Below are 101,969 nucleotides of genomic sequence, written 5' to 3'. Positions count from 1 at the left end.
ACCCTGAGCTAGTCACTTAATCCCTCCCGAGGTGCATTAGATAGACAGGGAAAAATACTTGAGTACCTGAATAAATTTATGTAAACCTTTATGAGCTCCCTTGGGAGAACAGTATAGAAAATTGAATAAATAGTGTGAAGATGTCACAATGGCTTGATTGTCCTATACCTGGCACACTTTTATTACCTATTGATTTCTAGAGTGGTGCAGTGGTTAAAGCTACAGCCTCAGCAACCTGAGGTAGTGGGTTCAAATCCACACTGCTCCTTGTGACCTTGGATAAGTCACTTAATCCTCTTTTGTCCCAGATACATTAGATAGAGAAAAATACTTGAGTACCTGAATAAATTCATATAAACAGTTCCAAGCTCCCCTGAGAGAACTGTATAGAAAATTGAATAAATAAATAGTGTGAAAAAAGTTTCAGCCTCTGATAAGCAGAGGTGGTATTGCGACATCATTTTTATTTACTTAATTCGGTTTCCATCCTGTCCTCCCAGTAGCTCAGAACAGGTTACAAGCTAACATTCCCAGTGGAATACATTTGGACAGTGCAATGACTATACAGCAACTTTTTAGTTGAAGAGGAGGGTCTTCACCGCTTTCCTGAAGGCCATCAATGAGTTCTGTAATCTGATTTGCGGGGGGGGGGGGGGGAGTTGGCTCCAGAGTTGAGTGATGAAGGGGCTGTAGGAGCGTTTGCAGACACGTTTCTAACAGGAGAGACCTTCAGAGCGGAGGAGGTGGTGAGGGGTAGCTTGCATCCTAAGTAGGTTGGGGTGGGGTCTAGATTCTTTTATATGCTGCCAGGGTTTTGAATGGCACAGCATTTGTTGATTGGCAGCCACCGCTCTACGCTGAGGGCAGGGAGATGGAGGTCATGATAGTTGAGGTTGTCTAGTAGGCCTCATTCCACCAATAAGAGCCAACCTCAGCAGAGATGTCACAATGGCTTAATTGTCCTATACTTGGTTCACCTTTACTACATTATGATTTCTAGAGTGGCACTGTGATTAAAGCTACAGCACCCATTGTGGGTTCAAATCCACCCTGTTCCTTGTGACCTTGGGCAAGTCACTTACCCTCTTTGTCCCAGATACATTAGATACTTGAGTACCTGAATAAATTCATGTAAACCATTACAGGCTCCCTTGGGAGAATAGTGTAAATAATAAAAAAGTAATTATTCACCAGCTCTCAGCTCCTGTTATCTTTAAAGGTGTCTTTGCCATCCTTCCAAAATTATTTTACACCTAGTGCTGTTTTCAGAATGCTGGAGGTTGTTGACGTCTGCGCTCTCTGTCCTGATTGCATTTTTATTTTTATGCGATTCTTTATTTAGTAGACAGGGCACACATTGGGTCTGTTTTATGAGCAGTGGAGGATGATAATGACACCAAACCAGAGCCTGGGACCAATATGATAAACAGGTAGAAAAATTTTCTTTTGTTATATAATATCAGATTTGAAATATGTATCCTGCTAGAGCTGGTGTTAGATAGCAAACATGCGTTAGGAACTAAGAGGAAAAAGTCTATTTAATTTTGTTTACACCACAACTGCAGGATGGGGCTGGAGGGGAAGGGGTGAGTGTGAAGAGGCAACAAAATAAAGCTACCAGGATGTTTGAAAAGAAACCTCAAATGGATAGGAAAACCAAATTAAGTCAATTTAATAGGCTAAATTGAAAATTTTTTCCTTGTTATCAGGCAGCACTAGAGGGAATGAAAAATATGGTGCTTTACTGGTTGGTAGTAAACACAGCTTCAAAAAAAAGTAGGATTTTAGCCTAGATTTAAATATTGCCAGACATAGAGCTGCCAGACTACCACGTCAGGTAGGTTGTTCCAGGCATATGGTGCAGCATGGCAGAAGGGACAGAGTCAGGAGAGACGGGTACAGACAAGAGACTTGCTTGATGACAGAATTCCAAGGGGGAGTAGAGGGAGAGATGAGGCTAGAGCTTCAGTGCAAATACACTTGGAGGTCAGTAAGAGAAGTTTGAATTGTATGGGGACAGGGACCCAAAGAAGCGAATTGAGGAGGGATTAATGTGAGCATAATGAGACGTGCAGCAGAATCCTGAAGAGGAGAGCGATGGCTAAGTGGTAGACCTACCAGAAGCAAGTTGCAGTAATCTAGGCATGAGGTGACAAGAGTGTGGATAAGGGGTTTGGCAGCATATTCAAGGAGGAAGTTCTGAATTTTAGTGATGTTGTAGAGAAAGCAACAAGTTTTGGTACAACCTACATTGAACATTTATGCCTCCACTCATCCCAATTCAGATTTCCATCAACAGAGCTTCTCCTCCTCACTTTGATCACAAAAGTGAAACAACTGCTCAGTACAGGATGTCAAGCAATACTCCGATTTGACATTTCAGCAGCCTTTGATTTAGTAGACCCACCACCTACTATTAACAAAACTGTCAGAAATTGCATTAACAGGCACAGTGTTAAGATGGTTCTCGGATGTCCTACAAAACAAGGAAAACGTTGTCAAAGAGAACAGAGCGATCTCCAACCCCTGGAGGGCTTTCTGTGGTGTGGCACAGGGCTCCCTACTCCCCCATTAGTCAACCTCTTCATGAGCTCTTGGTAACAAGATTTGAAGATGGAAGCATACTGTCCTACACAGATGACATCTTTCTCCTTATTCCCATAACCAATCACTCAGACATCACCAAAGTCTGACATAATATTGAAAGAATCCAGATCTGGGCAGCTACCAACAAACTAAAACAAAACTACTAAAACCAAAGTTCTCTACTTCCACACACCCCAACAGATGGCACCAACAAGCATCACTCTGTGATCAGGCAAGACCCTCCCTGTAGAAGAATCCTCCAAAATCCTAGGTTACATACTGGACTCTACTTACTATGGAACCACAAATCTCCAGTCTCTGAATGAAATCCCTCTATACCTTGAGGGAACTAAGATTAGACCATACTTTCACCACCACTTTGCCTTAATTGTACAACTGACTGTACCGCAACTCCATCAACACCACTCTAATCTGCAAAATGCAACTCATCCAAAACACTGCTGTAAGACAATCTTCAACCTGAGAAAATTACTCGATTAAAGCCTTCATAAGGCCAATGGCACTTGCTACCATCCCATCACAAATAACCCTCCATGCATCATTTACTGAATACTTTACGGAAACTCCATGGCTCCCGTCATCCAGCTCTTCTCCACAGCATGACCTACATCCCAAAGAACCCTCAACAGGATATGTCTAAATCTCCCTTCCATAAAAAAAAAAAAATACAAATGCATTTTCTACTCCATGCTTACCTAGGAGTAACTTTACAAAAAAGTACCAGAACATAACCACGCTATATTCCGGAAGAAACTTGAGAACTCATCTATGACACTTAGGGCTCCTTTTACTAAGCTGTGATAGTGTTTAGTGCACACAGAAATTTTAGTGCACACTAAACCTATGCTGCTTGAACGAATGCCCAACTCAATGCTGGTATTAGTTTCTAGCACATGGCAATTTAGCCCAAGCTAAAACTGCTAGTGCAGCTTTGTAAGAGGAGCCCTTAACCTCCTGTATCCCCTCCTTCCCCCTACCTTAACTCCTTATCTTCTCCCTCCCCTCAAGTCACCTTGAGCCTGCCTAGGTATGAGCGATGTAGAAATAGAATATTACAGACATCTAGAGTATTAAAAAGCTGAAGGAATTGCTGAAGATTTCTCAAAGCATGCAGTAACTGATTTTATGGCTGCCCTTAGCCCAAGAGACAAGGATAGGAAGGTGTTAGAGGCTGCAGAAGTAGCCCAGTTCTCCATTTTAATTGTATTTTGGATTTCTGGTTTCCTTGTTACCCATTTATCCTATATTGTACTCCTGTCTGGGTAAGCAAATCTCATTTCAATCAAGTTTTATTATTTTCATTCAAAACCCATCATAAAACTCTTTTTAAGTCCAACATTTGTATTTATCTTTTAGAAGCAGTGTGAATCTATGATCCTATAGAGTAAGCCAGCCCTCAGTTTTAAATTGGCATATCTGATAGTTAAAGTCTTCAATGGTGCCAGGCTGGCATTGGAGCAGTCTGGGTGTTTTTGGTTTAGGCCATACAGAGCAGCATTTCCCTACCCCCCCCCCCCCTTCCACCACCAATAAGTCCTGGAGTACCCCCTTATAGTAAGGGTTACAGGAAATTAATGAATATGCATGGCATGGAGTTGGCATACAAATCATGCCTAGTCACTGTGGATATTCTGAACCCAACTGGAAAGGGGGCAACTCCAGGATCAACATGGGAAAAACACTGATCTACAGCAAGTGACTAGCCTGTGGGGCCTTCAGTTGAAGTAAGGCTATAGTTCTACCTGAGAAACACAGCTGTGCTTTACTATTCCTTTTAGAAAATCTTAAGGTTATCACTGAAAATATGATCTTTGGTTGGGCATTAGTAGAGTCAGGTTACTTTTTTCTAGATTTAAGTCACACCTTTTGTCATGGTTCACACACTCCACACAAATTTGTGTTAGAGGAACTCCCTTCTCCAAAAGGCTTTTCACACAAGCTCTAGAAAGATGCTTTTCAAGAGAAACAAAAAAAAAACTGAAAGTAGAACAGATCCAATATGCTTTTCAATATGCTTTATTAGACTTAACATCCAAAGAAATACAAAGTCATAACCTAACTACAGGATATAAAATAGGCCATCATGGTAGGAAATAAAAACCAATTTAAAATTAAGGTCTTCAACTACATCCCCATCCCCAACCAATGATTTGGCAGGTTAAAAAAAATTTTTTAAACTCTACTAGTCTGTTCTAGAGACTTTTAGAGAACTATGCAGTAGGTTTTCCAGGACATTGGTCTCTTCACTTAAGGTAGCACAGGGACGAAGTCCCAGAGCTGTGTGACTTCTTCCGAGTCACAGGAAGCCAGAAACAGAGCGTAGCGCTCAGCCTGAAGACACAGGTTGAATTTGTGATTCCGAATCAGATGGTCCTGAAATGACAAGATCAGCAGATTAAGACATGACAGCCAGGGGGCGGGGGGGGGGGGGCAGTTAAGTTCTAAGCCCCAGCTGAGCTGGTGACTGACTGAGCAAGTCCCATCTGTCCCCGTCTTGTAATTTTACAATGCGAGGTGACATATCACATACCTTATAGGAAAATGCTTGATGTGGAGGTACATTTCTTTCCCCGACTTGGGCAACACAGGCCTGGAATGTAAAGACGGGATGTTCCACACTAGGATGTGCCACACTGAGACACAGCTCATTCTTGATGTTGTGCCGTATCTCATTCAGGGAACTGTACTCGAAATACTATAAAAGAAAAAAAGAAAAAAGTTCAGCCAGCATGCACGGTTGTGAGAAAAGTCTGACTTATAACTTTATTTTTCTATACCGCCATAGTCAAACTGACTTCTAGGCGGTTCACATAGAAAGAAGGCTGGACAATCAGCGTATTACACAATGTAAGAAGAAGGAAGTTACATAATAATTAGGGAAGGAATACATGAGAGAAAGAAATTACATAATACATTGGGGTTATAAGGGGAAAAAATACCCGAGAGAGGTCATCTGATTAGGCAAGGAATTTCTCAAATAGAGCGGTTTTAATTGATTTTCGGAATGTGTTGTAGGTCTGTCTGGCTTTATTTATGTGGTTTCCCAGCCAGGATTGCTGTCTGTTTGCTTGGAACGTAAAGGTTCTGTCTAGGAAGGATTTGTATTTGCAGACTGTTTGTTTCTGGTTGTATGTGTGGGGTCGTGCAGAGTGAAGTGTGTTTGCAGGTAGGAAGGTGCTAGGCCCCAGACTTGTTTGTAACAGATACATGCAAATTATGTACAAAGCTTGTTCAAGGGCATCCAACACTAGGTCAGTGGTTCTTAACCCTGTCCTGGAGGACCACCAGCCAGTCAGGTTTTCAGGATAACCCTAATGAATATGCATGAGCTTTGCATATAATGGAGGCGACAGGCATGCAAATCTGCTCCATGCATATTCATTATTGTTATCCCCAAAACCTGACTGGCTGGTGGTCCTCCAGGACAGGGTTGGGAACCACTACACTGGGTAAACATTCACTTGCTGGGGGAGGGGGCATAGCACACAGCTGAAGACCTTATGCATCCCATCACTGTAGTCCAATACCTCCCCTTTCCTACCCTGGCCTTATGTCCAGCATCTCTCCCCTATATCTGTGCCACATCAAAATGTTACTCAGCAAATGATTTGTTTCCTGTGTGGGAGGAGCCATAGCTGCATTTGAGGGCTGTCAATCAAATCAGACTTGGTTTTGGAGAGACAGGACAAGCAGGGCAGCATCAGGAGATGAGGGAAGATTATCACATGTGTGCAGAATTCTCCAGGGATGCAGAATTACTGGTGTTCTGTACAGAATTTCTGAACTCCCTCTCCTGCTGCCCAATCAGACCAGCACTTCTCTGTAGCACAAATTGCTGGCAACATCTTTGGGCAGCCAGTATGGGCTTTTCAGGCTTCTCTATGATCCCATCCTAGATGGGATTTCCTCTGGATGGACTGCAGTAGAGAAAGGCAACCTTCCCGCCAGCTCTGTAGGCTAATAGCAGCGTCCAAGGTACACAAGATGGATTGTGGGAAGTGGGAAGAGCAAGAAAATGCTAGCTGGGGAGGATAGGGTGAGAGGCATGAGGAAGATGGCTTCCATGGGCCCAGTTCTTTGATAACACAATGTTCAAGCTATTTGAAGATTATTGGCCTTCTACCAGCTTTGACCAGTTAAACCTGAAAAGGCGGTTTCAAAGAGTCATCCAAAGTGCATTTCTTCCCATCTCTGGTTGGAAGTTCCCCAAGATGGTTTAAATCAGTGGTTCCCAACCCTGTCCTGGAGGAACACCAGGCCAATTGGGTTTTCAGGCTAGCCCTAATGAATATGCATGAAGCAAATTTGCATGCCTCTCACTTCCATCATATGCAAATCTCTCATGCATATTCATTAGGGCTAGCCTGAAAACCCGGTTGGCCTGGTGTTCCTCCAGGACAGGGTTGGGAATCACTGGTTTAAATAATTGACCCGTTTTTTGTAGAATGCTGTCTATAATGGATATCTGATTTTTGGGGAGGCTCAATGTAGACTAACCTTTAGTTGTATAAATGCCATCCCAACTAGGGATGCAGAGAAGTTTTACACTGATCAATTTCTTCTGCTAGTTCACCAGCTCCCCTACCTTTTAAGCCATGGTAGCGGTTTCTACTGCAGCCTGGACTGCCAAATGCTCCGACACTCAGAATTCCTCTGGGCGCTGGAGCAGTGTTAACATTTAGTAAAGGGGGCCTAAGTTCAGCAGCTTCATTAAATTATATTGACAGTCAGGATAATTAGCAAAAAAAAAAAATTTAGTGTTGTCATAAACTTGGCAGAATTTTGTACACAATTGCAAATTCTGCCAGGAGTAATTGCCATCCTACCAAACACTGTCTTGAGGGCGAAAACTCAGTTGGGTTGGAGGTTTCCACAATGGGAACACAAATGATACTGTTTATATGTAAATATGCCTCGTTTCCATTGTCCAAACCTCAAACCCACCCTAAGCAGACCAGATCTGGCCCTTATTAGACATGTACACTTCCCCCCCCCTTACATACAAAGAAGCCCCCTTCTTACCTGCGTAACTGGGTCTTTTTGGCATCTACTTGTGCCTACTTCAGCCTTTCCATCTTCCAACTCACCAACATCCAGGCACCTCTTCAAACCTAAATTCACAAGCTGGTAAAAAAAAAAAAAAAAAAAAAAAAAAAAAAAAAAACTTGTTTGCCCAAGGGTTTAGAACTAGGTCACTGGGGAAAGTGTCAGCCTGGTAATTCAACATACAGCAGGTCTGCTGTGGTCTAAAAGTCCCCTACCCACAGATGGGAATCACAACCAGTTTGAAGTCCCCAACTGGAGAATGTCTCTTGAGCTGCCTTGGAATTCAACTGCAATTACATCAATGTTAACCATTCTGAAGGTGCAACTAAACATCTCCTTATACAGAGGCCTAGAGTACTCACGGCGCCATAAAAGTGTGGGTTGAGTTCTGGAATGAAGAAGTCCGAGCGGACGGTGTTCATGTACCAGCCAAAAGATTTACAGCCCAACTGCTCTCGCAACAGATGTCTCTGGCTCAGGTCCCCGTATGACTTCTAGGCAGAGGTAGGAGAGAGGAACAAACAGCAGTTAGGTATCTGTTTTTGAGACAGCAGAATGGGGTGGGCCCCTGGGGTTTTCCTGTGCATTCCCTCCCCTCAACTAAGAGTTGTCTATTACACCTGATACATGAACCTATTCCAGCTAGGTCTTCTACACAATGGAGGAAGGAAAGAGGTTTTAAATAAAATCCCAAGTTTTACCTCCTTGAATATACGGGCAGCCTCCATATGCCTGTGATAGAACAGCACCTTGTATTCATCCATCCAAACCTCGGCGACTCGTACCAGGTTCCGGGACACCACTGAGCTTCCCTCAGCTAATATGTGAGGGTTCTCCATGCGGTAGACATGACCTACCACAGAGCAGGGCACAATCTCCAGCTTTCCTCCACACATCCATACCTGAGGAGGGAGAACATCTTTTGAAAGACTTGACCCTCCTGCTTAAATCACTTCCATCTCCTGCCAAGAACACCATAGCAGGCATGCAGCCTGCTCCCGCTTCATGCTTCTTACCTTAAGAGACATTTCCAAATTCTCACCTCCCCAGATTTGCATGTCTGGATCGTAGGTCCCAATGTGCTGGAAGAAGGATTTGGAGATAGCAAAGATTCCCCCCGCTATGGCTGGTGTCCTGAATACACAAAGAGAAAGCTGTCAAGTCCCTGCCTATGAGAATTAAGCAGAGTGTGGGTGAGTATGGTGTTGCTTACAGGAAGGGCTGAGTCTCATCCATCCGCATGTCCTCTAGGGCTTGGGGCAGGGGCTCAAACATGAACACCAGAGACCAGTCAAAGGTTCCACGGGAGTGCATCTTGGGCTTGGGGACAGGCCGCTCAAACTGGAAGGTGTGCAGGTCAATGAAGACAATGTCAGGGCTCACAACAAGGGTGTTGTCCAAAGCGATCCGCTCCAGAAGTGGTTCCAACCACCCTGGCCAGCACTCACCTACAGGCGAGAGGAGATGTAGGTACCCTTGAAATCTAAAATGGGAGCGGGAAGACCACCAAGTACCAGGACACCTCTTGTGAGACTATCACACGTTCTGTTGAATGCCTAATCCGCCACCACTAAGTCACCTTCACCATATGTTCCCCTCCTGTTCCAGCTATTCCTGTGCCCCCTCAAACCAGTTTCACCTCCAGTTGGCACTTTACTTACAATGGGCATCCAGGAACACCAATACATCTGCTTTGGCCTCCTCAGCTCCCAGCAACCTGGCACCTACCAGCCCCTTCCTCACTGGCTGCCGTAGGAGCCTCACCAATGGCAGCTCTCTCAAAAACTCATCCAGTGTTTTCTTCAAGTCCTCTATAGAGGGACAAACAGGAACATAACAAGATTTGCCACTGCTGGGTCAGACCTGTGGTCCATTGTGCCCAGCAGTCCCCCCAAAAAAACCTTCTTCAGAACCAATACATAGCAACTCCCATTGTTGCACACTACTTGAGTTAATCCTAGGCCAAGGGTTCTCAACTCAGACAGGTTTTAGGATACATGCAATGAATTTGCATACAAAAGAGATTGTATGCAAATTTATCATGTATATTAGTTGCGAGTATCCTGGATCCCCGACTGGGTGTCACAAGACCCGTGTTGACAACCCCTGACCTAGGTTATAGAAACAGAATATGATGCAGAAAAGGGCCTTCGGCCCAACAAGTCTGCCCACTCAAATACCCCCCTCCTAAGTTCTTCTTTTGAAGTGAATCCACATGTTTGCTTTGGACACCCATAACCACACAACCATTGTATTATGGGTGTCCAACTTTGGCCTTTGCTCAGTCAGGTTTTCAGGATTTCCCAATGCATATACATGAGATCTATTTGAATGCATGGCTCCATTGTATGCATATTCATAGGGGAAATCTGAAAACCTGACCGAGTTGTGGTCCGAGGATCAAGGTTGGGCACACCTGGCTGGGCTAATCCTAACTTTGGGATTCTAGTTGCATGCTTACACCCATCTCCACTCCGATTTGTTTAAATTGCAGATTCACCAAGATCTATTCGCACCCTCAACTTTCTCTAGGATTAAGAATGGACTAGTTCTTCCAAATGCATACATTGCTGAACAGGGTGGAACCCAGGGCCCAAACAGGGTCAGCAATGGGAATATCGGGGTTCTCTGGACAGAAATTTGGGAAGGAACCCCCGAAGCCCACCAGCAGGCTGCATCTCCTTCAGCTTTAAGCAAGCTTAGGGGCACCTGCAACAAGGACACCCTGGCAAACAGCCCTGTTTGCAATCTAATGCCAGCCCGGGATCTTGGTCCCCCCAGACAAAACAGGATTGTCTACCGCCCCTGTGTGCAGTAGGTTCTTCCAGCATCATCTCCTTGTCTTTAGCATCCCAACACAGACCCAATAAAAATTGCCAGTCACTTGTCATTCTTGGTTGATATCCTACCAGTTAGGACGTCAAGAACTCCCAAGGCCTTCTTGTTTTAAACTACACTATTGTTATCTTTAAACTATTTCCTTAGCCTTTTCCAGAGAGGGAAGGGAGCAGAGGGTTATGAAATCTTGTCATGTAGTCATTCACTAGTAACTGAGGAATGCACCTCAATTCCCCCACCTAAGCCAAACAGTACCTATGGTCTCTGAAAACAGACCGCCATGGAAGTCAAACCAAAGAGGGGCAGGAGGGTTTACTACGGTTCCCTCACATCTCATGCTAGATCCTCTCTCCAAGATACCACATCCATTGTGGGGTGGCTTACCGTTGGTACTGGCATCGTCTACAAGGATTATCTCAAGCAAGAGAAAGCGGGGTACAGAGGAGAGGACACTGTAGACTGTACGCAGCAGAGTTGAACGGGCCTCATTGTGGAAGATGATGATCACACTGACAGGGGACAGGCCCGGACAGCGCATGAACTTCTTTGCCAAACACCTTTCAGAGGAGGGAACAAGAGGAGTAGGTTTTGTTATGGCATAAGTAAAATCATAAGCAATAAAGGATTGTCTCAGGGGTTCACTCCATCCCTTGCTCCCAGGCAGTGTCTCCTGAACCTAAACCCTCAGAATAGTGTGGCACAGTGGTTAGAGCTACAGCTTCAGCACAGAGGTTGTGGGTTCAAAGCCTGTTCTGTTCCTTTTGACCTGGGCAAGTCACTTAAGCCCCCATTGTCCCAGGTACTTTAGGTAAGATTGCAAGCCCACTGAGACAGATAAGGAAAAAGTGCTCAAGTACCTGAATATAAAACCACTTAGGGTATAAGTGGTATATAAATACTTAAATAAGGACAGTGATCCCAATGCCTCCCTGATTACCATCACAGAGACTAACAAATTTATTTGCCAAAAGGCTCTTTCAAGTATCCAACATCCATAATTGAGAAATTACAGCAGTGTGATGGGAGATGGTGAGAGTTGGTATTATTAAAAAGATTTTCCAACCTAGATGTTTCTTACATTACACCCTCTGACCTCTGGCAAGTCTATTCAGCCCAATGCTAGCAGCAAATCTGAGTTCTGAAGTCATCCCCAACATCCCCTCGAAGCAGAGGACATGGGCAAGTCGCTCCTACATTGTAGGAGCATTACTCAAAAATTACTTACAAATTTGGAAGATTGTGAAAGTTTAGAATGTGTCACTTAGATGAGAAACACAAAACACCAATCTGCCGACACCTGACCAAGCCTTAGAGCAGTGGTCTCAAACTCAAACCCTTTGCAGGGCCACATTTTGGATTTGTAGGTACTTGGAGGGCCTCAGAAAAAACAGTTTATGTCTTATAAATGAAATGACAATTTTGCATGAGGTAAAACTCTTTATAGTTTATAAATCTTTCCTTTTGGCTAAGTCTTAATAATAATATTGTCATTTATAGCTAAAGAGACATATGATCAAGAAACTTTTTACTTTTGTGATTATGAGAAACATACCGAGGGCCTCAAAATAGTACCTGGTGGGCCGCAAGTTTGAGATCATTGCCTTAGAGGGAGTCATACAAGTGACGTTCATTACTCTCATGGTATATAAATCCATTTGGAGAGGCTGCCGTCGCTAGAAAGTGTGTTTTGATAAATCGGTTTGTTTTTTTAAGTGTAGGCTGTGTTAAGTCAGGAACTCAGTCTAGTACAATTGTAACCTAGAACTGTGTGTGAGAATGTTGAACTTTCTGGGTCAACCATGCTGCATAATGTCAGCAAATCCAGCAGATTAACCATCCCTCTTAAACGACATATTTTGTCTTGTCTTATTTGTTTAGATTATAAGCTCTTTTGAGCAGGGACTGTTAACTGACTCTACAGTGCTGCATACGTCTGGTAGCACTATTGAAATAGTTTAATAGTAATGTAGATTGAAGATGCCCATTGTGGGACCAGCAACTCTAGCCCAGTTGCACGGGGGATCTCACGCCAACTCTTGGAGTGCTTAAGCAAAGTAGACCAGAAATAATTGCTGATGCTTTAAGACCGGGCCTGCCCTGCCTGCCATTTCCCTGCTGTGATTTAAGACTCTGAAATCATATCCCCAATGTGGATGGCGTGACCTATCTGTCCCTACCTTCGTTGTTAAAACCACCTTTTAAAAACTGACTGTCAAGTCACCCTCTCAATCTCAGATTAACTAGTTCTCCTTGACAAGTCCAAGTTTTTACCCTAAGCTCTCAGGTTTGTCAAACCCCCCCCCCCCCCCCCCCCCCACCACCACCACCACCCCACGACTTCTTTGGACAGTAGACCAAGAAATGGAGTCTATAGTCCAACCATAACTTCAGCAAAGAGGATTACAGGTGCAAGTCAAAACGCATGTGTTTGACCAATACATCATTACGCAGATTACAAAAAGCCATCTCGGACAGGCTGAGCTAAATCCTGGAACTGCCACACTGCATGCTGAATTATATATTTCCTGTTCATCCACTAGGTCTACAAGTTTAGAGGCAATAGGGACAAAGCCAGAGCCAGCTCAGACTGTTTCTACTGACACGAAGCTCGCTACTAACCTTAGATAGCATCTATAAGAAAACTAAGCTCTATGTAGATATGAGGAGGGGGGCATGACAGGAAAGCAAGAAGCACATAATAAATACTGTACACCACACAGTTTTGTTCCCATCTTACTCAGGGGGTCTGGTATCTGGTCCAAGGTCCCGAAGCAGAGAAATACGATCACTGACAAAGGCATTCAAGTTATACTTTGCGTAGCCCATATTCCGCTCAATCTCCTCTTCTGCTGTCAGATCCGACACCCGGTATGGTCTTCCTCCTGCACCAGGGAACCAGGGATCTTGAGGAGGCCGCTGGAAGTGGGGCTGGAGGTCATCAGCAGAATAGTGGCCAGGGGGGCAGCCCAGGGTCCCTTCAACTTCTTGTGGTGGTGAGCTCTGCCCCTGAAGGGTGCTGTTATTACCGAAAACACTCATAACGTAGACCGCAGCCTGCCAGGGATTAAAATCCAACTCCTGCCTCGGCTGCTGCACCGAAGTCTCAGCGAGGAACCAATACATAAAACCCATTATCAGAAGACATAAGATGCAGAGGAACAGCAGGAATTTCAGCCAGCTCGCATTTCTGCGTGGGGGAACCATGGCCCAGACCCTGAAGATGGGAGAAGGTGAATATAAGGGAGGAGGTGCTGACAAGAATGGGAAGGAAGACACAACAAGGATTAGAGACATTCTGTTATTCAGGCATGTGCTCTCTTTAAAAAAAAAAATAAGATCAGTTATCTAGATAGAAAGGGAGTGAAGCCCAACAACAATTTTCCCCACTAGCACAAAATGGCTGCCTCCATCAATAAACATATTAACCTGCAGGAGTGTCCTGGATCTAAAGGCATATCTAGGTGGCCTTTAAAAATTAGGTCTACTACACCCTTCTGTCATCTTCTCCAGGAGCAGTTACCTCTCAATTTCAAAACAACTTAAGCTCTTATTCTCTATCTACCAATAGAAAATTCCTGAACACAACATGGCATACAAGAGACATAAGTCAGTCACTTTCTTTATGGGTTCATTATGCACCCCACAGAAGAGGAACATATTGATGTTTAGACTATAGCCTTTCTACTACACATTTTAGGGGCCTTAACAGAAAGTAAGTGGAGAAACAGCCTCAAGATTAGAACAATTGGCTGACAACAGGGAGCTCCTTATGACATTGGGGCAAGTCATTTTACACACACCCTCCCCAACTCCATTTACCTCAGGTACAAAGTTAAGTCCTTTAAGGACAGAAAACCACTTTGAATTACAACTGTAAAGAGTTGAGTCATATCTAGTCATTAACTACTGCTCCAAGTAGCATATAGAGGGAGAAAGTTACAAATCTGTAAATCTAGCTAGTAGAGTCACCCCAGTTAAAAATGCTATAGCACACATTGCTTTTGAAGGTAGAATTTAACTGTTTGTATGCCGCAGAGAATCAGTTAAACTCATCAGAAGACAAACAGCAGCAGGCCAGGTTAATGCACTTAAAATAAGAGAGAAAGAAAGGAATGAATAACTAAAGCCAATATATTTTTTTTCTAGTTTTAAATAATTGGCACCATAAGAGATTAGCACCAATTTTGTAGCTCAAAACTATAACCTACTTCTAACATGAAACAAAGCAAAGTTATAAAAAGTCCCCCACTTCTTATACTCAACACCCCCTCATTTCTAAATAAGAGAGAGAAAAAGAAATTAAAACATAAGCCCAGACAGATTGCTCCAGGCCCTTCTGAATGCACCTCACTCACCTGTTACTGGAACAGAACCACACCCCCAACCTCCATAAAGTCCCAACCCTGGAGGAGCTCTTTAAATACAGCTGTCCCCAAGGCCATGGGGTGGCTGAGCTAATTAATTTCAATCATTATAAAAATTGCTAAGGTAAACATTGTGATATTGCTTTTCCTTCTTGTAACATTCTTAATAGTTTTGTGGGGGGGGGGTTAATTTAATTTTTTGGTTCACATATGCAGGCATTGGGTTAGGCAGCAGTGATGGCTAGCAGGGAGGGGGAGGAGGAGGCTGCAGATTAGAGAACCTAGCAGGGTTCTAAAAGTTCCCCGCCTCCTTCTACCCCCTCCCCCCCCCCCCAGTTTGCAGTGCAAGGTATTAAACACTCTAGCCTAGGGGTGTCAAAGTCCCTCCTCGAGGGCCGCAATCTAGTCGGGATTTCAGGATTTCCTCAATGAATATGTATGAGATCTATTTGGATGCATTGCTTTCATTGTATGCTAATAAATCTCAGGCATATTCATTGGGGAAATCCTGAAAACCCGACTGGATTGCAGCCCTCGAGGAGAGACTTTGACACCCATGCTCTAGCCAGAAAAGGGGGGGTGGCTCTTTCTTTTGGCTTGCACTGGTTGTGCAGAAGTGGTGCGCATGCTCTGTGTAATCATAGCGAGACGGGTAGAGAGTTGAGCGTGGGTCCAGTATCCTTCTGTAATCCATCTCCACTGATTTTGTTTGATTTTCCTGTGCTTCATATCGAGGTTAGAGATGTTCCTCATCGGTCTGGAGTGTTTTTTGTCGCTGTGCTATCTCTGGGTTTCTCTCTTTTTTTTCCTGTTGGGTGAGCATCTAATATGGTTCTCCCTTTGATAAATGTAATCCGTTGGCTATCGGTGCCATCCTTTGTCCACTCGGTGTGTTGATGATAAGAGATGGGTAGTGGGCCCCAGGGTTACCATATGGCTCCAGAAAAAGGAGGACGGCTTGAGACATCCGGCTTTTACGTCCATTGCTTTCAAAGGAAGTAAAACCCATCCTCCTTTTTCTGGAGCCATATGGTAACCCTAGTAGTGGCAGTACCTGGTCCAGCCCCTATTTCTTTCAGATGCATGGTTCTATTTCCCTACCCTGATTGAGTGGTTGATTCTCTAGGGTAGGAGAATCTGCAAACGTGATCTAGTCACGATGTCGGGATTTCCACCTAAATATGCATGTGCCCTTTTCCTATGCATTATCTTCCTTGCATGCCTATTGTGGGTTGGATTGATTTTGGTGTGTTTTTATGGCTGTTGAAATCATGAAGATCTGGCTGAATTTGGGCGATGAGAAAGGTGAAGCAGGGTCCCAACTCCTATAAGTTTAGGTCACCCGTACTGTTAGTCACCAGTTCCTCTCCTGCTACCTCGCCATTTTTTTTAAAGCATAGATCCTTAGAATCAGGGGAGAGTGTGGCACAGTGGCTAAAGCTACAGCCTCAGGCTCCCTGAGGTTGTGGGTTCAAACCCACACTGCTCCTTGGGACCCTGGGCAAGTCACTTAATCCCCCTATTGCCCTAGGTATATTAGATAGACAGGGATACCTAAATATATTCATGTAAACCATTATGAGCTCCCCAAATTGAATAAATTAATAGTGTGAGAAGTTTCAGTCTCTGATAACCAGCATTGTGACATCACCGATGAGGTTGGCTCTTATTGGTGGAATGAGGCATTATGATGTCACAATGGTTTGATTGTCCTATACTTGGCTCACTTTTACTACACTGTGATTTCTAGAATGGCATAGTAACATAGTAGATGACGGCAGATAAAGACCCAAATGGTCCATCCAGTCTGCCTAACCTGATTCAATCTAAATTTTTTAAATTTTTTCTTCTTAACTATTTCTGGGCAAGAATCCAAAGCTCTACCCGGTACTGTGTTTGGGTTCCAACTGCCAAAATCTCCGTTAAACCCTACTCCAGCCCATCTACACTCTCCCAACCATTGAAGCCCTCCCCAGCCCATCCTCCCCCAAACGGCCATATACAGACACAGACCGGGCTGGCATTAGAGTGCAAACAGGACAGTTGCCCCTATGCCTGCTTAAAGCTGAAGGAGATGCAGCCTGCTGGTGGGCTTCAGGGGCCGATTCCCAAGTTTCTGCCCAGGGATCCCCAATATTCCCATTACTGACTCTGTTTGGGCTATGAGTTCCACACCATTCTGCTATGCATGTTCAGTTTGCATTTGGAACAAGATCTAGACCATTCTTAATCCTAAAGAAAGTTAAGGGTGTGAGTTGAACTTGGTGAATCTGCAATTAAACAGATCAGAGTGGAGAGGGATGTAAGCCTGCAACTAGAAGCCCAAAATTAGAATTAGCCTAGCCAGGGGTGCAGAACCTTGATCTCAAGGACCAGGTTTTTGGGATTTCCCAATGCATATGCACGAGATCTATTGGCATGCATGGCCTCTATTGTATGCATATTCATAAGGGAAATCCTGAAAACCTGACTACACAAGGGCCAAATTTGGATACCCATAACTTAGGCCAGGGGTTTGTCAATCCAGGCCTCATGACTCAAATTGGAGTCCAGGATACTTGCAACTAATATACATGAGAAACTTGCATACTTTCTCCTTTGTATGCAAATTCATTGCACGCATCCTAAAAACCTGCCTGGGTTGAGAATCTCTGGCCTAGGTTTATTTAAAATTTCATTGTATCGCTTATAATACTTCTAAGATTTGTATAATTTAAAACGGGGCACATTGTTACAAAATAAGAAAACATATCAAACCGTACAGGGACCAACATGATACAACAGGGAAAGGGATTGAACAAGTAGACTAGGGAATCACATAAAGGGCTGACAGGGGGAATCTCTAATGTGTCCAGAGCTGTATTTTTCTCTAAAAAAAAGTATCATACATTTGATACTTAAGTGTAGAAAGCATCTTTAAATAAAAGACTTTAAGCTGCTCTGCTCTTAAAGTGATAGAGCTTTTGTTCTTCTCTAAGATGAGGGTAGAGTGTTCCATTGCTGTATAAATTGTGAATATTTCGTTTCTTCGAGTATTTATGACTCTTAGGGAGGGAACTCCAAACAAATTGTGGTCTGCAGATCGTAAGGTTGCTATGTATTGGTTCTAATGAAGGTTTTGGTGGGGGATGGGGGCTCTTGTTTCTCCTGGCTACAGAGAACTTGAAGAAATCACTGGATAGGTATTTGAGACGGCTGCCATTGGTGAGGCTCTTACGGCAGCCAGTGAGGAAGGGGCTGGTAAGTGCCAGGTTGCTGGGAGCTGAGCAGGCCAAAGCAGATGTACTGGTGTTCCTGGATGCCCCTTGTGAGTAGTAGAGGGCCCACCGGAGGTGAAACTGGTTTGAGGGGACAAAGGAATAACTGGAACCAGGAGGGGAGCATTTGGTGAAGGAAACGGGACACTACACTTGGAGGTGACTTAGTGGTGGTGGATTAGGCATTCAACAGCATGTGTGATAACATCTCAAGAGGTGTCCTGGTACTTGGTAGTCTTCCCCCCCCCCCTCCCATTTTAGACTTCAAGGGTACCTACGTCTCCTCTCACCTGTAGGCGAGTGCTGGCCAGAGTGGTTGGAACCACTTCTGGAGCGGATCGCTTTGGACGACACCCTTGTTGTGAGTCCTGACGTTGCCTTCATAGAAACATAGAAAATGACGGCAGAAAAGGGCTATAGCCCATCAAGTCTGCCCACTCTATTAACCCTCCCTAACTACCCTCCTAGAGATCACACTCAGGTGGCGATACCTTTACACTTCCCTCGTAGAGATCCGACGTGGCCATCCCACTTATTCTTGAAATCAGGCACGCTGTTGGCCATGATCACCTGCTCTGGGAGCTTGTTCCAATGGTCAACCACTCTCTCTGTGAAGAAATACTTCCTGGTGTCGCCATGAAATTTCCCAACCTGCACAGCTTCCAGTTTCAACGTCCTGTCCCCAAGCCCTCGAGTCATGCCTGTGGAACCTTTGACTGGTTGCTGGTGTTCATGTTTGAGCCCCTGCCCCAAGCCCTAGAGGACATGCAGATTGATAAGACTCAGCCCTTCCCGTAAGTGACAACATACACTCCCCCCCTCTCTGCTTAATTCTCATAGGCAGGGACTTAATGCCAGCTCTCTCTTTGTGTATCCAGAATACCAGCCACAGCTGGAGGACTCTGCTATCTCCAAATTCTTCTTGCAGCACGTGGGGTGGATGGTGATCAATGAGTTTGTAAGTTTGAATTGTTTCAATTTATTGTTGATTGTTTATTTATATAATTATATATATATATATATATATATAGGTATAACCAGTCTTCATATTATTTGTATTTTCTCATGTTCAATAAAAATGATTTAATATATAAAAACAGTTAGTCGATGGCACTGGTTCTTTGAGGGTATTTGAAGTGTTTTGCCAATCGTTTTTTCTCTGTTATATTAGTATTTTGGGCAGTTTTGTTTGGTTTTTTTGGTGTCCATCTGGTGGAAAGAGCACAAAAGGACAATCAATGTTTTTGCATAAGCAAAGGAAAAGCTAATGCAAATAAGAGGGCAATGGCGCCATCTGCTGGAAAAAGCGCAAAAGGACAATGTAAGTGCATGGCAAAGAAAAAGCTATTCCAAAATAAAGCGGCAATGGCGCTCTTTGGTGGAAAGAGCGCAAAAGGACAATGTAACTGCATGGCAAAGGAAAAGCTATTCAAAATAAGATGGCAAAATGGCACCATCTGGTGGAAAGAGCGCAAAAGAAAAATGTAAGTGCATGGCAAAGGAAAAGCTATTGCGACGCGGCAATGGCGCCCTCTGGTGGAAAAAGTGCAAAAGGACAATGTAAGTGCATAGCAAAGGAAAAGCTATTGCGAGTAAGGTGGCAATGGCGCCCTCTGGTGGAAACAGGCAAAAGGACAATCAATGTGAGTGCATGGCAAAGGAAAAGCTATTGCTAATAAGGCGGCAATGGCACCCTCTGGTGGAAAGAGCACAAAATGACTATGTGAGTGCATGGCAAAGGAAAAGCTATTGCGAGTAAGGCGGCAATGGCGCCCTCTGGTGGAAAAAGTGCAAAAGGACAATGTAAGTGCATGGCAAACAAAAAGCTATTGCAAATAAGGTGGCAATAGCACCCTCTGGTGGAAACAGCACATAATGACTATGTGAGTGCATGGCAAAGGAAAAGCTATTGCGAAGCGGCAATGGTGCCCTCTGGTGGAGAAAGCAAAGGACAATCAATGTGAGTGTATGGCAAAGGAAAAGATATTGTAAATAAGGCGGCAATGGCGCCCTCTGCTGGAAACAGCACAAAAGGACAATGTGAATGCATGGCAAAGGAAAAGCTATTGCAAATAAGGTGGCAATGGCGCCCTCTGGTGGAAACAGTGCAAAAGAATCAATGTGAGTGCATGGCAAAGGAAAAGTTATTGCAAATAAAGCAGCAGTGGTGCCCTCTGTTGGAAACAGCTCAAAAGGACAATGTGAATGCATGGCAAAGGAAAAGCTGTTGCAGATAAGGCGGCAATGGCACCCTCTGGTGGAAAGGCAAAAGTACTATGAGTGCATGGCAAAGGAAAAGCTATTGCAGATAAGGCGTCAATGGTGCCCTCTGGTGGAAACAGCACAAAAGGACTATGTGAGTGCATGGCAAAGGAAAAGCTATTGCGAATAAGGTGGCAATGGCACCCTCTGGTATAAAGAGTGTAAAAGACAATCAATGTGAGTGCATGGCAAATTACAAGTGCTGCCCGATTTCCAATTCGAATCTATTCATGTTTTTAAAAAGTCAGCCTGGCCGATTTGGTGACCAACCCTCCTCCCGTCAGGTCTCCTAAAGCAGGAGCGACAGCGCTGCCTCTTGCTGGCCATCCACTGCCGCTCCTGCTTTTGGGGAGTGGATCAATTGGAAGTGCTGCAGCATTTAGGCACTCTTTGCAGTGTCCCCCGGCTTCCCCCTGGCCTCCTATTGTCCACCACGGTTCTCCAAGTGCTGCTCGGCTGCATTGTTGCTGTCACCTCCTTCCCGGCTGCTCTGGCACCGAGCCGCTGGTGAACTGCTGCCACCTGGGACTGAGCCACATCCCCGCCGATCTCCCTAGCTGGGTTATGTCTGTGTAAGTGCTGTAAAAAGCCTTCTCTCGTTTCTCTGTCACTATTTGCTTTTCTTTTTAATGCACTTTTTTTTGTAGAATGCATCTAAGTTGCAAGGGGGGAAGAAAAACTTTTGTTACCTGTCTCCGCCCCCTCCTACCCCAGTTACTTGAATGATGCTCCGTGCTGCATTTTGCTTTACTTGTGCCAGCTTGCCTATTGTTTTGCCTTTAGTTTTGTCTTGTAGAGTAAGTTTGTTTGTGTTGCTAGGAGTGTTAATGTGCTCTTGCTTTTTTTCAGGGGCATGATTGGTGCGATTTAGAGGGTGAATAAATATGAAAAGGTAAAATGCCACTTGTAGTTTTGTCAAAACATTTCTTACCAAGTACAGTTGTGCAGGAGAGTTCAGAACAGTATTTGGCAGATGCTTTTTACCTATTATTCCCAGGTTTGGGGGTCGTTATTTGATTGTGAAAGAAACAAATTTTTCACTTCTGTCCGGAGTACTGGAATACTGTTCTAGGACTCCCACAGAAATATCAAACTCAAGATTATCGGTGGCTTCCTTTTTGGATTAAGGCACCAAAGTGAAAGGGGTCGGCCTTGTTCAACTTATCAATCATGATTTTATCCTTTTAATCCTGGACCGCTGGAATTAAAAAAGGTACCGGGGGAGGGAGGAATAATGGGTCTAAAAACAGAGGAGATGGTGGCCAATGGGATTTAGGGAGGGAAGGAACAGAAAGGGATGGTGTAGAGGAGGGAGGATAGAGATACTAGATAGGAGGGTAGTTGGGAAGAAAAAGGGAGAGATGGTGAACCCTAGGGTGGTGGGGAAGGAGGGAGATGCTGGATGAAAGGGTAGTTGAGAAAAGGAGAGATGGTGGATCTAGGGATGGTGGGGTCCATTACTTCAGCTGCAGGGATGGAGACAGAAAAAAAAGGAAAAAGGAGAGATGCTGGATCTAGGGATGGTGGGGGTCCATCACTTCAGCTGCGGGGATGGAGACAGAAAAAAAGAAAGATGCCAGACCTCTGGGGGAGGGAAGGAGAGGATGGAGATGGATGGTTAGCGCTGGAAAAGAAGAAAACGACAAATGGGCAAGAGACCCTGGCAAACGAGTTATCAGAAGACAACCAGAGCCTGGGACCAACAAAAAGGTAGAAAAATAATTTTATTTTCTGTTTTGCGATTACAATATGTCAGATTTGAAATGTGTATCCTGCCAGAGCTGGTGTTAGACTGCGAACGTGAGCTAGGATTTAACAGAGAGGGGAAAAGTCTTGTTTATTTTGTTTACACCACAGCGCCAGTGTGGGTAGGAGAGGGCAAAGGGGGTGAAGAGGCTATAAAATAAACCCACCAGGATGTTTGAAGAAATCACCCACTTGGGCAGGAAAATCAAATTGAAGTTTTTTCCTGAATCGGGCAGCACCAGACTACTGATACTTCAACGGATCAGTCTTCCATTCAGCAGCTGAATTTCACTACTGAAACTTTTGCCATTTTCGCTCCGCCCCAGACCACTTCCCTTTTCTGGATGAATAAATTGGGCCTTTCTACGAAAAAAGATGACCAAATCTCTTTCTAGAGCCACCAGACAAGTTAAGGGGTGGGGGGGAAGCACTTAGGTGTTGCTGAATTATTACCCACTATTTCTATATTACCGTGTTTCCCTGAGAATAAGGCACTGTCATATTAATTTTGGGCCCAAAAACACACTAGGTCTTTTTAGGGTACAATGATCATATCTCCCTTCCTCTCCTCCACCCCAATTCTTCCTCTTTCCTTTCTCTCCCCCACCTGTGCAGCATCTTTCTTCTCTTCTCACCCTTCCCCTTATGCCTTTCCATCCTTCCTTCCTTCCCTCCCATCCCCCCTGCTGCCAAGCCAAACCCCCGCTGACCCTTCCATCTCTCCCTCCCATCTGAACCGCACCGACCGCGAGACCGATATCCCTTCTTCCAAACGACAGCAATCTAAACAGGCTGGGTCTGAACTTTAACCACAGCTGCTGGCAATAAACTCCCCCCTGCCCCCAGCTTGATAAAAGGGGGGCCTATATTTGTAGTCACTAAACCCATGTGGAAGACGTTGCTAAATCCCGACCCCTGAACCCTGCCCACGTTCTCTACAGACTAAGGCTTTCTACTTTTCTTCCCCTGCCACTAGGGGTCTCTTCATTTGTCCAACGCAAGCTTTTTTCCATTATGCCTTGCCCACATAATATATCTCCAAGTTTATTTAAAATTTGTTATTCCACTTATTCAAGCTTCTAAGCTGAGCACAATAAAAACAGGGGCAATACATAAAATATATTTCATATACAAGATAAGACTAGTAAACAAATAAGACAGACATATAGGAACGGTGGGAAAAGGGAAAGAACTGCATTAAAGGAAAGAAAAACAAAGAAGGGCTATACATATGGGAGGGGGGAACCTGTCATCGATTAGGGGATATCAATGCAGTACTCCCCTGAAATTCACAGGGGTTCCGTTCACCCACAAGTGCGTTTTTGAGTCTGTAAGACAGGGCATGTGGGGCGCCAGCAGGTGCAGTAAATCATACCTGGTATGCTCTTGGGGGAGGGGGGGGAAGAGAGGAATCTGCTGTCCAGAAGGCCGATTCAGACTCATTCCCTGGATTTTCTGACCAGAAGAGGTAGTCAGAAAATACCGCGAATGACTTGAGTTTGCAAACCATGAATTCACAGGGGTACACTGTACTGTGCATCCTTAATAGGACGGTTACGAGACATAAGCATCCTTGAACAGAAATGATTTTTATTATTCCAGCAGTAAGAAGCAAATACAAACAGTAGTACCATTCAGGAAATAACATTTTCAACAATATAATCAGTTCCCCTCCCATCCCCCCCTCCCCTCCCCAAGAATCCATGACCAGTCCAACAGCTGAGAGTGGGAATAAAATCTTAAAGATTCAAAAGTCTACTGCGAGCACGCGGTGTGAGGTCCTGCCAGAAGTGCTCCCACACCTGACAAAATTTGCGACCCAGGCCAAGAGTCAAGTCTCCCACCATGCGTCTCTCCAGTGTTGCGTGCACTATCATTAGGGATCTCCATTGTGCATATGACGGGGGATCACGGGACAGAAATGATTTTAAATTTAGATTTAAAACGGTCTAGGCCCGGGGCATCTCTTCCCTTAATTGGAGCAGAGTAGCAGTCCAAGTTTGGGAGAGCAGTAACGTGTTGTAAAAAGGAGGGACTGTTAAAATGATAGCACTACCTGTCCTCTTCCCTCCGCTTATAGCTTCAGGGGTACTTGTGATCTACCACCTTTAACCATGTTGTTCCAACTGTTGATAGTGTAAGGTTTGCCCTCAAAAAAGAAGGTGGTTCCAGTTAATCCAGACTGTGGCCTTCAAGACTACAATAGGATCTTCTTATAGCAGTACATGAGTCCTCTAGTGTACCAGCTTTTTGTCTCAGCCAATAATGCCTTATACCAGGGGTGTCCAATGTCGGTCCTCGAGGGCCGCAATCCAGTCGGGTTTTCAGGATTTCCCCAATGACTAGGCATGAGATCTATGTGCATGCACTGCTTTCAATGCATATTCATTGGGGAAATCCTGAAAACCCGACTGGATTACGGCCCTCGAGGACCAACATTGGACACCCCTGCCTTATACTATATCTTCCCCCCACCCCCCTTCATTAAGGACATTTGCTCCATGTCAAGGCATGTTTTCCTTAATTAAAATTCTGAAGTCTATTTTCAGTTGGGCCTACGTTATTGCCCCACCTAGAATATTAAAAAATAAAGGAATTTCTGAAGATTGTGGTAACTTATTCTATGGCTGCCCTTAGCCCAGGAGGTAGAGATGGGGGGAGTGTTACTGAGGCATCAGATGTATCAGTTCTCCTTTGATCTACCCCATTTTAATTGCATTTTAGATTTCTGGTTTCCTCATTACCCATTTATCATATGTTTTACTCCCCTCTGGATAATCTAGCTGAAGGCAATCTCATTTCAATCAAACTAATTTTATTATTTCCATTCAAAACTCATCATAACTCTTTTGGAAGCAGTGTGAATCTATGATCTCTGAATAATACTATATAGAGTAAGCCAGCCCTCAGTTTTAAATTGGCATATCTGATAGTTAAAGTCTTCAATGGTGCCAGGCTGGTGTTGGAACAGTCTGGGTGTTTTTGGTTTAGGCCATACAGAGCAGCATTTCCCTCCCCCCCCCCCCCCCAAATAAGTCCTGGAGTACCCCTTATAGTTAGGGTTACAGGAAATTAATGAATATGCATGGAATGGAGTTGGCATACAAATCATGCCTAGTCACTGTGGATATTCTGAACCCAACTGGAAAGGGGGCAACTCCAGGATCAACATGGGAAACACTGATCTACAGCAAGTGACTAGCCTGTGGGGCCTTCAGTTGAAGTAAGGCTATAGTTCTACCTGAGAAACACAGCTGTGCTTTACTATTCCTTTTAGAAAATCTTAAGGTTATCACTGAAAATATGATCTTTGGCTGGGCATTAGTAGAGTCGGGTTACTTTTTTCTAGATTTAGTCACACCTTTTGTCATGGTTCACACACTCCACACAAATTTGTGTTAGAGGAACTCCCTTCTCCAAAAGGCTTTTCACACAAGCTCTAGAAAGACGCTTTTCAAGAGAAACAAAAAACCTGAAAGTAGATCAGATTCAATACGCTTTTCAATATGCTTTAATAGACTAACATACAAAGAGATACAAAGTCATAACCTAGCTACAGGATATAAAATAGGCCATCATGGTAGGAAATAAAAACCAATTTAAAATTAAGGTCTTCAACTACATCCCCATCCCCTTTGACAGCCCCAGGCAATGATTTGGCAGGTAAAAAATTGTTTAAACTAAACTAGTCTGTTCTAGAGACTGTAGAGAAACATGCAGCAGGTTTTCCAGGACATTGGCCTCTTCACTTGAGCAGCACAGGGATGAAGACCCAGACCTGTGTGTATTCTTCCGAGAAACAGGAAGCCAGAAACAGGGCGTAGCGCCCAGCCTGAAGACACAGGTCGAATTTCTGACTCCGAATCAGACCGTCCTAAAGAGACAAATAAAGATCAGCAGATGAAGACATCACAGCCATGGGGGGGAACCATTAAGTTCTAAGCCCCAGCTGAGCTAGTGACTGACCTTGAGCAAGGCCATCTGTCCCAGTCTTGTAATTTACAATGCGAGGCGACACATCACATACCTTATCATAGGAAAATGCTTGATGTGGCGGTACATTTCTTTCCCCGTCCTGGACAACACAGGCCTGGAACGTAAAGATAGGACGTTCCACAAGAGGATGTGCCACACTGAGACACAGCTCATTCTTGACGTTGTGCCGTATCTCGTTCAGGGAACTGTACTCAAAGTACTATAAAAGAAAAATAAAGTTTTTATGTTCTGCCAGCATGCACGGTTGTGGGAAAAGTATGACTTTGTACAGAGCTTGTTCAAGGGCATCCAACATACTAGGTCAGTGGTACCTAACCCTGTCCTGGTGGACCACCAGCTAGTCAGGTTTTCAGGATAGTCCTGAAGAATATGCATGAGCTTTGCATATAATGGAGGTGACAGGCGTGCAAATCTGCTCTATGCATATTCATTATCCCAAAAACCCAACTGACTGGTGGTCCTCCAGGTTGGGAACCACTGTCCTAGGTAAACATGGCCCTGCCTGGAGGGGGGGGGGGGGGCACACAACTGAAGGCCTTATGCATATAGTCCAGTATCTCCCCTTTTCCTGTTCTCCCATCTCATTTCCTACCCTGGCCTTATGTTCTGCATCTCTCTAAACTAAACTAAACTAAACTAAGCCTTAAGTTTATATACCGCATCATCTCCACGCAAGCGGAGCTCGACACGGTTTACAAAGCTTAAAAATACAAGAAGAGGGGAGAGAGAGTTTACAAGGGCATATGAAAAGGGGGAAGTAGGAAGGAGATGTTATATATTAGAGAAAAGCCAGGTTTTCAGTTGTTTCCGGAACAGCTGGAGGGAGCCCAGGTTTCGCAGCGGGATAGTGAGATCGTTCCAAAGGCCCGTGATTTTGGAGAGGAGGGATCTTCCCAGTTTGCCTGCGTGGGGGATGCCACGTAGAGAGGGGAAGGATAGTTTATGTCTGTGGGCGGATCTGGTGGTAGCAGGCGTTTGGGCGAGGAAGGATAGAGGGATTAGTGGCGGAAGGATGCCATGAATTATCTTGAAAGCTAGACAGGAGCATTTGAAGTGAATTCTGGAAAGTACAGGGAGCCAGTGAAGCTTGGTAAGTAAGGGGGAGACATGATCAAATTTGCGTTTAGCAAAAATCAGTTTGGCTGCAGTATTCTGGATCTCTCCCCTATCAGAATGTTACTCAGCAATGGCATGATGTCAAATGCTAAAACCCATCCTCCCGATTCATTTCTTGTGTCGGGGGGGAACTGTAGCAGCATTTGAGGGCTGTCAACCAAATCAGAGTAAGTTTTGGAGACACAGGACAAGCAAGACAGCACCAGGAGACAAGGGAAGGTATCAATTATACTTCTGTGTAGAGTTCTCCAGGGATGCAGAATTACCAAACTCCCTCTTCCACTGCCCAATCAGATCAGCACTTCTCTGTAGCACAAATAATTGCTGGCAACATCTTTTGGCAGCCAGGGTGGGCTTTTCAGGCTTCCCTCTATGGTTCCTCCCTAGGTGTCACTTCCTCAGGACAAAATGCAGTAGTGAAAGGTAACCTTCCCACCAGCGTCCAAGGTACACAGGATAGATTGGGGATGTGGGATGAGTGAGAAATGCTGGCTGGGGAGGATAGGGTGAGAAGTGAGGGAGATTTTTTTTTGGGGGGGGGGAAGAAGGACAGGGTATATTGTTTAGTTGCATGGATTGTACTGAATTTCCTATTGAAGCAAAACTAAAACCCAGACCCCTGCTATGGTCAGCATAACCTCTACAAAGTGGTCAAATATCAAATCATTGGCTTAAGAGAAACTTAATTGTAGACTGAATAGCACATTTTTAAATCTTGGGGGCCGTAAATGGTTTTCATAGGACCAGTTCTTCAATAGCAATGTTCAAACTATTTGAAGGGTTATTGGCCTTCTATCAGCTTTTACCAGTTGAATCTGAAACTGGAAGTTTCGAAATGTCATCCAAAATGCATGTCTCCAATCTCTGGTTGGAAGTTCCCCAAGATCGTTTGATTTTTGACCTGTTTTGTAGCATGCTGTCCATAACGGGTATCTGATTTTTCTCCTAGGACAAGCAGGATGAGTCAGCCACATAAGGATGACTGTTGTGTGGCTGACTATCCTGCTGTCCACGGAGAACCTACATTACAGGTAAGTAACTACACTTTTTGGGCTCACAATGTAGCTTATCCTTCAGTTGTATAAATGCTGTCTCCAAATAGAGATGCAGGGAAGTTTTACACTGAACAATTTCTTCTGCTAGATCACCAGTTCCCCCCACCTTCCCCCCCCCCATGAAATTGTAATGAGTTAAAAAAAAAAAAAAGTAAAAGTTACATGAAACAAAGAATAATAACAAAACATCAATGAGTGTCACAGTACATATCAGTAAAGCATACAAGTGCCATACCGCCATGGTAGCGGTTTCTACCGTAGCCTGGATTGCCAAATGCTCCCACGCTCATAGAATTTCTATGCTTGCTGGAGCAGTATTTTAACAAAAAAAAAAAAAAAAAAGGGAGGGGCTAAATGGGAGGGGGAGGGAAGTTTAATGAATGAATATACTGAATTCAGGATAATTAGCAAAAAAATTTTTAAAGTGTTAAGTCATATAAACTTGCAAATTACCACGTGTGTACAGAATTCTGCTAGGAGTAATTGCCACCCTACCAAAAACACTGCTGCCCAGCCAGTCTTGAGGGCCAAAACAGTAGGGGTGGGTTTAAGGTTTCCACAAGGGGAACGTGAACGATACTGTTTATATGCAAACAGATGTAAATATCATGCCATGTTCCCATTGCAGAAAGGAAACCTCATACCCACCCTACCCTAGACAGATCAGATCTGGCCCTTACTACAGATAGGTACCTTTCCCCCTCCCTTACACACAAAAGAAGCCCCCTTCTTACCTGCGTAGCTGGGTCTCCTTGGCATTTACTTGTGCCAACTTCAGCCTTGCCATCTTCCAACTCACCAACATTCAGGCACCTCTTCAGACCTAAATTCACAAGCTGGTAAAAAAAAGATAAAAATTATAAGCAGGTTACCCAAGGGTTTAGAACTGAGTCACTAGGGAAAGTGTCACCAGCCTGGTAATTCAATATACAGCAGGTCTGCTGTGGTCTCGAAGTCCCCCACCCACAGATGGGCATCACCTAAGAACATAAGAATTTCTGCTGCTGGGTCAGACCAGTGGTCCATCATGCCCATCAGTCCGCTCACACGACGGCCCTTAGATCAAAGGCCAGTGCCCTATTTGAGTCTAGCCTTACTTGCTTACGTTCTGGTTCAGCAGGAACTATCTAACCTTTTCTTGAATCCCAGGAGGGTGCTTTCCCCTGTAACAGCATTCCAGATTTCTACCACTCTGGGTGAAGAAGAACTTACTTATGTTTATATGGAATCTATCCACTTTAACTTTAGGGAGAGTGCCCTCTTGTTCTCTCCACCTTGGAGAAGGTAAACAATCTCTTGCTCTACTAAGTCTATTCCCTTCAATATCTTAAATGTTTTGATCATGTCCCCTTTTCAGTCTCCTCTTTTCAAGGGAGAAGAGGCCTAATTTCTCTAGCCTCTCATTGTACGGCAACTAGTTTGAAGTCCCCAGCTGGAGGATCTCTCGAGCTGCCTCGGAATTCAACTCTAACTACATTGATGTTAACCATTCTGAAGGAGCCTTTAAACATCTCCTTATACAGAGGCCTAGAGTACTCACAGCGCCATAAAAGCGTGGGTTGAGTTCTGGAATGAAGAAGTCTGAGCGGACGGTGTTCATGTACCAGCCAAAAGATTTACAGCCCAACTGCTGTCGCAACCGATGTCTCTGGCTCAGGTCCCCGTATGACTTCTAGGCAGAGGTAGAAGAGTAACAAAACAAAAAAAACAGCAGTCAGGCCTCTGTTCACGAGACAGCAAAATGGAGTGGGCCACTGGGGCCTTGGCTTCATCAACTAGCTCAGAGAAATGTTGAGAAATTTGGTTCCCTTTCCCCATTCCCTCCCATCAAAAAAAAGAAAGAAAAGTTTTCTACTATATCTGATACATGAACCTAATCCAGCTATGGTTTTCTACACAATGAAAGGGGGTGGGTGAGGCAAGGAGGTTTTAAATAAAATTCCAAGTTTTACCTCCTTGAATATACGGGCAGCCTCCATATGCCTGTGATAGAACAGCATCTTGTATTCATTCATCCAAACTTCGGCGAGTCGTACTAGGTTCCGAGACACCACCAAGCTTCCCTCAGGGAACGTGCGAGGGTTCTCCATGTGGTAGATGTGGCCCACCACAGAGCAGGGCACAATCTCCAGCTTTCCTCCACACATCCATACCTGAGGTGGGAGAACATCTTTTGAAAGACTTGACCCTCCTGCTTAATCCCTCCTATCTCCTGCCAAGAACACCATAGCAGGTATGCAGCCTGCTCCCGCTTCCCATGCCTCTTACCCTAAGAGACATTTCCAAATTCTCGCCTCCCCAGATTTGCATGTCTGGATCATAGGTCCCAATGTGCTGGAAGAAGGATTTGGAGATAGCAAAGATTACCCCAGCTATGACTGGTGTCCTAGATACAAAGAGAAAGCTGTCAAGTCCTTGCCTAGGAGAATTAAGCAGAGTGGGTAAGTATTGTGTTGCTTACAGGAAGGGCTGAGTCTCATCCATCCGCATGTCCTCTAGGGCTTGGGGCAGAGGCTCAAACATGAACACCAGGGACCAGTCAAAGGTTCCACGGGAATGGTTTGAGGGCTTGGGGACAGGCTGATGAAACTGGAAGGTGTGCGGGTCGATGAAAGCAATGTCGGGGCTCACAACAAGGGTGTTGTCCAAAGCGATCCGCTCCAGAAGTGGTTCCAACCACCCTGGCCAGCACTCGCCTACAGACGAGAGGAGACATAGGTATCCTTGAACTCTAAAATGGGAGGGGGAAGACTACCAAGTACTAGGACACCTCTTGTGAGACTATCACACATGCTATTGAATGCCTAATCCGCCACCACTAAGTCACCTCCAAGTGCAGTGTCACGTGTCCTTGACCAAGTGCTCCTTTCCTGGTTCCAGCTATTCCTGTGCCCTCTCAAACCAGTTTCACCTCCGGTGGGGCCTCTACTCACAATGGGCATCCAGGAACACCAGTACATCTGCTTTGGCCTGCTCAGCTCCCAGCAGCCTGGCACCTACCAGCCCCTTCCTCACTGGCTGCCGTAGAAGTCTCACCAATGGCAGCTGTCTCAAATACTCATCCAGTGTTTTCTTCAAGTCCTCTGTAGGCAGGAGAAACAAGAGCCCCCCCATCCCCCACCAAAGCCTTCATCAGAACCAATACATAACTCTCATTGGAGCACACTATCGGTTCAGTCTAAGCCAGACATGGGCAACTCTGGTCCTCAAGGGCTGGAATCCAATTGGGGTTTTCAGGATTTCCCAATGAATATGCATTGAAAGTAGTGCATGCAAATAGGTCTCATGCATATTCATTGGGGAAATCCTGAAAACCCAAATGGATTCCGGCCCTCGAGGAGGGACTTTGAGACCCCTGGCCTAGACCAGACATGGGCAACTCTGATCCTAAACTACACTATTGTATCTGGTAAACTATTTCCTTAGCCTTTTCCAGAGAGGCAAGAGAGTGGAAGGTTATGAAACCTGGTCATGTATTCATTCACTGGCAACTGAGGAATGCACCTCAGTTCTCCACCTAAGCTAGAGAACAGTACCTATGGTCTCGGAAAGTAGACCGCCATGGAAGTCAAACCAAAGAAGGGCAAGATGATTTCCTATGGTTCCCTCGCATCTGATGCTAGATCCCCTCTCCAAGATACCACATCCATTGTAGGGCTGGCTTACCGTTGGTACTGGCATCATCTACAAGGATTATCTCGTGCAAGAGAATGTGGGGTACAGTGGCAAGGACACTGTAGACTGTACGCAGCAGAGTTGAGAAGGCCTCATTGTGGAAGATGATGATGACACTGACGGGGGACAGGGCCGGACAGCGCTTGAACTTCTTCGCCAAACACCTTTCAGAGGGGACAAGAGGAGTAGGTTGCGTTATGGCAGAAAGTAAAATCATAAGCAATAAAGGATTATCTCAGAGGCTCACTAGAGGCATGGAAAGACATTACTCCATCCCTTGCTCCCAGGCAGCGTCTCCTGCACCTAAACCCAGAGAATTGTGTGTGGGACTGTGGGCACAGTGGTTAGAGCTACAGCCTTGGCACTGAGGTTATGGGTTCAAACCCTGTTCTGTTCCTTTTGACCTGGGCAAGTCACTTAAGCCCCCATTGCCCAAGGTAAGATTGTGAGCCCACTGAGACAGATAAGGAAAAAGTGCTCAAGTACCTGAATATAAACCACTTAGGGTATAAGTGATATATAGATACTTAAGGAAGGTCAGCGATCCAAATGCCTCCATGATTTCCATCACAGAGGCTAACAAGTTTCATTACCAAGAGGCTATTTCTCAGGTACCCAACATCTGCAATTGAGAAACTACAGCAGTGTAGTGGAAGATGGTGCCAGTTGCCCTCATTAAAAAGATTTCCCAACCTAGATTGTTTCTTACATTACACCCTCTGACCTTTGGCAGGTCTCTTCAGCACAATGCTAGCAGTGGATCAGAGATTTGAAGTCGTCCCCTGGCTTATAAAGTCATGTTCCCGTCCAAGCAGAGCACATGAGCCAAGTCGCTCCTACATTTTAGGAACATTGCTCAAAAATTTTTTGCAAATTGGGAAAATTGTTAGTTTAGAAGGTGTCACTCAGATGAGAAAAACAATGTGCCTGCACCCAACCAAGCCTTAGAGGGAGCATTGCATACAAGCGACGTTCATTACTATCTTGGTACATAAACCAATTTGGAGATTATGCCTTCGCTAGAAAGTTTGTTTTTTTTAAGTGTAGTCTGTGTTAAGTCTGGAACTCAATCTAGTACAATTGTAACCTAGAACTGTGTGTGAGAATGTTGAACTTTCTGGGTCAACCATGCTGCATAATTTCAGCAAATCCAGCTACAGCCAGCCGAATAACCGTTCCCCTTACATGACATCTTTTGTGTCTTGTTTGTTTAGATTATAAGCTCTTTCAAGCAGGGACTGCTGACCAACTCTATACTGTGCTGCATATGTCTGGTAGCGCTATTGAAATAATTAGCAGGTTGTAGACTGAAGATTTCCCATTGTGGGACCAGCAATTCTAGCCCAGTTGCTCAGGGGAATCTCACGCCAACTCTTAGTGTGTTTAAGCAAAGTAAACTAGAAATGATTGCTGATGCTTTAAGACCGGGCCTGCCCTGCCTGCCATGATTTAAGACTACAAAATCTTATCCCCAATGCGGATGGCATGACCTATCTTTGCCTTCGTTGTTAAAACCACTTTTTAAAAGTGACAAGTTTGCTGTCAAGCCACCTCTTCAGTCTCAGGTTGACTGGTTCTCCTTGACAAGTCCAAGTTTCAAGCAAGATAAAAATCAAATACAACAGACAGATCTAGATGGATTAAGACCAACTCCTTCATTCTCTCACTAGTCATTACCTAAGCCGCTCAGTTTGTCAACCCACCCACAACTTCTTTGGGCAGTAGGCCTAGAAACTGAGTCTGCAGTCCAACCCTAACCTCAGCAAAGAGGATTAAAGGTGCAAGTCAAAACGCATGCGTTTATGACCAATACTTGGTTAAGCAGGATTACAAAAAAGTCATCTGGGACAGGCTCAGCTAAGCCTTATTGCCCCCTTTGCATGCTGGGTTATGCATTTCCTGCTCATCAACTACCATAAGTCTACAAATTTATAGTGGCAATAGGGACAAAGCCAGAGCCAGCTCAGACTGTTTCTACCGACACAAGGCTTGCTAGTAACCTTACATGGCATCTATAAGAAAGCTAAGCTCTGTGTAGAGATGAGGTTGGCACGACAGGCAATCAAGAAGCACATAATAAAAACTGTACACCACACACAGTTTTGTTCCCATCTTACTCAGGGGGTCTGGTATCTGGTCCAAGGTCCCGAAGCAGAGAGATACGATCGCTGACAAAGGTATTCAAGTTATACTTTGCGTAGCCCAAATTCTGCGCCATCTCCTCTTCTGCTGTCAGATCCGACACCCGGTATGCGCTTCCCCCTGCGCCAGGGGATGAGGCATCTTGGCGAGGCCGCTGGAAGTAGGGCTGGAGCTCAGCAGCAGAATAGTAGTCAAGGAGGCAGCCCTTGGGCCCTTCATTCTCTTGTGGTGGTGAGCTCTGCCGCCGAAGGGTGCTGTTATCACTGTGTACACTCATAACATGGACCGTAGCATGCCTGGGTTTAAAAGCTGACTCCCGACTCAACGGCTGTTGCATCTCTACGATCTTAGAGGTGGACCGCTGCGTAAAACCCAGCATCAGGAGACAAAAGATGCAGAAGAACAGCACCCACACATTACCGCATGAGGGAGGCATGGCCAGACCCTGAAGAGGGGATGAGAGGATAAAAGAGAGGAGGGGCTGAAGGAAGACACAACAAGGATTAAAGAGATATTCTGTTATTCAGGCAGTTCTCTAAAAAGAATCAGTTATCTAGATAGGGAAGGGGTGAAGCCCAACACCAGTTTTCCCCACCAGCACAAAATGGCTGCCTCCATCAACAGACATCTTAAGCTGCAGGAGTGTCCTGGATCTAACAGCATATCTAGATGGCCTTTAAAGATTAGATCTACTACACCCTTCTATCATCTTCTCCAGGAGCAGTTACCTCTCAATTTCAAAACAACTTAAGATCTTATTCTCTATCTACCAATAGAAAATTCCTGAACACAACATGGCATACAAGAGACATAAGTCACTTTCTATATGGGTTTATTATGCACTCCACAGAAGAGGGACATATTGATGTGTAGAATATAGCCTTTCTACTACACAATTTAGGGGCCTTAAGAGAAAGTAAGTGGAGAAAAAGCCTCAAGGTTAGAGCAATTGGCTGACAATAGGGAGCCCCTTGTAACCATGGGGCAGTCACTTTACACCCTCCCCAATTACCTCAGGTACAAAGCTAAGTCCTCCAGGGACAGAAAAACACTGTAAAGCGTTGAGAGTCATATCTAGTCATTAACTACTGATCCAAGTAGCATATATAGGGAGAAAGTTACTACTACCCCAATTAAAAATGTTAAAGTACACATTGCTTTTGAAGGCTGAAATTAACTGTTTGTATGCTGCAGAGAATCAGTTAAACTCATCAGAACACAAACAGCAACATCCAGGTTTATACACTTAAAAAAAGAGAGAAAGAAAGGCATGAATAACTAAAACTAGCATTTTTTTCTAGTCTTAAGTAATTGGCACCACAAGAGATTAGCACCAATTTTCCAGCTCAAAACTATAACCTACTTCTAAAATGAAACAAAAGCAGAGTTATAAAAAGTCCCCCCCCCCCTTCTTATACTCAATAACCTCTCATTTCTAAATAAGAGAGAGAAAAAGAAATTGAACCATGAGCCCAGACAGTTTGCTCCAGGTCCTTCTGAATGCACCTCACTCACCTGTTACTGGAACAGAACAGAACAGAACCACACCCCTAACCTCTATAGAGGCTAAAACCTGGAGGAGCTCTTTAAATACAGCTGTCCCCAAGGCCATGGGGTGGCTGAGCTAATCAATTTCAATCATTAAAAAAATTGCTAAGATATACATTGTGATATTGCTCTTCTTTCTTGTAATAGTAATTTGTTGTTTTTAAAAAAAAAATAAATTTTGGTTCACATATGCAGGTATTGGGTTAGGCAGCAGCGATGGTTGGCGGAGGAGGAGGCTGCAGATTGGAGAACCTAGCAGGGTCCTGCAGGTTCCCTGCCTCCTTCTTCCCCTGTCCCCCCCCCCCCTCGCCTCCTGCCTTGCAGTGCCAGGTTTTAAACCAGTGGTCTCAAACTCGAACCCTTTGAAGGGCCACATTTTGGATTTGGAGGTACTTGGAGGTCCTCAGAAAAAGTGTAGTTACTTACCTGTAACGTAGGTTCTCCGTGGACAGCAGGATAGTCAGCCACATCTGGGTAATGTCTTATTAAAGAAATGACAATTTTGCATGAGGTAAAACTCTTTTTAATGTATAAATCTTTCCTTTTGACTAAGTCTTAATAATAATATTGTCACTTTTAGCTAAAGAGACATAGGATCAAGAAACTGTTTTATTTTATTTTTGTGATTATGATAAAACATACCAAGGGCCTCAAAATAGTACCTGGCAGGCCGCATGTGGTCTCGGGCCGTGAGTTTGAGACCACTGTTGTAAACACTCTAGCCAGAGGGGGGGGGCTCTTTGTTTTGGCTTGCGCTGGTTGTGCAGACGTGGTGCGCAGGTGCGTGCTCTGTGTAATCATGGCGAGAGAGGTAGAGAGGTGAGCGGGGGTCTGGTATCCTTCTGTAATCCGTCCCATCTGATTTTGTTTGATTTTCCTTGTGCTTGATAACAAGGTTAGTGATATTCCTCGTCAATCTGGAGTATTTTTTGTCGCTGTGCTATCTCCAGGTCTCTGTATTGGGTGCGCATCTAATATGGTGGCTGTTGGAATTTCCGGGTTCTCCCTTTGATAAACGTAATCCATGGGCTATCGGTGCCATCGTTTGTGCTGTGTTCACTCCGTGTGTTGATGATGAGAGATGGGTAGTGGCAGTACCTGGTCCAACCTCTATTTCTTTCAGATCTATGGTTCTGTTTCCCTACCCTGATTGAGTGGTTGATTCTCTAGGGTAGGAGAATCTGCAAACGTGATCTAGTCACTTCAAGATTTCCACCATAAATATGCATGGGCCCTTTTCCTATGCATTATCTTCCTTGCATGCCTATTGTGGGTTGGATTGATTTTGGTGGGGTTTTTTGGCTGTTGGAATCATGAAGATCTGGTTGAATTTGGGCAGCGGGAGAGGTGGAGCGAGTTCCCAAGTCCTATCAGTTCAGGTCACCCGTGCTGTTAGTCACCAGTTCCTCTCCTGCTACCTCACCATTTTTTTTTTTTTGTGGATCCTTAGAATCAGGGGAGAGTGTGGCACAGTGGCTAAAGTTACAGCCTCAGGTTCCCTGAGGTGGTGGGTTCAAATTCTCACTGCTCCTTGTGACCCTGGGCTAGTCACTTAATCCCCCCATGTACATTAGGTAGAATATGAGCCCACCAGGACAGACAGGGAAAAATGCTTGAGTACCTGAATATATTCATTGCAAACCATTATGAGCTCCCCTGGGAAAATTGAATAAATAAATAGTGTGACTAGTTTCAGCCTCTGGATAACTAGAACTGGTATTGTGACATCATCATGCATCATTCCACCAATGCCTAAGAGCCAACCTCATCCATGATGTCACAATGGCTTGATTGTCCTATATTTGGCTCACTTTTACTACATTTTGATTTCTAGAGTGGCGCAGTGGTTAAAGCTATGGCCTCAGCACCCTGAGGATGTGGGTCCAAATCCTTACTGCTCTTTGTGATCCTGGGCAAGTCACTTAATCCCCCTTTGTCCCCGGTACATTAGATAGAGAGGGAAAAATGCTTGATTACCTGAATAAATTCATGTAAACCATTATGAGCACCCTTGGGAGAACAGTATTGAAAATTGAATAAATAAATAATAAAATAAAGTAATTCTTCACCAGCTATCTCAACTCAGGTGATCTTTAAAGGGTGTCTTTGCCATCCTTCCAAAATTCCTGATGTTACAGTTTTAGTCGTGGACTTTGTTCACCTTGTGCCGACTGTTTTCAGAATGATGGCGGTTGCTGATGTCTCTGCTCTTGGTCCTGGTTACATTTTTAAGGCACTTGGGACTGTTTTACGAGCGGTGGAAGACGATGATGACCCCAAACCAGAGCCTGGGACCAACATGATTTCCAATATAAAATGACCAGACAAGAATTTTATCCGTGTGGTCCCTTGTTGGCTTATTATAATGGTGCTGTGACGACGGGGGCTTTTCCTCGAAATGCCAATGACACCTCTATAGCTCTGCTCCTTAAACCCGGTAAGCCCCCAGATCTTCCCGGATCTTCCCGTCCCATCTCATTGATTAATGTCGACCTTAAACTTTTTTCTCGGATTCTGGCAGACCGCCTTCTCCCTTTTCTACCGACTTTGATTCACGTGAACCAGGTGGGCTTTGTTCCTGGGAGACAATCGGCGTTGAAATGTTCGTAAAATTCTTTTGGCCCTTGCCCGTGTTCAGCAGGTTCGGGTGCCCACCTTGCTGGTCGGCCTCGATGCGGCCAAGGCCTTTGACAACATTTCGTGGTCTTATCTTTTTCATATTTTGGATTATATCGGGAGGAGTGTGTGGCGCAGTGGTTGGCTCTACAGCCTCAGCACCCTGGGGTTGTGGGTTCAAACCCCGCGCTGCTCCTCGTGACCCTGGGCAAGTCACTTAATTCTCCTTAGCCCCCAGGTACGTTAGATCGATGGTGAGCCCACCGGGACAGAGAGGGAAAATTGCTTGAGTACCTGATTGTAAAAACCGCTTAGATAACCTTGATAGGTGGTATATAAAATCCTAATAAACTTGAAACTTGAATGGGATCTCGGGCTTTTATCGTGCGGCCTTTGCTTCTTTGTATCATGGCCCGACTGCTTCTCTAGTCGTTAATGGAACACTTTCTGACACCTTTCCTAGTAGACGGGGAACACGCCAGGGGTGCCCCCTCTCCCCTCTGATTTTTATCCTTACCTTGGATCTTTTATTATGGACTCTTCGCCAATTTGAGAAGGTGAGTGGAATGACAATAGCGGGTCAGGTACTCAAAACTTTGGCTTAATGTTCATTCTTACGAACCCGGCTCGCTCTCTTGGGGCAGCCCTAGATCTCATAGCAGACTATGGATTCTACTCGGGTCTCACCATTAATTTAGATAAATCGGTGGCTTTGCCGTCTCATTCTTCCATTCGTGATCTTAGGGAGGGCACCTTTCCCGTACAGTGGGTTGACAAAGCCATTAAATATTTGGGTGTATAATAATTTAATAATAATAATTTTATTTTTTATATACCACCTTACCACATGGTTCTAGGTGGTTCACATACAATACTAAAAATATACAGTCGATGATTAAAATACAATATTCTAAAAAGTTGAACTAAAATTATACAATCAATGAGTAGATAATTGAAATGCAGTATATTTGAATTCCATAAAATTCAGTCAAAAAGTGCTAGCTATAAGATCAGTATATGATATTCTAAAAAGTTGAACTTAGAATACATTATCGCTATAAAACAATAAAATTCAGCAGAATATACTAGCTGTGAGATCAATATCTAATTTACTAGTAAATAGTCTGGGACATCAACCTACATATTTTTCGAATAGATCAGTTTTTTAGTAATTTCCTGAAGGACATATATGAGTGGGCTTGAGAAATAATGGTTCTTAGCCATTGATCCTAATAATAATAATTTTATTTTTTATATGCCGCTGATCTTTCCGCGTTATGCGCTTCTAAAATGACTCCCTTACTGCATTCTTTGTCTGTTGCATTGCGACTGTGGCAGGCCCACCCTCTTTCTCTCTTGGGGCTCAATGATACTGCTTCCTACTTGGCTCTATATTTATCAGGTACTTCCTCTGTATTTGCTATGTTGCGATGAGACCAAATATATTCGTAAGATCCGCCGTTTATTGTGGTGAGGTCGTCATGCTCACTTGCCCTATTCACAAGTGGTACGTCCACAGTATAAGGGGGGTTTGGGTCTGTTAAACCTTTGTTATCTTACCATCAGCTGTGGCATGCGCCATATCAGTGACTATTTTCGGGGCACCTCTGTTTTCTCCAATACACCTTTAGAACTTGTGTGCTTTCAACAGGAGCATTTTGTTGCTTATTTACATTCTGTTCCCTCCACTTACTCCTCCGATGTGAGACTTAGGGTGTTTGGCCTTCCCTGGCAGAAAGTTTGGAAATGGGTGTGTCAGTTTCATTGTATTAGTGCCCGTGAGTCTCCCTTTTTGTCTCCGTGTGGTAACCAAAATTTTCCCCCAGGCATGGGGAGGGCTCACGGTTTAAACAGTGGGAGTTAACCTTTTTATTTCATCTGGTGCAGGATGGTGGCTCAGTGCAATGCTTTCAGTCATTGTGCTTACTCCTGTTGATAACTTTGCCTATTTGCAGATTAAACATTATGTGGCCTCTTTGAACAAGACCAACTTGGATTCTGACCGTCAGGAATTATTGTCCACGGCCTATACTTTTGGTTCCCAGATGAAAGTTTCCCTCAAGTTTCACCATAGATACTTGAAGGATGAGACTCCCCCCCCCCTTGCCAGACTATGTTAAGCTCCAAGCATCTTGGGCACAGGATTTGACCATGGTGCTTCCGGAGGATATCATATCCCGTGCTGTAGCCCGGTTACCTACTTTGAGAAAATATATGTATTTTTGGGAGGTGCAATATAAATTGTTATTTTGAATTTATGTATCACCTCACAGGGCCTATTGTGCTAAGTTTCGGCCCACTGCCACTTGTGATAAATGTGGGCTTCTAACAGCTACTATGGGCCACATGTTATGGTCCTGCCCAGCTGTTCAAGCCTTTTGGACAAGACTCTTTGCCTTCATTAGGACTATTTGGAACGTGACCTCTCCTCTCCTACTTTTTGGAACTTCTCCATCTCATCATCCGAGGCAGCCAGGATTGCGGGACTCTTCGATAGTCCATTCTGTGTGCTTTAAAATGTATTTTTCTTAAATGGCTGGACCACGACGCTCTTAACACCTCGCTGTGGCGATCTCAGATGATTCTCCTGTTGGCTTGGGAGCGCAGAGATGTTCCCGATCTTTCCACCGTGCGGGGAGAGCGTTTCACGGCCATCTGGGAGCCTTTTTGGAATACCATGACTCCAGTGGCCAGAAGCCGTGTTTTGAACCGTTGATTGTGATCCATACTGCCTTACTTTGTGTTGTTCTTTTCTGCGCTTGGTGATGGGGACTCCAGACTGGGGGTTGGGGGGATAGTTCTGTATATCTTGTTTTGGAGCACTGCTTTTTTGGCTGAATCTTTGTACCTGTACTTTTTGTCAGCTCTAATAAAAATCATTTCAACATAAAATGACCAGACAAAAAGATAGAAAAAAATAATTTTATTTTCTATTTTTTGATTACCATATATCAGATTTGAATGTGTATCCTGTCAGAGCTGGAAATAGATAGCAAGCATGAGCTAGCAGCAAGCATGAGCTAGCAGCCCTAACAGAAAGGAAAAGTCTGTTTAATTTTGGTTACACCACAGTGGCAGGATGGGGCTGGAGGGCAAAGGGGTGTGTGAAGAGGCTACAAAATAAAGCCGCCAGGATTTTTAAAAAGAACACTCAATTGGACAGGAAAAGCAAATTGAAAAGTCAATTCAATAGGCTGAATTTAAAAATGTTTTCTTGTTATCAGGCAGCACTGCAGCAGGAATGAAAAATATGGTGTGTTACTGGTTTGTAATGTTAGGACTTAAAACAGCTTCAAAAAAGTGGGATTTCGGCCTAGATTTGAATACCACCAGACATGGAGCCCGACTACCAAGTCAGGTAGGTTGTTCCAGGCATACGGGTGCAGCAAGGCAGAAGGGACAGAGTCAGGAGAGGAGAAGGGTACAGACAAGAGAGACTTGCTTGATGAACAGAGTTTCCAGGGTGGAGCAGAGAGAGCTGAGAAAGTGTAGTTACTTACCTGTAACGTAGGTTCTCCGTGGACAGCAGGATAGTCAGCCACATATGGGAGCTGTTGGGACAACACCCATATGTGGCTGACTCATCCTGCTTGTCCTAGGAGAATATAGAGCTGCAGAGCAAATACACTTAGAGGTCAGGAAGAGGAGCTTTGAACTGTATACAGACAAGGACCCAATGAAGTGACTTACGGAGGGGTTAATACGAGCATAATGAGACGTGCGGCAGAATTCTGAACAGAAGAAGAGAGAGATGGCTAAGTGGTAGACCTACCAGAAGCAAGTTGCAGTAATCCAGGCATGAGGTGACAAGAGTGTGGATATGAACCTTGGCAGCATGCTCAAGAAGGAAGTTCTGAATTTTAGTGATGTTGTGCAGGGGGGGTATCAAAGTCCCTCCTCGAGGGCCACAATCCAGTCAGATTTTCAGGATTTCCCCAATGCATATGCTTGAGATCTATTAGCACAGAATGAAAGCAGTGCGTGCAAACAGATCTCATGTATATGCATTGGGGAAAATCCTGAAAACCTGACAGGATTTTGGCCCTCCAGGAGGGACTTTGACACCCCTCTTGTAGCGCCTGCTGTATATAAAAGAAGGAAAGATGACCCTCAGTGTTGCAAGCCAATGAGACAGGGATGATGAGTGCTTACTACCCTAGAGAATGGAGGAAAGGGGAGGCAGGTTTAGGAGGAATGATATGACCAAGACTGAACTCCTTATTTCTAATGGCAGTGAGATATCCAGGTAACAATGTCAGCCAGGGAGGTCAAGACTCAGGCCTGGGTTCTTGTAGAAATTGTGGGCATAGAAAAGTAAACTTGTGAGTAGTGAACCTAGAGGTAATTAGAGCACCAGGGGAAGTAGTATAGATAGGAGGGGGGGGGGGAGAAGGAGGTTGTCCCAGGACAGAGCCCTGAAGCATGCCAACCAATAGCAGAATGGCAGTGGAGGATCCTCTAGATCAGTGATTCCCAACCCTGTCCTGGAGGAACACCAGGCCAATCGGGTTTTCAGGCTAGCCCTAATGAATATGCATGAGAGAGATTTGCATATGATGGAAGTGATAGGCATGCAAATTTGCTTCATGCATATTCATTAGGGCTAGCCTGAAAACCCAATTGGCCTGGTGTTCCTCCAGGACAGGGTTGGGAACCACTGCCCTAATGAATATGCATGAGAGAGATTTGCATATGATGGAAGTGATAGGCATGCAAATTTGCTTCATGCATATTCATTAGGGCTAGCCTGAAAACCCAATTGGCCTGGTGTTCCTCCAGGACAGGGTTGGGAACCACTGCTCTAGATCACAGGTGTCAAAGTCGGTCCTCGAGGGCCAGAATCCAGTCGGGTTTTCAGGATTTCCCCCATGAATCTGCATGAGATCTATTTGCATGCACTGCTTTCAATGCATATTCATGGGGGAAATCCAGAAAACCCGACTGGATTCCGGCCCTCGAGGAGGGACTTTGACACCCCTGCTCTAGATAAGCATAGGCTAAGTGCAACAGGAGAAAGAGAGAAATAAACCATGAGATAAAGAGCCTTGAAGTGACTGATTACTGTGTAAAATGCCACTCATAAGATTGAATAGGACAAGGACCAGAAGTAGAGAACATAAAACATAAGAATTGCCGCTGCTAGGTCAGAGCAGTGGTCCATTGTGGCCAGCAATCTGCTCACGCGGCAGCCCTTAGGTCAAAGGCCAGTGCTCTAAATGCGTCCAGCCTCATCTGCGTATGTTCCAGTTTAGCAGGAACTTGTCTAACTTTGCCTTGAATCCCTGGAGGGTGTTTACCCCTATAACAGACTCTGGAAGAGCATTCCAGTTTTTTACCACTCTCTGGGTGAAAAAGAACTTCCTTACGTTTGTACAGCATCTATCAATAATAAAGCTTTATTTATATCCCGTTATACCTGTTCAGTTCAAGATAGTGGAAAAGTAGAAGATGAACCTTTTCAGTTCTAGACAGTATATAATAGTGAATACAGTATCTCCTAAGTCTATTCCCTTCATTATCTTGAATGTTTCAATCATGTCTCCTCTTTTCAAAGGAGAAGAGACCCAGTTTCTCTAATCTCTCACTGTACACCAACCTCTTAACCATTTTAGTCACTTTTCTCTGGACCTTTCTGAGTAGTACCATGTCCTTCATGTACAGCAACCAGTGCTGGATGCAGTTCTCCAGGCAAGAGCATACGATGGCCCAGTACAGCAGCATGATAACCTTCTCCGATCTGTTTGTGATCCCCTTCATCATCATTCTGTTTGCCATTGCATGGACGGCTTCTTTGACTTGCCAATCAGAACTCCCAAGTCTCTTTCCTAGGAGGTCTCTCCAAGTACCGCCCCGGACACCCTGTATTTGCACATGAGATTTTTGTTACTGACATGCATCACTTTACACTTAACCATGTTGAACCTTTGATTTTGGCTAGCAGCTGGTCATTGGAGACTTTAGCAAGGGCATAGAGATGTAAACTTGTGAGTAGTTAGCCTAGAGGTGATTAGAGCACCAGGGGAAGTAGTGCAGATGGGAGGTGGGGGGGAAGGAGTTCTCAGGACAGAGCCCTGAAGCATGCCAACCAATAGCAGAATGAAAGTGGAGGATTCTCCAGAGCAGTGTATCCTTGTGTAAGCTGGTCATCTGCTGTGTAAAATGCCACTGATGGATTGAGGAGAATGAGGACCAAAGTAGAGACCTTTGGATTTGACCAGTAGCACTGGAGCCTATAGCAAAGACAGTTTCCTTAGAAGGGAGAGAGCCAAAACCCTACTGGAGCGAGTCAAGAATAGTTTGAGACAAAAAGAAGTCAAGACAACAGGGCAGATTGAAAGGCGGTCAGTAAAGAATTTGAAGTGAAGTCAGAAAGGAAGATTGGAAAAAAACCAATAAAAATTTTTTTTGAACTGAAAGAAAGGAAGATTGGATCATTTATAGACCTCCTCAGAAATCCTATGAGGGAAGGGAGCAAATAGACAGATGGAATTGGCTGAGAAGCAGCAAGATTGAGGTAAGCAGAACAGTATAACAAGATCTCCATTAAGTTGCAACCAAGGTGCTTTTGTTGACATTGCTCAAGGGGTACATGTGATCTACCACTTTTCACCCCCTTAACCATCTGGTTCCCAACTGTTGGGAATTCTTTATTGCCCCAGCTAGAGTATTAAAAAGCTGAAGGAATCTCTGAATATTCTCATAAAAGCATGTAGTAACTGATTCTATGGCTGCCTTTAGCCCAAGAAGCAGGGATAGGGAGTGTTGAGGCTGCAGAGGAAGCAGTTCTCCTTTATTTGGATTTCTGGTTTCCTCGTTACCCATTTATCATATGTTGTACTCCTGTCTGGGTAATCCAGCTTAAGGCAATCCCCTTTCAATCAAATATTTTTTAAGTCAACATTTGTATTTATCTTGTGGAAGCAGTGTGAATCAATGATGTCTGAATATATATATATACATACATAAAAAAATCGGAGGTATGTATGTGCCGCGATCACACAAAAACAGCTTGACCGATTTGAACGAAACTTGGTATGCAGATCCCTCACTACCTGGGGTGATATGTTCTGGGGGTCTCGCAGCCCACCTGCACACGTGGGCGGAGCTACAAACAGAACATCAGATTTCACCCATTCATGTCAATGCAAAAAATGTAAACAGCTGCCATTCTCACAGTACATCAAAAACGGCTTCACCGATTTGAACAAAACTTGGTATGCAGATCCCTCACTACCTGGGGTAGTATGTTCTGGGTCTCTTCACCCAAGAATTTATATGTTCTTGCTCCTGGAGGTGAAACTAAAAATGTTGTTTCTAATCAAGTTTTGTGTTAGTTGTATTGTATTCATTTTGTCAAATATTTCACATTATAATTTGAATATTGTACTTTTTATAAAGCTGTAAAAAAATAATTTCATTCACCACTATAAAGTATCTTTATTTGAATCCATTTACAGTGTTATTGCTATAATTTAATACCCGTGCAACGCTGGGCCATCAGCTAGTAATACTATATAGAGTGAGCCAGCCATCAGTTTTAAATTGGCATATCTTGATGGTCTTCAATGGTGCCATGCTGGTGTAGGAGCCATTTGGATGTTTATGGCCAAGCTTTAGGCTATAAAGAGCAGCATTCACCCCCCCCCCCCCCCCCCCATAAGTCCTGGAGTACCCCCTTACGCACTAGTTTTACAGGATATCCACTGTGGTTATGAATGATTTGCATAGTGTATGCCATCTGCATTCCATGCATATTTATTAATATCCTGTAAACCTGACTGGTAAGGGGCAACTCCAGGATCAACATGGGAAACACTGATCTAAAGCAAGCCTTTGGGGCTTTCAGTTAGAGAAGGGGTGTCCAATGTTGGTCCTCGAGGGCTGCAATCCAGTCGGGTTTTCAGGATTTCCCCAATGAATATGCTCATTGGGGAAATCCTGAAAACCCGACTGGACTGCGGCCCTCGAGGACTGACATTGGACACCCCTGAGTTAGAGTATGGCTGTAGCTCTACCTACGAAACACAGCTATGCTTTACTATTCCTTTTAAAAAACCTTAAGGAATAACTGAAAATGATATTTGGCTGGGCATTAGTAGAGTTAGGTTATTTTTCTAGTCTAGTCACACCTTTTGTCATGGTTCACATGCTCCAAACAGCTCTAGAAAAAGATGCTTTTCAAGAGAAACAAAACTGAAAGTAGATCAGATTCAATATGCTTTTCCAATATGCTTTATTAGACCAACATGCAAAGAGATACAAAGTCATAAACTAATTACAGGATATAAAATAGGCCATCATGGTAGGAAATAAAAACCAATTTAAAATTAAGGTCTTCAACTACATCCCCATCCCCTTTGACAGCCCCAGCCAATGATTTGGCAGGTTAAAAAATTGTTAAACTATACTAGTCTGTTCTAGAGACTTGAAAGAAACATGCAGTAGGTTTTCCAGGACATTGGTCTCTTCACTTAGGTAGCACAGGGACGAAGTCCCAGAGCTGTGTGTCTTCTTCCGAGTCACAGGAAGCCAGAAACAGAGCGTAGCGCTCAGCCTGAAGACACAGGTCGAATTTCTGACTCCAAATCAGACCGTCCTGAAAAGAGACAAGCATCAGTAGATGAAGACATCATAACCATGGTGGGGGGGGGGGTGCAGTTACGTTCTAAGCCCCAGCTGAGCTGGTGACTGACCTTGAGCGAGGCCATCTGTCCTAGTCTTGTAATTTACAATGTGAGGTGACATCATACCTTATCATAGGAAAATGCTTGATGTGGCGGTACATTTCTCTCCCCGTCCTTGGCAACACAGGCCTGGAATGTAAAGACAGGATGTTCCACACTAGGTTGTGCCACACTGAGACACAGCTCATTCTTGATGTTGTGCCGTATCTCATTCAGGGAACTGTACTCAAAATACTATAAAAGAAAAACCAAGGCTTTATGTTTAGCCAGCATGCACAGTTGTGGGAAAAGTGACATGCACAAGAGCATCCAACATGCTAGGTTAGTGGTTCCTGACCATGTCCTGTAGGACCACCAGCCAGTTAGGTTTTCAGGATAGTTCTAATGAATATTCATAAGCTTTGCATATATGGAGGCAACAAGCATGCAACTTACTCCATGCAACTGGCTGGTGGTCCTTCAGGACAGGGTTGTGAACCACTGCCCTAGGTAAAACATTGACCTGTCTGGGGGGGGGGGTGGCACACAGCTGAAGGCCTTATGCATCCCACTCCTATAGTCCAGTATCTCCCCTTTCTTGTTCTCCCATCTCATTTCCTACCCTGGCCTTATGTCCAGCATCTCTCCCCTCTTTGCCATATCAGAATGGTACTCAGGAGTAGCATGATCTTGAGTGCTAAAGCCCATCCTCCCTGATTCATTTCAGGTGTGGGCTAGCCATAGCAGCATTTGAGGGCTGTCAACCAAATCAAGTAAGTTTTGGAGAGACAGGACAAAAAGGGCAGCTTCGAGAGGGAAGATACCAATTTACTTCTGCGAAGAGTTCTACAGAGATGCAGAATTACCCAGACCCCTGCTATGGTCAGCATAACGTCTACAAAGTGTAGAAATAAGTTGTTGGCTTAAGAGAAACCTAATTGTAGACTGAATAGCACATTTTTAAATCTTGGGGCTGTAAATAGCTTCCATGGAACCAGTTCTTTGATAATGCAATGTTCAAGCTATTTGAATGGTTATTGGCCTTCTATCAGCTTTGACCAGTTGAACCTGAAGAGGTTTTCAAAGTCATCCAAAGTGCATCTCTTCTGATCTCTGGTTGGAAGTTTCCCCAAGATGGTATGATGACTTATAGAATGCTGTCCATAATAGGTATCTGATTTTTTTGGGTTCACAATGTAGCCTAGCCTTCAGTTGTATAAATGCCATCTCCAACTAGAGATGCAGAGAAGTTTTACACTGATCAATTTCTTCTGCTAGATCACCGGCTTCCCCCACCTTTTATTAAAGCAATGGTAGCTGTTTCTATGTGTGCTGGAGCAGTGTTGTTAGTAATGGGGGCCCAAGTGTGTGTGTGGGGGGAAGTTTAATGAAGATACTGAATTGTACTGAAATTCAGGATAATTAGCAAAAAGAATTTAAGTGTTGTTGTATAAACTTGCAGAATATGCAATTATGTGTACAAAATTCTGCCAGGAGTAATTGCCACCCTACCAAACACTGCTGCCCAACCAGTCTGAGGACCATAACCCAGTTGGGTTTGAGGTTTCCACAATGGAAACAAGGCATATTTACACATCATTTGTGTTCCCATTTGTGGAAACCTCAAACCCAACCCTACCCTAGGCAGATCAGATCTGGTCCTTACTACAGACACATACCCTTACTCCCCCCCTCTCATACACACAAAGCCCCCCTTCTTACCTGCGTAACTGGGTCATCTCGGCATATACTTGTGCCTACTTCAGCCTTTCCATCTTTCAACTCACCAACATCCAGGCACCTCGTCAAACCTAAATTCGCAAGCTGGTTAAAAAAAAACAAAAAAAAAAACCCAGACCCGTTAACCCAAGGCTGGGGAAAGTGTCACCAGGCCTGGTAATTCAACATACAGCAGGTCTTCTGTTGCCTTGAAGTCTCCCACCCACAACCAGTTTGAAGTCCCCAGCTGGAGGATGTCTCTCAAGCTGCCTCGGAATTAACCAACCATATTGATGTTAACCATTCTGAAGGTGCAACTAAACAACTCCTTATACAGAGGCCTAGAGTACTCACAGCACCATAAAAGTGTGGGTTGAGATCTGGAATGAAGAAGTCTGAGCGGACTGTGTTCATGTACCAGCCAAAAGATTTACAGCCCAACTGCTCTCGCAACTGATGTCTCTGGCTCAGGTCCCCGTATGACTTCTGGGCAGAGATAGGAGAAAGACAATAAAAACAAAAAAACACAAACAAAACCTAGCAGTCAGGCCTCTGTTTTTGACAAACAGCAAAATGGGGTGGTTCACTGGTGCTTTGGCTGCAACTAGCTCAGAGAAATGGAGACATTTGTTTTCTTTTCCCTATTCCCTCCCCTCAACTAAGAAGAGTTTTTTACTAGAGAATGACATGGTGAAAAAATAATCTGTCCTTGTTACTGGACCACTGTCCCCTTCACCGCCCTGTCCCTGCAGCATTCACTCTTCCCTCTCGCCACCTCACCGCCCTGAGAATCTCCCTTCCTCCCCCTTACCTTTGCAGCATAAAGAAACTTAAGGGAGGGAAGGTGTGTGGTCATTGATCGTGCGTACGGCCCCTTCCCTCCCTCCCCCTTACCTTTGTGGAAAAGAAACCGATGCCGGCGAAGCCTGCATGTGCTGCCCTGCAGTTGCTTGTGTGTGGGCGGAAGCTTCTCCTGACAATTGTCATTTTATAAACACAAATGAAACAGAGCAAGGTTCAACAAAACCCATCTCCCCTCCCTTTCACAAATATCCCCTTCACTATTGTGAAAACTGAACCCAAATTACAGAATGCTACATAGAAAAAAAAAAAAATCAAGCTAACAGAATGCTTTAGTCACACATGGTAAGAATGTTAGGGGAGTGGAACTAGGGCAACTTCCCCCCTGGTCTGAGAGAGAGCCCTAAGCCAGCTGGAAGCTAAAGAAGCACAGCCTAGACTTTGTGGTCCCCAGTTATGTGTAATACCAGCTCTAACAGGATACATATTTCAAATCTGAAATATTCTAATCACAAAATAAATTTTCTTCTTTGTTGTCTTGTAATTTTATTCTTCAAATCACATTGGTCTCAGGCTTTGGTTTTAGGTTCCTTCTGTCTTCATTGTGGCATGGCTGGCTCCTGAAGGTAAAATAGGCGCAAGAGGAGCTGGGGAGAAGATGCCGAGTGACATGGGTGCAATTTTTTATCACAGGAGTAAGACTTTTCACTGCTGCTGTAAAAGGCCTTGTCCCCATTCCTGTGGGGTGGTGAAAGGTCGTCCCCATTCCTGTGGTAAACTAGTTGCAAATGTCTCCACTACTGTGGTGACCTGCAGTTTACTGCATTAAACAGACCCATGTCATTTTCTATTTCCTACTATGAACCTAATCCAGCTATGGTCTTCTACACAATGAGAACGGAGGGTGGGGGGGAAGGAAGGAGGTTTTAAACAAAAGCCCAAGTTTTACCTCCTTGAATATACGGGCAGCCTCCATATTCCTGCGATAGAACAGCACCTTGTATTCATCCATCCAAACCTCAGCGACTCGTACTAGGTTCCGGGACACCACTGAACTTTCCTCAGGGAATATGTGAGGGTTCTCCATGCGGTAGATGTGACCCACCACAGAGCAGGGCACTATCTCCAGCTTTCCTCCACACATCCATACCTGAGGAAAGAGAACATCTTTTGAAAGACTTGACCCTCCTGCTTAAATTGCTTCCATCTCCTGCCAAGAACACCATAGCAGGCATGCAGCCTGCTCCTGCTTCCCATGCTTCTTACCTTAAGAGAAATTTCCAAATTCTCACCTCCCCAGATTTGCATGTCTGGATCGTAGGTCCCAATGTGCTGGAAGAAGGATTTGGAGATAGCAAAGATTCCCCCCGCTATGGCTGGTGTCCTGGATACACAAAGAGAAAGCTGTCAAGTCCCTTCCTAAGAGAATTAAGCAGAGTGTGGGTGAGTATATGGTGTTGCTTACGGGAAGGGCTGAGTCTCATCCATCCGCATGTCCTCTAGGGCTTGGGGCAGAGGCTCAAACATGAACACCAGGGACCAGTCAAAGGTTCCACGGGAATGGCTCGAGGGCTTGGGGACAGGCCGCTCAAACTGGAAGGTGTGCGGGTTGATGAAGGCAATGTCGGGGCTCACAACAAGAGTGTTGTCCAAAGCGATCCGCTCCAGAAGTGGTTCCAACCACCCTGACCAGCACTCGCCTACAGGCGAGAGGAGACGTAGGTACCCTTAAAGTCTAAAATGGGAGGGGTGGAAGAATGCCAAGTACCAGGACACCTCTTGTGAGACGATAAATCACACGTGTTGAGGAATGCCTAATCCGCCACCACTAAGTCACCTCCAAGTGCAATATCCCATTATCTTTACCAAATGCTCCCCTCCTGGTTCCAGCTATTCCTGTGCCCCCTCAAACCAGTTTCACCTCCGGTGGGGCCTCTACTCACAATGGGCATCCAGAAAAACCAGTACATCTGCTTTGGCCTGCTCAGCTCCCAGCAGCCTGGCACCTACCAGCCCCTTCCTCACTGGCTGCTGTAGAAGTCTCACCAATGGCAGCTGTCTCAAATACTCATCCAGTGTCTTCAAGTCCTCTGTAGCCAGGAGAAACATCCCCCACCAAAACATTCATAACCACCATTACATAGTAACTCCCATTGGAGAACACTATCTGGTCAGTCTGGGTCAAGGGTTCTCAACCCAGGCAGGTTTTTAGGAGATGAATGCAATGAATTTGCATTCAAAGGAGAATGTAAGCAAATTTTTCTCATGTATTATTAGTTGCTAGTATCCTGATGGTGTCACGAGGCCTGGGTTGACAACCCCTGACCAACTTTGGATATTACCCAGTCAAATTTTCAGGATTTCCCAATCCATATGCACGAGATCTAGTTGCATGCATGGCCTCCATTGTATGCATATTCATAGGGGAAAATCTGAAAACAAGACTGGGTTGAGGTCTGAGGATCAAGGTTGAGCACCCCTCGCTAGGCTAATCCTAAGCTGGGGCTTCTAGTTGCAGGCTTACACACCTCCACTCTGATCTGTTTAAATTGCAGATTCACCAAGTCTATTCACACCCTCCTCTACTTTCTCTATGATTAAGAATGGTCTAGTTCTTCCAAATGCAACCTGAACATACATAGCAGAATGTGGTGGAAACCAGGGCCTAAACAGGGTCAGCAATGGTAATATTGGACCGAAACTTGGGAAGGAGCTCCTGAAGACACCAGCAGGCTGAATCTCCTTCAGCTTTAAGCAAGCTTAGGGGCACCTGCAACAAAGACACTCTGGGCAACTGCCCTGTTTGCACTCTAATGCTAGCCTGGGATCTTGGTTCACCCAGGCAAAACAGGATCATCTACTGCCCCTGTGTGCAGTAGGTTCTTCCAGTTCTGGTCAATCATCCTCTCCATGTCTTCAGCATCCCAATGAGACAGAGACACAAGTTACTTGTCATTCTTGCTTGGTACCCAAGAACTCCCAAGGCCTTGAAATTTTAAGCCACACTATTGTATCTGGTAAACTATTTCCTTAGACTTTTCCAGAGGGAAGAGAGCCGAGGGTTATGAAATCTGGTCATGTATTCCTTCACTGGCAACTGAGGAATGCACCTCATTTCCCCCACCTAAGCCAGAGAACAGTACCTATGATCTCAGAAAGCAGAGACCACCATGGAAATCAAATCAAAGAAGGGCAAGATGGTTTCCTATGGTTCCCTCACATCTCATGCTAGATCCCCTCTCCAAGATACCACATCCATTATGGTGTGGGGTGGCTTACCGTTGGTACTGGCATCGTCTACAAGGATTATCTCAAGCAAGAGAAAGCGGGGCACAGTGTAGAGGACACTGTAGACTGTACGTAGCAGAGTTGAACGAGCCTCGTTATGGAAGATGATGATGACACTGACAGGGGACAGGGCCGGACAGCGCTTGAACTTCTTCTCCAAACACCTTTCAAGGGAGGGGACAAGAGTAGGTTATGTTACTGCAGAAAGTAAAAATCATAAGGATCATCATCTCAAGGGTTCACTAGAGAAAGAAAGATGTGCATTTTAAAGACATTGCTCCATCCCTTGCTCCCAGGCAGTGTCTCCTGCGCCTAAACCCAGAGAATTGTGTGTGGGACTGTAGCACAGGTGGTTAGAGCTACAGCTTCAGCACTAAGGTTGTGGGTTCAAATCCCGTTCTGCTCCTTTTGACCCTGGGCAAGTCACTTAATCCTCGATTGCCCCAGGTACTTTAGGTAAGATTGTGAGCCCACTGAGACAGATAAGGAAAAAGTGCTCAAGTACCTGAATAAAAACCACTTAGGCTATAAATGGTATATAAATACTTAAATAAGGACAGTGATCCCAATGCCTCCCTGATTTCCATCACAGAGGCTAACAAATTTCTTTACCAAGAGGCTCTTTCAAGTATCCAACATCCATAATTGAGAAACTACAGCATTGTGGTGGAAGATGGTGCCATTTGCCATCATTAAAAAGGATTTCCCAACCTAGATATGTTTTATATTACACCCTCTGACCTCCGTCAGGTCTCTTCAGCCCAATGCTAGCAGTAAATCTGAGTCATCCCCAACATCCCCTGGCTTACAAGTCATGTTCCCCTCCAAGCAAAGCACTTGAGCAAGTCGCTCCTACATTGTAGGAGCATTGCTCAAAAATTACTTGTAAAATTGGAAAATAGTTAAAGTTTAGAATGTGGCACACAGATGAGAAACAATGTGCCTGCACCTAACCAAGCCTTAGAGCAGTGGTCTCAAACACGCGGCCCGGGGGCCACATGCGGCCCGCCAGGTACTATTTTGAGGCCCTCAGTATGTTTATCATAATCACAAAAGTAAAATAAAGCAGGTTCTTGATCATGTCTCTTTAGCTATAAATTACAATATTATTATTAAGACTTAGCCAAAAGGAAAGATTTGTAAACTATAAAGAGTTTTACCTCATGCAAAATTGTCATTTCTTTAATAAGACGTTAACTTTTTTCTGAGGCCCTCCAAGTACCTAGAAACCCAAAATGTGGCTCTGCAAAGGGTTTGAGTTTGAGACCACTGCCTTAGAGGGAGCATTGCATACAAGCGACGTTCATTACTATCTTGGTACATAAATCCATTTGGAGATGATGCCTTCGCTAGAAAGTGTTTGTTTGTTTTAAGTGTAGGCTGTGTTAAGTCTGGAACTCAGTCTAGTACAATTGTAACCAAGAACTGTGTATGAGAATGTTGAACTTTCTGGGTCAACCATGCTGAATAATGTCAGCAAATCCAGCAGATTAACCATCCCTCTTAAACGACATCTTTTGTCTGTCTTATTTGTTTAGATTATAAGCTCTTTCGAGCAGGGACTGTTGACTGACTCTACAGTGCTGCATACGTCTGGTAGCACTATTGAAATAGTTTAATAGTAATGTAGACTGAAGATGCCCCATTGTGGGACCAGCAACTCTAGCCCAGTTGCACGGGGGATCTCACACCAACTCTTGGTGTGCTTAAGCAAAGTAGACCAGAAATAATTGCTGATGCTTTAAGACCGGGCCTGCCCTGCCTGCTATTTCCCTGCTGTGATTTAAGACTCTGAAATCATATCCCCAATGTGGATGGCGTGACCTATCTGTCCCTACCTTCGTTGTTAAAAACCACCTTTTAAAAAACTGACTGTCAAGTCACCCTCTCAATCTCAGATTAACTGGTTCTCCTTGACGAGTCCAAGTTTTTACCCTAAGCTCTCAGGTTTGTCAACCACCCACCCCCCCTGACTTCTTTGGACAGTAGACCAAGAAATGGAGTCTTTAGACCAACCATAACTTCAGCAAAGAGGATTACAGGTGCATGTCAAAACGCATGTGTTTGACCAATACATCATTACGCAGATTACAAAAAGCCATCTCGGACAGGCTGAGCTAAATCCTGGCACTGCCACACTGCATTTCTGAATTATGTATTTCCTGTTCATCCACTAGGACTACAAGTTTATAGAGGCAATAGGTACAAAGCCAGAACCAGCTCAGACTGTTTCTACTGACACGAAGCTCACTACTAACCTTAGATAGCATCTATAAGAAAATTAAGCTCTATGTAGATATGAGGAGGAGGGCATGATAAAGACTGTACACCACACAGTTTTGTTCCTATCTTACTCAGGGGGTCTGGTATCTGGTCCAAGGTCCCGAAGCAGAGAGATACGATCACTGACAAAGGCATTCAAGTTATACTTTACATAGCCCATATTCCTCTTTATCTCCTCCTCTGATGTTAGGTCCGACACCCGGTATGGTCTTCCTCCTGCGCCAGGGAACCAGGCATCTTGAAGAGGCCGCCGGAAGTGGGGCTGGAGTTCATCAACTGAATAGTGGCCAGGGGGGCAGCCCAGGGTCGTTTCAATCTCTTGTGGTGGTGAGCTCTGACACTGAAGGGTGCTGTTAGCACTGCTAACCCGCGTAACATGGACTGTAGCATGCGTGGGATTAAAATCCGACTCCTGACTCAATGGCTGCTCCCCCCAAGTCTGAGAGAGTAGCCACTTCATAAACCCCACCATCAGGATAGATAAGATGCAGAGGAACAGCAGGAATTTCAGCCAGCTCACATTCCTGCGTGGGGGAGCCATGGCCCAGACCCTGAAGAGGGGTGGAGGGGATAAAAGAGAGGAGGGGCTGAAAAGAATGGGAAGAAAAACACAACAAGGATTAAAGAGACATTCTGTTATTCAGGTATATGTTCTCTAAAAAGAATCAGTTATCTAAACATGGAAGGGGTAAAGCTCAACAGCAGTTTTCCCCACTAGCACAAAATGGCTGCCTCCATCCATAAATGTATATTTTATACGTATTGTAAAGTATAGTTAATAGCAGAGGCTCATTCAAACTGCATCCGACAGAAGCATTGATATCACTGAGAACATATGGAAATCATAATAATAATAATAAGAAGAATACGGAGAAAAATAAACCTCAATTGTGGGAGGTTGGGACTACACAAGTACCCAGCCCTCAGCACATCATCACAGGTTTATAAAAAAACTCCGTTTACGATTATATAGACAAAATTTTCATTCACTCAAGATCACTTTTTTCCATTTTTCAAATTATTTTTTTAGAAAAGGTCTCATTATAGGTGAAGCAACTGTCCGAATGTCAAAATCTTAATGATATAAACCCCAAACTTAACTAAATTAGTAATGAAGGCTACAGCTCAATTTCATTTGTGCAGGAATTTTCAGAGGCACAATATGCAACAAAACCACACTAAAGGGAAAAGAACACTCATCTGAAGAGGTGAAAAAATTCCAAGGAGACCATCCGCTCCTAATCCCGACAGAAAAGACTTTCTGTTTCGCCTCAACTGGCTACTTCAGGGGATATCTGCCATCTTCAGGTGTCTCCTTCTTTCCTGTGCTTCTGTCAGATGCAGTTTGAATGAGCCTCTGCTATTAACTATACTTTACAATACGTATAAAATATACATTTATTTATTATTACGATTGTATTCCAAAAAATTGCCTCCATCCATAGACATCTAAATGTATATCTAACTGGCCTTTGAAGATTAGGTCTACCACATCCTTCTATCATGTTCTCCAGGGGCATTTACCTCTCAATTTCAAAAACAACTTAAGTTCTTATTCTCTATCTACCAATAAAAAAAATTCCTGAGCACAGCATGGCATACAAGAGACATAACAGTCACTTTCCATATGGGTACATTATGCACTCTGCAGAAGAGGAACATATTGCTGTGTAGAATATAGTTTTTCTATAACACATTTTAGGGGCCTTAACAGAAAGTAAGTGGAGAAGCAGCCTCAAGGTTAGAACAATTGGCTGACAATAGGGAACTCCTTATAACCATGGGGAAGTCACTTAACCAACTCCCCCCTCCCCCACACACACCTAATTATCTCAGGTACAAAGTTAAGTCCTCCAGGGACATAAAAACACTGAATTACATCTATGAAGAGTCAAGAGTCATATCTAATCATTAACTACTGCTCCAAGTAACATATAGAGGGAGAAAGTTACTACTGGCTAGATTTAGAAACTTGTACCAACCCAATTAAAAAATGCTATAGCACACATTGCTTTTGAAGGTAGAATTTAATTACTTCCATGCTACAGAGAATCAGTTAAACTCATCAGAAGACAAAGAGCAGCATCCCAGGTTAATACACTTAAAGAGAGAAAGAAAGGAATAAATAACTAAAACTAGTATTTTTTTGGCTAGTCTTAAATAATTGGCACCACAAAAGATAAGCACCAATTTTCCAGCTCAAAACTATAACCTACTTCTAAAATGAAACAAAGCAAAGTTATAAAAAGTCCCCCACTTCTTATACTCAATACCCCCTCATTTATAAATAAGAGAAAGAAATTGAAACACGAGTCCAGAAAGTTTGCTCCAGACCCTTTTGAAAGTACCTCACTCACCTGTTACTAGAACAGAACCACACACCCCCAACCTTCATAGAGTCCAAATTCTGGAGGAGCTCTTTAAATACAGCTGTCCCCAGGGCCATGGGGTGGCTGAGCTAATTAATTTCAATCATTAAAAAAAAAAATTGCTAAGATATACATTGTGATATTGGTCTTCCTTCTTGTAACATTCTTAATAGTTTTGTGGGGTTTTTTAAATTTAATTTTTTGGGTTCACATATGCAGGCACTGGGTTAGGCAGCAGCAGCGATGGCTATTGGGGAGGAGGGGGCAAAGGAGGCTGCAGATTGGAGAACCTTGCAGGGTCCTGAAAGTTCCCTTCCTCCTTCTTCCCCCCCCCCCCCCTTCCCAGTTTGCAGTGCGAGGTTTTAAATACTCTAGCCTAGGGGTGTCAAAGTCCCTCCTCGAGGGCCGCAATCCAGTCGGGATTTCAGGATTTCCTCAATGAATATGTATGAGATCTATTTGCATGCACTGCTTTCATTATATGCTAATAGAACTCAGGCATATTCATTGGGGAAATCCTGAAAACCTGACTGGATTGCGGCCCTCGAGGAGAGACTTTGACACCCGTGCTCTAGCCAGAAAAGGGGGTGGGGGGTGGCTCTTTCTTTTGTTTTGCACTGGTTGTGCAGAAGTGGTGCGCATGCTCTGTGTAATCATAGCGAGACGGGTAGAGAGTTGAGCGTGGGTCCAGTATCCTTCTGTAATCCATCTCCACTAATTTTGTTTGATTTTCCTGTGCTTCATATCGAGGTTAGAGATGTTCCTCATCGGTCTGGAGTGTTTTTTGTCGCTGTGCTATCTCTGGGTCTCTCTCTTTTTTTTCCTGTTGGATGAGCATCTAATATGGTTCTCCCTTTGATAAATGTAATCCGTTGGCTATCGGTGCCATCCTTTGTCCACTCCGTGTGTTGATGATAAGAGATGGGTAGTGAGCCCCAGGGTTACCATATGGCTCCAGAAAAAGGAGGACGGCTGAGACATCCGGCTTTTACGTCCATTGCTTTCAAAGGAAGTAAAACCCATCCTCCTTTTTCTGGAGCCATATGGTAACCCTAGTAGTGGCAGTACCTGGTCCAGCCCCTATTTCTTTCAGATGCATGGTTCTATTTCCCTACCCTGATTGAGTGGTTGATTATCTAGGGTAGGAGAATCTGCAAACGTGATCTAGTCACGATGTCGGGATTTCCACCTAAATATGCATGTGCCCTTTTCCTATGCATTATCTTCCTTGCATGCCTATTGTGGGTTGGATTGATTTTGGTGTGTTTTTATGGCTGTTGAAATCATGAAGATCTGGCTGAATTTGGGCGATGAGAAAGGTGAAGCAGGGTCCCAACTCCTATAAGTTTAGGTCACCCGTACTGTTAATCACCAGTTCCTCTCCTGCTACCTTGCCATTTTTTTTTAAAGCATAGATCCTTAGAATCAGGGGAGAGTGTGGCACAGTGGCTAAAGCTACAGCCTCAGGCTCCCTGAGGTTGTGGGTTCAAACCCACACTGCTCCTTGGGACCCTGGGCAAGTCACTTAATCCCCCTATTGCCCCAAGTACATTAGATAGACAGGGATAAATACCTGTGTACCTAAATATATTCATGTAAACCATTATGAGCTCCCCAAATTGAATAAATTAATAGTGTGAGAAGTTTCAGTCTCTGATAACCAGCATTGTGACATCACTGATGAGATTGGCTCTTACTGGTGGAATGAGGCACTATGATGTCACAATGGCTTGATTGTACTATATATATTCATGTAAACCATTATGAGCTCCCCAAATTGAATAAATTAATAGTGTGAGAAGTTTCAGTCTCTGATAACCAGCATTGTGACATCACTGATGAGGTTGGCTCTTACTGGTGGAATGAGGCACTATGATGTCACAATGGCTTGATTGTACTATACTTGGCTCACTTTAACTACATTTTCATTTCTAGAGTGGTGCAGTGGTTAAAGCTACAGCCTGAGGTTGTGGGCTCAAACTAGAGGTCTGCACGGGAACAGGGATCGCGGGAATCCTGCGGGTCCCGAGGGAGTCCCCCCCAGTCTACGGGACTCCCACAGGGACCCCTCCCAGTCCCACGGGACTCCCACAGGGAGGCCTACCTAATTTCAAATTCAGCCCGAGTCCAGGTCTGGCGCAGCGGTGGGAACGTCTATGCTGAGCATAGAGCTCAGCATGTCAGCTCAGCACGTAGGCAGTGAGCTGAGCACCTAGGCACGCATCATCCGGGGGCGGGGACTCTGTGTGCCTACGTGCTGAGCTCACTGCCAACATGTTAAGCCTACAAGCTGAGCTCCATGTTTAGCATAGACAGCGCCAGACCTGGACTTAGAAGTTTTGCGGGTTTTTTCTTCCTTTTCCTCCCAGCGAAGGATTTGCGAAAGGTGAAGGCGAAAGCTTGAGATTTTTCCAAAACTAGAACGATTTAATGCTATCAGAAGCAGCACCAACTTTGTGCTGATGTTTTCTGAAACGATGGGTGGAGCTAATATAAAGCAGTTTTCCCGAAAGATGTGGTTAGGTACCGAGGCAGTGAGATGAATGCGTTGTCCACTTCTAAGCGTGATGGGTGGTTTGGGTTTGTCCTGAACGTGATCGCCGGGGGTCTAGTTAAGGGGGACAGGAACAATCACTGGGGGTCTCCTCTCCCAATGGTTGCCTCATTCAACATCACAACTCCTCTTCCGCGCCAACCAAACTCAACACAGCAACACCCTTCTGCAGACTGCATAAAAGAAAGGTATGCACTTTCTGTTCACATACTTTTTATGTGCAAATGAGGGCACATATGTTTTAAAAGCCCTTTTGTGCATGTAAAACAGCGTTCTCTACAGTATGTCTAAATACATTTATGGTCTAATATGCTGGTTTAATACCTCTGAGTTCTCTCTCAATCATTATACTTTGGAATAATATACAAATATTTTGTTGCATGTGGTACAACAGTAAACTAGAAATGCATAGCTATTCTAGTACAGAGACTTCCCCACCCCCCAAAAAACCTTTCTGAAGTAATTGCTGCTTTTTATGGGGGCAGGTAACTTTTATGGGGTGCGGGTGGGGATGGAGGGGATTTCTTGCGGGGACGGAGGGGATTCCTCATGGGGACAAAGGGGATTCTCACGGGGACAGGTGGGGATGGAGGGGATTCCTCGTGGGGACGGGTGGCATTTCTGTCCCCATGCAACTCTAGTTCAAACCCACGTTGCACCTTGTGACCCTGGGCAAGTCACTTAATCCCCCTTTGTCCCAAGTACATTAGATAGATTTGAGCCCACTGGGACAGACAAGGGAAAATGCTTGAGTATCTGAATACATTAATGTAAACTGTTTTGAGCTCCCATGGAGAACAGTATAGAAAATTAAATAATTAAAAAATATATATTTTTTTACCAACTGAGACAACCCCGGACCTGTCTAAATTGCTGGAAGTAAGGAATGCATACAAAATGGCACAGACTGAAACCTAAGTCTATTTAAAAAATGGCTGGTGTATTTCCCACATCTGATGATCCTCTAATGATGTTATAAAAAGTATAAAAATGTTGCCAGACTACAACCCTGGTTAAATAAATTTTTTAACACTGATAAGATTGGCCAGCGCTCTGTCATGTTGTAAATTTCTCTCCTGTGTGCTGTCTGAGTACATAAGAACATAAGAAGTTGCCTCCACTGGGTCAGACCGAGGTCCATCTCGCCCAGCGGTCCGCTCCCGCGGCGGCCCATCAGGTCTGCGACCTGTGAAGTGGTTTCTGACCACTTCTATAACCTACCTTAAATTCTATCTGTACCCCTCTATCCCTTCATCCTCCAGGAACCCATCCAAACCCTTCTTGAATCCCTGTACAGAGTTCTGGCCTATCACTTCCTCAGGAAGCGCGTTCCATGTGTCCACCACCCTCTGCGTAAAAAAGAACTTTCTAGCATTTGTTCTAAACCTGTCCCCTTTCAATTTCTCCGAGTGACCCCTAGTGCTTGTGGCTCCTCTCAGTTTGAAGAATCTGTCCTTATTTACTCTCTCTATGCCCTTAAGGATTTTGCTGAATATTTGTATATGCTGAATATTTCATTTGCTGTTCATTTATATAACTATAGCATTTTTATAATAAAATATCATCAATCTTCTAAGGCACACAGTGTGTGATGTGGTCATTCTTTCATCTTAGATGAGGTCAGTGAAGGAGTATAGCCGCAAATTCTTTCACAGCTATCTCAACTCAGGTGATCTTTACAGGGTGCCTTTGCCATCCTTCCACATTCCTGATATACAGTTTCAGGCGGGGACTTTGTACACCTTGTGCTGTTTTCAGAACGCTGGCGGTTGCCGATGTCTCTGCTGTTGGTCATGGTTGCATTTAAGCATTTCTTAAGGCATTAGGGTCTGTTTTATGAGCAGTGGAGGACACCGATGACCCCAAACCAGAGCCTGGGACCACCATCATTTGAATATAAAAATGACCAGACAACAGGTAGATAATGTAGTTTTTATTTTGCAATTACAATGTCAGATTTGAAATGTGCATCCTGCCAGAGCTGGTGTTAGATGAACGAGCATGAACTAGGAAGGACCTAACTGAGGAAAAGTCTGTTTACACCACAGTGACAGGATGGGGCTGGACGGCAAAGGGAGTATGTGAAGAGGCTACAAAATAAAGCCACCAGGATGTTTGAAAAGAAGGCTCATTTGGACAAGAAAAGCAAATAGGCTGAATTTAAAATTTTTTCCTTGTTATCGGGCAGCACTACAGTGGGAATGATTTATAATGTTAGGACTTAACACAGCTTCAAAAAAAAAAGTGGGATGTCAGCCTAAATTTGAATACCGCCAGACAAGGAGCCCGACTACCCAGTAAGGTAGGTTGTTGCAGGCATATGGTGCAGCAAGGCAGAAGGGACAGGAGAAGGGTACAGACAATGCCTGATGAACAGAGTTTCCAGGGGGGAGTAGAGGGAGAGATGAAAGGATAGAGCTGAAGTGCAAATAAACTTGGAGGTCAGTAAGAGGAGTTTGAACTGTATGTGGACATGGACTCAATGAAGCGATTTGAGGAGGGGTTAATACGAGCATGAGACATGCAGCAGAATTCTGAACAGAAGAGGAGAGCGATGGCTATGTGGTAGACCTACTAGAAGCAAGTTGCAGTAATCCAGGCATGAGGTGACAAGAGTGTGGATAAAGGGCTTGGCAGCATATTCAAAGAGGACATTCTGAATTTTAGTGACGTTGTAGAGAAAGTAACAAGTTTTGGCGCCTGCTGTATATAGAAGGAAAGATGACCTCCAGTGTTGCAAGCCAATGAAACAGGGATGATGAGTGTTTACCACCATAACAGAATGGAGGAAGGGGGGGGTAGGTTGAGGAGGAATGATATGGCCAAGACTGAATTCCTTATTGGAGACCATATCTGGTGAAGGACACAAGAAGACTTAAAGCAGTCCAGAGAAGAGCGACGAAAATGATAGGAAGCTTGCGCCAGAAGATGTATGAGGAGAGACTGGAAGCCCTGAATATGTATACCCTAGAGGAAAGGGGAGATATTATTCAGATATTATTCAGATGTTCAAATACTTGAAAGGTATTAACGTAGAACAAAATTTTACAAAGAAAGGAAAATGGTAAAACCAGGGGACATAATTTGAGATTGAAGGGTGGTAGATTCAAAAGCAATGTTAGGAAGTTCTACTTTACGGAGAGGGTGGTGGATGCCTAGAATGTGCTCCTGAGCGAGGTGGTGGAGAGTAACTGACTGAATTCAAAGAAGTGTGGGATGAACACAAGATCTAGAATCAGAAAAAATTGAAATAAGGCCAGTTCTGGGCAGACTCGCATGGTCTGTGTCTGTATATGGCCATTTGGTGGAGGATGGGCTGGAGTAGGTTAACAGATTTTGGCAGTTGGAACCCAAGCACAGTACTGGGTAGAGCTTTGAATTATTGCCCAGAAATAGCTAAGAAGAAAAAATTTAAATTTAATCAGGTTGGACAGACTGGATGGACAATTCAGGTCTTTATCTGCCATCATCTACTATGTTAAACTGAAGCGAGACATCCAGATAGGAATGTCAACCAGGTGGGTCGAGACTCAGGCCTTGATTCTTGTAGAAATTTTGGGCATAGAGAAGTAATCTTGGGAGTAGTCAGCCTAATGGTGATTAGAGAACCAGGGAAAATAGTGTATATAGAAGGGTGGGGGAGGGAGGATAGAGCCCTGAAGCATGCCAACCAATAGAATGGCAGTGGAGGATCCTTCAGAGCATAGGCTCTAAGTGCAACAGGAGAGATAGAAAAAGCCATGAGATAAGTCTTAAAATCCAAGTGAGAACAGTGTGTCTCGAGTAGGCTGGTCATCTACTGGCGTAAAATGCCACTGATAATATTGGAGGATGAGGACCGAGTAGAGACCTTTGGATTTGACAAGGAACAGGTCCTTGGAGATTTCAGCAAGGGCCGTTTCCTTAGAAGGGAGAGGAGTGAGTCAAGAATAGTGAAGTCATAACAGGGCAGATTGAAAGGTCAGTAAGCAATATGAAGTGGATCACAAATGAAGACAGAGGGATTTCTCAGGAGGCCCAAATTAGACCCAAATTAGACAGACAGCATTGATTGGAGGAGAAGCAGCAAGACTGTAAGCTAATAGGTTGAAATCTATGAGAGTGCGTGTAGCTGCCCAACTCCCCCTCTGTGACCTATTGGTTGAGGGGTTTGGAAGTAATAACCTCCAGATAGTACTTTAGAAGTATGTGCCAGTGCCTTCCTATCTGCTGTAAGCTCATCACTTATTTCCAAGACGCTACAACTTGGTTCTCTTGTCAGCACATCACTTACTCAATTTGTACAGATTCACCTCACTGATGTTAGATATACCTGATTAATATAATTTTTTTTTTTTAAAGGGTGAACCAAAACTAGATGGTTCCAGTTAATCCAGAATGTGGCTGTCAAGACTACAATATAGCCTTCTTATACTACATAGTCCTCTAGTGCAGTGGTTCCAACCCTGTCCTGGAGGACCACCATTGGGTTTTCAGGCTAGCCCTAATGAATATGCATGGAGCAGATTTGCATGCCATTATAGGAATATCTCTCATGCATATTCATTAGGGCTAACCTGAAAACCCAATTGGCCTGGTGGTCCTCCAGGACAGGGTTGGGAACCACTGCTCTAGTGTAGCGGTTTGTCTCAGCCAATAATGCCTTACACTACATCTTGCTCCATGGCATGTTTTCCTTAATTAAAATTCAGAAACTTATTTTCAGTTGCTGGGCCTACCATTGAGAAATTTTTTTTTATTGCCCCACCTAGAGAATTAATAAAAGGAATTTCTGAAGATTGTGTTAACTTTATTCTATGGCTGCCCTTAGCCCAGGAGGTAGAGATGGGGGAGCATTGCTGAGGCAGCAGAGGTATCAGTTCTCCTTTGATCTACCCCATTTTAATTGTATTTTAGATTTCTGGTTTCCTCATTACCCATTTATCATATATTATACTCCCCTCTGGGTAATCTAGCTGAAGGCAATCTCATTTCTTTTTTTTTTTAATATATTTTTATTGAATGAACCAATCACGAGAGGTACAATCAGCAACCAAGCCAAAAAAGAATAACATTATAGAGACAATAATCAGGTATACAATACAGCTAGGCCAGAAATCAAGCACTCCAACAGAGCCTACTCATGAAAGTTCACAATTTTCATGTTTGAAGGCAATCTCATTTCAATCAAACTAATTTTATTATTTTTGTTCAAATGAACCCATTATAACTCTTAAGTCAACATTTGTATTTATTTTGTTGAAGCAGTGTGAATCAATGTCTGAATATGATACTATATAGAGTAAGCCAATCAGTTTTTAAATTGGCTTATCCAATAGTCTTCAATGGTGCCAGGCTGGCATTGGAGCTGTTTGGCGTTTATGGTCAAGCTTTAGGCCATATAGAGCAGCATTCCTCCCCCACATAAGTCCTGGAGTACCCCCTTACCAGTCAGGTTTACAGGATATCTACAGTGAATATGAATGATTTACATAATTTATTCCATCTCCATGACATGCATATTCATTAATATCCTGGATCAACATGTGACACACTGATCTACAGCAAATGACTAGCCTGTGGGGCCTTCAGTTAAAGTAAGGCTGAAGCTCTACCTGAGAAACAGCTATGCTTTAGGATCTTTGTCTGGTATTAGAGTACACAATGAGATCTACCAACTTCTGTCAATGTTCCCCCTTTGGAATAGTATTCCAAATTTACACAAAGAATCAAGACGAAGCTAAAAGCATCTCTTCTGTGATGCCTTTGAGGCCTAACTGTCCTTTTAAGGGCAATTGAGTGAAAATACTGAGTTTACAGCAGTCCTCCCTCTTGTTTTTTCCTTAATTGTTTTCTTTTACTTTGCCTTATGTAGTTTTTTTGCCTTTTACCTTATGTTCTTGTTTTTCTGTGTTTAATAGTTTTTAAAAGTTTATCGTTAAGTTTGGTGATGTAGTGTCACTTCAAATTTTATTTAAAGTTTGTCCTTTGTTTTTACAAATTTGTACACTGCCTAGAAAACTGATTGGGTGGTATAAGAAATTTTAAATAAAACTTGAAACTTGAGTAAGGTTACTTCTCTAGTCTAGTCACACCTTTTGTCATGGTTCACATGCTCCACACAAAATTTGTGATAGAGGAACTCCCTTCTCCAAAAGGCTTTGCACACAGCTCTAGGAAAAAAAAAAAAGCTTTTAAGAGAAACCAAAAAAAATAAGTAGATCAGATCCAATATGCTTTTCAATATGCTTTATTAGACTAACATGCAAAGAGATACAAAGTCATAACCTAGCTACAGGATATATAAAATAGGCTATCATGGTAGGAAATAACAAATTTAGAAGGCCTTCAACTATATCCCCCATCTTTTGGCAGCCCCAGCCAATGATTTGGCATGTTAAAAAAAAACCAACTAGACTAGTCTGTTCTAAGAGACTTCTTAGAGAAACATGCAGATTTTCCAGAACATCTGGTCTCTTCAATTGGCCAGCACAGGGATGAAGATCCAGACCTGTTTGTATTCTTCTGAATTACAGTAAGCCATAAACAGGGTGTAGCGCTCAGCCTGAAGACACAAGTTGAATTTCTGACTCCTAAGCAGACCGCCCTGAAGAGACAAATAAGATCAGCAGATGAAGACATCACAGCAAGGTGGGGGGGGGGGGGGGGGAAGAACGCAGTTAAGTGCTGAGCTGGTGACTGACCTTCAGCAAGGCTATATGTCCCCTGTCTTGTAACTTACAATGTGAGGTGACATCACGTACCTTCTCATAGAAAAATACTTGATGGGGAGGTACATTTCTCTCTCCATCCTGGGCAACACAGGCCTGGAATGTAAAGACAGGACGTTCCACACTAGGATGTGCCACACTGAGACACAGCTCATTCTTGACGTTGTGCCGTAACTCGTTCAGGGAACTATACTCAAAATACTATAAAAGAAAAGAGTTTTATGTTCAGCCAGCATGCACAGTTGTGGGAAAAGTCCGACTTATGTACAGAGCTTATTCAAGGGCATCCAACACACTAGGTCAGTGGTCCCAACCACTCAGGATTTCAGGATAGCCCTAATGAATATGCATGAGCTTTGCATACAATGGAGGCAACAGGCATGCAGGTTTGCTCAGTGCATATTCATTATTGTTATCCCAACAACCTGACTGGCTGGTGGTCCTCCAGGACAGGGTTGGGAACCACTGCCCAAGGTAAACATTGACCTTCCTTGGGGGGGGGGGGGGTGGTAAGGCACACAGCTGAAGGTCTTATGCATCCCACCCCCATAGTCTAGTATCTCCCCTTTCCTGTAACCCCCAACTCATTTCCAACCCTAGCCTTAAGTTCAGCATCTCTTCCTTACTTCTGTGCCACATCAGAATGTTACGATCTCATGTACTAAAGCCCACCCTCCCCAATTTCATTTCCTGTGGGGGGAGCCATAGTGGCTTTTGAGGGCTGTCAACTATTGAAGGCAGAGTAAGTTTTGGGGAGACAGGACAAGCAGGGCAGCATTGGGAGATGAGGGAAGATTCACACGTGTGCAGAACTCTCCATGGATGCAGACCTACTGGTGTTCTGTGCAGAATTTCTGAACTCCCTCTCCTGCTGCCCAATCAGATCAGCATTTCTCTGTAGCCCAAATAGCTGGTGACATCTTTGGGCAGCCAGTGTGGCCTCTGCAGGCTTCTCTATAGTCCCACCCTAGATGTCACTGCCTCTTTCTTCAGGACTTACTGCAGTAGAGAAAGGCAACTTTCCCACTAGCTCTGTAGGCTAATAGCAGCGTCCAAGGTACACAAGATGGATTGGGAAGTTGGATGAGTGAGATGTTGGCTGGGGAGGAGAGTGAGGTATGAGGAGGAATATTCTGTTCTTATAATTGGATGGATTGTACTGAATTTCCCACTGAAGCAAAACTAAACCCCAGACCCCTGCTATGGTCAACAACTTCTACAAAGTGGTCAAATATCAAATCATTGGTTAAGAGAAACAATTGTAGACTGAATAGCACATTTAAGTCTTGGGGCTGTAAATGGCTTCCATGGGCCCAGTTCTTTGATAACACAATGTTCAAGCTATTTGAAGGGTTATTGGCCTTCTACCAGCTTTGACCAGTTGAACCTGAAAAGGTTTTCAAAATCATCCAAAGTGCATTTCTTCCAGTCTCTGGTTGGAAGTTCCCAAGATGGTTTGATTTGACCTGTTTTTGTAGAATGCTGTCCATAATGGGTATCTTGATTTTGGGCTCAATGTAGCCTGGCCTTCATTTGTATAAATGCCATCTCCAACTATATAGGCAGAGAGTTTTACACTGATCAATTTCTTCTGCTAGATCACAAGCTCCCCCCACCTTTTACTAAGCCATGGTAATGGTTTCTACTGTAGCATGGAGTGCCAAATGCTCCGACACTCATAGAAGTTCTATGTGTGCTGGAGCAGTGTTATAACATTTAGTAAAGGGGGCTTAAGTAGAGAATGATATGGTGGTTACACGTGGCAACTGACAAGAATGATCACCACAAGATCGGGGACAAGGCCATTCACCACCCTGTGGAGTGGTGAATGGTGAGCACCAGTGTTCCCGCTAAGCTGCGCTGGCGTACAAAATATTACATCGCAGCGCACAAGTTTCTCGTCACAGCGCACACACGAAGCGGCGGCGGTCTGCCCTGATCGCCTAAGATGCAGCAGCGGCGGCTCCTTTCATGATCCCTGTAATCAGTGGCGTATTAAGTGGGGGGCGGTCCGCCCCTTGTTCTCATTGGTGTAACGCCGGCCCTGCCCCCCCTTCGGATCGCTATTATTTTAAATGTTATAGCGGCGGCGCTGTATCCATCAGTGGAGACGTCTAACCTCGGCCTGACCCGGAACTCTTACTGCAACAGTCACTTCCTGTTCCTGCCTAGACGGGCGGCTGCTGCAGTAAGAGTTCCGGGTCAGGCCGAGGTTAGACGTCTCCACTGATGGATACAGCGCCGCCGCTATAACATTTAAAATAATAGCGATCCGGGGGGGGAGGGGGGGGAGTCCGGAGCTGCAGGGGAGAGTGTTGCGGTACCCAGCTGGAGGGAGAAGGAAGATGAGGGAGGAAATGAAAGGAGATGCCAGGGCTTGGAGGGAAGGAGGAAGGTATGCCAGACTAAGGGAAAAGGAAGGGAGAGATGCCAGAGCATAGGGGATGGGGTGGTAACAGAAAAAAATGGAGAGGTGGCAGAGCTGGCTGGCTTTGGGGGTGGGCAAATTCTGGAAGACAGTGGGGGGACATAAGGAGGCACTGGGGGCACAAAGGACACAGGAAGGAGGCACTGGGGGCACTATGGACACGGGAAGGAAGGAGGGAGGGAATAGAATGGGACAATTGTTGGGCCTGAGTGCAGAAAGAAAGAAAGGATACACAGTCAATTAATAGATGTCCCCTTTTGATGAAAAAAATAAATGGTCACGTTACCACTGACTTACTTTCTCTTCAGCAGAGTCAGCATCCGCACTGAGGTGCAGGAAGGTCCCGCGATGACTCGTCTGCTGGCTCTGCTCTGGAAGAAGTAAGTTACGTCGGAGGGGGTGGACCCGGCAGACAGTCATTGCGGGACATTGCCGCAACTCCCTGCGTCTGCCGGGTCCACCCCCTCCAATGTAACTTACTTCTTCCAGAGCAGAGCCAGCAGACAAGTCATCGCGGGCCCTTCCAGCATGCGGCTGCTGAGTCCGCTCTAGAGCAAGTACGTCGGAGTGGGGTGGATTGGCAGCAGGCAGCTACAATCATCGTGGGACCTTGCTGCATGAAGGGAGAGAAAGGAGCAGGACTGCTGGAATGGAAGAGTGGTGGAGGGAAAGAAAAGGGGCAGGGTGGTATGGAAGGGTGGTGCTGATGGAATTGATGTACAGAGAAAGGGGAGAGACATAAGGGGGAAGGATATTGGAGGGAAAGAAAGGGGGAAGATGCTGATTGAAGAGGGGTGGATGGAGGGAGAAAGGGCAGACATTGGATGGTAGTGGGGAGCCTATGCTGGATGGAAGTGCAGATGGGAGAGATAAGGCAGCAAATGCCAGAAGGAAATGGGAGGAGAGAAAGAGGGGAGCAGATGCTGGATGGAAGTGGACAGAGAGAGGAGAAGGTACTAGATGGAAGGGTTGGAGAAAGAGGGTACATGATGGAAGGAGGGGATAAATAAAAGGAGGGCACATGATGGGGAGAAAAGGATTGAGTTAGGGAAACACTGGGGTGAGGGAAAGAGGTGGCAAGCTTTAGGTAGACAGTAAAAAAGGACATTGAGAGGGTAGTAAGAACATAATCTAGACAGATGCAGAAAATAAATTGAAAAGGGAAATGAGGGAAAAAAGGGAAAGGGATTGCAGAGGAGAGGTGTGGGAGAGGGAAGGAGAGGAGAGAGATGCCAGACCAATGGGGGTGAAAGGAGAGATGAAAGGGGGAAGCATACAGTTTCTGGAAGGGGCATAGAAGGAGAGAAAATGCCATATAGGGGAAGAGAGACGGCAGACAGTGGATGGAAGGAAGAGAGTTACAAGAAGATGAGGAAAGCAGAAACCACAGAAGACAAAGGTAGAAAAAAAATTTCTATTTATTTATTGCTTTAGGAGACATGTGTCACTGTTTCTGTGAAGCATTGTATGCAGAGTCCAGCTTCTTGCTGGTTCAATTTAACCTTTGTCTATGTATTTTTATTTTATCCCCCCTTTTACAAAACTGTGAAGCGTTTTTTAGCACCAGCCGTGGTGGTAGCAGCTCTGATGCTCAGAATTCTATGAGCATCAGAGCTGTTACCTCCGTAGCTAAAATCCACACTACAGTTTTGTAAAAGAGGGAGGGGTTAGTTTGTGATTACATATTCCATAATAGGCGAAGGTGTGTTCGAAAGACATAGTTTTCTGTTAGGATTGACGGTGTAGGATTGATCTGTGCTGGTCTGGCTTGTTTAGTTTTATAATGGGTGTATTGATGTACTGTTCACTGCAATATGTAAGATGCTGCCTTTTCTTAGATACTCATGTGTGACGGGTGGCTTGTTACTAAAAATCATGTTTTTCGGACAGATGGGGGGGTGCCAAAAAATGATGGGCCCCGGGTGTTACATATGCTAGGTACACCACTGCATTATGTAAAGATACCAGAAAGCTGGCGAAGCAAAAACTTTAAGTAAATTGTTATTCTTCTAAGTTTTGAGTATTTAACCCTCCCACAATCTCATGGGCACTCGTTTCAAGTTTATTGAGATTTTGATTTAAATGCAATATCAAATATTTTCAATGTGTATAACAAAAATAAATTTTGGGAAATAAATAAAACCATTTGAACAATAAACATACAAACATATCCATAGATGATTAAAAATACATAAGGAGTACAAGGATAAACTACATTTGTTTAAAAATGCATCCTCCGTGCCTGCTCATAAATTTGTGGAATATGTAACTTGTCGCTCATGCATATTTTTTTTGCACACACCTCATCAATCCTTAGAGGGAACATTGGTGAGCACGCATATGGTATAGCAGCCCCCTCTCTCTCCTGCAGGCTGTGTATCTCCCTCCCCTCTTACCTTATCTTTGTGGCAAAACTGGCGATTTCTATAAGGCTATGCGATGTATTATAGCCAGAGCCTTATAGAAATTGCCAAGATGCTGAAAGGGAAGAAAACAGATGCCAGACTATGGGGGAGTGGAAGGAAGAAGATGGGTGCCATACCAATGTGGGGGGAAGGGTGAAGAGAGGCACAGTAACAGAGCAAATGGAAGACACAGAGATGGCAGAGAGTGGATGGAAGGCATTGAATGAGAATGAGGGAAGTAGAAACCAGACAAAGGTAGAAAAAGAAAAATAATTCTATTTATTTTGCTTTAGGATAAAGTAGTATATTAATTGTTTTTGCATAAACAAATTCCTGCTAATTGAACATCTTTCTCTAGTTCAGCAGCCAGAACTTTGATTTATAAAGAAGGCATAAGCTAAATATTGCAGTACTGAGGCTTATATGGATGCTGCAGGGTCGGGGAGGTGAAGGGGACGGCGGGGACATATTTTCCCTGCGTCATTCTCTAGGCCAGGGGTGTCTAAGTCGGTCCTCGAGGGCCACAATCCAGTCGGGTTTTCAAGATTTCCCCAATGAATATGCATGAGATCTATGTGCATGCACTGCTTTCAATGCATATTCATTGGGGAAATTCTGAAAACCGACTGGATTGCGGCCCTCGAGGACTGACTTCGACACCTGTGCTCTAGGCCTAAGTTTAATGAAACTTGCAGAATTTGCAAATTGTGTACAGAATTCTGCCAGGAGTAATTGCCACCCTACCAAACACTGCTGCCCAACCAGTCCAAGGGCCAAAACCCAGTTAGGTTTGAGGTTTCCACAATGGGAACACAAATGATACTGCTTTATATGCAAATATATGTAAATATGCCTTGTTCCCATTGTGTAAACCTCAAACCTAGGCAGATCAGATCTGGCCCTTAATACAGATAGGCACCCTTTCCCCCACCTACACACAAAGAAACCCTCTTCTTACCTGAAGAGCTGGGTCTCCATGGCATTTACTTGTGCCTGCTCGAGCCTTTCCATCTTCCAACTCGCCAACATTCAGGCACTTCTTCAGACCTACATTCACGAGCTGGTAATAAATAAAAAAAGTTATTAGCAGGTTGCCCGGGGTTTAGAACTGCGTCACTGGGAAGTGTCAACCTGGTAATTCAACATACAGCGGGTCTGCTGTGGTCTCAAGTCCCCCATCCACAGATGGGAATCACAACCAGTTTGAAGTCCAACTGGAGAATGTCTATTGAGTTGCCTTGGAATTTAACTCCAACCATATTGATCTAACTATTCTGAAGGTGCCACTAAGCATCTCCTTATACAGAGGCCTAGAGTACTCACAGCGCCATAAAAGCGTGGGTTGAGTTCTGGAATGAAGAAGTCTGAGCGGACGGTGTTCATGTACCAGCCAAAAGATTTACAGCCCAACTGCTCTCGCAACAGATGTCTCTGGCTCAGGTCCCCGTATGACTTCTAGGCAGAGGTAGAAGAGGAACAAAAACAGTTAGGTCTCTGTTCATGACAGATAGCAAAATGGGGTGGGTCTTAGCTTCACCAACTAGCTCCCCTAAACTACAAAGAGTTTTCTACTAGCTGGATACATGAACCTAGTCCAGCTATGGTCTTCTACACAATCAGAAAAGGGGGAGGGGTGGAAGAGGTTTAAAATAAAATCCCAAGTTTTACCTCCTTGAATATACGGGCAGCCTCCATATGCCTGCGATAGAACAGCACCTTGTATTCATCCATCCAAACCTCAGCGAGTCGTACCAGGTTCCTGGACATTACTGAGCTTCCCTCAGGGAAGGAGTGAGGGTTCTCCTTGTGGTAGACATGACCCACTACTGAGCAGGGCACAATCTCCAGCTTTCCTCCACACATCCATACCTGAGGAGGGAGAACATCTTTTGAAAGACTTGACCCTCCTGCATAATCCCTCCCATCCCCTGGCATGACAATGCCATAACAGGGTATGCAGCCTGCTCCCGCTTCCCCATGCCTCTTACCCTAAGAGACATTTCCAAATTCTCGCCTCCCCAGATTTGCATGTCTGGATCGTAGCTCCCAATGTGCTGGAAGAAGGATTTGGAGATAGCAAAGAGTCCCCCTGGTATGACTGGTGTCCTGGATACACAGAGAAAGCAGTCAAGTCCCTGCCCTCAAGAATTAAGCAGAGACAGTGGGCGAATGTATGGTGTCACTTACGGGAAGGGCTGAGTCTTATCAGTCCGCATGTCCTCTAGGGCTTGGGGCAGGGGCTCAAACATGAATGCCAGTGACCAGTCAAAGGTTCCACGGGTATGGCTTGAGGGCTTGGGGACAGGCCGCTCAAACTGGAAGGTGTGCCGGTTGATGAAGGCAACGTCAGGGCTCACAACAAGGGTGTTGTTCAAAGCGATCCGCTCCAGAAGTGGTTCCAACCACCCTGGCCAGCACTCGCCTACAGGTGAAGAGATGTAGGTACCCTTGAAGTTTAAAATGGGAGAGGGAAAGACTACCAAGTACCAGGACCCCTCTTGAGATGTTATCACACATGCTATTGAATGCCTAATCCGCCACCACTAAGTCACCTCCAAGTGCAGTGTCCCGTTTCCTTCACCAAATGCTCCCCTCCTGGTTCCAGCTATTCCTGCATCCCCTCAAACCAGTTTCACCTCCGGTGGGCCCTCTACTCACAATGGGGATCCAGGAAGACTAGTACATCTGCTTTGGCCTGCTCAGCTCCCAGCAGCCTGGCACCTACCAGCCCCTTCCTCACTGGCTGCCGTAAGAGCCTCACCAATGGCAGCCGTCTCAAATACCTATCCAGCATTTTCTTCAAGTTCTCTTTAGAAGGGAGAAAGAAGAGCCCCCATCCCCACCAAAACCTTCATCAGAACCAATACATAGCAACCTTACGATCTGCAGACCACAATTTGTTTGGAGTTCCCTCCCTAAAAAAGTCAAATACTCAAAATTCACAATTTATAATCTGCAGCTATGGAACACTCTACCCTCATCTTAGAGAGGAACAAAAGCGTGATCACTTTAAGATCAGCTTAGTCTTAAAGATGCTTTACACTTAAGTATCAAATGTATGATACTTTTAAAGAAAAAAAGTAGCTCAGGACACATTAGAGATTCCCCCTGTCAGCCCTTTGTGATGCCCTAGTCTACATTTCTATAACTGTTCAATCCCTTTCCCTGTATGGTTTGATATGTGTTATTTTTATAATATACCTCGTTTTAAAATTGTACATTGCTAAAGTATAAGTGATACAATGAAATTTTAAATAAACCTGAAACCTTATTGGACCACACTATCGATTCAGTCTAGGCCAAGGGTTCTCAACCAAGCAGGTTTAGGATATGCGCAATGAATTTGCATACAACCGAGACTGTATGCAAATTTCTCTCATGTATATTAGTTGTGAGTATCCTGGACTCCAACTGGAGTCACAAGGCCTGGATTGAAAAACCCCTGGCCTAAGTTATGGGTGTCCCAACCTTGGCCCTTGTGTAGTCAGGTTTTCCCCTATGAATATGCATACAATAGAGGCCATCCATGCCAATAGATCTCATGCATATGCATTGGGAAATCCCAAAAACCTGACTAGGTTGTGGTCCTCGAGATCAAGGTTGGGCATCCCTGGCTAGGCTAATTCTAATTTTGGGCTTCTAGTTGCAGGCTTACATCCCTCTCCATTCTGATCTGTTCAATTGCAGATTCCCCAAGTTCTACTCACACCCTCAACTTTTAGGATTAAGACTGGTCTAGTTCTTGTTCCAAATGCAAACAGAACATACATAGCAGAATAGTGAGAAATTCATGGCCCAAACAGTCAGTAATGGGAATATTGGGGATCCCTGGGCAGAAACTTGGGAATCTGCCCCTGAAGCCCACCAGCAGGATGCATCTCCTTCAGCTTTAAGCAGGCTTAGGGGCACTTGCAACAAGGACACCCTGTCCTGTTTGCACTCTAAATGCCAGCTTGGGATCTTGGTCCACCCAGGCAAAGAGGATTGTCTGCCCCTGTGTGCAGTAGGTTCTTCCAGCTCTGGTCAATCATCCTCTCCTTTGTCTTTGGCATCCCCACACTACAGAACATCTTGTCCATCAGCCAAAAACTGAGCATGCTGCATTGGAACAAGCTTCCAGAGCAGGTGGTCAAGGCTGCCAGCATGTTTGACTTTTAAGAATAAATGGGACATCTATGTGGGATCCCTACGAAAGTCGAGTTAAGGAACTGGGTGATTTGTACTCAGACTTAATGGGGTGGGTCAGTAGAGTGGGTAGACTTGATGGGCTATAGCCCTTTTCTGCCGTCATCTTTCTATGTTTCTATATTAAGGCTATCCTAAAAACCCAACAGGATAAGTGCCCTGAGGACTGGGTTAAGAAGCTATGCTGTAGAATTGCAACAGGGACCTATCCTGTGTGTAACACAAAGAAGGAGTGAAACCAGTATCAGTTCAGTCTCCTGATGACCCCCATTAGGAGCTTATTGCACTTAAGGAAACAAGTTGATACTATCCGTGTGATGCCCCTTGCCTGGGATATCTGAAGACAGACTATAGACATATGTATAAATAAAAATATGAACCTTAAAGATAGAGAAATGCTTCAGAATTATGGCAAGAGGATGTTGCTTTAGCATTACTGGTAAATGTTTTTCATAACTAGAAGTACCTATGTCCTAGGGTCTAGTAACAAGGTCAGTGTGCCCCAACTTAACACTTTCACAAGATTCTTAAATTATAATCACATCACATCACATGCTAGGACTGCAATTACTATTGCTAGGGAAGATCACTACTAATGAAATAAGGGTTAAGAAAACATGTGGCTTGAAACAGAACAAAACAGTGCTGAGTATGCAGTTTTATCATTGGACCTTAATGAAGCAATTGTAATTCAATTGGAAGATGTACCAATTATGTATGTCTAATTGTTTCCTTAAGTGATGTCAAACTCAATAAAAATGGCTAGTCACTTATAATTTGGGGAAATTCTTGGTTGGTAATCTACCAGTTAGGATGCCAAGAACTCCCACTATTGTGTCTGGCAACTATTTTCTTAACCTTTTCCAAAGATGGCAGAAAGCCAAAGGGTATTAAATCTATTAATGTAGAATAGACCTCATTTCCCCCCACCTAAGCCAAAGAACAGTATCTGTGGGCTCAAAGCCGACCACCAAGGAAGTCACACAAGGGGGGGGAGGAAGATGGTTCCCTCACATCTGATGCTATATCCCTCTTCAAGATACCACATCCATTATGGGGGGGGGCTTACCGTTGGTACTGCCATCGTCTACAAGTATTATCTCATGCAAGAGAAAGTGGGGTACAGTGTAGAGGACACTGTGGACTGTTCGTAGCAGAGTTGAACGGGCCTCGTTATAGAAGATGATGATCACACTGACAGGGGACAGACCCGGACAGCGCTTGAACTTCTTTGCCAAACACCTTTCAGGGGAGAGCACAAGCAGCATAGGTTATGTTACAGCAGAAAGCAATGGAGGATTGAGCCCACAAATAAGGAAAAAAATGCTCAAGTACCTGAATGTAACCACTTAGGCTATGAGTGGTTTTAGAACGACTTAAATAAGCAAGGTCAGTGATCCCAATGCCTCCTTGATTCATCACCAAGAGGCTATTTCTCGGGTACCCAACACCTGCAATGGAGAAACTACAGCAATGTGGTGGAAAATGGTGCCAGCTGTTAACAAGAATTTCCAACCTTGCTATGTTTCTTGCATTACACCCTCTGGCAGGGCTCTTCAGCACAGTGCTAGAGGTCAATCAGTTTTGAAGTCATCCCCAACATTTCCTGGCTTACAAGTCATGTTCCCCCCTCCATGCAGAGCACATCAGAAAGTTGCTTTTATATTTTAGGAGCATTGCTCAGATTATATATGGTTGCTCAATTACTTGCAAATTTGGAAAAATTGTTTAAAATTAAAACTTCACATAAAAATTAAAAAAAAAAAAATCTGCCATGCACATGACCAATCCTTAGAGGGAATATCACTAGAAAGTGTGTGTTACCCCATTTGGAGATGCTACCTTCGCTAGCAAGAGTGTTTTGTTTAAATCAGTTTGTTTTTAAGTGTAGTCTGATAAGTCTGGAACTCACATCTAAGCTTATTGGATACTTGATATACCGTCTATCAAGGTTATCTAAATGGTTTACAATAAGATCATTAATAAATATATAAAAACAAAGCTCTATTAAAACTATGGGGGTTTCATAGACATACTGAACTAACATGAGACACTAGGAAGGAAGGGGGAGGAATACATAATTACATAGAGATTTAAAAAAAGGGAGGGGGAAGGGTACAACTGGAGAAGAATCTCTAATTGGAAAATAGTGGTATCTATTGAAGAACCAAGGCCAATACTGGGCAGATTTGTACAATTGAAACCAAGAACTGTGTGAGAATATTGAACTTTCTGGGTCAACCATGCTGCATAATTTCAGCAACTCCAGCTATAGCCAGCAGGTTAACCATTCCTCTTAAAATGACACCTATTGTCTGTCTTGTTTAGATAAGCTCTTCTGAGCAGGGACTGTTGACTGACTATACAGTGCTGCAACAGGTCTGGTAGTGCTATAGAAATAATTAGCAGGTTGTAGACTGAAGATTCCCCATTGTGGGACCATCAACTCTAGCCCAGTTACATAGGGGAATCTCACTCCAACTCTTGGTGTGCTTAAGCAAAGTAAACTAGAAATAGTTGCCGAGGCTTTAAAACAGGGCCTACCCTGCCTGCCATTTCCCTGCTGTGATTTAAGATTATGAAATCTTATCTGCAATGTGAATGTGTGACCTATCCCTGCCTTCATTGTTAAAACCATCTTTTAAACTGAAGTTTAGTGTCAAGCCATCCCTTCAGTCTCAGATTAACTGGTTCTCCTTGACAAGTCCAAGTTTCAAGCAAGACAAAAATCAAATACAAAATACAGCTCTAGATGGATTAAGACCAACTCCTTTGTCTCACTAGTTACCTAAGCTGCTCAGGTTTGTCAGCCTTCCCCCCCCCCCATGACTTCTTTGGACATTAGACCTAGAAACTGAGTCTATAATCAACCATAACCTCAGCAAAGAGGATTAAAGGTACAAGTCAAAACTCATGTGTTTGAGCAATACTTGGTTAAGCAGGATTACAAAAAAGTCATCTGGGACAGGCTCAGCTAAGCCTTATTGCCCCCCTTTGCATGCTGGGTTATGCATTTCCTGTTTATCAACTACCGTAAAAGTCTACAAATTTATAGTGGCAATAGGGACAAAGCCAGAACCAGCTCAGACTGTTTCTACTGACACAAGGCTTGCTAGTAACCTTACATGGCATCTATAAGAAAGCTAAGCTCTGTGTAGAGATGAGGAGGGGGGCATGACAGGAAAGCAAGAAGCACATGATGAAAACTGTACACTACACACAGTTTTGTTCCCATCTTACTCAGGGGGTCTGGTATCTGGTCCAAGGTCCCGATGCGGAGAAATACGATCACTGACAAAGGCATTGAAGTTATACTTTGCATAGCCCATATTCCGCTCCATCTCCTCTTCAGCTGTCAGATCTGACACCCGGTATGCTTTTCCTGCTCCACCCGGGAAAAAGGGGTCTTGGGGAGGCCGCCGTAATTGGGGCTGGAGCTCAGCAGCAGAATAGTAGCCAGGGAGGCAGTCCATGAGCCCATCATTCTCTTGTGGTGGTGTTAACTGCCCCTGAGGGGTGCTGACATCACTGATATCATGGACTGGAATATGCCTGTGCCTGTGAACAAAGTCAGACTTCCTCGATGGCTGCTGCATACTTAGGCTCTTAGAGATATAACGATGCATAAATCCCTGCATCAGAAAATATACGACGAAGAAGGCGGCCAACAGCATTATATGCTGCTTCCACACCATTCCAAGTGGGGGAGCCATGGTCCAGATCCTGAAGGGGGAAGGGGATAAAAAGGGAGGAGGAGCTGAAGAGAATGGGAAAGAAGACACAACAAGGATTAAAGAAGCATTCTGTTATTCAGGCATATCAGTTCTCTAAAAAGAATCAGTTATCTAGATAGGAAAGGGGTGAATCCCAATAGCAGCTTTCCTCATTAGCATAAAATGGCTGCCTCCATCAATGGACATCTTAACCTGCAGAAGTGTCCTGGATCTAAAGGCATATCTAGGTGGCTTTTGAAGATTAGATTTTACACCCTTCTATTATCTTCTCCAGGGGGGATTTACTTCTCAATTTCAGAAACAACTTAAGCTCTTGTTCTCTATCTACCAATAGAGAATTCATGAACACAGCATAGCATACAAAAAACAGTCACTTCTTTATGGGTACATTATGAACCCTACAGAAGAGGAGCATATAGACTATAGTTTTTCTACTACTTATTTTAGGGTCCTTAATAGAAATTAAGTGGAGAAGCAGCCTCAAGGTTAGAATAATACACTGAAAATAGGAAGCTCCTTATGACCTTGAAGAAGTCATTTAACCTTTTACAGTTGTAATTCAAGAGTATTTTTCTGTCCTTGAAGATCTTAATTCAGTATCTAAGAATTATTTTTTTTTGGGGGGGGGATAGTTTAGAACCATATTTAATTATTAACCACTGCCCCAAGTAACAGATATAGGAAGAAAGTACATTGCTTTTGAAAGTAGAATTTAATTGTTTTTTATACTGCAGAGAATCAGTAGCAGGCCAGGTTAATGCACTTAAAATAAGAGAAGAAAGAAAGGAATGAATAACTAAAGCTAGTATTTTTTTTTCTAATCTTAAATAATTGGTACCACAAAAGATTAGCACCAATTTTCTAGCTCAAAACTATAACCTACTCCTAACATGAAACAAAGCAAAGTTATAAAAAGTCCCCCACTTCTTATACTCAACACCCCCTCATTTCTAAATGAGAGAAAAAGAAATTAAAACATAAGCCCAGACAGATTGCTCCAGGCCCTTCTGAATGCACCTCACTCACCTGTTACTGGAACAGAACCACACACCCCCAACCTCCATAAAGTCCCAACCCTGGAGGAGCTCTTTAAATACAGCTGTCCCCAAGGCCATGGGGTGGCTGAGCTAATTAATTTCAATCATTAAAAAAAATTGCTAAAAGATAAACATTGTGATATTGCTCTTCCTTCTTGTAACATTCTTAATGGTAATTTGTTGTTTGTTTGTGTTTTTGAATCTTTTTTTTTTTTTTGGTTCACATATGCAGGCATTGGGTTAGGCAGCAGCAATGGCTAGCAGGGTGGGGGAGGAGGAGGAGGAGGCGGCGGCTGCAGATTGGAGAACTTCACAGGGTCCTGAAGATTCCCCGCCTCCTTCTTTCTCCGCTCCCCCGCCCCCCCCCCCCTCGCCTCCCGGCTTGCAATGCGAGGTTTTAAACAACTGTAGCAGACGCAGGCTCTTTCTTTTGGCTCGCGCTGGTTGTGCAGAGGTGATGAATCATGGCGACGCGGGTAGAGAGGTGAGCGCGGGTCCGGCATCCTTCCGTAATCCGTGCCATCCGATTTTGTTTCGTTTTCTCTCTGCTTGGTATTGAAGTTACAGGTGTTCGTCATCGGCCTTGCCTCGATATTTGTTGTCGCTGTGCTATCTCCAGGTCTCTGTATTGGGTGCGCATCTAATATGGTGGCTGGTGGAATTTCCGGGTTCTCCCTTTGATAAACGTAATCCGTTGCCTATCGGCGCCATCCTTTGTGCTGTGTTCACTCCGTGTGTTGATGATGAGAGATGGATAGGGGCGGTAATTGATCCAACCTCTATTTCTTTCAGATTCATGGTTCTGTTTCCCTACCATGATTGATTGGTTGATTCTCTAGGGTAGGGGAGTCTGTTGCAAACGTGATCTAGTCACTTCAAGATTTCCACCATAAATATGCATGTGCCCTTTTCCTATATATTATCTTCCTTGCATGCCTATTGTGCATTGGGTTGGGTTGGGTTTGTTTTTTTGGCAGTTGAAATCATGAAGATCATAGAAACATAGAAATAGATGGCAGATAAGGGCCACGGCCCATCTAGTCTGCCCACCCCAATGGCCCTCCCCTACCTTTCTCTGTGAATAGATCCCACGTGTCTATCCCATTTGGCCTTAAAATCAGGCACGCTGCTGGCCTCAATCACCTGAAGTGGAAGACTATTCCTGCGACCAACCACCCTTTCAGTGAAAAAGAATTTCCTGGCTGAATTTGGGCAGCGGGAGAGGTGGAGCGAGTTCCCAACTCCTATGTTATTCATCAGTTCCTCTCCTGCTACCTGCCATTTTTTTAAAAGCATGGTTCTTTAGAATCAGGGGAGAGTGTGGCACACTGGCTACAGCCTCGGCACAGTGAGGTTGTAGATCGTGACCTTGGACAAGTCACTTAATCCCCCCATTGCCCCAGGTATATTAGATAGACGGAGTACCTGAATAAATTAATGTAAACCATTCTGAGCTCCCTTGGGAAAGCAGTATAGAAAATTGAATAAATAATTTAAAAAAGTAATTCTTCACCAGCTATCTCAACTCAGTGATCTTTATAGGGTGCCTTTACCGTTCTTCCAAATTCCTGATGTACAGTTTTAGTTGGGGACTTTGGGCACCTTATGCTGACTTTTCAGAATGGTGGAGGTTGCTGATTTCTGTGCGCTCTGTCCTGGGTCTGTTTTTAAGCAATTCTTAAAGCATTTGGGTCTGTTTTATGAGCGGTAGAAGATGATGATGACCCCCAAACTTTGATGAATTAATACTGCATGACTTAAATTTGTAACTGTAGGCTTCAGCTAGGATTTTAAGGCCTTGCAGGAATAGGATCAAGCTACTGCACCCTAGACGGGGGAGGGGGGGGGGTTAAATCTTCCAAGAGATTGAGAATGGATGGCTTAAGCTAAAATCTATCCTTGATGTTGCCTTGTTAGACCATCTTTTTTGTTTTCAATTGTTCATAGATTGGGGCATATATTTTCAGGAGAGGGACCTTATCTTTGTGTGTTTAAAAAATGTTGCAGTTACATAATTGCACAACCTTGTGCATTTCTACGTGAGCTCTTTTGGGGAGTAGTTATTAGTTGAAGTGTTTTTAACACATGAAGAGGTCTCTGTCTTTTGATTTGTTCTCTTGTGTTACAGAAACTGATCTGGTTTTGTTTTTTTACAGGAGCTGTGATGACAAAGAACAGAATATGTTGCTGGGACAGATGTTGTGGGGCCTTCTCTTTTCATGTCTGTGTACGTTCTATTCTTATATTTTTTTAGCTTTGAAAGACCTTTCTGGGAATGGGAAGGATGAGCTTATCAGACTAGAGTTTCTGAGCTTTATGAAGCCACCTCGCAGCGCACTGACCTGCTCCCAGCGCATGGGGTAATGTGGCTTAGGATCTTAGTCAACACGTAATCACGTAATGTATCTGTATTTATAGGTGGAGCCCTGACCTGATGTGGCGCTGAATTGTACATTGCATGGCAGTGAGATGATCCCAGGGTGAAAACTTAGCAGGCGCGCTCTGGCTGAGGTGAGCCTTTTTCTTTGTCCATTTTGAGCAGGATGCTCAGACCAAACTGATAATAATGTGAACTCCTTCCCTTGCACACAGCCTAGGATGTTAGTTTATTAGTACAGTGTTCCCCCGGTCATTCGTGGTATTTTCCAATCGCAAACCGCTGACAAGGAGAGGGCAACGGGAGAGGCAGGAGAGATCAGCCGGAGTGCAGGAAATCACTCGCGGTACGCTCCGACCGCCTCTTCCTGCACTAAGTTGGGCCTTATCCAATCAGGAGCTGCTTTGACACGCAGCTCCTGATTGGATAAGGCCCAACTTAGTGCAGGAAGAGGCGGTCGGAGCGTACCGCGAGTGATTTCCTGCACTCACGGCGCTGCAGTTGCTCTCCTGCTGCCCTCTTCAGGCTCCCCCATGAAAAACCATATTCACGGTTTTTCGAGATTCGTGGGGGTTCCTGGAACGGATCCCTCGCGAATATCAGGGGAGTACTGTATTTATACAACTGCTCTTCTTTAGCGCCTCTCCAGACCGGTACAGTTCACTGAAGGGTAATAGCTCACCATGACCAGCAGGTGGAGTCTGAGAACAGTATTTGGTGAACTGTATCGGTCTGGAGAGTCTAAAAGAAAGAAAATTAGCAGGTTAGAACTTAATTTCTCCTTCTTAAAAACATCAGTGCAGTTTACAACAATTTATGGTGAAAACAATTTTTATTGATGACAGGAAGAACAAGTACAAATGCTTTAGAAAATACAAAAACTCAGCAAATTTTGGTGCGTTGCTCCATCCTTATACATTAAACCTCCTGCAACAAATAGGTACAAAACTTCCCCTCCTCCACCCGCTTCAATCCTGACCACCAAATAACCCCCCATTCTCCCCCCCTTCCCCTACCGCACACTTAACACAAAAGAAGTTCTTCCGCATTCACAACTGTGTAGAACAGAAAAGATTCTAAGACAATACATATAACAACAAATTGTGCCCCCTGGGATGCAAAGTTTGAATGTAAGGGTCCCAGATTTTCATAAATAAAAGCTTCCTCGTCCATGTCCCTCGGACTTCCTATATGGCTTTTACAACAATATAAAAGGAAAAGAACGCTAATATTTATAGGTCAGAGGAAAACCTAATAATTAATAGTCTATTAGTTGCAGGGTGGTCTGTTGGCTGAAATGTAAGATACTTGAGGGTACTTGAGGGAGTCCAGAGAAGAGCAACTAAACTGATAAAGGGTATGGAAAACCTCTCATATACTGACAGACTGAAAAAGCTGGGGCTGTTCTCCCTGGAAAAGTGGAGACTTAGAGGAGACATGATAGAAACCTTCAAGATCCTGAAGGGTATAGAAAAGGTAGACAGGGACAGATTTTTCAGATTATGGGGAACCACAAGTACAAGGGGGCACTCGGAGAAATTAAAAGGGGACAAGTTTAGAACAAATGCCAGAAAGTTCTTTTTCACCTCCACAGAGGGTGGTGGATACATGAACGCGCTTCCGGAGGCTGTGATAGGCCGGAGCACGTTACAAGGCTTCAAAGAAGGTTTGGATAGGTTCCTAGAGGATAAAGGAATTGAGGGGTACAGATAGGAGTAGAGGTAGATCATAGGGATAGTCTGGGACCACTGCTCAGGAAATGGGCCTGCCGCCGCTGGGCGAGATGGACCGCTGGTCTTCCTCAGCGGAGGCAACTTCTTATGTTCTTATGAGTAGAAAATGCCAATCCGAATAGCTAAGTCTTTAAGGAGGCTCTTAATTTTGAGTGTGTAAGCTAACAGCGTAATTCATTTGGAAGAGAATTCCATAAATGTGGAACTGATGCAAAAAATAAAAATAAAAAAGCAGAATTGCGAGTGGACTTTAAACTAGATGAATAGGTGGCAATGTGCTAATCTGTTTGAAGTCGATAAACTCAAAAGCGCAAGTAGCCTTATATGGATCATGCAATTTTGCAAGGTAATCAGGCCATAAGTCAAGTGGTAAGATCTACTTTTTATAGACTTCGTCAGATTCGATCGGTATCAAAATTTTTATGTGCAAAATCATTGAATATCTTAATTCATTCCCTTGTAGTCTCTAAACTTGATTACTGCAATGCATTATTTATAGGCTTGCCACAGAAAGAGCTTAAGCGATTACAAATAATCCAGAACGCCGCTATTAAAATAATTTATAAAGCCAAAAAATTTGATCATGTTTCACCCCTACTTAAGAAAGCACACTGGCTTCCAGTAGTACATCGAATATTATTTAAACAATGTTTACTCATCTTTAAAGCTTTAGAACATAAAACTCCAGCCTTTATATTTAGACTTTTGATACCTTATACTACCTCTAGATCTCTTAGATCTCAAGACCAACACCTATTAGCAATTCCTTCACTAAAAGTTATTAACACAAGGCGTAACAATCTTTTCTATAACAGCCCCTCAATCTTGGAACAACCTTCCACTGTACCTAAGACAAGAAAAAAACCTGGCAAAATTTAAGTCTGAACTTAAAAGTTTTCTATTTATAGATGCCTTCAATGATTAATTCCTTCGCATTCTTAATTTAATTAATAGGTCAATTGTCTTTGTTTCCCTTCCTAATGTTTTTCCCTTGAATTAATGATTTTAATATTGAATGTAACCATTAAATAATTTTCCTTTTGTTTCATTATAATTAGTAGAAATATCCTCTAAATGTACTGTAATTTGTATATATAAGACTATCATTTTTTAATTTAATAATTATAAGTATGTTACCAAAAATTTTATTTACTTGTACATCGCCTTGAATTTTGAATAGGCAATAAATCAAATTACTTAATAAACTTGAAACTTAAACGCCAAAGGTAATGCTTTATGCATCGACCTAGATTTAATAGGAAGCAAAGGATATGCCCTAAACAGCGGCGTGACCAGCATGTCTGTATTTGCAGGGTGCTTCTGAGGAGAGATGCCAGGCGCAGACGGCAAGAGACCACACGCTATACACTGTAAGTACCGTAGACACCAAGGGGCATTGTGTTGGCTCATTTGCTACAGTAGGAATGAAGAGAATTTCAGACTAGAGTCTCTGAATCTTACTGATGCGACCTCGCAGCGCACTGACCTACTTAACAGATAAGACGCAGCCCTGCGGGTTGCGAGTAGCAGCATCTGATCGCTCTGTTTTGGTTGTAGGGATGGAACGCTCCAGAGATTGCAGCCCCCCCTCCCCCCACATCGTCTGCAGGGTAAGTCTATCCTGGTTTGCAAATGTGAGATATATCGTCGCCTCCTGGGGCAGGAATGATGAGACTTTCAGACTAGAGTCTCTGAGTCTGGTGATGCGACCTCGCAGCGCACTGACCCGCTCCTGACCAAATGAGGCATATTGCTCCAATTAGGTGTGGGGAACTTCTCCAGTTGTGGCCAATTAGAGAATGACACAGGGGAAAAAATGTGTCCTTTCCGTCACCGCAAGTTCCATTCCCACCCCCACATTTCACCATCAAAGTGTACAGCAGGGGTCTGCAAAGTCCCTCCTCGAGGGCCAAATCCAGTCAGGTTTTTGGGATTTCCCCAATGAATATACATTGAAAGCAGTGCAAGCACATAGATCTCATGCATATTCATTGGGGAAATCGCGAAAACCTGACTGGATTTGGCCCTTGAGGAGAGACTTTGGAGACCCCTGGTGTACAGCGTCTGTTCCTCTCCACCCTCCTTCAGCACCCTTCGCCTGATCCAGCAGCCCCCCTCCCGCCGTGGTCCAGCAGCTCCTTCCTTCGCTGGCTTACTTTTAATTTTCTCTTAATGCAGCCGGAGCCTTGAAGTTGCTTGCGGCTGCCGGAAAGTCTTCCTCTAACACAACCGGAAGCAGGAAGTTGCGTCAGAGGAGGACTTTCCGGCAGCCGCATGCGACTTCAAGGCTCCGACTGCTTGTTAAGAGAAAATTAAATAAGCTAGGGAAGGAGGAAGGGAGATGCTCAGACCACGATTGGGAGGGAGGGGGCTGCTGGACCGCGCAATCTTCAGCTAACTGCGGGGACAAGGTCATTTGCCGCTCCACGGGGCAGTGAATGGCCTTCTCCCAGTACCTGCGGTGACCATTGTTTTTACGTCCCTGTTTCAGCGGGTAACAGTCGCCATGTCATTCTCTATGGCCGATAGAGATGGGCACCCGGTAATTGTTTTTGGGGGGGTGGTGGAATTGAACGTTAAGAGAGCACTTTGTGCGCGCTCTTTCTCAAAAAACACGTGCATGCGTGCGCAGTGGTTTGTGCACACGTTTAAAGTGGGAGCATTTAATGGTGAAAACAGCCTAGGCTTTGTCAGCCAGGTTGATGATGCAGCATCTCGGGTGGATGGCGTGGCAGGAAGTTTACTTGGGGTGATAGCTGTCAGGTATGAATTTGCTAGCTGGAATTCTCCTGGATGTATTTTTAGCCCCTTTTCTGGTTTGCGAGTGTGCATAGGAATTTGGCCCTGCCCTGTTCTGCTGTAGGAATGTAGCTGATGTGGCAGGATGTACCTGAAATGGCTTCCCTGTCTGTGTGGATTCCAGCCAGAGAACATTTACTTATTTTTGTAACTCTGTACTTGTCTTTTGCAGTTTCAGTTGCAGGTGAATCTCAAGACTTGCGTAAGGATCGTAGGAGCTGCCAGTTCAATGTCTATTGCCCTCCCCCTCCATCCACATGTTATTTGATTCGACATTCAGAGTCTCGGGGAAGGATGCTACCCGTGCTGACTCTTTGAACACAGCTGGGAAGAGAAGTGTGTTTTGGAGTGCCCAAGGCGGAGAATATAGTCTCTTTAAAGAGGAATGTGTGATTTTTCTTTTGGTCATGAAACAGGGAGATGGCTGTTGTTCTAGGGGGTGGGGGGATTTGAGAGGCTGGGCTACACAGTTTACACAGAAAAGGAAAACATTTCATGTTATGTTTGCCATGCCATGTTTTGTGGAAAAGTGTAGTTACTTACCTGTAACGTAGGTTCTCCGTGGACAGCAGGATAGTCAGCCACATGTTCTTGAGATGATCTTTGTTAAAAGCAAATGGTCTTTATTCAAGTTTATTAGGTGTTTTATATTTATATGACCTCATTTAAAGATGTCTGGAGCCCCTTAGAGGGTTTTGTTAAGCAGTATGAGTGAAGGAGGGTAGGGTAGGGTGGGGGGTTTGGGTTAGGGAGGGAGGGAGGATAATGGTATGTTTCTGTTATGTAAACATACACAAGAAAATTCTTATGTTTATAATATATTTGTGCGTTGTATTTCTCTGTAGAATGTAAAAATTTAATAAAGATTGAACTAAAAAAAAAAAGTGTTTTGTATACCGCCTATCAAGGTGTATCCAAGTGGTTTTACAACCAGGTACTCGAGCATTTTCCCTATCTATCCCGGTGGGCTCACAATCTATCTAACGCATCTGGGGCTGTGGAGGACTGAGTGACTTGCCCATGAACCCACAACCCCAGGGTGCTGAGGCTGTAGATCCAATCACTGCGCCTCACAAGTTCATCCACATAACCACTTGTAAGGAGTGACTGACCCAATAAATGGCAGTGGACTAGAGAGTTGTGCAGGGACAGAAATCCCACCCGTCCCCGCGAGGAATCCCTCCGTCCCCGCGAGGAATCCCTTCCGTCCCCACCCGTCCCCGCGAGGAATCCCCTCCGTCCCCATAAACTACAGAAATAGTTATTTCATTTAATTATGCTACTGAATTAAAGGCTCTGGTAGAAACCCATTTACAAATAAGCAAAAAGACTTTATTAATTTGGAAATATTAATTGGGAAGAATACATACTTTGTAAACGGGTTTCTACCAGAGCCTCTAATGTTTATAAATTTTTATCAACACAACTAATATACTACTTTATCCTAAAGCAAAAAAAAAAAAAAAGAAATAGAATTTTTTTTCCTACCTTTGTTGCCTGGTTTCTGCTTTCCTCATGTTCTCATTCAATTCCTGCCATCCACTGTCTCTCTTCTCTCTGCGTCTTCCATTTGCTCTGTTATTGTGCCTCCCTTTCTCCCCCCTTCCAAATTGGTCTGGCACCCATCTTCTTCCCTCCGCTCCCCCCATAGTCTGGCATCTCTGTCTTCTTCAATCACTCTAATAGGCAAAACAGTCCTCAAGTGAAAATCAAATCCAACCAACATACAAGAGGACTATGGCAGAAGTCAATCCTTGCTGGTTATAATACCGCTCTCAGAAATCTGTGCTGTCCTCACACTACTGTGTTCGGAACCATTCTCACAGATATAAGATATCTTTCATTGAGTCGGTATTTTTTATGCAAAAAACATAGCCACGCAAGCTCATATAAAGTGCTGAGTGCAATAAATAAATGACTTTTTTTTGTATTTAAAAATAGATATCAAAAAACTTTATGCACTTATCTTATAAAGAGCTGGCTTGTAGCTCGTGGCTGTTCAATATATGGCTGAACGCCCGTTGTTCATTTTATGGCTGAACGCCCTACGGGACCCGTTTCACCACACATAAAGGGCTTCTTCAGGGGTCTTATAGTATAAACAGCCACTTCCTTCTTTCACTAACCAAACGCAATCCTCGCGAATACAGTAGTGTGAGGACAGCACAGATTTCTGAGAGCGGTATTATAACCAGCAAGGATTGACTTCTGCCATAGTCCTCTTGTATGTTGGTTGGATCTCTGTCTTCTTCCCTGCCAGCGTCTTCTCCCCACTCTCTCTTCCACATTTCCTTTCAGCGTCCTCCCCCCATCTTCCCCATGTCCTGTCAGTGTCCTTCTCCCCCCCAGTCTTCCCCATGTCCTTTCAGCATCCTTCTCCACCCCTTTGTCTTCCCCAGTGCTTTCAGCGTCCTTCTCCCCCCTCAGTTTTACCTTAAGTGCCTTTTCCTCTCCACCTTTCCTCCCTTTCTCCCTCCCTGCCCCTTACCTTTGTGGCTCTTACCCGCCCGACTGACAACAGAACAGGCCCGGTCCAACAAACCTCCCTGCCCTGTAGCCGCGAAGCTAAATTACCTTCTTACAGCAGCTGGAGTATTGAAGCTGCTGTAAGAAAGTAATTTAAATTTGCGGCTACAGGGCAGGGAGGTTTGACGGACCGGGCCTGTTGTCGGTCGGTCGGGGGACCTGGCTGGCTGTGCTGCATCCGGGACGGACCGCCCCCCGCCTTATACCATAGCCTTTTCCCTGCCTGCCCTGCCGCAGCACACAGCCGAACGGAAGTCTTCACAATGTCAGCGCTGACGTCGGAGGGAGGGAGGGCTTTGCTTAAGCCCTCCCTCCGACGTCAGCACTGACATCAGGAAGACTTCCGTTCGGTTGTGTGCGGCAGGGCAGGTAGGGAGACGAGCCTCGCGGCTGAATACATCCAGCCCCGCAAGAACCCCGCGACCCTCGGAGGCGTCCCCACGCGATCCCCGTGACACGAAGGGGGAACCCGTGGGTCCCGCAGGATTCCCGTCGTTCCCGTGCAGCTCTCTACAGTGGACCCAACACGGTCCGTGTGTCGGCTCACACGAGCCTTCCTCGGGTCCTAGGAGCATAGAGAATATGGATATGTGCGAATCTAGAAGAGGGATGTGGTACATAACGTGCTTATGTGGTGAAGTCACGGTATTGCCATAAACTGGATACGTGGTGCATAATGATAAATCGTGGAATCCTTATGGTGAAATAGCATATACCGTGTTTCCCTGAAAATAAGCCCTAGTCCCGGGATTCTCCGGCAAGTGTTCAACCCGCCCTCCCTACCCCCCCATGCAGCCGAGCCCTTGCTGAACATCCTTCCCTCCCTGCTGACTGTGAGTGAGCCCTACCTACAAACGAAGCAGCATTGGGCCGGCAGCACTCTAGATAGGCTGCTTGGCCTTGTCTGTCAGGGATTTCACCCTGCTGCGTTGCTGATTACAACATCGCCGACGGACGAGGCCAAGCAGCCTGTTTAGAGTGCAGCCGGCCTGACGCTGCTTTGGTTGAAGGTAGGGCTCGCTTGTGGTCGGCAGGGAGGGAAGGAAGGAGGGTCAGCTGCGCGGTGGGGTGCTCAAGGGTTCTGCACAAGGGATGGGAGGGAGGGAAGGATAGAAGCTGGGCAAACTTCTGCACATGGGGGGGAGAGAACGGAAAGAGGAAGAATTGGGGTGAAGGAGAGGAAGGGAGAGATGATCGGTTCATAGAGAAAATCGCGCGAGACAACGGCGTGCCGACAACTGAGCACAGACGACAGCGCAAGGTTGACGGCGCGCTGAAGAAAAGCACTATTTTAAAGGGTTCCGACGGGGGGTGTTGGTGGGGAACCCCCCTATTTTACTTAACAGACATCGTGCTGGCGTTGTGGGGTTGTAACCAGTGTTCCCGCTAAGCTGCGCTGGCGTGCGCTGGCGCACAAACTATTACATCGCAGCGCACAAGTTTCACGTCACAGCGCACACTCGAGCGGAGGTGAGAGGAAGCGGCGGCGGTCTGCCCTGATCGCCTAAGATGCAGCAGCGGCGGCTCCTTTCATGATCCCCGTAAATTACGGGGATGCCGCCGCTGCTGCATCTTAGGCGATCAGGGCAGACCGCCGCCGCTTCCTCTCACCTCCGCTCGAGTGTGCGCTGTGACGTGAAACTTGTGCGCTGCGATGTAATAGTTTGTGCGCCAGCGCACGCCAGCGCAGCTTAGCGGGAACACTGGTTGTAACCACAACCCATTATACTTGAAACCGACTTTTTGCCTGTTTTTTAGGGAAAAAGTTCAGTTTTAAGTATAATGGGGGTTACAACCCCCCACAACGCCAGCGCAATGTCTGTTAAGTAAAGTGGGGGGGGGGTTCCCCCCCACACACCCCGTCGGAGCCCTTTAAAATAGTGCTTTTCTTCGGCACACCGTCAACCTTGTGCTTAGTTGTCTGCGCTCAGTTGTCGGCGCGCAGTTGTCTCGCGCGATTTAGTCCCGTCACCGAGATTATCATGTGCATACCCCGAAAATAAGACCTAGTGCTTTTATGGGGCCCCAAATGAGTATAAGACACTCTTATTTTCGGGGAAACAAGGTAGACATGAATATAAGGCGTATCTTGCAAAAACTGGGTAGGGTGAAGACGGAGTTTGAGCTAAAACATGGGTCCACTGCCATTTATTGAGTCTGTTGCTCCTTACAAGTGGATAGGTGGATGAACTTTTTTTTTTTTTTAAATAAAGACCATTTCTTTAGCGCCTCTCCAGACTTAATAGCTCGTAAAATTTGATTTTATTGTCTGTGAAATACTCCGATCTAATTCCAGATATGGAATGTCAGATGTGATCCTGGACGCTGTCTTGGGGGGGGGGGGGGTGCTGTTACCTTTTCTCCCCTCCCTGTACCTCTTTGAATCTTCGTCAGTGCAAGCAACTTTGTTGGCCTGCTGCTCACATCGGCCTGGCTCCCTTCTGAAATCACTTTGGGTCGCGGAGCCAGGAAGTGACAGAGGGGAAGTGACTTGAGCAGCAGGCCAAGGAAGCTGCTTGCGCTGGCAAAGATTTAGAGAGGGGGGTGCGCCTCATAACCCTCGCTATGAAGGTTACCCACAGCTTGTTATATTGCACTTACAAGCTAACAATTCCAGCTTCTGGTCTGACTTTTTAGCTGTTCCTAAGCTAAACTTAGCTTTTCTGGGCTCTTGGCCAGCCTTTTTGGGCTTGGTCGTTCAGATTTTTTTTTTTTTTTGTATTTTCTTACTCCAGAGGCAGGGTTGAGATTTGACACTGTAAATTTTTCATCTGTTAAACCGGTGACGGGACTAAATCGCGAGAGACAACGGCGTGCCGACAACTGAGCGCAAGGTTGACGGCGCGCCGAAGAAAAGCACTATTTTAAAGGGCTCCGACGGGGGTGGGTGGGGGGGGAACCCCCCCACTTTACTTAACAGACATTGCGCTGGCGTTGTGGGGGGGGGGGGTTGTAACCCCCCACATTATACTTAAAACTGAACTTTTTCCCTAAAAAACAGGCAAAAAGTTCGGTTTCAAGTATAATGAGGGGGGTTACAACCCCCCACAACGCCAGCGCGATGTCTGTTAGGTAAAATAGGGGGGTTCCCCACCAACACCCCCCGTCGGAACCCTTTAAAATAGTGCTTTTCTTCGGCGCGCCGTCAACCTTGCGCTCAGTTGTCGGCGTGCCGTTGTCTCGCGCGATTTTGTCTATGAACCATTAAACCATTGTTGCAAAACGGTGACAAACTGAACCCGTAGCAGCTGTTTGCACTTCAACTAAATAAAGAATTCTCATGGTCCCATCTTTCTGCCAGTGTGCTGGAATCTGTTTTATTACTGAGACATGTGACTGTCTGGGTGAGACGCTTTCATTCTGTTCCTATCTTTCATGTGGTGAAAAACAACCCAGTCCAAAGAACTAGAATTTTTAAGAGACAGTAGTCAAAAGTGCATCTGAATGGTGTTAGAAAAGCGGCCTAGTGCCAGCACACTACTGGGGCTGTGGGTTTTGCAGCTAGCTGTGCTGCTGGGTGGGGAGCGTGGGGAAAAAGAGCTAGTAAGGTCGTCTTACCTCATCCGCACCCTGGGACGTGCACAGACTGGCCAGCCCCGGCCTCTTGTTTCCCTTCCCGTGAGTCAAGCTGAGGTGTTTGAAAAGAATTCCACTTCCCCCTCTTGAACTCTGAAGTGGATTATAATTTACTTAGTTATACATTTGGCTGGTTTTGCTTCTGGCTCTGTTACGTGGACACATCCTAAACTTCCCATGGAAGCAGCCTGGCTATTTTTCTCGAACTCAGTTCTACTGTACTTTGTGCTAGAGAATGACACGGTGACAAAATTCATCACTGTCCCCGTCCCCGCGGATAACCGCGGGAAATAAACCCATGTCATTGTCTAGTGTCTATTTCATCCTCGGTCCTTCTACACCAGCATTCTTCAAAGCAAAGCTTGCGGGTCAGTGGTTGTGGCCATTCATACTCTGATTCTTATGGGAGCCAAAGATAATGAAGCCATTGTGACATCACTGATGTGATTGGCTCTTAGGCACTGGTGGAATGAGGCATTATGACATCACAATATCTGCTCTGGATACCAGAGACTGTCATTCTCTAGTGTCTATTTCAAACTCAGTCCTTCTACTCCAGCATTCTTCAAAGCAAAGCTTGCGGGTCAGTGGTTGTGGCCATTCATACTCTGATTCTTATGGGAGCCAAAGATAATGAAGCCATTGTGACATCACTTATGTGATTGGCTCTTAGGCACTGGTGGAATGAGGCATTATGACATCACAATATCTGCTCTGGATACCAGAGACTGTCATTCTGTAGTGTCTGTTTCAACCTCGGTCCTTCTACACCAGCATTCTTCAAAGCAAAGCTTGCGGGTCAGTGGTTGTGGCCATTCATACTCTGATTCTTATGGGAGCCAAAGATAATGAAGCCATTGTGACATCACTTATGTGATTGGCTCTTAGGCACTGGTGGAATGAGGCATTATGACATCACAATATCTGCTCTGGATACCAGAGACTGTCATTCTGTAGTGTCTGTTTCAACCTCAGTCCTTCTACACCAGCGTTCTTCAAAGCAAAGCTTGTGGGTCAGTGGTTGTGGCCATTCATACTCTGATTCTTCCCTCTCTCCTTAAAGAATGACATGAAGGGATGGGAACGGTGATGAATTTTGTCTCCGTGTCATTCTCTACTTTGTGCATCCAGCGGACTGGGTTGTTTTTTTCATCTCCACTTTTTAGGTCAACTAAACTAAGTATAGTATAGTTCTAGCACTCGGGAGTTCGTCACCCTTCCACCAACCCCAGCAAAACCTCTATCTGGTCTCTCTTTGAGTGGTGCTCCTTACAATTGTAGTCTTTCTGACATTTTGAATCTGCTCTTAATCCTCGAAATTTTGACCAGGATCAACTGGGGGCAACACCTTTTGTCATGTGGACATTACACTGAAATCTGCCTGGAGTGCGACAACCCCCCCCCCCCAAAAAAAAAAAAAAAAGACTTTAAACTGTGAAAAGAACTCCATTAGGTGATAAGATAGAACTAAATATTCACACCAGATAATATTCATCTGTATTCTTAGGACCCATGCTATACAGGGTGGGCATGCATTGCAAACTGTGCCGTGGCTAGATTCCAGGTGGTACAATAAAACAGGGGAAGCAATTCCACAAAATCAAACGGGCAAGAGCAAAGTGGAAATGTCCAATCAGATTGGTGCACAAAAAAGTGTCTTTCAACTCATCTGATAAATCCAATGGTCTTTATTAATCCAAATTAGCTCATACATCCAAAGTAACTCAACGACTCGACATGATCATGTTTCGGCCACCCGGCCTGCATCAGGAGTCTACGAATTACATACATATAAACAATCATAAGTGAATAACACTCTGCAATAATAATGCATAAATACATAAAGATCGAGAAGAAACATATTAAGACTAATGCTCATAAATTATTCATAGTAACATACAGTAACATAGTAGATGACGGCAGATAAAGACCCGAATGGTCCATCCAGTCTGCCCAATCTGATTCAATTTAAATTATTTTTATTTTTTTTATTTTTTCTTCTTAGCTATTTCTGGGCGAGAATCCAAAGCTTTACCCGGTACTGTGCTTGGGTTCCAACTGCCGAAATCTCTGTTAAGACTTACTCCAGCCCATCAACACCCTCCCAGCCATTGAAGCCCTCCCCAGCCCATCCTCCACCAAACGGCCATACACAGACACAGACCGTACAAGTCTGCCCAGTAACTGGCCTAGTTCAATCTTTAATATTATTTTCTGATTCTAAATCTTCTGTGTTCATCCCACGCTTCTTTGAACTCAGTCACATTTTTACTCTCCACCACCTCTCTCGGGAGCGCATTCCAGGCATCCACCACCCTCTCCGTAAAGTAGAATTTCCTAACATTGCCCCTGAATCTACCACCCCTCAACCTCAAATTATGTCCTCTGGTTTTACCATTTTCCTTTCTCTGGAAAAGATTTTGTTCTACTAATAAACGATCAGTGCCAAAAAATATGATGGAAATATTATAAATGACCAATGGGTTAGTGAACACACAAACATAAAAGAGTGAATAAGACTATTTTCAATGTAATAAGATAAATGGAAGACAGTTTATAACTCAAGTGGTCGTCATGAATAGAAAAAACTAATTTAAATGTAATGAAATGAGTGACAAACAGTTTATAGCACAAGTAATCGTTATGGATGGAAAACATAATATGTACATGGAAAAATATATATAAAAAACCAATAATCAAGGTATACAGCCAAGAGTCTAAACAACCTATATTGTATCAAACACATATGAACTTATGTAAGCCCCCCCCCCTTACCTGGTGGTCTAGTGGGTTTTCGGGGCAGGAGCGTGGGAAGATCACTCCTGCCCCGAAAACCCACTAGACCACCAGGTAAGGGGGGGGGGGGGGGCTTACAGGGCTTAAAATAGCCCGAAAAATGAAAAAGCATTTTTTGTTTTAAAATCGTGAATAATCAAATCCGTAGATAAGGAAACCACGAATATGGAGGTGTAAGTGTAATGATTTTTATTGCAGTATTTTGTATTAGTTGTAGTCTTCTTGTTTCCTTTTGTGTGATTCCTTTATACACTTCTCCCTCCGTATTCGCGGTTTCGATTATTCATGGTTTTTAGCTTGCTGGCTCCTCCCCCCAAAATGACATCAGCTTGCATAGACAAATCGCTGATTCCAAGCGTTTACAGAGAAAATCGCCGATTCCCGGCACTTTCTTCACCGTGTTTTGCCTCTCCTTCAGGAACAGGCCAGGTCTCCCGCCATGTTATTCGCGGTTTCACCCTAGTCACGATGGTTTTTAATAGAAAACAGCAAATAACATATGAAAAAGTTATTTGCGGTTTTTCTGTATTTGCGGTTCTGTTAATCCCCTATCGCAGCAAATACGGAGGGAGAAGTGTAAAGTGAATGACAATAATCCAGGTTTGAAATGATTCATGAGTCAATTAAAATGTTTAGCGAGGGAGCGTCCAGAAAGTTAGCTAAAGACTGAATCATACGCAGCCTATGGAAACGACTTTTAACAACAGAATTAATCTGATCATGATAATTTAGTTTATTAGCTGTGATGACTCCGAGAATTCTTATCTTATTGACGGACTGAATTGGAAAATTGTTAATACAAATTGATGGTGGACTCTTGAGTCCCTTTTTTCACTATTTTTAAATAAGTGAAAACTTAGATGTATTGGGGGGTGGTTCAACTTAAGTTAGAACAACAGTTAAATGCGCCAAGTAACGGAGGAAGAACCTCAGGTCCCAGTTTGCTACTGGCTATTTGACTCTGCCTGCAAACCACAATGCGACTATCCTCATTGATCACGCTACTATAATAGTGACCGCGGCCATTAGCGTTGTGAGCAGATTAAAAAGTAAGTAGTGATGATATGGGTGGTAGTGAGTGGTATATTGAAGAAGATTTTGAGTTGACAGTTTATGTGGAGTGGTTTTCTTGCATTTTGGTGGGGTGGGGTCTAGTTTTTGTCCGGTGCCCTGACCGAAACGTGGGCAGCCTTCGTCGGCAACGGACAGCTGACTTGCAACAATAATAAAGCTAAGGACGTTTGCTTTACAAGTACTTAAGAGTATTTTTGTAAACGACTATAAACAGTCTAGATCAAAAATTGAACGAACGTTAAGAAAATCAAGCGTTAAAAATGAAAATAAAAATATTTCTAGTAATTGGGAGGTGGAGGTTGAAACCAATGAGGATAGTGAAAAGAGTGGATTAAGTGGTTTGATCAGCATGACCCATTACCGCCTGGACTCAGTGCTGTATGGTGTTTCTGAAGTGGGCCAGGAGAGCCACAGTTAACATGTATGAAATATGGAGGCGGTGTGTGAAAAAATGATGCCCAGGTTGGTTCAGGGGTGCTACAGGATTGGCTCTAGAATAGCACCTTTGTTCTTAGAAATCTTTCCAGCTTCTCAGGCAATGTACAGTGGAGCATTGCAACTCAACTACCCTCAGGAAGTTGCTCCAAGTTCACTGGTCCCATAGGTAGTGGTGAAATGGATGGACGTCTGTTGTGTGTGTGTATGGGTTCATAGACAACAACGCGGAAGACAAAGGCGCGCGCCGACAACTGAGATCAAGACGGAGGCGTGCGCCGAATAAAATTACTGTTTTTAGGGGCTCCGACGGGGGGGTTTTGTTGGGGAGCACCCCCAGTTTACTTAATACAAATCGCGCCGGCGTTGTGGGGGGTTTGGGGGGTTGTAACCCCCCACATTTTACTGTAAACTTAACTTTTTCCCTAAAAACAGTGCAATTTGGATTCCCCACCCCCGCTCCTCTCTCACGTTGCATCTGGAGCCTTCTCCCCCTCCCTCCCCCACCCATTTGGAGGGAGGAAGTGCAGCAAATTATTATGGAGCTACTTGAATTAGTTGAATAAATTGAGTTTAGGATAGATGTTTACCTTTATTCATGAATATGCATGAGAGAGATTTGCATATAATGGAGGAGACAGGCACACAAATCAGTCTCATGCATTTTCATTAGGAATATCCTGGAAAACCCGACTGCCTGGAGTTTTAAGGCTTATTCCCCTCCCCGGCGCCGGATCCGCTCCGGGCCTCCGGATCCACGTTTTGCCTCTCTCCCCGCGGGGCTGGGCTTTGCCCAGCTGTTTCCGGACTGACGTCTTTCCCTCCCTGGGCGAGAAACAGAAAGGGAGAAGCCGAGCGGGAGCCCCGTTGCGGCCGGAGCCGGTTCCGATCCCGAAGCGGGCCCGGGAGGTAACCGGGGAGCGGCTAAAACCTAAACCGGAGGCAGGATCGGACCGGGGTGCCGGCGCGCGCCCCCCACCCGGGGCTGAGACCGATTCGCCTCGGGAGACCGATTCGCCTCGGGAGCCGGGAAAGTCGGGGGGCGGGGGAGAGAGAGCAGCAGCAGCGCGATCCGATCGGGAGCTGGAGCACGTGTGCAATTCGGATTCCCCCCCCCCCCCCCGCTCCTCTCTCGCGTTGCATCTGGAGCTCCCCCCCTCCTCCCCTCCCCCACCCATTCGGAGGGAGGAAGTGGCAGCAAGAACAATCGACTTTTTTTCTTCTTCTTTGCTTTTTGCAATCCGGAGCCAGTTTTGCAAGACACCCCCAGGGGGGGGTCAGAGATGGAGCCCTGATTTCTCCCTCCCCACCTCCCCCATCCCGATCAGTTTTCTCTATTTATAGACTGGCTGAATTCTGATCTGTCCTCGTCGGTTTTGTGGATCGGAGTCCGGGGGAGGAGGAGGAGGAAGAGGAGAGGGCTTGACCCCCCCCCCCGACCCCCCCTCTTTAACCTTCCCCGCTGAGGAGGATCGATGCTGCCCAAGGCTGCCTGGCCCTGGACTTGGCCCCAGTCCCTGCGCCGGATCCCCGGGCGATGGTGGTGGAGGAGGCGGCAGGAGGAAGAGGAACCCCTCAAGAAAGTGGGGGGCAGGGAGGAGGCGCCCCCGGAGCCGACGCCGAGCCCCACCCCGGTCACTCGCCTTCTGCACTCCCTCTCCGGGCGGCGGGACCCCGAGGAGTTCCGGATCTGCTTCAACCTCAGCCGCCACCTCTTCGACCTGTGCGTGAGCAGCCTGCTGGGCCTCTGCTCGCCCCTCTTCCGCCTGGCCCTGGACGTGGCCGGCCTGCGGGGCCCGCTGCGGCTCTGGCTCCACGGCCTGGCCGCCTTCCTGGTCACGGCGGGCGGCCTCCACCTGCTGCTCTGCCTCCTGCACGCCTACCTGCTGCACTTCGCCTGCCTCTACGGGCTGCTGCAGGCGGCGGTGCTGGCGGTCAGCGTGCGAGGCGGGGGCCGGGGGGTCGGGGGCGGCCCGGAGGAGGAGGAGGACGACGAGGACGTGGAGTTTGCGCTGGCGCCGGAGATGCCCGCGGGAGAGGAGGAAGAAGGGCCGCGGTGACCGCGGAAAGATCCTGCCACACCCCGCGGGGGGAGGGGGGGTTGCAACCGCAAACTACGGACCGGCACCAGGACTGCAGCCATGATCGTAGGATTTAACCGGCACAGTCCCGGGACGGCTTCTCTACCGCCTCCCCCTCCCCAACTTTAGCACAGCCCCAGCAATACTGGGGGCTTAAAGCACACACTATGGATGAGGACCACCGCCTGTTTTCTCTGATGCCATGAAAGAGACCCAGCAAAGCTTCCCCCACCCCCATTTTTTCTGGGTGACGGTGGGGGATTATTATTATTATTATTTTTTTTCCATAGAATAAGGTTTTTGAGGTGGGCGTGGATGTTGCTTTGTTGGAAACGTGCCCTGGGGAACATTCCAGATCCAGTCTTAACTGCGACTTTCAAGGGGTCGATCTGATTTACTAAACCAATCCTTCAGCATGGAGGGGGTTAAATGTTTCTAATTCCCCTCCTCTCTCTGGACCATGCCCCACAGCATTCTGGGACATGTCGCCTTGCTATGAGACCAGAAGTCCCAGAATGCCTTGGGGTGGACTAGCCTGGGTCTGCATGTGTTTAGGGTCATTGAAGGGGTCGATCTGATTTACTAAACCAATCCTTCAGCATGGAGGGGGTTAAATGTTTCTAATTCCCCCTCCTCCCTGGACCATGCCCCACAGCATTCTGGGACATGTCGCCTTGCTGGGAGACCAGAAGTCCCAGAATGCTTTGGGGTGGACTAGCCTGGGTCGGCATGTTTTAAGGATCATTGAAGGGGTCCATCTGATTTACTAAACCAATCCTTCAGCATGGAGGGGGTTAAATGTTTCTAATTCCCCTCCTCTCCCTGGACCATGCCCCACAGCATTCTGGGACATGTCGCCTTGCTATGAGACCAGAAGTCCCAGAATGCCTTGGGGAGGACTAGCCTGGGTCTGCATGTGTTTAGGGTCATTGAAGGGGTCGATCTGATTTACAAAACCAATCCTTCAGCATGGAGGGGGTTAAATGTTTCTAATTCCCCTCCTCTCCCTGGACCATGCCCCACAGCATTCTGGGCCATGTCGCCTTGCTGGGAGACCAGAAGTCCCAGAATGCCTTGGGGTGGACTAGCCTGGGTCTGCATATGTTTAGGGTCATTGAAGGGGTCGATCTGATTTAAAAAACCAGTCCTTCAGCATGGAGGGGGTTAAATGTTTCTAATTCCCCTCCTCTCCCTGGACCATGCCCCACAGCATTCTGGGACATGTCGCCTTGCTGGGATACCAGAAGTCCCAGAATGCCTTGGGGTGGACTAGCCTGGGTCTGCATGTTTTTAGGGTCATTGATTTCCCCTGGGACCCTGGAGTTGCCTTTCCGATTGAAAGAATTTTTAATAAAAAGACTGAAGATGTGAAACAGGGCCTGTGGTTTTGACCCTCGCCCTGTCTGATAATGGATCTAGTAGTAAGGTGGAAGGGGAGGGATGTTTTTACTTGTCTCTAGTGACATTTATTGCTCTGGGACACTCGCCTGAGAAAGCCGCTGAAGTGACTAGGGAGGGTGGAGTGGAAGAAAGGGGTCCTACTTCTACCACCGGTCACCTTTTCGATGCTCAGGGGTCACCATTATCCACTCTGCATCTTCTCACCTCATGCATTCCTGAGCCCTATGTTATCAAAAGCTCCTTGGAGTAATATCTATCTGTAAACAGCACTAATTCTGCTTGCCCTCCTACCACGCACAAGTAACATCTTCCAAAATCACTTGATAAGCTCCGGGTCATTGCTAGAAAGGCAGCATTAGCGTGGGCTTCTCTCCCTCCTCCCCTTTTAGGGTTCCAGTTTCTCAGGAAAAAAAAAAATCAGTAAGACATCCCCCCCCCAAATTGAGGAGTGATCCAGTCTGCTTGCTGGTGACCTGGGTAGGGGGAGATCTCTCTGGGCTGAGTGGTTCTTCCGGTTCTGTTATGTAAATTCTGATCTTACCCCAGTGCATGCATGGATTGTTGTCACAAGGGCTTGATAGTGTGGAGGGAAGGATCATTTTTGTTGGGTTTAGCACTCCCCTCAATGATTTTGAAAAGTTGGCTCCTCTGATAAGGGTCATATGTTTGGTATACCACCTTTTTGTGATACTTGGTTTTTCCTAAAAAAAGAGACCTGCAACTTTGG

General features: G+C 44.8%; 4 protein-coding genes and 1 long non-coding RNA gene across 9 annotated transcripts in view; 2 read left to right on the top strand and 3 right to left on the bottom strand.

Annotated features, from left to right (window-relative positions):
• Positions 1-4,607: 4,607 nt before the first annotated feature.
• On the bottom strand, positions 4,608-14,928 carry LOC117346351 (polypeptide N-acetylgalactosaminyltransferase 6-like). The gene is made up of 11 exons (XM_033915759.1): positions 14,847-14,928; positions 13,229-13,742; positions 10,876-11,048; positions 9,315-9,464; positions 8,867-9,101; positions 8,670-8,787; positions 8,355-8,555; positions 8,016-8,147; positions 7,630-7,731; positions 5,138-5,302; positions 4,608-4,980 (listed from the first exon to the last, which is right to left on the bottom strand). Exons 2-11 carry the CDS (start codon positions 13,693-13,695, stop codon positions 4,855-4,857), a joined length of 1,869 nt encoding a protein of 622 aa, XP_033771650.1. The 5' UTR covers positions 13,696-13,742; positions 14,847-14,928; the 3' UTR covers positions 4,608-4,854.
• Positions 14,929-25,603: 10,675 nt separating this feature from the next.
• On the bottom strand, positions 25,604-80,538 carry LOC117346348 (polypeptide N-acetylgalactosaminyltransferase 6-like). 4 transcript variants are annotated; one of them, XM_033915755.1, is made up of 11 exons: positions 80,434-80,463; positions 34,080-34,549; positions 31,954-32,126; positions 31,221-31,370; positions 30,749-30,983; positions 30,556-30,673; positions 30,240-30,440; positions 29,828-29,959; positions 29,022-29,123; positions 26,148-26,315; positions 25,604-25,994 (listed from the first exon to the last, which is right to left on the bottom strand). In XM_033915755.1, exons 2-11 carry the CDS (start codon positions 34,538-34,540, stop codon positions 25,866-25,868), a joined length of 1,869 nt encoding a protein of 622 aa, XP_033771646.1. In that variant the 5' UTR covers positions 34,541-34,549; positions 80,434-80,463; the 3' UTR covers positions 25,604-25,865. The 4 variants fall into 4 exon arrangements, with proteins under 4 accessions (XP_033771646.1, XP_033771645.1, XP_033771647.1 ...); XM_033915754.1 differs by lacking the exon at positions 80,434-80,463 and adding an exon at positions 35,620-35,659 and having other exon boundaries at positions 34,080-34,585; XM_033915753.1 differs by lacking the exons at positions 25,604-25,994; positions 26,148-26,315; positions 29,022-29,123; ... (5 more) ...; positions 31,954-32,126; positions 34,080-34,549 and adding exons at positions 66,159-66,531; positions 66,689-66,856; positions 72,447-72,548; ... (5 more) ...; positions 76,743-76,915; positions 78,914-79,430 and having other exon boundaries at positions 80,434-80,538.
• LOC117346342 (polypeptide N-acetylgalactosaminyltransferase 6-like) lies at positions 46,473-57,529 on the bottom strand. Its single transcript, XM_033915742.1, has 11 exons — positions 57,380-57,529; positions 55,094-55,609; positions 52,731-52,903; positions 51,395-51,541; positions 50,917-51,151; positions 50,718-50,835; positions 50,401-50,601; positions 49,005-49,136; positions 48,654-48,755; positions 47,019-47,186; positions 46,473-46,864 (listed from the first exon to the last, which is right to left on the bottom strand). The coding sequence occupies exons 1-11, from the start codon at positions 57,466-57,468 to the stop codon at positions 46,736-46,738; spliced, it is 2,010 nt and encodes a 669-aa protein (XP_033771633.1). The 5' UTR covers positions 57,469-57,529; the 3' UTR covers positions 46,473-46,735.
• Positions 80,539-80,840: 302 nt separating the features above from the next.
• On the top strand, positions 80,841-88,073 carry LOC117346057. Of its 2 annotated transcripts, none has more exons than XR_004536551.1 (6): positions 80,841-80,928; positions 82,601-82,671; positions 82,863-82,955; positions 85,868-85,924; positions 86,112-86,164; positions 87,532-88,073. It is a non-coding gene; the product is annotated as an uncharacterized LOC117346057 (long non-coding RNA). The 2 variants fall into 2 exon arrangements; XR_004536552.1 differs by having other exon boundaries at positions 87,526-88,073.
• Positions 88,074-98,554: 10,481 nt separating this feature from the next.
• The window catches only part of C12H6orf47 (chromosome 12 C6orf47 homolog), a 3,600-nt gene continuing 185 nt past the window's right edge, over positions 98,555-101,969 (top strand). The window contains exon 1 of the mRNA XM_033916948.1: positions 98,555-101,969. This exon is cut by the window's right edge and continues 185 nt beyond it. Coding sequence (XP_033772839.1) covers positions 99,236-99,820 — 585 coding nt within the window. The 5' untranslated portion in view covers positions 98,555-99,235 and the 3' untranslated portion in view covers positions 99,821-101,969.

Source organism: Geotrypetes seraphini, chromosome 12, assembly GCF_902459505.1.
Source record: "Geotrypetes seraphini chromosome 12, aGeoSer1.1, whole genome shotgun sequence".
Lineage (NCBI taxonomy): Eukaryota > Metazoa > Chordata > Amphibia > Gymnophiona > Dermophiidae > Geotrypetes > Geotrypetes seraphini.
This window is presented reverse-complemented; position numbering and strand designations above follow the sequence as displayed.

Coding starts and splice junctions, on each gene's coding strand:
- LOC117346348 (XM_033915753.1), bottom strand. CDS start 79,386: ATGGCTCCCCCACTTGGAATGGTGTGGAAGCAGCATATAATGCTGTTG. Junction 73,911..74,146: donor AGTCTTCCTGGATCCCCATT/GTGAGTAGAGGG, acceptor CTTCACCTGTAG/GCGAGTGCTGGCCAGGGTGG. Junction 66,857..72,446: donor ATGGAGACCCAGCTCTTCAG/GTAAGAAGAGGG, acceptor TTTCTTTTATAG/TATTTTGAGTATAGTTCCCT.
- LOC117346351 (XM_033915759.1), bottom strand. CDS start 13,695: ATGGTTCCCCCACGCAGAAATGCGAGCTGGCTGAAATTCCTGCTGTTC. Junction 9,465..10,875: donor AGACGATGCCAGTACCAACG/GTAAGCCACCCC, acceptor GTCCCTCTATAG/AGGACTTGAAGAAAACACTG. Junction 5,303..7,629: donor AAAAAGACCCAGTTACGCAG/GTAAGAAGGGGG, acceptor TTTCTTTTATAG/TATTTCGAGTACAGTTCCCT.
- LOC117346342 (XM_033915742.1), bottom strand. CDS start 57,468: ATGGCCCTGGGGACAGCTGTATTTAAAGAGCTCCTCCAGAATTTGGAC. Junction 50,836..50,916: donor GATGAGACTCAGCCCTTCCC/GTAAGCAACACC, acceptor TTGTGTATCCAG/GACACCAGCCATAGCGGGGG. Junction 46,865..47,018: donor AAGCATTTTCCTATGATAAG/GTATGATGTCAC, acceptor GTCTCTTTTCAG/GACGGTCTGATTTGGAGTCA.